The sequence below is a fragment of the Bos indicus genome, chromosome 9, assembly GCF_029378745.1.
Source record: "Bos indicus isolate NIAB-ARS_2022 breed Sahiwal x Tharparkar chromosome 9, NIAB-ARS_B.indTharparkar_mat_pri_1.0, whole genome shotgun sequence".
NCBI lineage: Eukaryota > Metazoa > Chordata > Mammalia > Artiodactyla > Bovidae > Bos > Bos indicus.
In genome coordinates, this window is record NC_091768.1 from 24379173 (window position 1) to 24523351 (window position 144179).

General features: G+C 39.5%; 1 protein-coding gene across 1 annotated transcript; it reads right to left on the bottom strand.

Moving 5' to 3' along the window:
* Positions 1–7537: 7537 nt before the first annotated feature.
* On the bottom strand, positions 7538–101829 carry RSPO3 (R-spondin 3). Its single transcript, XM_070795822.1, has 5 exons — positions 101201–101829; positions 65240–65431; positions 63133–63279; positions 56909–57106; positions 7538–8773 (listed from the first exon to the last, which is right to left on the bottom strand). The coding sequence occupies exons 1-5, from the start codon at positions 101295–101297 to the stop codon at positions 8586–8588; spliced, it is 822 nt and encodes a 273-aa protein (XP_070651923.1). The 5' UTR covers positions 101298–101829; the 3' UTR covers positions 7538–8585.
* Between the last annotated feature and the right edge of the window lie 42350 nt (positions 101830–144179).

The window sequence follows — 144179 nt, forward strand, 5'->3', positions numbered from 1 at the left end:
TACAGTCCCTGGAATTCTCCAGGCCAGAATACTGGAATGGGTAGCTGTTCCCTTCTCCAAGTAATCTTCCCAATCCAGGGATTGAACACAGGTCTTCTGCATTGTGGTAGATTCTTTACTAGCTGAGCCACCAGGGAAGCCCAAGAATACTGGAGTGGGTAGCCTGTCCCTTCTCCAGTGGATCTTTCTGACCCAGGAATCTAACTGGGGTTTCCTGCATTGCAGGCAGATTCTTCACCAGCTGAGCTACTAGGGAAGCCTTAAGTGGGCCCTAACTAGGTACCAAATCTTCTGGTGCCTTCATCTTGAGTTTTTAAACTCCAGAACTGTTATTTATAAGCTACCAGACTTAGTGAACTCTGGGAGTTGGTGATGGACAGGGAGGCCTGGCGTGCTGCGATTCATGGGGTCGCAAAGAGTCGGACACGACTGAGCAACTGAACTGAGACTTGGTTATTTTGTTATGGCAGTCCAAATGGACTAAGACAGATAGGAAATACACCTACTGATTAGTTTTATAGAACTATCCCACAGGTGACTATATCAAACCTGAAACAACTGATGCTTTTCTACAGTCATTTCTTTTTAAACCTACTAATTTTTAATTATTCTGTTAATTTAATTGCTTATAAATTATCTAATTGGCTGGTTGTTTTGAGGGGTGGAAAGGGTTGAGGCAATAAAATTGATATTGGCCCTGAATTTCATATTGCTTCAGCCTGGAACAATGGCTATGACCAATCTATTTTGATGATGTGGAAAGGATAATTTTCATAATAAATTTGAAAAATCTGGAGACATGGAATAGCACATTCTAATGATCTCTTCCTTTCTATTAATAGTAGCATTTTGGATTTGATTGGATCATATGGATTCCAATTAAGCTGTATTCTCTTGACCCTTTTCTTTCACATGTTGCATATTAAGCTATGCTTTAAATATTCCACAGTCAACAAGTGGAAATATTGGTTTACCACAATAATTTATTTCCCCCCTCCCACCCTAAAAACGTCAACATTTAAATGAGACTAGGATGGCAATCAAGAAAGTTAGGATTCATTTGCATGAAAATGATTCACTTTTCTAAACTGATTCTGCTTGTCTATGTCTTTTCTGGAATCATAAATTATTCTCACTGCTGGTTTGGATAAAACTATAATCTATTTTCCTGTAGTGTATGGTGTGTTCTTGTTATGAGTCATAACCATTTTTTTTCTATGGGAAAAAGATGAGTAGGGGCAAACTTCGTGATAAATAGGATCTGCTTCTAAACAGTTATCACATAAAGACAATCCCTAGGATGTTAAATACCAAGTGTTTTTATTTTTGTTTTTTTCTAGTTTTTATTTTTATTTTTGTACTGTGTCTTTTTGACTCATGGCAAGCAGGATCTTCCCCAACTGGGGATCCAATCCGAGCCCCTTGCAGTGGAAGCACGAAGTCATAACCCCACTGGGCTGCCAGGGAAGTCCTAGTTTCTTTTTGTTTTGATTTTATTAAACTACTGCTTTAAGAAGTACAAAATAATGTCTTTCCTTAGTTTTACATTGAGTAGAGGAACTTATTAAACTATTTCTTCTCCAACTTATTCCAAGATTAATTTTTAAATCATTAGGTCATTTTTTTTTGTTTCCTTCTCAAACTAGCCAACCAAAAAAAAAAAAAAAAAAACCAACAATCAAGCAAAGTATAGGACCAAAGCAAGGGGAGAGGCCACAGTCCAGGATGACTGACATCGCCATCAGGAAGAGCCCAGTGCCCCATGCCCTAAGGCTAGGAATGTGGCTTTTTTTTTTTTGGATATCATTCTTGGGGAGAAGCAGGGCTTCCCTGATAGCTCAGTTGGTAAAGAATCTACCTGCAATGCAAGAGACCCCGGTTTGACTCCTAGGTCGGGAAGATCCGCTGGGGAAGGGATATTCTGGCCTGGGGAATTCCATGGACTGTATAGTCCATGGGATCGCAAAGAGTCAGACACGACTGAGTGACTTTAACTAGGGGAGAAGCAATGAGATAGTACATAGCTGTCCGTGAGTAAAGCTAAGGGCCCCCATTCTTCTGGAATTGTAAGTTTTCTTCTATTTTCTTTTTTTCAAACCTTGAGACTGTCATGGTTGACTGAGCTGTTAAAGAACTTTCTGCCTCTTGGGAGGTTGGAACTCGGCAAGAGTGTGGATGATCCAGGGACAGAGAGCACACGGGGTAGCATCAATGCACTCAAAGACGTCTCCCATATAAAATTAAGATTCAGTGGGGACTTATGTTACTGTTCGAAGGACTTGAGTTTGAGTGAACTCCAGGAGTTGGTGATGGACAGGGAGGCCTGGCGTGCTGTGATTCATGGGGTCGCAAAGAGTCGGACACGACTGAGCGACTGAACTGAACTGAACTGAACTATGTTACTGTGTTTAGACACCACAAATTTTACAAAATGGAGTGGTGTCCCCTTCCCCATTTTTGATGTAGCTCCAATGACAGCAGCTATAAAAAAAATAGAGTGAAAGTTGCTCAGTAGTGTCTGACTCTGCGACCCCATGGACTGCAGCCCACCAGGCTTCTCTTTCCATTGGATATTTCTGGGCAAGGATACTGGAGTGGTTTGCCATTTCCTTCTTCAGGGGATCTTCCTGACCCAGGGATCCAACCGGGGTCTCCTGCATGGCAGGCATTTTTTACCGACTGAGCTACCAGGGAAGTCCCAACAGAAAAATAAGCCAGAAGGAAAGACTGCGTGCTGCATTCTCAAATATGGGGTCTGTCAACTCAGGAATGAGTGCTTTTATTAATCCCTCCTTGGGAGGGATATGGATAATTTCCTCTAAAAATAGTCTCCAGTGTCTCAACAGTGTAAGGAATGGAGAAAGGCAATCTGTTGCTTTAGCTAGTGACTGGCTAGCAACAATAGTAGCTTGTATATTTACTGTGCTTTGTAATTTCAAAGCACTTATTTTATTATAAAAGTAGGCGTCTCTGCAAACATTTTAATGGGTTGTTAAGTGGGTTGAAAAACTCTATCTCTTGCTTAAAATCTACTTGTGATAATGGAAATTTGATAGGGATAACTAAAATAGTAACTGATGTTAATGGTACAAAAACTTTTCCAATAAGGATTTGCTAATTTTCTATTTTAAAAGTAAAACTTAGTCTTTAGTAGGTTATTCAATACTTTTGATCGTCTCAACATCATTTTGAACAATTTTTTTCATTGCACAGACTGTAGATATACAAGTGTAAGGTATTTTTCAAACTATTTATGGTCATGAAATTCGGTCTTCTGAAATTATCATGCTGCCAGTTTCCCAGCTAATAAAATATTCTTACTGGTTGAGTTTCTCTTACAAGTGTATTTTCACGACTATGGGGAATTCCCTGGTGGTCCAGTGTCTAAGACTCTGTGCTGTCAGTGCAGAGGACCTGGGTTTGATCCCTGGGCAGGTGACCAGATCCTACATGCAGCAGACTTGGTGCAGCCAAATAAATAAATAATGACTATGAATAAAGCTACGGTTACTCTTTTTACCTCCGTCTTTACTTCCCTCCATTTATTTCTTCTTTCTTTTCTTCATTTCTTAAAACCTGCTTATGTGATGGATATGCTGCTCTTTGAATTACTAGAGGGACAGGATGGGCAAGAAAAGATGTGTGACAACTGAAACACTGATATTGAATGTCAGAAGTAGCTAGGAGAAAGTGAGGAATTATCTAAAGGAAGTTGTTTTGGCAGTTCCAGTAGTGAAAAAGATCTGCTGATGCTTCTTCCCATGTCATTTTAACCCTTGACAAGGACTCAAGGAAAAGATAATAGAATTGGCCAATATCCTGCTTACACTGAAAGAGAACCGAATTGAGAGTCATTACACAGTAATAAGGAGAAGGAGATGGCACCCCACTCCAGTACTCTTGCCAGGAAAATCCCATGGGCAGAGGAGCCTGGTAGGCTGCAGTCCATGGGGTCGCTAAGAGTCGGACATGACTGAACGACTTCACTTTCACTTTTCACATTCATGCATTGGAGAAGGAAATGGCAACCCCTCCAGTGTTCTTGCCTGGAGAATCCCAGGGATGGCGGAGCCTGGTGGGCTGCCATCTATGGGGTTGCAGAGTCGGACACGATTGAGGCGACATAGCAGCACACAGTAATAAAGAACAGCTATAGCAATCCAGGACTTTCCCAAGGAGCCATACTTGCCATTCCTTTTGTATATGAATGCTGGTCTTTTTCTGAGGGCACATAATTCTCAATTTTCCATTTCCCTCTGAGCACACTTGAATCCTCCCAACAAATCTCCTACTAGCCAGCCCATAGACTCTTTGGAGCCCCCATCCTACCCCTGCCCCCAACACACATTCATACAAATAGTCACATTTGTATTTGTATAGATTCAGAGTTGAGTCTTATCCTGGGCTAAGGCTTCTGTGATTTGACTTTTCTGCTTCTTCTTTATGAGCTACTAGTTCAGATCACAAGAAAATATTCCTATAATACGTTTATGAACTTCTTTGGAACTAAGAATAGACATGATTTTTTTTTTTTTTTTGGTCACATTATACAGAATATACAACCTCCCTGATTAGGGATCGAACACATGCCCTCAGCGGTGGAAACATGGAGTCTTAACCACTGTCAACCAGGGAATTCCAAAGAGTTATGAGGTAGGGGAAGGAGCAAGGGCAGAGCTGAAGTGACTTCCAGGCTTATTGATTACTGCTTCTGTGACTTTGGGTGCTTCTCTGCGCTCTAGTTTCCTCATTTTAACAAAAATATATCAATAACCTGCTCACTGTGCTTTGGAGATAATTACATAATATAATTTAGTCAAAGGATAACTGGTTAGCATGAAGGAGGTACAGACAATTTTGGGGTTTTGTTTCTTTTTCTAATAAATCCAGAAGAATATAATAAAAATGATAACACATCTACTAAGTTAGAGGCTTGGGAACAACCTGGAGTGGTTGGGAACTAGGTTGGTAACAACTTAGTTGGGGAGGGAGGTGAGAAGGACGTTCAAGTGGGACGGGACATGGGGAAACCTATGGCTGATTCATGTTGATGTTTGGTAGAAATCAACACAATACTGTTAAGCAATTATGCTTCAATTAAAAATAAATAGGTTAAAAAAGCAGGTGAAATATTATTGTTTGCAACAGAAAAAGTCTCAGTTGATCCAACCACCATCTTTAGGTAATCTTATTCTTTAGTGGAGGATGAATTTATATTGGCTTCCAGACTAACTCTGTGTTACAAGAAGTAACATATCAGCTTTAGAAAGAGGCCTTGTCTCCCACTAATTTGCCCAGAAATAGTTGCAGTTGGACTGAGATAGAGTCTAGTCAGTTCCTCAGTGTCTTTATGCTCATTTATTTAAAAAAAATGCATACTTTTAAGAATATGTGATTTTTTAATTTTAACAAGATCCAAGACAAAACCTGTGTTTACATTTTGGTTACTAATAGTCATTTCATTTCCACTGAATCGCACAGATATACTTATTCCTTGAAATTATTACATCAAGGAATTACTTATTCCTTGAAATTAATGTAACAATTTCAAGGAATTACTTATTCCTTGAAATCAAGGAATAAGAAGTTAATGTAATAATTTCAAGGACTAAGCACACTTATATGGATGATATCACATATTAATCAAGACAAAAATTGATTTATATGTGTGGCTTGTGGGATTAGTTCTTTTTCTTGATATTAATTATGTATAGAATAATTATTATATTGAGTGGTGAAACTTCTAATTCTCATCTAAGAGCCTGTACATTTCCATTTTTTGGAAAAGCAAAGTTGGGGAACCCAGAAGGACACTGTCGCTAGTGAGGGGTTATTAGGGACATCACCTTGAACTATCACAAAGGATGCAGGCTTCCCTGCCAATGGGCATCTCCAGATCACCTCTTTCATGCTGCACACAAGAAATGAGGACTCGGAGCAGTTAAGTAGTTTGCCAGTTGTTAAGTAGTGCCAGCTATCTATGACTGGATAGAAAAAAGACCTCCTTTCTCTTATAAAGTAGAATTTGGAGACCAGAACAGGTGTGTGGATCAAACACAGATTTACATTGCTCCATTCCCTTGATTTTCTTTGTATCTAGACTTTACCAGCCATCTGCCACCATTAATAGTTAACCAGATCTTAGAGACAGAATCATAGCAGAAAGTTAATGCCTTCAGTGACTAAGACAGGAATTTTATCAGAAGTCAAACAGGAGATTTTCCCAAAGTTGAGTAGGCTGCTAGTTTGAAGATGATAATGATTTCACGTGCTTAAAGATCTAATTACAGGTGGATTAAGAACTGCAGTTAAAGTTGATGTTTTCTTTGTCTTCACTTATATTTCACCCAGTACGTGACTATAATGCTGGTTTTCATTTCTTTTTCCTTTGTAATAATTCTACTTGTAATTAGGAGCTGCATCAGGGATTTAGATTATCTGCCATTGTCTGGGGGACCACAGAGTATAGAAGTCTGGAGTCAAAACACCTGGGAAGACATGATAATCATTGACCACAGTTGTTATATCCTGGTTTATTTAACCTTTTTTCAGCATTGTATATGCAGGTGTAGACCTTCTCAGTCACTGCTTGTTGGAAGGATGAAGACAATGATAAACATAGAAAGTGCACAATATTTGGCCACATAGGCTTGACTAGGTAAGATTGAGGACAAAGACAGTGATAGAAACCACCTCTAAGGTCTAGAAGATGGGACTATACTTCCACCTAACACAACTCTGTAAGGCAAATGTTTGTTTCTCCTTGGTGACATAAATTTGTAGTTGAAGATTGGATTATTTTTATACATAACACATTTCACATGGACAAGAAAAGAAAATACAGAGTAAGAAGCAGGAACACATCACTCAGAAATGTTATATCTTGGAAGAGGAAAAGAGAATTAAGGCAAACAGCCCACATGAAGAGTACAGTTTGTGGAGAAAGAATGACCAGAAATTGGCAGCTAGAAACCAGACTCATTGCCAGCTCTTCAGAAAGCCATGCTCTTTAGAGGGCTGGGAAGATGGGTGAACGGGTAGCTGTGTGTCCTTCCATTGCAACAGGAAGGTTATGGTGGGTCATGAGGTTCTGTGGCCCCTGTCTCCTCTTGCCCCAGATTGGCCGTGGCCTCTCTGAAATACTGGTGAAGCCTCCAGATAGGGTGATTCAGTTCCCCGAAGAGATCCAGAGACTGAAAAAACATGCAGAAGAAAAGGCCAAATGTTCAAGATGCCGGAGGAACCGATATACAAGAAAAGATACAAATTTTGAAGCAGAGAAGGGGGAGTAATGAAATCATTTAGGGAGGCCCCTGTAGCTATAACTAGAATTTTTTAATCACAATAAGGAAAATGGGATAAATATCTTCTAATACATTATAAGCAAATTTCCATCAGCTCAGATAAGGCTGGACTCCAAAAGCAAACACTGAGAAATGTAATATGTTCTGAATTCCATCCACAATCCACTTTCCTATTTCAGGAATATCTAAGAGTAACAACTTTTAAATAAAACAAACAATAAAATGAACAAAACTTTAAAAACTATCAACAAATATATTTATTGTGGTGGCTTTCCCCCCTATTAGATACACTTTGTTAGAAAGTAGTATCCCTTTTAGTTTCATGTGGACAATTAAGCAGGTAATAAGATTGTTTTTCCCCCTCCCAGTTGAGAGAGAAAGAAAACACACGACTTTGCAAACATGTTATATTTTCCTTGCTCTAGTTTTTGTTTTCTATGAAATCAGAATTTACTTCTAATAAGTATGATTTTGTTTTTGGAAGTAAGTTACAGGTACACGTTTACAGACATATAACCCAAGGGGTAGCAGAGGCTGAACCACACAGTGCGGACATAGACTGGAGACCTGTTCCAGGTAATCGCAACCCTTCCCAGTTTTGTAAAGAACAAAAATCATCTCCAGCTCTATGGTTTCTTCCACATTTTGCCTTCCTCCAATCCCATACAGTATATTAATTCTGAAAATATGTGCACTCTCATGCTTCTTGCAGAAGGACAAATGAGGGCAAGAGAACTAAGCTTCAAACAATTGTTTCCGTGGTGATAATTCCTATGATTCCAAACGCCAGGCCCTAATATCTGAGCACTCCCTAGATTTCCTGGACAAAACAACACTGTCCTTTGAAAGGTGTTTCCCTCCTCTGATCTCTGGTTTCTTCTGAAGGGACACAGCATCTTTGAGTTCGCAGAACTATCATTTGCTTCTTTAAACAATAGCTTGAAAACATGATTTTATAGGGAGAAGATGTTGCTTCTCCAGCTGTCATCATTATGTTGTTACAGCTTCTAGCCTATTGATGATTATGTACAAAATTTCTTGTCTCTTAAAAATGCACAGAAGCACGTAAGATAACCATTCAAAAGCATCCCTTCTTTGGACTTTTGGCTCTTTGTTGTTAACTATGCTTGTATGAAGAATATAGCAACTATCTGGAATGTTGTTTAGACTGAGCAGTAACTGACATGTTGTCCATTTGTGGTCCTAATGGCTAGAGCACCTGTCCTGGGCATCTGGTGGAGATAGCAGCATCACGAGTTTACGACAATCTCATGAGACCTTCTAGTGCACAGTGCTGACGGATACCGACTTCTGTTGTTTATCTTGGACCTTTCGTTTCTTCTGCTGCTGTTTGTTTTCTCGTTGCTCTGGAGTTTCCCTGCTGGGCTCCAGACCTTTGTTATCAGGTATTGCATCTTTACTTTCTTCTTTATTAGGTTTTTTTCTTTTTCTCTCCCTTCCTTTTCTTCCTGAAATGAAAGGAGACACCTTTTAAAAAGCATTCAGTCCTGTTCAATTTCATTTTTCAAAGTTTTTAAAGGCAAGTTGAATTTCTCTTAGGTTGCATACCATGCCCATAGATATGAAATTATCTACTATTTAAATCATTCATTCAATTAGTTTTATGAAGGCTGTTGTGCTATATTTTAAGCAATGCAAACATGAAACACATGCAACAGATGATGAAGTAATTAATATTTGATAGTTCTGAATTCCAGAAGGTTCTATTGCTGTAAATTTGGTATGAGGATAATTTTACATGATAGCTATTGATGGATAATTAATATAAATTTTCGAATAGATTTCTGGTGGCTCAGATGTGAAAGAATCTGCACGCAATGCAGAAGACCCAGGTTCGATCCCTAGGTAAGGAAGATCCCCTGGAGAAGGGAATGGCAACCCATTCCAGTATTCTTGCCTGGAGAATTCCATGCATAGAAGAGCATGGCGGGCTACATTCTATGGGGTTGCAAAGAGTCAGACAAGACTGAGAAATTACTACTTTCTTTCAAGAAACTTACTAATGTGTATATGTTATCTGGCTCCTACAAAAGGTTCTATTTGGTTTTCAAAATTTTCCAAGTAGCAGTTACCTATTTGCATTCTGTCCCAAAGAAAGGCAATGTCAAAGAAGGTTAAAACTACTGCACAGTTGCACTCATCTCACACGCTAGCAAAGTAATGCTCAAAATTCTCCAAGCCACGCTTCAACAGTACGTGAACCATGAACTTCCAGATGTTCAAGCTGGATTTAGAAAGGGCAGAGATCAAATTGCCAGCATCCGTTGGATCATTGAAAAAGCAAGAAAGTTCCAGGAAAAACATCTACTTTTGCTTTATTGACTACGCCAAAGCCTTTGACTGTGTGGATCACAACAAACCATGGAAAATTCTTCAAGAGATGGGAACACCAGACCACCTGACCTGCCTCCTGAGAAATCTGTATGCAGGTCAAGAAGCAACAGTTAAAACCAGACATGGAACAACAGACTGGTTCCAAATCAGGAAAGGAGTGCGTCAAAGCTGTATATTGTCACCCTGTTTATTTATATGTAGAGTATATCATGAGAAATGCTGGGCTGGATGAAGCACAAGCTGGAGTCAAGATTGCTGGGAGAAATATCAATAACCTCAGATATGCAGATGACACCACCCCTATGGGCAGAAAGTGAAGGACTAAAGAGCCTCTTGGTGAAAGTTAAAGAGGAGAGTGAAAAAGATGGCTTAAAACTCAAAATTCAAAAAACTAAGATGATGACATCTAGTCCCATCACTTCATGGCAGATAGATGGGGAAACAATGGAAACAGAGAGAGACTTTATTTTTGGGGGCTCCAAAATGACTGCAGATGATGAGTGCAGCCACGAAATTAAAAGACACTTGCTCCTTGGAAGAAAAGTTATGACCAACCTAGACAGCATATTAAAAAGCAGAGACATTACTTTGCTGACAAAGGTCCATCTAGTCAAAGCTATGGTTTTTCCAGTAGTCATGTATGGTTGTGAGAGTTGGACTATAAAGAAAGCTGAGCACTAAAGAATTGATGCTTTTGAACTGTGGTGTTGGACAAGACTCTTGAGAGTTCCTTGGACTGCAAGGAGATCCAACCAGTCCATTAAAAGGAAATCAGTCCTGAATATTCACTGGAAGGACTGATGCTGAAGCTGAAGCTCCAATACTTTGGCCACCTGATGGGAAGAACTGACTCACTGGAAAAGACCCTGACGCTGGGAGAGATTGAAGGCGGGAGGAGAAGGGGACGACAGAGGGTGAGATGGTTGGATGGCATCACCGACTCGATGGACATGAGTTTGAGCAAGCTCTGTGAGTTGGTGAAGAACAGGGAAGCCTGGTGTGCTGCAGTGCATAGGGTGGCAAAGAGTCGGACACGACTGAGTGACTGAACTGAACTGAACTGATACATCTGCATGCCATCTACTAGAAGAGAATTAATCTGCATAACAAATATGCAAATAAGGTTGAGGATAATTATATTTTAATACAAATATTTATATGTTGAAGATAATTTTTATTGAAAATTCTCTATATGCAGGGGTACCTGTGACTATGACTTATCAATAACCCTATGGTATTAGCCACGAGGGCAGGAACTTTATCTCTCTCAACCAAATGAGTAGTTGTTTGTTGAAATATACTGGATTCCATGAGAATCTTGACCTTGAACAGGGTTTGAAGCACAGATTTATTCAGATATGCAGTGTGAAACATTTTAAAAAGTGGAATCAATACAACTTTAAAGGTCTTGATGTAGGAAGCATAGTGAGAGAAAGACTGGGACCAGGACGAAGAAATGAATTTCATTCTATTGGCCTTGGGTAACTGTTGGCAGTTTTAGGAGAGAGTAATTTGATCAATGGGCTTCCTAGGTGGTGCTAGTGGTAAAGAACCCACCTGCCAATGCAGGAGACATAAGAGAAGCAGGTTTGATCCCTGGGTCAGAAAGATCCCCTGAGGATGGCCTGGCAGCCCACTCCAGTATTCTTGCCTGGAGAATCCCATGGACAGAGAAGCCTGTCAGGCTACGGTCCACAGGGTCACAAAGAGTCAGACACGACTGAAATGACTTAGCACACAATTTGATCAAAGTAGCGAGTCTGGCACCAAATTAGATGAATTGTTTTAAAATTTCAAATTAGTATATCAGCTATATTTTATTATTATGTTAACATTTTACACATACAACCTACATTGTAAAGTAATTTTGAGGGCATGGTTTAGCAATCTCCATTAACACACATATCCCAGTGAGAAATTACTGATTCAAATCAATACAGTAAGTGAAAACTAAGAACCAAGTATACCTGGGTGTGGAAGAAATTCTGATTGGGTGTATCCCCACATACTGAGTCATGTAGAATCTGAAATTAGTTTCAGTCTACAAAAAGTCATTTTGAACAAAAGTATTTTCGAGAAATTATTTGCATGGGAGAACCAAAATATTTTCACGTCCTGAAATAGGCTGCAAATATTGAATTCAGTGGTTTGGCTTTCCTTTTCTTGAGCTCTGGTTATGGAATTCTAGGAACCAACATTATTAATACTGCATATGTATGCTCAGCCAACACCGTCTCCTTCGATTTTATGCCACAACTAGCTTTGTCTGAGACTATATTTATAAAGTCTTCCAGTTACGTTGTGAAAACTTGCCTTGTTGGGCTCAACATAAAAATCTCCAAATTTTGGACTTTAAAAGAAGAGTAAACAAAAATAAGAATTCAGACCACGTAAATCAAATATCAGGCAAATTATTTGGGATATGTAGAGAACAAAAAATATTAGAGTTGAGTATTACATCTAGGGCTGACTAGTCGTATACAGATTCATGAATTCCACTACTCTTTTCACTTAAAAGACTATTGCTGGATTGATAAGATTTCTATAGAAGAAATTCAGGGTGTTTTTTTTCTTATTTTTCATGCTGCTTTACACATTTTCAGTGCTGATATGAACTTAGTAACTAAGAGAAAACTGAAAAGCTAATTTATTGTCTTGCATGTGTACTATAATTTTCATAAATCTGTACAAACTGAAAGAGAGAGATGCTGGTTTTTGTGGTATGTGGTTGATTTTCCAAAGAACATGGCTGAAAAGGTTAGATTACATAATATTTCCATTTGAAGAGCGTTTTGGAGGTGTTTAAGTTCATCTCTAAAAATATTGTCAGTGAAAATCATTCCAAAGTTCCATAAAAACTACTGACCCTAAACAAAATGTTATTTTCATGGAAATCATCCAAAAGTTCAGTGTTTGACATTGTTCTCTTGATGACGGTCCAACATTTTACAGCTGTGATCCCAACCATAAAAAATATATTGTTTCTTTCTTGGTCATGGATTGATTTATATGCTTGCTAGCTACATGTGACAACATATTCAACTTACAGTGCATTTCTGCTTATTAGCAAACTGATATGATTCTTTCTTAATACAGGCAGAAACATTCTTGGAAGTAGCTTGAAACTCAGTATTAGAGTTTTATTATCCAAGGAATAACTATTTAGTCTGGGCAGTGAGTGAAAGGGGAGGCTCTACTAAAGGAACAGGAAACTAGCACGTTGTACGTTGCTGTTGCCTAACAGGGGGCTATTGCACAATAGAAAAATGAGATGATTATTTTTTACAGGCCATGTGTTAGTGGTTGGAAATGCTAACTATCCTTTTGCATAAGTAATATATTTTCCTCTTGTCCAAGAAATAAAAATGCAGAAGAGTGTCTCTAGTCCATTAAAAATCACATGCAATTTGGGAACCTCTGTCGTTTTCATTAAAGGGAATTTCTTTTTCTATTCTGCTGACTTTTCATTGATGTGGGCAGGAGTTATTTTATACATTTTTTGGTGATTTTGCAAACTATGCATTCCAGTTATCACAGTCTTACATATACACTTGTGCTTTGTCACTCACTGATTATGTGTGTGCATGCACACATGAGCACCAGAATTGGGTTGTAGAGTGCTCCAATGATTAAAAGAATGTTCATCATGCTTCTATGTCCCAGCTATGAGGGCAGTGTTTGGATAGAAACCATCAAAAAGAAATTAGTCCTTGCATAGAAGTGTAACGTTTAAGAACATTAAATATTACATTACTCAGAAAAACATGGTGTTCAAATTCTAGACGCAACCAGCTAGTTGTGTGACTTTTGACAAGTTGGTATCTCTTGGGATTAATTGTCTGATATTTAAAATGGGGATAATCATTACCACTTGCTAAACTTTTTAAGGATGCTTGTAAAGCACTTAGCATAGTCCATGGTACATATTAATCATGGGAGAGATGAAGGCTAATGTTATTAACTCATTACACAAACAGGAATTAAGCCTCTATCCCTGCCAAGGAATGTGTTAAAACCTGGAGATACAAGTGAGATATGGAGACAGATACAATAAATAAAGTCGCACACTAATGCAAAAATAGTAGCATGCATGAGATCTACTGGTTGCAGAGCAAGGAAAGCATTGAACTCTGCCAATGGAGATCAAAAAAGACTCCCTGGATGGGGTGATGTTTAAGCTGAGCTTTAAAGAATTAATGAGAGTCTGCCAGGCTGATGAGGGAAAAAGGGCACAGCAGGCAGTGAACAATATGTCAATGGCATGAAGGCATGCAAGGCCATGGTGAATCTGGGAAACTGAAGTAGACTTCCTTGGTTTGATCAGAGTCTATATATAGTATATTACCCAGAGAAGCTGGAATGACAGACAGGACTTGATTGCCATTTTGGGAATTTGTTCTGAGGACCAGTGGTACTGAAAACTGGAAAAGGGCAAGTGTCAGAATCTGAGAGCAAAGCAGAAATTTCTAGTTTAGAAAAGGCTATTTTCTATTTCAGAAACACTTCTAAAAGTAATAAGAACCCATAAAGTGAGTATGGTGATGACTGGTATTTATTTTTGAGCCTTGACTTTTTAAAAGAGTAGCTAAAATTTAGCCTAAATCTCTGTGAAGATCATATAGCCACATATTATTCAATATTTGTTGCAAATCATAATTGAGTAGGCGATCGACATTTTTGAGATTCTGAAGTTATTTTCTATGAATACAATACTGGAGTGGGTTTCCAAGCCCTCCTCCAGGAGATCTACCCAACCCAGGGATCAAACCCCAAGTCTCCCTCATTGCAGGCGGATTCTTTTTTTTTTTTTTAAGTATTTATTATTGGTGTATTTAGTTTAATTATCAGGTTGGCCACAAAGTTCATTCGGCTTTTTCTGTACGATGTAGAAAAACCCAAATGAACTTTTTGGCCAACCCAATAATTGCATGTAATTTTTATTTTACTAAAAAATTTTTTTTTTTTTTACTTTACAATATTCTATTGGCTTTGCCATACATCAACATGACTCTACCACGGGTGTACATGTGTTCCCAATCCTGAACCCCCCTACTACCTCCCTCCCCGTACCATCCCTCTGGGTCATCCCAGTGCACCAGCCCCAAGCATCCTGTATCCTGCATCGAACCTGGACTGGCGATTCATTTCTTATATGATATTATACATGTTTCAATGCCATTCTCCCAAATCATCCCACCCTCTCCCTCTCCCACAGAGTCCAAAAGACTGTTCTATACATTTGTGTCTCTTTTGCTGTCTCGCATACAGGGTTATAGTTACCATCTTTCTAAATTCCATATATATGCGTTAGTATACTGTATTGGTGTTTTTCTTTCTGCCTTACTTCACTCTGTATAATCGGCTCCAGTTTCATCCACCTCATTAGAACTGATTCAAATGTATTCTTTTTAATGGCTGAGTAATACTCCATTGTGTATATGTACCACAGCTGTCTTATCCATTCATCTGCTGATGGACATGCAGGCAGATTCTTTACCATCTGAGACACCAGGGAAGCCCATGAATAAAATACCATATTGTCACTTATGTAAAGATCTCCTAGGGCTGTCTGCAAACTGGGTTTCCAAGCACAGATGACTTTGAAAAATAGATTCCTAGTGCCACTCCTGGAGATTATGAGTCAGCAGTTTTATGATGTGCCCAGGAGTTAACAACATGTTCATTCCCAGTTTATTCTTCTGTGCAGCTACATTTAAGAACCATAACTAGAGATCAATAGAAGTCCAATTGTCTCAAACATGTGCTTTCAAAAAGTTTATTTCATATCACAGCACTGATCATTTAATTTCTTATACTTTCCCATGGATATCCGGTATATTTTTTTTTACTTACTGTACTATTAATTTTTAAGTCAAGTTTTCTAATTAGGTACATTTGGAACAGGCACCTATATACAAAATAAAAAACTACTTGCAGATTGTCTTTTTAAAATATGTTCAAACAGAAGTATGAACTGAAAAACAAATATATTAAAAAAGAACAAAATAAATGCTCTTGAATAATATTTCCTAAATTGTGTATTACATATTTTAAGTTCCAAGTAAAAATAAAAACCACAAAAAATGCTCAATTATCTTTTTAAATGTAATAGGGTTATGAATAAAAGAATCGTTCTCTTTAGAATCACAAATAGAATTTGTTTATTGAGAATTACTCAAATTAGGAATATCAGTTCACAATTTTCAGGGTATTTAGATATATCTGTGTATCGATCTGTATAAAAGCGGCTTCTTGGTGAATTTCTTGCAAGGCACCACTAAGGGGAGCTATTGAGCTTTAAGTAGCTCAACTTCCAAGACTAAGTTTTCTCAGAACGCTAAAAGTGTATCCCACACTCTGTGAACTGAAGACTAAATATCACAGAATCTACGATCAAGCCAGTTAAATGAGTATCACATCAAAAGTACAAAATTCATTGCTAGGTAGTTCTCTTTATTGGGTACGGCAGGAAATTCATTTGAGAAGCCAAGACTTAATACTTTCAAAAGAGCACAAATGACGTGAAAAAGGAGTTAATCTGATGATTTTTGGATCTAGAATTGGACCTGAATTTTATGTTTAGAGGATGAAAATTCCAATTTTTTTCCTTTTTTGTGAAGACATCACTGAAGAAATTTCGCAAAGGAGGGCAAATTGCTACAGTATGACTTCAGCAAATATGATCTATTGTGTAAATACATATTTAAAGGTCTTTGAATTATGGGCTATATAAACACAGGACAGCTTGACCTAGTGGTGTAGAACAGAGCTGAAAGTCAGCAAGGCTAAATTCCTTCTCAGCTATATTTTTACCAAGTAGAATTGACTTGAGAAATGCATTACAACCTTTTGGGTTTTTGTTGTTTAACAGAACAGAAACACTTATTTCCTTTCTATTATTTTAACCTAGGAATTTATTTCAAATACAGTGCAAATATGGTATAATGGATACTTAAAATAGGCAGACAATGTCTCCAAATGGAAATTTAAGCTACCTGTTTTATCTACTCTGTATAGTTGATCCTTGAACAACACAGGTTTGAACTGCACAGATTGACTTATATATGGATATTTTTCAACAATAATACTACAGTACTACAGCTTCTGGTTGGTTAAATCCCCAGATGTAGGGGAACCACAGATATGGAGGGTGACTATAAATTATACATGGATTAACCCTCTGAAGTTGTATAAGGGTCAACCATTGTTTAATACATGAATTAGTTCAACTGTATTTCCGTTTAACTTCCAAGATGCTTCTGAGTAATTATTTGCAGGAAAATAATTTGATGTATCATTACATGCTCTGCTAAATGCTGTAATTTGAGAAATTATCTTGAGCACACTTTTGCAAAGATATTAAGACTAAAACAGCATTTTGGCTACCAATTGAAAAGGGTTAATATAAGAAGTGTTCATCCATTGTTAATGGAAGAAAATGAAGAGAAACTAAAGAGCCTCTTGATGAGAGTGAAAGAGGAGAGTGAAAAAAATGGCTTGGAACTCAACATTAAAAAAACTAAGATGATGGCATCCATCATTTTGTGGTAAATAGAAGGGAAAAAGTGGAAGCAGTGACATATTTTTTTCCTGGGCTCCAAAAGTCACTGCAGACAGTGACTGCAGTCATGAAATTGAAAGACATTTGCTCCTTGGAAGGGAATCTAAGACGAACCTAGATAGCATCTTAAAAAGCAGAGACATCACTTTGCCAACAAAAGTCTGTCTGCCAAAGCTATGGTTTTTGCAGTAGTCATGTACAGATGTGAGACTTGGACCATAAAGCTGAGTGCCAAAAACTGATGCTTTTGAACTGTGGTGCTAAAGAAGATTTGAGAGTCCTTTGGACTGCAAGGAGATCAAACCAGTCTATCCTAAAGGAAGTCAGTCCTGAAAATTCATTGGAAGGACTGATGATGAAGCTGAAGTTCCAATCCTTTGGCTACCTGATGTGAAGAGCTGACTCACTGGAAAAGATCCTGATGCTGGGAAAGATTGAAGGCAAAAGGAGAAGGGGGTGGCAGAGGATGAGATAGACAGCATCAGTAACTCAATGGACATGAATTTGAGCAAACTCCGAGATAGAGGAGGGCAGAAGAGCCTGGTGTACTGCAGTTCATGGGTTCAGAAAGAGTTAGACATGACTTACAGACTAAACAACAATAAAAAATCTATTTATGCCCCATTCTTTTGGGGATTCTGAAATAAGACTGTCCTGACTATAATGTACTCAGTATAAATTTTCAGAGGTTAAAGCAGATAAACCCAAGCTTCCAACCATGGCACCCAGGGCGCTTATCCTTGGTGACCTGGCCCCTGCTTAAGTAGTCATCAACTTTGAAGTCCTCATCCTGCTCTTCCTAGTCACCCCTGCACATCACTCACCATAACCCACAATGGTTACAAATCCCACTGATGCCTTTCCCTAGAATGCATTCTCTAGTGTCCCTGGATCTAACTCAGACTTATGTGCTTACGTGTCACACCTTCAGAAAAATCTTCCCTATTCTTGTAATCTTTTCCTCTGCTGGATTAATTATGTCTCTCCTCTCTTTGCTCCTTAAACTCCCAATTAGTAATCCTGTTTTAATAATCAAGATGAAGATGACTTATGCTGTCTATTTTTAGAAATACAATCTGCCACTCTTTCTACTTTTTGCCTATCTATTTGCCATGAAGTGATGGGACAGGTGCCATGATCTTAGTTTTTTGAATGTTGAGTTTTAAGCCACCTTTTTCACTCTCCTTTTTCACCTTCATCAAGGGGCTCTTTAGTTCCTCTTCACTTCCTGCCGTTAGAGTGGTATCATCTACATGTCTGAGGTTGTTGATATTTCTCCTGGCAATCTTGGTTCCAGCTTGTGATTCATCCAGTCAGCATTTCACATAATACACTCTGCATATAAGTTAAATAAGCAGAGTGACAATATACAGCCTTGATGTACTCCTTTCCCAATTTTGAACCAATCTGTTGTTCCATCCCTGGTTTTAACTGTTGCTTCTTGACCTGCATATAGGTTTCACAGGAGGTAGGTAAGGTGGTTTGGTATTCCCATGTCTTGAAGAATTTTCCACTGTTTGTTGTGATCAACACAGTCAAAGATTTTAGCGTAGTCAATGAAACAGATGTTTTTCTGCAAATCCCTTGCTTTTTCTAAAAGACCCTGATCCAGGGAAAGACTGAGGGCAGGAGGAGAAGGGGGCAACAGAGGATGAGATGGTTGGATGGCATCAGTGATTCAATGGACATGAAAACTGCAAACTCTGGGAGATAGTGAAGGACAGGGAAGCCTGGCATTCTGCAGTCCATAGTGTCTCAAAGAGTTGAACACCACTTAATGACTAAACAAAAACAATAACAATTTTTAGAAATAGTAAGAGTAAGGATAGATGACTAAAATTTAATGAACACGTCCAAGTGCCAGCCATACTTCTAAGAGTAAGTACTGTGTCTATAAGTTCTGTTATCACCTCCATGGAGAGATGAGGAAAATATCTTTTCAGATGAGGAAAACTACTGCGCTTCTCTGCCTTCACATTCTATTTTGACAGAGCACAATGTGACATGACATCCTTGTATTCTTGTTTTATTTACACTGAAACTGATGAGGACAAAAAAACAAAAAAGAAAATACAGTGTCCAGGTGTGAACTAACACAAGAAGACATAGAGGTTTTGCAAAGATGAAAACATACCTCCCTTGACCTCTTGAAATTCCAGTTTCCTGATCACCCAGCTGCTCTTCAGAACCTAAGAGTACTTTGCAGTAGATATTTCGTGTCAGCACCGTTCATTTACACCATGCGTTACGGGCTTCTGTTTTATTGCTACAAGTAATTTTCATTATTTCCACACCTCTGCAATGGCACCCCACTCCAGTACTCTTGCCTGGAAAATCCCATGGACAGAGGAGCCTGAAAGGCTGCAGTCCATGGGGTCTCTAAGAGTCAGACACGACTGAGCGACTTCACTTTCACTTTTCACTTTCATGCATTCGAGAAGGAAATGGCAACCCACTCCAGTGTTCTTGCCTGGAGAATCCCAGAGACACGGGAGCCTGGTGGGCTGCCGTCTATGGGGTCGCACAGAGTCGGACACGACTGAAGTGACTTAGCAGCAGCAGCAGCAGCAGCAGCAGCACAATCATATAGAGGTGACGTATTGTATACGTGTAATTTGGAAATCATTTATATATTTCATCATTCATAGGTAACTTATAAACTTCATTTGACCTTTAAAACTACTACTATTATACTTTTAACATTCTAATAGAATTTATCAGAGATTTTTATAGTTAGCTAACATTTAATATCAAATAAAGGGGAAGAAAAACTGTATGAATTCAAATTTCAAAATCCCACTGAGGTTTGAAGGCAGTTCTATTATCAATAACTTCATTTTATGGCAGACATCATAAACAGTAATATTAACAACTTTTTAGAATCTATGTTTTCATAATATCTTAGCATAATGAACTTGCTTTTGCCAAAGCAAATATGTTTCTTACTGATTGTTGTCAACAGGTCTTTATGGATTTTTTTCTCTCCAGTTGTTTAAGTAGTTTCATTACTCACTGAAGATTTGGATCTGAAATTTTGAATTCTGGCTCCATGTCCCAACTGAACTTTTCATAAGCCTTTCTCCCAAGGTAACTCCAGTCTATCACAGTGCTTCTGTTGCCCAGAACACTACCCTGTAGACTTTTTGCACTCAAAAGGGGCATTAACTTAGAGTCCAAAAGGGACTGTTAAAGATATTGAATAATGCATACTACGATGCCTTCTTGTTGTAAGTCATCAGTATTAAACCCCAGTGTTCATCGCAGCACTGTTTATAATGGCCAGGACATGGAAGCAACCTAGATGTCCATCAGCAGATGAATGGATAAGAAAGCTGTGGTACATACACACAATGGAGTATTACTCAGCCATTAAAAAGAATACATTTGAAGCAGTTCTAATGAGGTGGATGAAACTGGAGCCAATTATACAGAGTGAAGTAAGGCAGAAAGAAAAACACCAATACAGTATACTAACGCATATATATGGAATTTAGAAAGATGGTAGTGATAACCCTGTATGTGAGACAGCAAAAGAGACACAGATGTATAGAACAGTCTTTTGGACTCTGTGGGAGAGAGGAGGGAGATGATTTGGGAGAATGGCATTGAAACATGTATAATATCATATAAGAAACGAATCGCCAGTCCAGGTTCAATGCAGGATACAGGATGCTTGGGGCTGGTGCACTGGGATGACCCAGAGGGATGGTATGGGGAGGGAAGTGGGAGGGGGGTTCAGGATTGGGAACACATGTACACCCGTGGCAGATTCATGTTGATATATGGCAAAACCAATACAATATTGTAAAGTAATTAGCCTCTAATTAAAATAAATAAATTTAAATTAAAAAAATTAAAATAGTTAAAAAGTACAAGGAGAAAAAAGAACCTTTAAATGTGTTACTATTTGCAATATGCACAATTTACCCATTATAAAAGTAAAGTGTTTCCTGTATTTTATTTTACAATATTTAAAAAATATAACAGGGCATTACAATTTATATTATATAGCTATTTTAAATTTAATATTCTTTTATGTGGGCTGATTTCTTTTGAATCAACTACTTTTGTTTGGAAGTTCATTTGAAATTAGTAATTTCAGTGTACTTTTTTTTTTTTTAGTGCAAAATTTCTTAACTTGACTTTGAAATTCTACCCAGCACATTATGTTAGATTACAAAATTCTTGGAAACTAATTCATGTACAATTTATGTGTCGAAAGTTTCTTGATCTAAGCATGTTTGCATAGTGTGTTTAGAACTAGATCTTGGGTCTTATACAATTTTATCTATTGGATAAGCACATAAACATTCTGATTTTCATTTGCTGTCAAAGAATGTGTTGGTAAATTTCAGCTTTAAATCAATTAAATTTGGTTCATTACTTCTACCATGAAATTCACGACTAGTTTGTAAAATTACTATTATGGCTCTCCTTAGAAAAAATTGACTCTGGATATGATTTTTGGATTGTTTAACATACTGTTTGTGAATTTATGAGGATATGTGTATATTGCTTATCTTCAGAAATTTAGATAGTGATGTCACTCCAGTACTCTTGCCTGGAAAATCCCATGGACGGAGGAGCCTGGTAGGCTGCAGTCCGTGGGGTCGCTAAGAGTCAGACACGACTGAGCGACTTCACTTTCACTTTTCACCTTCATGCATTGGAGAAGGCAATGGCAACCCACTCCAGTGTTCTTGCCTGGAGAATCCCAGGGGTGGGGGAGCCTGGTGGGCTGCCATCTATGGGGTTGCACAGAGTTGGACACGACTGAAGCGACTTAGCAGCAGCAGCAGTGGCTAGTACCGCTATTTCAAAAACTGTTGAAGCTTGCCTTGTAGCATTGTCAAGCGTCCTCTCTGAAATTTTCAGTTGAGATCCGCCTTCTCAAAGTATTAATGACTATATCAGGGATGAAGTGATGTGTTTGTCTTGGTTGCAGCGCTCATTCTCTACGTTGCTTCCTTCCTCAGGGCCCACCCTCAACTCATGGTGGCTGCTAAACAGGCTACCACCTCATATAGCAAGGTAGAGAATATATGTAAGTCTATGGAATGTTTTCATCAGTTTTTTTTCATATCATCCTTAAAAAAATCAATTGCAGCCATTTAAATATGAAAAAAATGCCCAGTAGAATAGCCTCTTAGAAAACTCCTACCATATGCATATTGCCAAACTTAAAGTATGTAAGATAGTATTACAGATAGGATTTCTTGCAAAATTATTTTAGAGCAGAACACACAGTTATCATTCAGACCATATTTTGAGTGATTCCTTTAAGAAATATAAACAATTAATTCTTTAATACTTCATTATACTTAAATTTTTTTCACTTTTGTGATAAATTAGTTTTCCTAATTTGTGTCCATTAAAATTTTAAATGTAACAATTTTAATGTTACTAGTCAACAATAAGTTGAAAATATGCTCAAAGTGTAGAGCGCTTTGAAAATCTGAGCCTTAAAAATGTTTTTTCCTAGTGAATATTCATTTTCTTGCTTTAAATCTTTCTGAGTTGACAATCATGTTACCCCAGTCCCCATAAAACATGTTAAAGTAACAATTAAAAATGCTTCAATATGTTGACTTACCCAATTCATTTACCTTAGAAGATCAGAAACCTCAGTTATATCAACATTTGATTCTGAAAATTAACACTTGATATTTTAAACTGTTTTACATCCTTGCATATTCCTCTCGAGAGAGAACAGAGCGATAGTGCATTTTTGTGTAGAGCTTAGGATAACACTGGTATTTGAATTTTCTTCTTTTTCTCCAGCTAGGTGTGTAGGCTCACAGTTCAGTTTTTCATACTTGAAATACAGGTTCTGAAATCTTTTTATGGTAAATATCCACCAAATGCTTTTTTTTAAAGAGAATCTCTAAGCCAAGAGCACTGTCTTCATCTTTGATGAAATATAACTTTCCAATTAACAGGAAAGTCCTCCATTTCAAAAGGCTGAACAGAATGCTACTTGAAAATTCATTCCAGCTGGTTAAATTAAAGAACTGAAATAAATCCAAAGAAAGAATATTCTCTTGGCATTTATCGTTTGATTTTCATTTGGATAAATTTCCATTTGCTCCAAGAACTTGTCTCGTCTCAGAATTTTGTTCTTCGGAGACAAAAAAAGAAGTGTTGATAGGCGTGTTTGACTATGCTGTACTTCCTCCCTTACCCGGATTGTCTACACGGTCGTATTGACAGTTGGAGATGGCCTCATACTTGGTGACACATTTGCAGTGATTGATTATACAAGATGTTGATATTATTCTAGTCTCTTTCATCATTTTATGTACCAGCTGACTGTGCTGTCTAATTCTCATTCTACCACATCCCACTCTTTCCTTCCTTTGAAGCTTTTTACTGCTCTATGGGGGGAAAAAATGTAACTCTAATCTGGAATTACATCACAGGGGGAAAAACAACTACCAAGTGTCTCATTTAGCATGTGCTACTCCACATTTTTAGTAAAGATGTCACACTCTTTTGTAGTCATAATTTACTGTTTTCAGAAATTTATTGATTACTTACGTAAGGCTAATTTTTTAATGTACCTTCCCTACATCCTCAAATATTTTCACTTTTCTTTTTTGTTATAGACTTGATGCTAAACTCTTGACTTCTTAACTAGCTTGGAAAACATAGAAAATCCCATGTAGCCTTTACTATATTAATATGTGTAAGAAATAAATTTTCTTCATTCATGCAAATAAGATCATATGGGGCATGTTTCACCTTTAGTAGATAATGCAAGCTGTTTTAGTTCTTCTCCTCTCACTGTTGGTGCAAAGATCTGTTTTTGATTAGAGATACTTTTCACATTCATTTTCATAACCAACAAGATAGCACCTTGTAATTATTTCATCAACAGTGGTTACATATACTTGAATGGAATACACACAATTTAATTTCTTTAAGTTTTTAGCAGTTGAGTGTTTACTCATCTAGAAATATCAGTCTGATAATTAAGCAAGATTTGAGACCTGAGTTTGGTCAGTGCATTGGGAAGATCCCCTGGAGAAGGAAATGGCAACCCACTCCAGTATTCTTGCCTAGAGAATCTCATGGACAGGGGAGCCTGACGGGCTACAGTCTGGGGGGTTGCAAAGAGTTGGACATGACTGGACGACTAACACTCACTCACTCACAGTGATATTTTACCATATCTCACTTTACAGTTTTTCGTTGTGCTTCTTTTTTCACTGTACATGTTAGGGTGGGGAAAGAGTCAGGAGGGTAGACACATGTGCAACAAATGTGTGTGTGTGTTTGTGTATATATATAAATATATATGCACATATTTATTTATAGGTCCTCTCCCACCACAGATGGAAAAGTTCTATTTTTCTGGTGGATTTAAAAATACCAATTCAAGACAGAAAGCCTGTTTTCCAATTTAATTTTCAGTAAGCCTAAAAGGGGATTTAGCCAATTAAAAGAGTCCTTCAGAAACTCAAACCTTTAAAATTAAGAGACTCTGCTAGATTATACGTGACTTTTTTTCTTATCAAACATTTTCCATATGTTAAATTAAACTTAAGTTAACTTGTACCCTTTCTTTTTTTCTTTTCAAACTTTCAAAATGTTTTAGGAAAAATAGAATATGGTGCCCTAATATGCATCTGATTAATGCAGGAAAATTTAAAGAATTATATTCATTCTTCAAATACTCTTTTACACGTGGACTTTCTCTCCTAACGTTAACATTATCATGGGAAGCCCAATTTCTCTCTTCTTTCTTCATGACTAACTAGTTCATTTCCTTCCATTGTTTTGATCGGGTTTCTAAGTGTACATTATATGTATTATATATATATATATATATATATATATATATATATATAATCTAATGAATTCTGACCTATATATTTCTAGGCCCTTTTGTAATACAACATGATGATATTGAATTATATTTCTATTTTTTGTAAAAGTAGTTATATTTTGTGTATATATATATATAATTATATTTCTATTTTTTGTAGTAGTAATAACTGAAAATATGATGGACTTACCTTGTAGAAACTCAACTTTAATTCTGCTTCCCTATAAAAATATTTGGAAAGGAAATGCAAGTCACAGAATGGGTTATTTCGGGTGGGGTGGGGTGGGTAATGTTGGGGTTTCCAGTAGTGGGTTCCTGATTCATTTGCATAATTCTATGCACAGAGAACCTGGAGCCATAGGGAGGCCTCCATGCCTGGGTACACAGGTAAGCGCTGCTACCATTGCTCTGAAGAATGTGCTAGTTTCGCCTTGCTCTGTGTCACAAGCCTCCGGTACACAGCAGTGACTCAATACATATTTGTTGAAAAACTAAGAGAAAATATGAATGACGCTCTTTTTTTCTTGATTTAATGCCTGTCATTCTATTGAAGGAGAGATGGGGAAGGGCAGGCACGCACAGAGATACTTTTGGTGTTATTCTCACACACGCAAGCATGCTGTGAGTGAGTGAGTGAAGTCACTCAGTCGTGTCCGACTCTGTGACCCCATAGACTGTAAGCCTGCCAGGTTCCTCGGTCCATGGGATTTTCCAGGCAAGAATACTGGAGTGGGTTGCCATTTCCTTCTCCAAAGCATGCTGTGATTACCCAATATTTTGAACAACTTGTCTTAATGAATGACATTTTGGAGTCCTCTGCCAGTTAGGGGCTTCCCTGGTAGCTTAGTCAGTAAAGAATCCGCTTGCAGTATAGGAGACTTGGGGGTCGGGAAGATCCCCTGGAGAAGCAAATGGCAAATCACTCTAGAATTCTTGCCTGGAAAATTCCACGGACAGAGGAGCCTGGCAGGCTGCGGTTCATGAGGTCCCAAAGAGTCAGGCATGACTGAGTGACTAACGCAGTCACTTTTCTGCCAGCTAGCCACTTCCATTTCAGTATTGGTTTCAAGTGAGTACAACCCACTCCAGAGAGCTACATCATGGTTTCAAGGAACTAATTTTGATTTGTCAGGCTCTAGAAGATCATCTTTGGGACCAAACCAATGATTAATAACTGCAGTATCCACAAGGCTGCTTCAGAAGAGACCTTAGAAGTCCAGGATGCACAGAGAGATTACAGAGGATCCGACTGTCTTCTACTGTGAGGAGGAACTTGAATTCCAGAACAGTTTTAGGGATTTGAAAGCTCTAAGGTTTCACTGAAACTCAGAATGTGGACCAACTCTCAGCCCCAAACTGGGAAACAGGGCCTAACAAAAAATTTTTTGAGGCTGGAGAATAAGAGGGGTTAGGGAGAGAGACAGAGAGGGGAAACAGAGGAGGAAGGGAAGGGAACTGACTGTGAAAAGTTGAAAGATGGCAAAATAAGTTTTTCTTCAAATTATCTTCTATAGCAGGCATAAATGAAGTGCTATTTGGTGGAGCTGGGAATGTAGTCTTCTTCTAAAATAATGAAAAATGACCCTGGCTTATCTTGGCCCAGTCTTGGGCCCAATCTTTTGAACTGGTACTACACAGTCTCAGAAGCTTGATTTCCTCTTGAGTTTTGAATGACTGTGGCTCTCGTTGTAATCCACCAAATTCTGCATTCAGTAGAATTCCACTATAATGAGGGGCCATTTGATAATATGATGATACTGTCAGTTGAAGAGGGTGTAGCAAGGGCAGCAAATGGGATGTGCAATGCAATTAACCAGAGAAAGTCCTGGAAAGCCTTAAGTCAAATGACCTGAAAATGAAAGAAACTGTGACAGTTTCTGAAGGAATGAACGCCCTCTTACTCAATCTCCATGAAAATGAATATTTATTGTTTAATTGAGTATTTAAGAATCAAATAAGAAGGTCCTGGAAATAAAAATGCTGAATGAAATAGCAAAAAATGTTTTAAAGGAATAAACAGTTTTTAATATCTCATGTTTTGGGTTTTTATTTTCTGAGAAAAATACAGAATTTTCTTGTATCCCTGAAGACCACTTGAAAGAAGAAAGGGGAATATGTGACTAATGATTGATATAAAACTTTGCCTTATCTCCAGGGGATTTTTAGGAAAAAGGGTAGTAGTCAGGAGGTGATTGAAAATGCTGAGGAATATGGACTTCCCTGGTGGTCCAGTGATAAGGAGTTTGCCTGCTGATGCAGGGGACACGGGTTCAATCCTTGCTCTGGGAAGTTTCCATGTGCTGCGGGGCAACTAAGCCCATGCATCGCAACAGCTGAAGCCTGAGTGCCTAAAGCCTGTGTGCCACAACAAGAGAAGCCACTGCAGTGAGAAATCTGAGCCCTGCAACTAGGGAGTAACCCCTGCTCACTGCAGCTAGAGAGAGCCTGCATACAGCAAAGACCCAGCGCAGCCAAAATATTATTAATAATAAATATTAATAATGATATTAATAAGTATTAATGATGTTAATAAAATATTAAAAATAATTTTTAAAATGCTGAGGAGTACAAATATTTAAGGAAGGCAGGAGTAAGATTGGCAGATTTGTCTCTGCTGGGCTAGGGCCTAGAGGGACAGGAAGGAGAATCCTTCCTTTTCATCACACCCTGGCCATCCTTTTGCTGTTGTTTAGTCACTAAGGTGTGTCTGACTCTTTTGTGACCCCATGGACTGTAGCCCACCAGGTTCCTTAGTCCATGGGATTCTCCAGGCAAGAATACTGATTTGGTTGCTGTTTCCTTCTCCAGGGGATCTTCCCAGTCCAGGGACTGAATCCGTGTCTTCTGCATGGGCAGGCTGACTCTTTACCGCTGAGCCACCAGGGAAGCCCTAGGTGTTCTTAATCGAGTACATTTTGGGATCCTGAAGACTCCATTGGCCCTTTTAGCTCCAGAAGCCTTGAGGAGTGAAGCACAAAAGGCTGTCTTGTGGGCAGGCTTCCCTGAGTATGAACAGGTCTGGGTGTGAGTGATGATTCTGTCCTAATAGAAAACAATACCAGTGATTTCTAAAAATCAGCAAATATTTCAGAGCTCACCAAATGCTCTAATAGATGATTTTCCCTATTGCTTACAACACATAACAACTACTTGTGTTCTTTAGGTATGCTAATATATTTAACATTTTTGATTCACACATGGATTAATCACATATTTTACTGTACTAGTTGTTAAATGTTTTGAAAATCACTTCTTGCCTATAGACATCCTTCAAGACACATTTCAAAGGTTGCTTTGTCCATGAAGTCTTCTCTAGTTATTCTCCAGAAGGTGAGTAGGGATGCAGTGAAGTCTAGCTTGTATGACCTTGGACTTTGAAGTTAGACAGATCCTAGTCTGATTCCCTGCCAAACCATTTAGTCATTGTCTATCCTTCGGGGATGTTACTTAAACTCTCAAGACCTCATTTAAAAATATGTATGAGCTTAAAAATATGTGTGGTATTAAATTAAATGTCAAACATGTGAAATGGGTATCAGAAAATGTGCATTTTACATTTGGCTATGTTCCTTAGCAGCTATGTGACCTTAAGTGAAGCACTTTCTGCAATTTAGTTGCCTCATTTATAAACATGAACAGATAATTCCTCTTCTTCTCACTAGTTGGGGTAGGTGTGAGGAACAAGTACTTAGAAAATTGAAAAAATTATAATTATATATGTTATTTATAAAGTTATAACTCCTAAAATATGATGATGATGGTGGTGGTGCTCTCTATGAAAATACAAAAGAGTGGAGTAAACCAAGTCATCTTTGAAAATAGAAAAGCTCTAATATGACTAACATAAAACTTCAGGGGCACTTAATTTTTTAAGACTTTTGGTGGAAGTCCTTAACCCACTCAAGTCCATGGTGTTCAGTCGTTCAGTTGTGTCTGACTCTGCAACCCCACGCACGGCAGTACATCAGGCTTCCCTGTCCTTCACTATCTCCTGGAGTTTGCTCAAATTCATGTCCATTGGGTCGGTGATGCTATCCAACCACCTCATTCTCTGTCACCCCCTTCTCCTGCCTTCAATCTTTCTGAGCATCAGGGTCTTTTCCAATGAGTCAGCTCTTTGCATCAGATAGCCACAGTATTGGAGTTTCAGCTTCAGCATCAGTCCTTCCAATGAATATTCAGGACTGATTTCCTTTAGGATTGACTGGTTGGATCTCCTTGCAGTCCAAGGGATTCTCAAGAGTCTTCTCCATCATCACAGTTCGAAAGCATCAATTCTTTGGTACTCATCTTTATGGTCCAGTTCTCACATCTGTACATGACTACTGGAAAAACCATAGCTTTGACTATATCGACCTTGTCAGCAAAGTGATGTCTCTGCTTTTTAATATGCTGTCTAGGACTATGACTCAAGTCCATGTGCTTTAGTAAAATTTAAAATAAAATCTTACTTCTTATATGTCTCTCAAACTTGTTACAGTCTCTTCATTCTCATTTAGTTCAAGCCTATTACCATCTCTAGAGTATAATTTTGTACAACTAGGGACATTGCATTTTTTTTTTTTTTTTGCTTCCAGATGTTTCCTACCTTGCTGTCAGGTTACCTTCTTATTGCACAGAGGGCTGCTCTGCTCTTCCTGTTGATCTCTTGTTTTTTTAATCTCCCTGGTTTCTGTACTTCCAAAGTTGGGAGTGTGTGGCTTAGAAGGTCCTTCAGAATCTGACTCCAGTCTGTTTTATAGAGTGTCATTTCTTTCCCCAATTTGATTTAGCTAAAACCACATGTGTCATGATTATCTGATCACACCATATTCTTTCTTGCTTTTGTGCCTTAGATGCTGGTCCTTAATAGAAAGCTTCTTTAGCTAGAAAAATTCTACTTGTTCTTCAAGAGCCAATTATACTTGATCTCCTCTGTTTCCAGAACACCCAACCCATCTGTCTATTTTACCACTATTTGTTTACAACCAACTCTCACACGAAATTGTAAACTCTCAAGTGAGTCTCATACAGATTTATGTATCCTCCTTGCCATTTTCGCTTCTTGCGTCTAGGGTGGTTTCTGGAATACAGCAGTTACTCAACTCATAAAGTCAAATGAAAAGATGAATAGACAGAGTGTTCAATGCCAGAATCATGCAAAGCTGAGCAAGCAGTAATACCACAAAACTTAATCAATGGAAGAGTTTGACAATTCTATTCATGAAAACAGATTTTCTTATAGGACATCAGGTTTATTTTTTAGACTTACTTTGCCTTTGTCACAATGATATTGCTTTGTCAGTTTTTTTACATTCTTTTTAGTAAAGGAATCTTTGTTTTTGGTGATGGTGTGATCCTGTAAATAAAACTGTTCTATATGAGGAATGGCATCATCACGTCACTCCAGCTGGAAGCAAGGCTTAATTATGGTACCGTTACATCCAGTTTTCAATTTTCTAGGCTTCAGTTTGTCCTCTAATTAATATGCACAACACATGCATGATGAGTTAGAGATGATGGATTTAGTCATATTTTCTACAGTCTGTTTATGAGAAGGATTAATTTCTTTTTTAAATCAATGAGGATAGTCAGAGGGGATACATAGAGTAATGAAAGAACCGGGCAGACAGCTGAATCTGTCAACAATTTCTTATGGAGGAAATCATCACTGTGAGTCTTTACTTCATAAAAAGGAGCAATGCCAGTTAATGTTTGGTCCTTGGCTTGGTAATCATTTATTCAGGGCCCCTTCAGAGAACATTATGTAAATTGGGGGGGGGGGCTTCAAATTTATAAGTAGTGTGGCTTGTTTTGCTGGAACAGCTCAGTGGCAGGCAGAATAAGAGCTTCCCAAAGCTGTCCGTGTCCTAATGCTAGAGCCTATGAATATGCTGCTTTACAAGGTAGATGGAATTAAGGTTGCTATTCAGGTGACTTTGAGATGGATAGAATATCTGGGATTATCTAGGTAAGTGTAGTCGAATTTCACAAGTCTTTGTGTATGCATGTTGGGTCGCTTCAGTCGTGTCCGACTCTTCATGACCCCGAGGATTGTAGCCTGCCAGTCTTCACTGTCCATGGGATTCTCCAGGCAAGAATACTAGAGTGGGTTACCATGCCCTTCTCCAGGGGATCTTCCCAACCCAGGGATTGAACCTGGATCTCCTGCTTTGCAGGTGGATCCTTTACTGCTGAGCCACTGGGGAAGGCCTCATGAGTCCTTAAAAGAACTTAAAAGGCAGAGGCAGAAGAGAGAGTCAGAGATATGGTATGGTTAAAGACTCAACCTGCCATTTGTGGCTTTGTAGATGGAGTAAGAGGCCATGAGTCAAGAAATGTGGGCAATCTATACAAGCTGGGAAAGGCAAGAAAATGAATTCTCCCTTAGCACTTCTAGAAAGAGATACTGCCCCTTGGACACCCTGATTTTAAACTGATTAGGCATGTATTGGTCTTCTGACATAAGAGAATTGTAAGATGATAAATTTGTGTTGTTTAAGACACTAAATTTTGGTAGTGATAGAAAACTATTATGAGCCCAAACTTTGTAATGGTTTTCTTATATTTAATCTCATAAATATATGCCAAAATGGTTTTGAAGGCCATTGTTTTGCTATTTAAATGCTCTAGGAAACTTGAATGGATCATCTTGGTTTTGAATAACATCTCGCTTGTCTACACAGACTTTTAGAACATGAGCACCATACATTTCTTTCTGGCAACCTTTTTCCTGGACATTTGGAGAAACTGAATTTACTGATGATCAAGTGAAAAATAGTAGATCAAAAGCAGCCAAATGTCAGAAATACTAATTTCTTAAAAAGTTCACAACCTCTAATATTTATCTAGTTCTTGTGAGAACCAAAAATTTGCCTCTCCTGAAAATTATCTGATTAATTTTAAGACAAAGTGGTGAAACAAGATGGGTCCTTTCCATCTTATTTTTACATGTATGGTGAATACATTTTCTGCATCAATTTGTGAACACGGATTCCTATTAAGCAGAAATTCATCTGGAGTATATCATCTGCAAGATCAGCTTGAAGAGAAACGAAAGAATGTAAAAACAGGGAGATTCTTTAAGAATGAAATTATGCCTTCCTCCAAGCGCCCTCACCAGTGTGGTTATAGAGCTTCAGGGAATTTATTCCAATGTTTTCTGAACTCACAGTGTTCGTTGCTTTACTTCTTCCTATCAGAACCTCCTGAGGTCAGAAAGTTTTGCCCTTTTCAGAGACTTTTTTCAGCCAAATGAAGGCTTCTGAGCTAACCAGAAATCAAAATGGGATGCTGCATTATGTCAGAACTGCATGTTTAGTCTGCTTTCTTAGAAATAATCAAGAAAAGTTAGATGTGAAAAGTCACAGATGTTCCTTTCCCAGCAATATTTTCATACTTTTGAAGCATACTATGAAAAAATCTAGTTACAATCTAGAACAATATATATTTTGTATATCCACATATTTTATTGATTTATATAAGTTAACTAAAGATAAATATCTTTTGGAAATGTCTAAGATTATATAATAATATGATTCTATCATATTTAATATGTAATACAAGGCAATAAATGTTGTTTCATGTTGATGTTGACCCTTAACCCAGCATGTCTTTCTTTGAAAATTCATAGGAAAGAGATATTCTACTATTTATTCTGACTTCTGTGAAGTGTTAGTCACTCAGTCATGTCCGACTCTTTGTGACCCCATGGACTCTAGCCCACCAGGCTCTTCTGTCCATGAAGTTTTCTCGGCAAGAATACTGGAGTGGGTAGTCATTCTCTTCTCCAGGGGATCTTCCTGATCCAGGGATTGAACCTGGGTCTCCTGTATTGTAGACAGATTCTTTACTGTTTGAGCCACTAGGGAAGCCTATTCTGACTTACAGTTGAGCATATTTATAGCATGGAGAATATTTTTAATTTATTAGACTTCCAATCATTTTAGGAAAATCTTTGAAGAGGTACCTAAAAACTAAGTTGCCCAAAATTTAATCATGTTACTTGTCTTTCGTTTTTATTATTATGTGAGAAAACAGGGCTCAATTTTAAGCTGCCTTAAGATATATATTCTGAGTTTAGTAACTAAGCATGTGTATATATCTTAGAGAATCTCAAGGAGTTTTTGTAACATTTAAAGTTGTTGTTCAACCCAAATTCTACAAAAGTCACTACTTGTCGACTTAATGTATAAACTACCGTTTAAAAATATATACAGTGAAATAAAATTAGTTAACATTTCAATATTTGAATTAAAGATAACTATAGACTCTTTCACAGAATGTAAAGTCCTAGAGAAACAGTTAGGTAAATACCTATTAATATTCTATGAATGCCAGATTCATTAAACACTTCATTCTATTTCAGAAATGAGTCAAAGGACTGTAACCCACAGTGTGAGACTAATACTAGTGAAATAAAACTTATTCTATTCAGTCATTGAAAAAAACTCAGCAAACCCCAAGAAACAAAAACAAAACTTTAAGACCACTATTTGGCTGTCTCTCCCTCCTTTCCCTGGACAGCCATTAAATAATTGACTTTTGAGGAAAAACAAACACATTTGTAAAAAGTTTGGCTTCCTGTGAGTCCTTTCTCCCTTTGTCTTTCATCTGTCTTACTCAAGTTATTAGAAAAAAGAGAGAGAAAGTAGATGCAAATCTTCTTAATTTACATTTTAAAAACTTCTTTTCAGTTCCTGTTTAACCAATTTAGTTGTTCACCCAACTCTGATTATTCATCTTTATAGTTCCCGACTTACTCCTCACACCTTATCAGAAATTCTAATATAATATAGAGTTCAGTACTTGTGATCAGAACTTATTACTGGCATGGAATATTTGGTGCCAACCATAAACTAATTTCAGATTATGTCTGTATCCACGTCCTCTTTTTGACAGGGGACTATCTTCTGCTCGGAGCAAATATACAGGTCCTGCCTGCTGGATGGCCAGCTGGGTTTAAGAAGGAGGCAGGACCTCATGGTTGATAGATACCAGATGAATGTGCCTCTTCTGTACAGCTGAGATATGGAATTGTTGTTGGTGACCATTTGGTACAATCTGGTAGCTTGAAAGGCTGGGAATTCACATTCGTGATAATTTAAGCAGATTTTAGTCTCACTGGCTTATTCCCAAGAATTGGGTAACATGTTATAGCTTTTGATGATTTGTTGGTTATTTGTTATTCTTCTAAATTCCCAAAGAATGAGCAAAATATCCAGTGGGAACACTGACGTGAGCAGCAGACTTAACAGTCAACTTTTGTGAGCCATCAGCCGTGGCATATCACAATAAAAACCCCCAAGGCAGGCCAATTTTGGGGTCAGAACTCTCTCCAGTTAGAGCAAGGTTCTACCATTAAGAAATGAACAAGTTCAAAAGAAGTCTTGGTTTAAAATGTAAGGTTTGAGAATCTTAGTAGGGTGGAGGGGGGTGCAAGCAGGTAGTGTTTATTAGAAGTAAAAATCTGCTGTCATGGAGAATCATAGGGATTATCAAGAGTATTGTAATTCAGCAACAAGGAATTCATATCTTGTAACGAGTGCCACCTGAGTTAAATGAAGATAAACTTGAACACTTTTTTGCGTGCTGCATTCCATGGGGTCGCAAAGAGTCAGACACTACTGAGCTACAGAACTGAACTGAAACTTTGACTTTTATTTGAAATTAAATAAATATATAAACCCTAGAGTAGAATATTTCTTCTTTTATAACGTATCTTGAGGTTTTTCACTGTCCAAACCCTGGATTATTATAAATTCATCCTAAATTACTTTCTGGTGATTCCTAAGATAAAGTGCTCCCCCCCCCACCCCACTTCCTAGATATTAAAACACATTATATTCTTTTAAAGGCTTATTCCCTCCATGTGTTTGGCCATATTAAGAATAGTCATGAAAAATAGCTGATCTAAAATAAAACAAGTGGGACTTTAGGACTCAAAGAAGCTGATAGTTAGGAGTGAGCATTTAGGTCTATTCACACACAGAAAAAGGAAATAACAAGTTCCCTGACACTGGAGCGTCAATTTCTTTTGTTACAGGCTTGCACTTCAGCTTCTTTTTCTGCTTAGTCATTGCTTTAACTCCCACTCTGAGATTAATTGCATGACCCTTGGAGATGAATGGTCTTCTACTTAATCTTAGCCAATGCAATCTGGACAACCTCAGGGTTGGTGAGGCTCCTCTTGGGTGGTTTTTCATTTGTTTTAAGAACATTAAAGTATCTCATAAATCTATATTTATTATATTGGTGAGTAATCTATTATAATTAAATATGAAATGCTGAAGACAATGTTAAGGTAACATTGGGGTCACAAACACTCTTTTTATGGTGGTTTCATGGCTGCAAAAATACTCTGGAGTTTGCCTTTGTCTTTATGTCTGCATCTGTTTAACATTACGAAGCATCCAACAGCATATCATTTTCAAATGGGCACTTTGTGTTTTAAAATAATAGTGATCTTTTTGATTATAAATACACACTGCTTAAAACAAAAAATTTAAGATGAATCTTGGAGGGAATACGGCTAATAATACCCTCATTCAAAATGAAGTGTCTTCACTCACCAGTATTAGAAAATTTGGTAAGCCAGTCTTAATAATACCATATTTACAAATATTCGGGGTTTAATACTAGATCTGTTCCTATTAGTTTTCAGATTGAGACCAGTATGGAGATAAAAGAAATTAAGTAATAAAAAAAAAATTCAGCTTAAGTATGTGAATTTGGAATCTATGTTCAGAACAAACTATGATAAATATGCTGAAATTGACCTTTGCAATATCATCAGGGAGAAAGAGGATTTGTTATGCAAATTAATACTGAAACAAATGGTTGTTTTAGAAGTGTTTAAATTATCAAAAAATATAAACTTTTCCAGTCTTTTATATCATTTACAAAAAAAAAAAATTTCATCTTACAAGGAAGTATTATTTGATAACTGAACCAGCTCCCCTAACCAATTTTCCACTTGACTACAATAGGTCAATCATATGCATTTGAGGAAAGTGTCACAACTGCATATCGTTCAAACATGTTCTGTAATTCACATCAGGAAAGCTATTTCTTTGGATTTTCTGAGTTTTCAGTATTTAGCAGATGCAACCTCTGCCCCACCCTCCACTAACCCCAACAAAACTAAATACTGTGCTTTGGGACTTTCTCTTCAGTAAAAGGACTCAATTTTCTAAGTCAGACAGATGAACAAACCAAAACAAATGGGCATACCCAAAGATAAGAGACACTGTCAATTATAAGGGTAAAACCACGAATCAACAAATAACTCCTACTAGGAAAATAAATGCTAGAGGAAAAATGAATTATAGAACATAATGAGAGTGAGGCCATTTCGGTAACCTGGGAAAATTATTACTTTTCGTATTTAAATGTGCTACAAAATCTATTCACTAAAGAGTTTTAAAATTGAATAAAGTTTCATGCAATTGTACCTAAAGTCAGGGATACAAACAAGTTACTCATAATGATTCCCCGGCTAGTTTAATGCGTTAAGATAAAGTTGCCCTGAGCAAGCTTCTTTGTAAATCCAAACACTATTTCTATCAGACATTCTTCCAAATTGGTCTAGGAAAATTTTACTGATTACTTCAAATGGAACTTTATTGTATGGCTGATAATATATACAAATAGATCATACAATGGACTTGGTTTAAAAAAAATGTAGTTGGTGACTACGTTTCCAGTTCTCTTGACTCCACATGTATTATTTTAATTACTTTTTAGCACATGCATACTTAACTTTTGAGGAGAATGAAGTAAGACTGCTGCAGCTGCTGCTAAGTCACTTCAGTCGTGTCCGACTCTGTGCGACCCCATAGATGGCAGCCTACCAGGCTCCCCTGTCCTTGGGATTCTCCAGGCAAGAACACTGGAGTGGGTTGCCATTTCCTTCTCCAATGCATGAAAGTGAAAAGTGAAAGTGAAGTCGCTCAGTCTAGTTACATTCTAATGGTGCCAGAGAATATGGGTGTGTGTGTGTGTGTGTGTGTGTGTGCTAAGTTGCATCCAACTCTTTGTGACCCTGTGGACTGTAGCCTGCCAGACTCTTCAGTCCATGGGATTCTCCAGGCAAGAGTACTGGAGTGGGTTGCCATTTCCTTCTCCGGGGCATCTTCTCCACTCAGGGATCAAACTTGCATCTCCTGCATTGACGGGCAGGCTCCTTACCACTAGCATTACCTGGGAAGCCCTATGGTGGGAGTGAGGTCAACTTGTAAAGCCATGGTCTTCATGTTCCCACAGGACAGCAGCAACAAAATAAAATCCAGCAAAGAAGCAATTTCATAATGTATCTATTACCCTGCTTTTTTAACATCCCATGTTTCTTTTGCTCTCTTCACACCTCTTGTTCTTTTCCTGATGGGAGCATATCCACCATTCAAAAATGATATTAAATGAAGTATTTGTAAAAACACATGTGCGAGGCCAAAATGGCAAGCACCAATTTATTCTTATTTCCATGAGGCCATCCTTGAATTCGAAGATGTCTAATTATGTTTCATGTGCTCTAGAAGGCTTAATAGATCACTAGTAGGTTTTACCACATCTTAATTCTGAAAATCTGTATATAATTGAAAGGAAACATATCCATGTGTTTCTGACTAACTTGCCATTAGGCTTATTTTGTGAGCTCAATTTCATGTCTAAAACGCACGATGCTGGATGCTTGGGGCTGGTGCACTGGGACGACCCAGAGGGATGGTATGGGGAGGGAGAAGGGAGGATTGTTCAGGATGGGGAACACATGTTTTAAAATTATTAAATTAAAAATAAATAAATAAATAAATAAAACAAGAAAAAAAAATATTTAAAAGCCTCTTTAAATTGTTAAGCTTTTGCCAAGAGCAAGGTATCACAAACATGCACCCCATTAGAAGTGGGCTGGTCTTTGACAGCCCAAACTAAAGTCTGTAAATAGATACCTAATAAAACTACTAGAGGAATTATATGCTCCCATCTTTTTGCAAACAAACAGCTTCCTGCTCTCTCTTTCCCTACCTGGAGGAACATGCTATATATATATATTTATAATGTTAGAAATAAACTCTTCTTCTGTGACAGTCAGTTTCAAAGTTAAGCTACTATATTCTAGGAGGAATTTTACACCATTGCCCTACCCTCAATCTCACGTGCCTTCAGCAGATGTCTAGAGCAACTGAGAGCAGCATGTGATTTTTCCATACAGTCGTGAGTTCCCAAGAACAAACCAAAAGTCATGCCGCATCTGCTTTATTCCTACATGCACATTGTGTTCTCTCTTGGAACTCTATCCTCTTACAGCTTGCTTCAGGCTTGGAAGCCTCCTGGGCTGGGAACTTTGCTCCACGTCTGGCGTATTCACTGATTCACACGACACTTAGGAGACATATATATTTTGTAAACCGAGTTGCAAATCTGAACCTCTGAAATACATTTTTGTTTTTGTGAATTTCATTTTGTCTTGTTATTTTATAGTACTTGGATGAGGTATTATTTTTAATAACCTTTTAAAAACCCCAATGAGGATCTTTATTAGGTTCCATGTTTAAACATAACCCCATGAAAACTGCATGTTAAGGCACTTAGAGCCTGAAGGTCACAGACTATTGACAGACAGTGTCTTTGTTTAGACAGTGTGATGCTGCGAACATAACCATTTACTCCATTTGAATACGATGTTAGCAATTTGTGAAAAACGTTTGACTTTAAAACAGCAGTGTGATTTGAGGCAAAAGGCCAATTTGCTCATTAAGTTCAAGTTTGTTCTTTGAACAACAGAATGGTTGTAAAACAGGAAAGATTTAGCAGATTTCATGGTAGAAATAGAAGGTTCTCAATTTTACCAGCAATAAAATGACAATAAGAAATAATAGCTAATGCCAACCACATGTCTGGTGTGTATAATTTTCAAAGGTCGGAAAAATATAAATAAATGGTCATCTTGAACATGTGGCAAAAATGTTGAAAGACATAGCATAGAAAGAAGATTGGATTAACAGACAAAATATCCACATTCTAGTCCTGAATCATCTATTTATTAGCTAACACTCTTAAGGTTGTTATAAACTTTTTTCAGCCTCAGTTACTTGAAATCTCACTGATCTTGGAGTCAGGTCTGAGTTTGAGTTCTATGTCTATTGCTTACTATGTGTGATTTATAGTCACCTACTCACATGCATCTGGTCCCATCACTTCATGGGAAATAGATGGGGAAACAGTGGAAACAGTGTCAGACTTTATTTTTTTGGGCTCCAAAATCACTGCAGATGGTGACTGCAGCCATGACATTAAAAGACACTTACTCCTTGGAAGGAAAGTTATGACCAACCTAGATAGCATATTCAAAAGCAGAGACATTACTTTGCCAACAAAAGTTCGTCTAGTCAAGGCTATGGTTTTTCCTGTGGTCATGTATGGATGTGAGAGTTGGACTGTGAAGAAAGCTGAGCACTGAAGAATTGATGCTTTTGAACTGTGGTGTTGGAGAAGACTCTTGAAAGTCCCTTGGACTGCAAGGAGATTCAACCAGTCCATTCTAAAGGAGATCAGTCCTGGGTGTTCTTTGGCAGGACTGATGCTAAACCTGAAACTCCAATACTTTGGCTACCTCATGCGAAGAGTTGACTCATTGGAAAAGACTCTGATGCTAGGAGGGATTGGGGGCAGGAGGAGAAGGGGAAGACAGCGGATGAGATGGCTGGATGGCATCACCGACTCGATGGATGTGAGTCTGAGTGAACTCCGGGAGTTGGTGATGGACGGGGGGCCTGGCGTGCTGCGATTCATGGGGTTGCAAAGAGTTGGACATGACTGAGCGACTGAACTGAATTGACTCACTTGCACCCAGGTGGCTCAGTGGGTAAAGAATCTGCCTGCAATGCAGGAGGTTCAGGAGACTCAGTTTCAGTCCCTGGATTGGGAAGATCCCCTGGAGAAGGAAATGCAACCCACTCCACTATTCTTGCCTGAAAAATCCCATGGACAGAGGAGCCTGGTGGGCTACAGTTCAAAGGGTCAAAAAGAGTCAGACACGACTGAGCGACTAAGCACTCAAATGCAAAGTCTCAATTTCCTCATTTTTAAAATGGAGTTGATAGTAGAAATGCAGAGATACCTGAAATAGTTAAAAGAACTACATGAGATAATTATGCAAACTGCCAAGATTTAGACAAATCATATTGTTAAATCACAACCCCATCAGAAAGAATATATGTCAATGGATATGGTTATTGGGTTTGAGTAAAGGATATACAGCAAGGATATACAACCTAACCAAATTATTTTCTAGCTTTCTTGCCTGGAGAATCCATGGACAGAGGAATAGTCCTTAGGATCTCAAAGAGTTGGACACGACTGAAGTGATTTAGCATGCATGCAGGCAAGGATACAACCCAAGCAAATTATTTTCTTTGGCTTTTTGAAAATGGTAATTTGTGGCCCACTATAATTACCCTGCCGCTAAGTACTTCAGTCATGTCCAACTCTGTGTGACCCCATAGACGGCAGCCCACCGGGCTCCCCTGTCCCTTGGATTCTCCAGGCAAGAACACTGGAGTGGGTTGCCATTGCCTTCTTCAATGCATGAAAGTGAAAAGTGAAAGTGAAGTCACTCAGTCGTGTCCTACTCTTAGTGACCCCATGGACTGCAGGCTAACAGGCTCCTCCATCCATGGGATTTTCCAAGCAAGAGTACTGGAGTGGGGTGCCATTGCCTTCTCCGATGCCTTACTCTGGAAAACCATTATTACTTCTTCATTAATAACTAGAAGTCTCATCTCCATTTTAATCATTTTATCAAGTTCCGAGGCATAATGAAACTAGGAAACTGAACTACCCCACCCTTTAGTGTCCAGCAGTGAGAAAATTCTTCCAGTTGTTGTGCAATTTAGTGGGGCTCCATGGAATATTAAGATTTAAACCAACTCAGAATTTGAATTTTTTAAATAAAAAATCGACTATAAAAGCTAAATATGTTAAACAATCTGGTTTTAGACTGTAATATCAATAATTAAGGATTTACTAATGATTCATAAGCCTCCTTTCCAGAGAAATGTAGGTTTGTGAAAAGGCCTTTTAGTTTAAAGGAACAGAGTTTCATGGCAAATCCAATATCTAATATCATGAATTAAAGACAGTTTTATGTTTCCTATGGAACTTTGGGTTTTTGCAGTTAGAAGATTCTGGATCATGTGTTGGTAGTTTTACTCTTTTCAATATTCCAAATACATATATTCAAGTCCTTTGGGTCTTAAACTAACTTATTTTTTTAAATTTAGTATTGCACACACATTTTTAGTTAAGCAATAAACATCTGTCATCTGCCATTTATTAATATTAATTATAAATGGTCAGTGGCTCATGGGATCCAAGTACAGCAGCTGAGATTTTTCTACATCTGACCTCCTTAGAGTTTATATAAAAAGTGTTCAGAGTAGTTCTCCTAAGCTCCTAGCCAATTTAAAGCTGGTTTGTAACCTAGTGCTTTCAATTCTGCATCTAGCAATTAAAAAAAGGAGAATAAATGACAAAAATCCTGAAAAAAAGCATTGTGCTAGGGGATTAGGTGGAACAAATAACAAGAATATGTCCCGGGACATATAACAAGGGACAAATAACTGGTCATAGGAAACACCCTCTTCCAGCAACACAAGAGAAGACTACACATGGACATCATCAGATGGTCAATACCGAAATCAGACTGATTATATTCTTTGCAGCCGAAGATGGAGAAGCTCTATACAGTCAGCAAAAACAAGACCAGGAGCTGACTGTGGCTCAGATCATGAACTCCTTATTGCCAAATTCAGACTTAAATTGAAGAAAGTAGGCAAAACAACTAGACCATCCAGGTGTGACCTAAATCAATCCCTTATGATTATTCAGGGGAACTGGCAAATAGATTCAAGGGATTAGATCTGATAGACAGAGTGCCTGAAGAACTATGGACAGAGGTTTGTGACATTGTACAGAAGGCAGGGATAATGACCATCCCCGAGAAACAGAAATGCAAAAAGGCAAAATGGTTGTCTGAGGAGGCCTTACAAATAGCTGTGAAAAGAAGAGAAGTGAAAAGCAGAGGAGAAAAGGAAAAATATACCCATTTGAATGCAGAGTTCCAAAGAATAGCTAGGAGAGATAAGAAAGCCTTCCTCAGTGATCAATGCCAAGAAATAGAGGAAAACAATAGAATGGGAAAGACTAGAAATCTCTTCAAGAAAATTAGAGATACCAAGGGAACATTTCATGCAAAGATGGGCACAATAAAGGACAGAAATGGTATGGACCTAACAGAAGAGAAGCTATTAAGAAGAGATGGCAAGAATACACAGAAGAACTGTACAAAAAAGGTCTTCATGACCCAGATAACCACGACGGTGTGATCACTCACCTAGAGCCAGACATCCTGAAATGTGGTCAAGTAGGCCTTAGGAAGCATAACTACGAACAAAGCTAGTGGAGGTGATGGAATTCCAGTTGAGCTATTTCAAATCCTAAAAGATGATGCTGTGAAAGTCTTGCACTCAATATGCCAGGAAATCTGGAAAACTCGGCAGTGGCCACAGGACTTGAAAAGGTCAGTTTTCATTCCAATCCCAAAGAAAGGCAATGCCAAAGAGTGTTCAAACTGCTGCACAATTGCACTCATCTCACATGCTAGCAAAGTAATGCTCAAAATTCTCCAAGCCAAACTTCAACAGTACGAGAACTGTGAATTTTCAGATGTTCAAGCTGGATTTAGAAAAAGCATAGGAACCAGAGATCAAATTGCCAACATCCGCTGGATCATCGAAAAAGCAAGAGAGTTCCAGAAAAACATCTACTTCTGCTTTATTGACTATGCCAAAGCCTTTGACTGTGTGGATCACAACAAACAGGAAAATTCTTCAAGAGATGGGAATACAAGACCAGCTGACCTGCCTCCTGAGAAATATGAATGCAGGTCAAGAAGCAACAGTTAGAACTGTACATGGAACAACAAACAGACTGGTTCCAAATCAGGAAAGGAGTACGTCAAGGCTGTATATTGTTGCTCTGCTTATTTAACTTATATGCAGTGTACATCATGCGAAATGCTGGGCTGGAAGAAGCACAAGCTGGGACCAAGATTGTCCGGAGAAATATCAATAACCTCAGATATGCAGATGACACCACCCTTATGGCAGAAAGTGAACAAGAACTAAAGAGCTTCTTGATGAAAGTGAAAGAGGAGAGTGAAAAAGTTGGTTTAAAACTCTACATTCATAAAACTAAGATTATGGCATCTGGTCCCATCATTTGATAGCAAATAGATAGGGAAACAGTAGAAACAGTGAGAGACTTTCTTTTTGGGCTCCAAAATCACTGCAGATGGTGGCTGCAGCCATGAAATTAAAAGAAACTTGCTCCTTAGAAGAAAATCTATGACCAACCTAGACAGCCCATTAAAAACCAGAGACATTACTTTGTCAACAAAGGTCTGTCTAGTCAAAGCTATGATTTTTCCAGTAGTCATGTATGGATCTGAGAGTTGGACTATAAAGAAAGCTGAGTGCTGAAGAATTGATGCTTTTGCACTGTGGTGTTGGAAAAGACTCTTAAGAGTCCCTTGACTGAAGGAGATCTAACCAGTCCATCCTAAAGGCAATCAGTCCTGAATATTCATTGGAAGGACTGAGGCTGAAGCTGAAGCTCCAATACTTTGGCCACCTGATGGGAAGAACTGACTCATTTGAAAAGACCCTGATGCTGGGAAAGATTGAAGGTGGGAGGAGAAGGGGGTGACAGAGGATGAGATGGTTGGATGGCATCATTGACTTGATGGACATGTGTTTGAGTAAGCTCCAGGAGTTGGTGATGGACAGGGAGCCCTGATGTGCTGCAGTCCATGTGGTCGCAAAGAGTCGGACAAGACTGAGCGACTGCACTGATCACCTCTTTAACCTCTGGTAGAAAATAAATGCATCAGTTCATTAACACTATAGAGATTTTTGTTGTAGTACTAAGAGCAAAGAAGAGGAAAACATTTTGCTATCTAGGTGTACTATGATGGTACATTGGTAGTATGCCATTCTGGTATCTATACATGCCATATCATGTATACACTTACTGACATTAAAAATAATCCTTTTGTGAAAATTAACCAAAGACAATAAAGAAACAGCAAATCCAGAGTTGAACTGAGATGTTTTGGTTGTCAAACTAGTTCAGCACTCTTTTACTTAAGTCGGGTGACACTGCGTGTATTAAACTACTTTGACAGCTGTGAACGCAAGAAGAAATGATGATTCTATGAGCAGATAATCCTTTGAAAATGGAGGAAACTCTCACGAATGGAAGGAAAGGGTGATAAGGCAGGACACAAAGCAAGTGGAGGGACACCAAGGGCATGAAAGATGGGAGGAAGCCAAAGGTCCTAGGGAGAGGAATTAAATAGGAAAACTCCCTTTTCCTACACATTTCAAAGAAAAATTAGAAAAACTGGACAAGTGTGCATCCACCACCAGTTTGTCCAAGAAATACTTTAGTCAACTGCATCTTAACTATTGAAACAAACCAATCTGAAACAAAACAAAATTCGTTTATGAGCTTAGAGTTGGTTGGAAACCAGAGGAGCATAATATCAGAGATTAACAGTTTGTACTTATTACTTTGAGGAATATTTCACTATTTCATATGTCTACAGTCCATAAAAAAATAATTAGCTATCTAATTAGCATTCTCCTATAAATTAGGATAATACTTTTTGTTCACAGGTTGTAATTAATTAGATATATACATTTCTATGACTCATTTTCAGAATTATCAATTACTCATGTTTTCCAAGTGTGAATTCAGTATACTGATATTTTCTTGCCCAAAATGTGATATTATTTAAAAGAAAAAATTCAGTGAGGTATTTCCTGGTGGTCCAGTTGTTAAGTAGCTGCCTGCCAAGGCAGGGGACACGGGTTCAATCCCTGGTCTGGGAAGATTCCACTTGTTGCTGGGCAACTAAGTCTGTACACCACAATTACTGAGCCTGAACTTTAGAGCCCATGAACTGCAGCTACTGAAGCCTGTGCACTGAGAGCCTGTGCTCTTTAACAAGAAAAGCCACTGCAATGAAAAGCCCACGCATCAAAACTAGGGAGTAACCCCTAGCCTCTGAAACTAGAGAAAGCCTGCCTGCAGCAATGAAGACCCAGGGTAGCCAAAAATAAATAAAAAATTAATTACTTTTAAAAAAGCAATGAAAAATGAGTGCCACCATGTTTCCAGACATTAGTTGTCACATAAGACAAGAGTAAAAGGGATATCTCATTTAAAAACGTACATTTTGCATTGAGATAGAAAACATAATTGGACTCTGTTCACAAACCATTTCCTAAATTTGATCTCTTGCAAAAATTACAAAAGTTGGCTTTTCCAGCAGAAACAACAAATAAACAAAACAAGCTTTTACAAAACATATTTTTCAATTATGGCAGCTTGGGCTCACAAAGGATAGAGTTATGACCGGGTGGTGTATACACAGTATAAACACAAGAGTTCAGTAATTAGGTTTGAGTTAATCTTAAAGTTCCAGTGGCCTGGTGCATAATCAAGCAAAAGGTCATTACCCATACTGGTGGTAAATTTCACACAGAACACTCAGCTGCTAGAAATGGAAATGGACATGTCTTTACTTTAGCCTGCACAAATCAATCCCAGAAACCATTCATATGAATAGTGGATTCTATTTCTATTCATTTGAGAGACCATTTACTTATAAAGAAAGGTTTATAGCAAACCAGAAAAATCAGAAAAAAAAAATCAGTTAAAATATTTGCATTATGCTGGACACGCTTGTCCAGTCTAAAATAGAGGAAGTAAAACTTTGATTACACTTTTTTACTTAAACATTTTTTTTCCATAAATAATATTGGATAGGGATTACCCTATAGAAGAGTACAAACTTTTTAATTTTGGGCTTCCCTGGTTGCTCAGATGGTTAAGAATTTGCTTGCAGTGTAAGAGATCTGGGTTCGATCCCTGGGTCAGGAAGATCCCTTGGAGAAGGGAATGGCTACCCACTCCAGTATTCTTGCCTGGAGAATTCCATGGGCAGAGGAGCCTGGAGGGCTACAACACGCTGAGCAACTAATATTTTTGTTTCTTCAGCCTAGCACTCTTATTTCTACATGGAACTGCCACTCAAATGGCCCATGTGTCCCTTGGCTTCAACAGTGGGCGTGTGACTGAGGCAGACCAATCACAGCACTCCATTTCCTCTGCCACAGTGATGGGTTCAAGGGTAGACACATGAGTCAAGCAGGGTCAATTTGCATCTCCCATGTGATTGGATGAATGGATGCTGAAAGAGAGAGCTTACTATCCTTTTGGACTGAGAGCAACCTGGATGTAGACTTAGGGCTTCCCCAGCCAAGCTTTCCCTGTGAGTAGAGACAGACTCCCTGTAGCAGGGGAGAACAATGCCAATAAACAAACACAAACAGAGGCAGGATGAATTGAAATGCCAAGAAGGAGGAAAGAAGATGTATCCAATGATACCGTTTGAGCACTTAGAGCAAGCTGTGTTTTCAGCCAATAGGTTCCTTTTTGCTTAAAATTTGAAATCTGTCATTTTTAAATATCCTAGTGAGTACACAGAGGGTAACAGTGAGCTTGGTGAAAAAGGACTATCACTGAAGGATAAATACTCTGACATACACTGTTTTACTCTTAATAATGACAACATTTGCAAATAATTTTTTAAAGAAACTTAAAAACAGTAAGAAAAGTGATAGAAAACATTTCCGATTTAGGACATGAAGAATGAGGTGCTTTAAGCCAAAGGAAAAACGAATCGAATAGAAAATAAAATGGAAAGTGAAGTACATGTGAAGGAGAGCAGAAACCTAGTAGAATAATGGGTTCTGAAGAATTTATACTCATTTTGCACATGTTACCGATAATAGCCCACAGGTGCCAGCCACTGCGCTAGAATTTTATGCTTGGGTTTGTCCATTAGTACAGAAGTACACCATAATCTATGTGGGGTCTGCTTTGATAGTAATGTACGAGAATGAAACCATTCAAGTGATCTTTCCGTTTCATGATGCTAAAAATGATAGGGTTTTAACGTAAACAAGTTTGAGAATGTTTCTGTTTCAGTGAGGTCAGGGAATTTCATTGTAACCTGGTTGTATTGGCCTCTTGGGAGGCGGGTGGATAGAGGTAACTAGTCTTTTCTGTCAGGCCGTTAACAATCTACAAAGTTAGTCTGTAACACTTCTATGAAGTTACCGGAGTAGATAAAAAAAGAGAACAAGATAATAATCTATGGAAAGAATAATTCTTTTGTGCCTTCAAATGTGAGGTGATTTCTTTGCCAAAGAGGTTTCAGCAACACCAGCAGTTTCAAGGAGTGACTGTGTTTGGGAGGTGGGAAGGAGGACAGGAGCATGAAAGGAGGAAGTGTCTTTTTTGCCGGAGAAATGTTTACTTTGTAATTAGCAAAGGACAAGAAAGCCCTTTTGGAAACTATACTTGGGGGTCCAGAATTTAAATTTATGCTGATGCTCCCTGAGGCTCTCTCTAGGGAACCCTCCTCATTGGCAGGGATCTCAGCTGGCTGGAACAGGCTGCACACGAAGCCAAGGTCTCAGGGTCATTTCTCCGAAGAGCCCGTTAACGCAGCTCTGTTCCACAACTACAAGCTGTACCTTTAACCCTACTCAGTCATCTCACAAGCACACATTAGCACATCGACATGGTGGTCACAGAGAAAAAGATTTGCCTGCAGACCAAATAGAAAAGCAGGCAGAGATCGTTCGTTCTTGCCAGCATAAACAAATGTTTTTATAAATGCAAACGAATGAAACTGCAGCTACTGACAGAACAAATCCTGATGAAAACTGTCCACACAAGTGGATGCTACATGCGAGCTGAGCATTGATGGTCTTTGCTCTGTGGCCCAATATAAACCATGATGGGCTCCCCCAGTGGTTCAGTGGTAAAGAACCCCCTACCTTCCTGTGGAGGAAACGTTAAGAGACATGGGTTCGATCCCTGGGTGGGAAGATCCCCTGGAGGAGGAAATGGCAACCTACTCCAGTATTCTTGCCTGGAGAATCCCATGGGCAGAGGAGCCTGGCGGGCTACAGTCCATGGGGTCGCAAAGAGTAGGACACGACTGAAGTGATTTAGCACACACACATAAACACACTTAATAGAATAAGAGATTCACGATAGCCGAGACTTCTGTCTTTCCTATCCACTGCTATTGGGTTGGCCAAAACGTTCATTCGGGTTTTTCTTAAGAGTGTGTGGAAAAACCTGAATGAACTTTTTGGCCAACCCCAAAAGTGCTGAAAGTGCCAAGCATAAGCTGGTGCTTTAATAGATATGTGTTGAGTGTATGAGGGTTTCTTGACTGGCCTTTTAAAAAATTGTTATTAATATTCCTACTCTTCCCTTTACAAACTAGAAAGTATAATAGAAATAATCTACACACTATCTCCTGTATCAACTGTTGAGTGTGTTTTTACAAAGGAAGAGACATTACCTTAGACAGGAAGACAATGCTGAATAAAAGAGCAGTCACACTCATCTAACTACAAACAAGAGAACGACCTCTGTGGTAGATGGAAAAAAACGGTTACAGTTCTCTACTCATCCCTGTATATACATACCAAATCGCAAAGTAACTCTGGGGACTTCTCCCTGTAAGAGGGGATATCTATTTCTTTAACTCTTGAATCAGGACCCGCCTTGTAACTTGCATAGACTAACAAAACATGGTGGAAATAAAATTGTGCCAGTTCTCAGCACATACTCAACAGGACTGCTTCTCTTCCTCTTAGAACATTATAGAATTCCTGGCCACCTTGAGGATGATAGAAATAGCAGTTTCCTCTGTGCTCAACCAGTCTACCACATTAGGGAACCAGCCAGAATTGCACAGTGGATCCCAGCCCACACTGCCCATCCACATTTATTGTTTTAAGCCTGTATGTTTGGGGGTTATTTCTTATGGAGCAAAAATGAACTGAAACAGTTTCATCCCAACACACAAGATGTAAACAATGGCACGATCACTGCCTGGTTAGAGGCTGAAGAAGGCTTTGTATACTACAGCTACTACTCGAGTCAACATCCTGACCAATGTGCACTATGTCACACATACCAATGGGTTGAAAGCATTAGATATTTATAAAAATCACAAAAAAAGAAATCTCAGAAAATATAGGCATTTGCAAAAATAATTTATTATAAAGAGTTAGTATCAAAACGATTTTAGAATAGAGATGCTGCAGTGTATGTCCCAACACACTGGTGAAGCCTAAAAATGATTCTTCTACCAGCAGAGACTGCACAGATAATAGTGATACTTAAGTATTTCACACTGTGAATCATGTCCATTGTGAATTTTGACCACTATGAATAGCCCTCAAATCTCAGAGAACCTACAAAAATGGAATGGTACAAACTTGGTATTAATTTTAATGAGATAACAACTTGGCTAAATTATAAAAAATAGTATAGTACCTGGGATTGCAAAACATGAAATGAAAGGCATCTTACCTTCTGCAGAACTTTTGCATTAACAGAAGTTTAAGAATATACAATGCAATTGTATTCAACTTTTTCATTAACAGAGATTAAGAATATACAATGCAATTGTGTTCAAAGCAAGAAACCTAATAACTGTCATTTCACTTTTTTTCAAAATCTGTCTAGGTGCTGGATGTGACCCTTCAGTTCCATTATTACAGAGGGGAGTAAACTGTACATATATAAACGAGCTTAGCATTGTCTTCACCCCACAAACCTGGGCAACAGATAATGCCTGCAAAGGTCCTGCCATTGTAATGTCAACGTCAGAGGAATCAATGAGAGAAACTGGGGCCTATCACAGAGGCAAACTCTTTTAACCATATGGATAATACATTTGGACACATGGCTGTGGAATTGGCAAGTTGATTTGATGCTTCAAAGATTAGGCTGGAATTGGCAGGAAAGAAACAAAGTGGAGTAACCGTTGCGTAACATAGTGAAGGAAAAAATACATAATAAATAAATCAGTGCATAGGCCATGTGTGAACGTGACTGAGATGGACTGGAAGATGAGCCACGTTTTTATGGGGTCTTTAGGAATCAGTAACAGTGGCATACTTGTATTAATATTAAAAGCCCCAAATTTGTATTTGGTGATAGCATATACAAACTGTAATCTTTTGGTCAGTAACAATGGTACTCTAAGTCTAGTTTGAGTATTTATAGAATTTAGAGATAAAATTTTGAAGTATTAGGTTAAACTCTAGTGAAAGTGAAAGTCGCACAGTCATGTCTGACTCTTTGCAATCCCATGGACTGCAGCCTGTCTGGTTCCTCTGTCCATGGAATTCTCCAGGCAAGAGTACTGGAGTGGGTTGCCATTTCCTTCTGCAGGGGATTTTCCCCACTGGGAATTGAACCCAGGTCTCCTGCATTGCAGGCAGATTCTTTACCAACTGGGCCACTAGGGAAGCCCATGAAATTGTTAATATTTGACTATTGACAAGCAAAGTAAGAGCTAGTCCCTGGTGGCTTAGACGGTAAAGAATGCAGGAGACCCGGGTTTGATCCCTGGGTCTGGAAGATCCCCTGGAAAAGGGAATGGCAACCCACTCCAGTATTCTTGCCTGGAGAAGCCCATGGACAGAGAAGCCTGGTAGGCTATAGTCCATGGGGTTGCAAAGAGTCAGACATGACTAACACACACACATTTATGTGTAAGAAAATGGCAGTTTCATGTAGTTTAACCGAATAGACAGGAAAGCATTACAAAACAAAGATGACTATAGTCACATAATTAGTCTTGGTGAAGAGACAGCTATGGGGCTTTATTGGTGGTCCAGTGGTTGGGAATCCTTCTGCCAGTGCAGAGGACACGAGTTTGATCCTTGGGTTGGGAGGATCCCACATACCGTGGGGCACCTGAGCTCGTGCACCACAGTGACTGAGCTGGAGCTCTAGAGCCCACGTGCTACAACCACTGAAGCCTGTGCTCCTAGAGCCTGTTCTCCGCAAGAAGGGAAGCCATCATAACAGGAAGCCAGTGCACTGCGACTAGATGGCAGCCCCCACTCGCCACAACTAGAGAAAGCCGTGTATAGCAACAAAGACCCAGTGCAGCCAAAAAAATGAGCTAAACATTTACTAAACAAATGACAGCCCTCTCCACTGGGGACATTAGATGAAAAGCTGGGTTTAGCCTTTAAGAGAAAGGCCACACATTTATATGAAGGACCATATCTCAGAGTGAAAGGCATTATATATTTGCAATAGATTACTTTTCTTAGAGGCTTTAAACATAGCTAAATATTTTTGTATGGTACTGGAATATTTTAAATTCAAAGTGAAAGTCGCTCAGTTGTGTTAGACTCTGGACTTGTAGCCCACCAGGCTCCTCTGTCCATGGAATTCTCCAGGCAAGAATACTGGAGTGGGTTGCCATTCCCTTTTCCAGAGGCTCTTCGAAATCCAGGGATTGAACCTGGCTCTTCTGCATTGCAGGCAGATTCTTTATTGTCTGAGCCACCAGGGAAATTGGGTGGCAAAAACTTCCCCTCTGTTCCACCAAATTGTTCTTGTCACCAAAGGTTTGCACCATGCACAGGTTTCCATTGGTGGCAATGAAACCTTGCCTTGGTTGAATGAAACCTTACATTGGTTCTTCACAGAATCTCAACAAAAAACCATTTAGGTAAGGGGCTGACTAGACCCTAAAGAAGGATCACAAAGAGAAACTGTTGAGTTTACACCAGGGTTTCTCCTCTTTGGCATAGTTCAGTTCAGTTCAGTTCAGTTGCTTAGTCGTGTCCAACTTGTGACCTCATGAACCGCAGCACACCAGGCCTCCCTGCCCATCATCAACTCCCGGAGTCCACCCAAACCCATGTCCATTGAGTCGGTGATGCCATCCAACCATCTTATCCTCTGTCATCCCCTTCTCCTCCTGCCCTTAATCTTTCCCAGCATCAGGCTCTTTTCACATGAGTCAGCTCTTTGCATCAGGTGGCCAAAGTATTAGAGTTTCAGCTTCAACATCAGTCCTTCCAATGAACACCCAGGACTGATCTCCTTTAGGATGGACTAAACTGGCAGATAATTTTTGATGTGGGGGGCTGTCTTGTGCATTGTAAACTATTTAGCAGCCTTGCCCCACTAGATGCCTCTAACTGTGACAAGAAGATGTATACGCTGGGGAGCAGACTCACGACTGGCTGTAAACCAGTCTTTAATGCCATCCTTATCTCAGCTCTCTATTTTGTGGAATTTTCTCTGACATGTCAAAGGGCCAGTGTACTGACTGTGTGCAGGGAAAGAGCAGAGAGCACCCCCCCTCCAATGCTTAAACAGGATGAGTGTCTGCAGGCCAGCTGGTCTTCCTCCATGAGGTGAAGGTGGTGAGAGGACATCACCGAAATTCTCCAAGCCAGTTGGCATCCTACAATTTTGAGCTAATGAAGCCTTCTATTTGGATTTTGAAAACGGTTCCAAAAATTTTGGCTAAATGTCTTGTTTTGAATTTGAATGAATTTTTAATATGAATCCTTCCTGTAGAAAACTCAACTCTTCATCACTGGGGTGGTTGTTACAAATATTTTAAGAAGTAAACCAGAGGACAGGGGCACAAACCTGGGAACAAAGTAGATTCACTTTTTATTTCCTTCCTTTTTAAAAAACTAAATTTGCTGTAATTTTAAATATAGTGCTCATGATAAATATAATGCATGTGTATAATACTGGTATTTAAAAACATGATTAATAACAATTTGTAAGTTAACTTACAACACTTTTCTTCTATGTAAAACCTAGTAGAATTTTACAACTGGACTTAATTTTGGAAAGGCACATAAGGTGACCTACAGTACGTTCAAATAATGCAATAATTCCCATGCTTGTTTCTTCCCTGGAAATGTCTGGATATTTTCATTTGTTTATATTTTAATGGATTCCTTTTTTCCTCCTCTGCCAAGAAGGATGCTATTTCTTTCTTTACACCAAGAAAGTAGACCCTGTCCTCATTTTTTCCATGACTCTGTTCTCTCTCCTTTCTATCCCAAGATCGTGTACTACATGTAATTAATTAGGATCCTGTTCATGCAATTCACCAAAGGACAAAATTTCTTTCATTCTTTGTAAATTTGTTCAAAACCCAGTATCTATCGGAAATTCTCTTCAGTTAATTAAAGGAATCTACATATGAATGGTTTTGTGAGGACTTCCCTGGTGGCTCAGACAGTAAAGCGTCTGTCTACGATGCGGGAGACCCAGGTTCGATCCCTGGGTTGGGAAGATCCCTTGGAGAAGGAAATGGCAATCCACTCCAGTACTATTGCCTGGAAAATCCCATGGACAGAGGAGCCTGGTAGGCTACAATCCATGGGGTCACAAAGAGTCGAACACGACTGAGTGACTTTGTTCACGTTCACATATGAATGGGAAACATTTTGGTGATCTTCCCTTCTTTGCATCTACCTTCCACTCCAAACAAAAAAATCACTCTTTTGCATCAAATGCAAAGATATATATACTTCCCTGCTCTGTTTCACTTCCCCTTATCTAAGATGGTTAACCCAATATATCAAAAGAGTTAAAAAGTATAATTTGGAAACCATTAAAAGTGCATTTTCTCCTTGCTTATTTCTATTTCAAATACATTGTTTTAAGGCATATGTGATACTAGTATATGTTATGTTAGCCCTCATAATCTCTTAAAATACATGTTACTTACCTGTGACATTTCAGATATATATAATTCAATTGAGATATACTCAACTAGAAACTACTGCAATAGTAATAACTTCTTATAAAAGTTTATAATTGATGGAGAAGTTAAGAGTGATTAAAATGCTGCATGTCAGGTAAAAGGGAATAATCCTAAATGTGCAAGCAAGTAGTGTATCAGAGAAAAGTTTAGATTTGGGGCTACAGAAAACACATTCATCGTCTTGGATTAATTTATGATAATTATTCTAAGCATGAGAAGAATATCAGTAAGAAAAATGTGTAAATGTGTAAGATTTTGCAACCAACTTTTCATATATATATATGTGAAAATTTCATGTGTATAAATATCCATTTTACAACAAGAGTAATCCACTCTGTTACTAAAATCTAGTTCTTATTATTCAGCTTCTTCTTTGTGTACATTTTGAAAAGTCATTTCTGGATCTTATCATTCTTCCCTGGAGACCTTGCCTTTGGCAATTACAACACAGCAGAAAAAATCCTGAACACATGCTCCATACCTTTTCCAAATAAGAATTATCTACCTCTGTCTATTGTTAACCTCTTAGGCAGGGATGATAGATATAAATTTAAATTCAAGATTTTCAGGCTAAATTTTGTTTTATAAAGCCTTATCTTTTAGCTTACTCATATGGAAATGCTCAGCCATGAACCTAGAAGATGTTATTTTGTAAATCGACAAGGATTTAGGTGCAGCTCAAGTAACAGTTCTTCTAGTGGTAGGATAAATCGTATCTTCATCACTTTATTGTGTTTATATTTATCATTTTATTGTATAGCTCTGAGATATACAATATAAATGAGAAGGCTCTGGGTAGTAGTATGATTTTGATGTGATTTTTGCTAGAGTGGCAAGTTCAGAAGTCATAATTACTTTTCTATTTGGTTTCTTCATATTCAAATAGATATTTATTTGACATTTGAGTTATTATTAGGAGAAGTTAAGAAAATCAATAGATTAGAGAAGTTAAGGAAAGAAGAGAAAAGTGGTTTCCTTCCTATCTTAACTTTCTAGATAGGCTACTTGAGAAAATACTTTTGACAGATGTATAAACACATGTATACCTGTGGTGGATTCATTTTGATATTTGGCAAAACTAATACAATTATGTAAAGTTTAAAAATAAAATAAAATTAAAAAAAAAAGAGTGAAAATTAAATAAAAATGGAACTGAATCTTGAATTTAATTATACATGTAATCCACACTTCCTACTCGGTAGTTTATTGATTATCAAATTTGGAAAAGAATAAAGCACCTAAAATTTTCTAGTTGTATAAAGTTCTCATTGTAAACATAAAATGTCATTGTATCCTACTTAGAAGGGAAAAAAAAGACCAGAAAGAAACTTTAAGTCAAGCTTATGTTACAGGTTATTCTTTTAAACTTCTTATGGCATTTATTTTACTTGCTGCTAGTCTAAAACCTAACATTTTTCAATGTTTAAGTCAGTGCTAGCAAAATATATTAGAAGACTACTTTCTCAAATAAAAGAAATAAAATGTAATTAGTATCATAATTTATCTATTGGATGAGATTTTCTTCACTTATATTTTAAAAGCAAAGTACACTAAATACTGATTAGTAATGTAGAATCTTTGTGGAAAAAATAATATGAACAAAGACCACCTGTGAATCATTAAATTTCAAGAAAATTTAGTAAACATAAGTAAATGTAAGGCTATGGGAGCTTACCAGCAAGTAAGAGTGATGAAATATTTGATTTCCAAATCCAACTTTTAAAATCTAAGATGTTTTAAATTAATTGGTAACAAATGTCAGAAAGACCTTTTTCACTAGCCAACTTTCATTCCTTAAACCTAATTTTTAATCAAAACCTCCTATAAATTTACAAAAGTTTGAAATTTCCTTTAAAATAATCCACATACTCAAGAAGTTTGTCACATTAACTACTTGATTACTAATGGCAACGGCAGGCTGTACCCATCCTGATGATGATCAACTTGGTCTTTTGGTACAGTGAAGACAGTGCAAAGGATGGGTGACCCAAGTTCTTTCTTGTATGAGCAAAGTTAAAGTTTCACAGCACTCTCTTCTGTGTTTCCATTGAGTGTTTTCACACACCAAGTCTCCCTTCATATGTGATACTATGATTATCTGCTTAAACTTATCTCAACCTTCCACTGGACTCTGAGTGTAACTTCAGAATAGAGATGGTACCCTATTTAGTTGAGAATCCCAAGTGCTTAGCTCTATGTGTGGTTATAAAGTAAAAATTCAATAAAATGATGAATGAATGAAATAAGCAAAGGAAGTTCAACTATAGAGTCAGCCAAGCTATAGCTTGGCTGCATTAATTTTTTCAATTAATTAATTGAAAGGATCATTTATAGACTCAGATTACTACTAATAGGTACATAGCATATTTGTAGGCAGTGGTACTGGGGATAAGCAAGAAAGATGGAAAAATTATATTTTAAAAGTCAACAGCTGCAAATCTTCTAGATAGATGTTTAATCACCAGAAAGCATCATATTAAATGATACATGAGTTTTCTTTAGCCCTAACAAGACTTCAGAACAAGCCCTTACACAGAGTTATTTAATATTGATTTGGTAGGTTCTATAATCTGATATATAAAGTTAGTGTAATATGAAAAAATCTGGGGATAAATTGTCATTAATGCTTGTATTATGCTAATAAAATATACAACTTTTAAAACATGTTTTGCTATAAAAGCTTAACACCTAATTGCACTACTTTGATTTGTAGGAAATGAAAAAAGGAGTAAGTTGGTGGCTGGTATTCACCATTCTCATATGTGTACCAAATGCTGTTAGACTTTGCATTTCTGAGGCTTCCCATGAGTTTGCCAGGTACTAGGAAGATGCGTGATAGGAAAGATAATGGCCCCAAAGGAAGATATAGACATAGATGCATTATAATGCAGCTCCTTCTCCAGGATTCATTTAGCACACTTGTGTGAAAAGTTCTGATACCAAGCTCCATTTTTAAGAATCACCATCTCAAGATTCTGTACTTTACAGCCAACATATTCTTTGGTACACATTTTAGACTTTTTTAGACATGAGTGATCATACTAAATGTTTCCTAAGAAATAGTGAAATTTGCATCAAATCATGTGGATCCAACTGAGCACATATTGTTGGTATGACTGTACCTCGTTCTCCCTTTGGACATTTCTTCCTTTGCACTGTACACTTCCTTGCCTCACTGGTGGGGGGACACAGGTTACCCTTTGCTGATGGATGCTGTATTATTTCTCGGACCCGTGTTTCAGTTCCTCTTTTGAAGCCGCATGTTTTTCCTTTCTTTGTGCATGGACTCCAAGGGCTCCATTCACTGGCCTCACAGTGCACTGAAACAGAACACCAGAAACAGCCTCAGTTCACTCACACACAGTTTCACAATTGTTAAATAAACAAAAAGACTTGCTTCCATCAGTACTTGCCCAAATTCTGAGCAGAAATCCTGCAGGATGAAACTGGGCAAGATGACTTAAGAAATAGGGAAAGGCAGGAATAGAATGTTTTCCCCTTTTTAATCCTTATATTATCAGGTAAAATCACTCTTGCATTGGGCTTACTTTTCACTGTAGATTTTAACTCAGGCATTAATGTAATTACTCATGAGTAACCAATGCTTTATAATTTCTAGAGCACTGCTACAATTTATGTATTTGTTTATGGCTATGCTGGGAAGAATTAATGCTTTTGAACTGTGGTGTTGGAGAAGACTCTTGAAATTCCCTTGGACTGCAAGGAGATCCAACCAGTCCATTCTGAAGGAGATCAGCCCTGGGATTTCTTTGGAAGGAATGATGCTAAAGCTGAAACTCCAGTACTTTGGCTACCTCATGTGAAGAGTTGACTCATTGGAAAAGACTCTGATGCTGGGAGGGATTGGGGGCAGGAGGAGAAGGGGACGACAGAGGATGAGATGGCTGGATGGCATCACTGACAAGAAGGATGTGAGTCTGGGTGAACTTCGGGAGTTGGTGAGGGACAGGGAGGCCTGGCGTGCTGCGATTCATGGGGTCGCAAAGAGTCGGACACAACTGAGCGACTGAACTGAACTGAACTGATGCTGGGTCTTCGTTGATGCTTGGGGGCTTTCTCTTTTGTCTCGGCAAGCTGGAGCTACTGTAGTTGTGGAGCATGGGCTCTAAGGGCACACCGGCTTCAGTAGTTGTGGCATGAGGACTCAGTAATTGCAGCTCCCGGCTCTAGGATACAGGCTCAATAGTTGTGACACGTGGGTTTAGTTGTTCCATGGTACGTGGGATCTTCCTGAATCAGGGATCAAACCTGCATCTCCTGCATTGGCAGGAAGATTCTTTACCACTGAGCAACCAGGGAAGCCCTGCTACAACTATTGATTGATCCTGACCAGATGATTACTGCAGCCAAGAAATTAAAAGATGCTTGCTCCTTGAAAGAAAAGCCATGATCAACCTAGAAAGCATATTAAAAAGCAGGGACATTACTTTGCCAACAAAGGTCTGTCTAGTCAAAGCTATGGTTTTTTTTAGTAGTCATGTATGGATGTGAGAGTTGGACTATAAAGAAAGCTGAGCACCAAAGAATTGATGTTTTTGAACTGTGGTGTTGGAGAAAACTCTTGAGAGTCCCTTGGACTGCAAGGAGATCAAACCAGTCAATCCTAAAGGAAATCAACCCTGAATATTCATTGGAAGGACTGATGCTGAAGCTGAAACTCCAATACTTTGGCCACCTGATGAGAAGAACTGACCTCTTGGAAAAGACCCTGATGCTGGGAAAGATTGAAGGCAGGAGGATAAGGGGATGACAGAGGATTAGATGGTTGGATGGCATCACCGACTTGATGAACATGAGTTAGAGCAAGCTCCGGGAGTTGGTGATGGACAGGGAAGCCTGGCGTGCTGCAGTCCATAGGGTTGCAGAGTCAGACACGACTGAGCAACTGAACTGAACTGACTGACCATAGCTTGCTAGGTTAGTCATTCTCAAGAATTGATTCTCATAGTTCATTGTGCAACAGGATCACCTTCAGTGAGGGCTTGCTAAAACAAACAATGTTGGACCTGTCCCAACCCTGAGTTTCTGATTCAGTTGTCTTGTGTGGGGCCTGAGAATTTGCATTTTTATGATACAGGTGATACAGATTTGCAGGTACTGAGAACACACTTTGAGAACTTCTGTACGAGACAATGGTTAAGCAAAAGATGAATCCAGGTCTTTGGCCTACAACTCACTGCCTTTGCTACAGTGCTACAATACTGTAATATTGCCAATTATTAATTAGTATAGATCAGGCATAGCAGTGTCTATTTTAAGTGAATTCCAGGTCAATTTCAGCTGATAAACTGCTTCTAGAATTCACTTGACTGGCTTGTTTCTCGGATGAATTGATATCCTTTTTCTAAAGCTTCTTTGGTAGAATTTTTTCCCTTTTTCTGTATGTTTCAATCTTTTCAGTCTTGGCTTTCCAAGGTCTTTCCTATAACAGATTTTTGCACTTATAAAAATACGTACCTGCAAGGTGATATTCTTATATTTATGTTCATAAAACTTCCTGACTTACAACAACTGAAATGACTTGCAACAGTAACCCTTTCAGATGATAGAAGACTCTCTTTCTACAAAAACAAATTCCCAGTAACCTTTTTTGCTAGCTTCTGATGTAAAGAATCCTTATTTCAGAGCAGAATACTATTTTTCGTACAATCTCAAGAAAGATAACTTAAATGTTTTAGAAATTTAAAACCATTCATAATACATTTTTTTTCACATGCTTTTTTCAGTTACTTTCAGATATCTGAGTGCAACACAGAGTTGAGTGGAAATGGATGTGAGTTTAAGTTTCTATGAACTTAAATGAACTTTATTGAGCCACTTTCAAAAGAGTCTTCACGCTCAGCTATACTGTTATAATATTGGCTAAAGAATAGAGCAACCAAATCACCTAATGATGTCATAATCTCTTGCCAGTTAAGGTCATATCTCTGATCCCAATATTAGTCATTAAAACATAGGGGAGCTTTAGTACACACCAATAAAAATACCTTCAAGAAAGTAAATGGAAAAAATAAATCCAGTTTGTGAGCTGTAACTTTGTCCAGTATTCATTTAATGCCAGAACTATGAGTACTAAATTAGAAAAAAAATTATATGATGTGGAAATGACCCAAACTTTAGTGCTTTTTTATAAGAGCAAAGATGCTCTAGGAAAAAGCATATCTAGACTTCAGAGAAACAGATTTTAAAAATTACAACATAGGTAGCTTCAGTCAGATGATGAATGGTTCTAAAAATGAAATTTTACTGACAGCCTTATATTATTCCATTGAAGAAGGAGGAGGAAAAATATTCAAAACTAATGAGTTCAGACAATAAAGGGCTCTAATACAATAAGATAGTTAAAAAATATTGAGAGAATAAGAAATGAGCCTTTAATGTTTGTGTGCAGAAAGATTTTTGGAAAAAATGGCAACTTTGTTGAACATGTAAAGACAACAAAAAGGGTGATTTAAGTAATATTCAGATCATTAAATGAACAGTGTAGGTCTGGGGCACTATTTGGTTAAGAGGTAATTAAGGAAAAAAGCAGGACTGCTCAACTCTGCCTTTCTTCTATATTCTGCATTAAGAATAATCTTAACATTGGAAACGTTTAACTGTTCACTAATGAAACAAGTGTCTCAAAAATGTAATGAGCTCCTTGTCCCCGGAAGTGGTCATGGTGTGGTTGATCATCAGCCTGGAATGCTGTAAAAGGGATTCTTGAAATGGAGAAAAGTTCAACCCGAATGTTTCACTAGTAGTGGTCTTACAACATTATTCACTTCTCATTCTTGTTGCCTGACTGCATAGCTCCAGAAGGAATGTAGCAAGGCCATTTACTTCACTACTCACTGTTTGAAGCTAGGTACTTTCCTTCTATGACTACTTGAACACCAGCTCTCTAAGAAGAGCAATGACAATGGCAGAATGACAGTGCAGAAAAGAGGCAAATATTTGGAGCACAAAGTGTAAGTAATAGGTCTACTAAAAGATTGGGCACATCTGACATTTTTGCTTAATTCGACCTGCAAACCATGAGAAGTGGATATGTTATGATGTGAGTCTTTCCCCCTAGCTCTGTATGAGGGTAGTGTTTTCTCAGTTTATGACAGGCTCTCTCAATTTAAAATCTGGGTAAGATACAAGTCATATGGTCTAGATTCTAGCAAAGGGAGAGACATAGCCTTCAACCTCTGTCCTAGAGAGCTAGAGTCGAGGTACTAATTATAGCACTGACAGTAACTCACATTGTGTCCTTGGGATCACTGTTTCAGCTCACTGGGTTCTAGTCTTCAGATTTGTTAAAGGAACAGCTTTAACAGTTCTTTGTGATCATCAAGCAGGTTATCATTTTTCATGAAATTCTGAGGTAAACTCACGGGCATGGCCAACACACTGCTTGTAGGCCAGATACCATGCAATGGGAGGCATCCCTTAGAGAGCAAGCAACAAAAGCCAGCTGAGAACTAAAGCAGTTGATTTGCCTATTCCTATGTCAGAGGTCAATTCCAGCAGTCCCCAACCTTTTTGGCACCAGGGATCTATTTCACGAAAGACAATTTTCCCATGGACCAGGGGTTAGGGGATGGTTTTGGGATGATTCAAGTGCATTACATTTTTTTTTTTTTGCACTTTATTCCTATTCCTATTACATCAGCGCCACCTCAGATCATCAGGCATTAGATCCCAGAAATTGGGGACCCCTGATTTACACCCATCTATTCAAGGAGCCAGATTCACTAAATGGCTTTTAGATTGCTAACCCCTATTCTAAAATATATACATTTCTTAAATTTAATTGTGTTACCAATCTTTATGTAAATTACTTTGCATAAATTACCAGGAAGCTTTAACAGCTAATCCCACAGTTTGAGATGTTAAATGCTCTCTCTGATAGGAAAGCTTTAACACATTTAAGATGAATGGCCTCTGAAGGACTGATACTACACCTTCTACAACTGATAAGTCTAAACATTCACCCCTTTCCTAGGTAGAGCAACACCACTAACTTTCTACAACTCATTCTGAACTTCTGTCCTTGAATATTCCACAGAACTGTTTCCTATTTTCTCCACAGTTTGGAAGTTATTACCTCTAATCATCAGCCCTCAGGACCTACAGAGAAATGAATGTGAAGTGCTTTCTCATGTACCTTTTACTCTATTTCTAAGTTATTTTTCTGTTTTTATTGCCTAGAGGGAAAAAAATAAAGACTCAACCAAATTGAGCCATGAACTGTTTCAGGAAAGTTGTTTCCCAGATGCTTCTGAAATTATCTTCAAAATTTCATCTATTTGTTTCATTCTTATACAAACTTTGTTTAGAAATAAAAGTCTCATATGGATCTGAAATGGTTAAAGCGCCACTTTAGAGCTATTACTCCAGTATTTTCGATTCTAATGGATCTGTCTGTGGGGACCCCAGGGGTGTCCTGGAGACTATCTCGTACTGAATCAAGGGGACATTTGTGTGCATATGCCAGCATCACTGCAGCATCAAAGGTTCTTGCAGCCCTTGCCCAGGGGATTTTGAGATTTAGTATGCTGTTTCCCCATTTGGTTGAGCATCTGCTCCCCAACTGTTCATCAAACTCGTAGCTGTAGTAGCTGCCCACCATTTAAAAGAGGGAAAATATAGCCTGACAGTGATCCGTTATTTAGACAAACAACTTGTCTGAGGAACCTCCCCTCCAGGAAACTCAGCCTGCAATTAATCAGACCCTGGGACTGTGTCCGTCTGTCAGTTTGAGTAAGTCCAAAATCCTCTTCTTGTCTCTGAATACCTGTGCAAGCAGAGAATTTCAGCAAAGTAGTGTGAGAGAAAAAAGTGTGATTTTTAAAAATATGATTTATCATATCCAGTTCTTTAAATCTTTGATCCATTTACTGAGTATTAATGGGCTGGATCCAGAGAATATGTTTCCTCCTTTTGGAAAATAACTTTGGTCACTGGTTGACATTAGACCTAGATGGAAACTCTTGAGCTAAGGTGGAAATGTAGTTCAAGATTAAATTTGTAACACACACACACACATATATATGGAAGTATGTGTGTGTATACCTATAAATTGCTATAAGTAAAACTTCATTAAATAATGATACAAAATAAGTCTATATCACAATAGTTGAAAGAGTTATTGACAGTTCCTAAGAAATAATGGGGCGCCCACAAGGTGTTAAATTTACTGTAATACATGCTGAGTAAGGCCCATTAAGATGTTATCTTTGTAAAGGAGGGAGTGAGCCTCTAAGAGGAACCCCTCAGGTTCTTGCGAGGCAGGACTCTGAGCGGAGACTGATGTTATCAGCTCTGATGTTTCTCAAATCTCCTAAGTCCTCACCAATACTGACGCACTCCATGGTGTGGTTATTGGCTTCCAACCCTTCTGGGCAATTGTCAAGGCACTTTCCAAGGTGTAAGTAAAATCCACTTTTACACTTTGTGCAGAAATTTTTGTTGAAACAGGTATCACAGTCAGCTTTGCATTCTGAAAACAAAAAAAAAAGAAAAGAGAAATAGACTTCCATTATTGTGAGTTAACTATTTTTTGTGGGTCCAGTTCTGTACGCTTACAACACTGGCACCTGCAACTTGTGTGTTAAACACACAGCCTCAAACTATTTTGCCAAACAGAATTCAAGAGTCCTCCATAATCATTTAGTTGATGCACATCAGTCATTGATTTCAAAATTGTTGTTCTTCTGGCCTTGTGAAAAAATTTTGACAAGAATGTTTATAAGACTGCACGTCTACTTCTACTAAATGATAGTAAAAATGTTTTATTAGAACTTTCATGAAATGTGCTACGATATTGCCTTCGCGCTGCTCTTGAGATTTCTTCGTTCATTCACCAAATATTTGATTGCCCACTGTGTGCCAAGCACCATTCTAGATATACGTTGACAGCAGCAAACAAAAGAGAGATAAGGTCTGTTCTTCATGATGCTTATATTCTAAGATGGGAGATGTGATCAACAATGATAGTTGACCCTTACATGGTGATTACCATGGGTCACACACTGCTACAAGTATTTTACAATATTAAGTCATTTAAACCTTACAACAACCCAGCGAGGAAGCCCCTATTATCTCTTATTTTACAGATAAGGGAACTATAGCTCAAAAAGATTGTGTCATTAACTCAAGACCATGGAACACAGTGGTCTTTGAAACTAGGCAGTCTGTTTCAGACTTATTCCAGAGTGACAAGTGATGTAGAAAAAAATTAAGACAGACCTAAAAGGTAGGAAAAAGATATGCAAAATGACAGGTAAGGGGAAAGTGAAGTGAAGTGAAGTCACTCAGTTGTGCCCAACTCTTTGTGACCCCATGGATAGTAGCCTGCACCAAGCTCCTCCGTCCATGGGATTTTCAAGGCAAGAGTACTGGAGTGGGTTGCCAGTTCCTTCTCCAGGGAATCTTCCCCACCCAGGGATCAAACCCAGGTTTCTCACATTGTAGACAGATGCTTTACCATCTGAGCCACCAGGTAAGGGGAAGAGGTTGATTGTTTTGGATAAGATAGCCATGGAATGCCTCTCTCAGAAGATGACATCTGAGCAGCATCTTAAATGAAGGGAGAGAGCCAGCCAACAAGTGAAGGTGTGGGCAAAGAGCTTTCCAAACTACCAGGCAGGGAGTGTAGAACAGTGATTTCAAAAGCCTTGAAGTGAGGGGATCCTGTAAGCAGGCCGGTGGAGTTTGTGCAAAGTGATCGAGGGGCAGTCACAGGAGGGAATTTGGAGAGAAAAGCAGGGCCACATGCGGTGTATGCTGGAGAAGTGCTGTGTGCTAATTCGTGTTTTGAAAAGTTCCTCAGTCTACAGTGTGGAGAGAAGACTTTCAGGGTCTACATGAGAGGTGATCTGAGAGTTTCCAACATTTAATTCCAACCGATAAGTCAATATTTCAGTTGTTGTAATGGAATCCTTGAAGCAAGAAGAGCTGAATTACTTCTTTCAGTCATTAAATACTTGGATTCCGTGATAGCAGTGGGAACCCAGATGGCATTGGTGCTTGCCATATTCTTATACAGGTTCAATGAATAATCACCACATTCTCAGTTTTGTTTTTTACAATGAAACAAAACAAAACAAAACAAAAAACACCTCTCAAAACTGGAATATTTTTCAGAGTGGTGAGAATTTTCCTGCCCTGAGGGCTAAGTTCAAGTATGGTTCAGTCTAACTGTCAGGTAAAGACTATCATTTACTTAACATTGAATATTAAAAAAATTCTAGAGGCCATTTCATATCTGGAAAGTACCCCCAGTCAGTTCAGTTCAGTCACTCAGTCCTGTCTGACTCTTTGCAACCCTGTGGACTGCAGCACGCCAGGCTTCCCTGTCCATCACCAACTCCCAGAGGTTGCTCAAACTCATGTCCATCAAGTCACTGATGCCATCCCCCAAGGATGAGATAAAAACATAATTTTGTTTAGGCACTTACTTGTACACTTATTTATATCTGGATATCGGGTTCCATAATATCCACTTGGACATGAAGAGAGACACACTCCAATCTGCTTCATGCCAATTCTTTCCAGAACAAAAAATAGTTTGGGCTTACATGACAAACATCCATTGTAATCTGAACATGTTGCACAGCCTCCTTGGCAGCCTTGACTGACGTTAGGATGCACTGGGGGGACAAATGTAGAAAGACAAAAATAACAGTTAAATCATAAATATAGAAGTTCAGTGACGTTCTCTGGGCAGGATACACATGTTCTTTTATTAGCTTGCAATTTGGTGGTAATGGGTGAATGAGTTCAGAATTTTTCCCTCTCTTTTCTGTGATCTGGTGTTTCCCTTGAATAGATACATACATTATTTTTTAGTTTCAAAGTTTTAAAAATGTGAGCATTTGAAAAATAAGAATATACTGCCTCAAAATATTTATAGATAATATAAATTGAATGGAAGTATCCTTACTGAACTAGTGTCCCAGTAGATTGGAGATGAGAATTGTGTGCTCTTTCCTTGAAATCAGTACATATTAGTTTTGCTTTTCATGTATGTGGTGGATGTATCTAATGTCTTCAAATAAGGATGACAACATAGACTGGGACTTAATTGGAGAAGGAACATTACTTTCTAGGATATCTTTTTCAAATTCTGGTGTATTAGAAAACACAATTTTACTCTTTGATTCAAACCAAATTGACTCTGAAGCTCTGTAGCTATTTAGCACCTCACTCCTTGCCAATGCTTTCCTGAATCATTTCTGCTCACATGATATTTGCCAGTTGAAATTTATATAATGGTGAAAATGTGATGTACCTTACCAGTAGTTCCACATGGATCATACGAAGTATTTATAATATTAAATAATATTTATTATAAGTTGTGTTCAATATTTGATCTGTTAGGAGAGAAGTCATAGTTTTTGTGCCCTCATCTTTCATTTACTTAAGTGAAATCTACATTTGGTGAGGACATGACCAGTCCATCCTAAGGATTGCTACTACACATGTTCCTGAGAATCCCAAGATTTCTGAGAATCACCAACATACGTGGTGAGACTATTCATTAGCAAGTCTGAACAAATATAAGCAAACATTTGGAAGATTCATGTTTACTTGAGATCTTCATAACTTTAAACATTTTTAAAATGACTATTAACTAGTTATAGACACTGTCTGTGAGCAGAGGGAATTTGCTGACTGAGGGGCATCTTTCATGTAGCTAGTGTTTGGGATGATTTTTTCTTCTAATGTATTCTCTATTCAAATACAATATTAACATCTTTATTGTCCCTTTAGGAGTGCAGAAGGGAATCATCCTGACCCTAAGAGAAGTAGGGCTGATGCACAAGAGTGCAAAGGCATCCTTGTGTCTCTCTCTCTTCTGTTGGTGGTGGGAGGGACCTCCAATTATTAAGTCTGTCTTCACAGTGATGTTTGATTACTGCAAAGTCCTTTACTGCAAAAACAAGTCCCATCAGGCTTAGTTAGAAGGAGTACACATAAACCCAATCAGCCTTACCACGGAGGCGCATGGGTTAGCTGCTGAGAGGTCATTCAGTTGACCAGCATCCTCTGCCTGGAGGAAACCATCCCTGAATCAGCCACAGGAACCACAAGCAGCTCATTCTCATTCCAAGACATTTTGTAAATAAACTGAGGAAATGTGTGGGGGAAGGGAAGTCTGCTTTTCCTGTACATGCTCCTCCATGGGGTGGGGCGGACATATAAAGTGGCACAGGAGGTTTAGACATTACAGGACCTGGGGGACTTGTAAGCGAATACTGCCTTCCAAGGAACAGAGTCATTTTTCATGCCAGTAACTCCAGTATTGGAGACTTACAGAAAATGTGTACATATTTTAATCAGGGAAAGACCCTAAAAAAGAAAGGGGGTGAAAACTCCATGCATTTGGAATCAAACTGATCCATTTCAAAAAGTGATAGTTGTAGGTCAAAACCTGTAAAACTTTTCATAAAAATCATCCATGGGAAAATAGACCTCAGTTTGAAAGAAAGTCATTCTGAGCTCAGGGAAGCAAGAGACTGAATTTAAATGAAGATGGACTGGATTGGTCCACATCAATGTGTCTCTGTCTCTGAGACACAGTTGCTCGAAGGAACAGAATTGTAAGTTTAAGCCCCTTGAAACTTTTGTCAATTATAAGGTTAAATATATTAGTTAAAAAAATAAACATGATTTACATGTTCTGAGCCTCAAAAATGGATATACCTTGAAATAAATTTTATTTAAAAATTTGGGTTTGAATGTCTGGAAACTTCTGCAAGAGAGACCTCTGTATGCATCCCAGGATTAACAATTTTGCCCCAAATGATGAAATGTGCTAAAGTGATCTCTCTCAACCTCCTCTTTAAAACCTTTACTGATGAAATGTAGCACACTCAACTCACACATGGTACTACAATTACTCTTTTTTCCCCCATATTTTGCTTTTTGAGACAAAAGCTTTTAACAAAATAGCATTCTTTCCCCCAATTTTCTTCCTTCCACTATCACACTGTGTTAATTACTTTGGTGTACCATTTAGGATATTTTCTAATTGTGAGGTTTAATACCTACAACTTTGATCTGTTTTTTCAAGGTTCTGACAACATAATTTTGAAAAATTAAAGATGTAATTGTTCTAACTGGCAAAGAAAATACCTGTTTGTTTTTAATCAGAGAATTTTGAACATGGGCAGCTACAAATAATGGCAAACTTTATTTATTCAGGAGGGGTTAAGTATTATGCTGTGGGAAGTAAGAAAAAAATCGAGACTACAAAATTCAGATTCTATGATTCTAGATTCTTTTATAGTTAAGAATCATGACATTTTGCTTTCTTGAACCTTGTATAAGGATCACTCAAGTTATGCAGTTGGTATTACACAACTAGATACAAATTTCCCAAACTTCATCTTAAGGGAAGAGTTTTTACTTTTTATATGGAAACCACAGAAAACTTTGGTCTGGATTGACTGTAACAACCCTTCCAGCCTTAAAGTCTTATAATACTAAGACAGAAAATAGAACTCTACTTGTTGTGCTGTTCATTTTCCCCCCACTCTAGTAATACCTTCATTTTCTATTTCTGAATCATTCCTTTTCAAACAATGTTTTGTATTATTATTTTATACGAGCACTGGAGGGATTGGTGGTGGTGACGTTTCATAGAACATCTCAAGTTTGAACTTAATCTTAGAAAATGTATCAAAGTTAGCAGTATGTAAGAGGCCATGGTGGGGCCGGAGGTGGGAACACCATGTTAATTCCCATCAAGGAGACTGGCACAAGTTCCACGCAACTGATGCTGAACTAGTAGTGAATGGAAGTAGAAGGCATATCAAGACAATTTTGAAGCACAGGATAGATCTAGATTACAAAACCCCTGGTGGGCTCTCCCAAGGAAATTATTCTGTAGACTTGGAGGACTTAAACCTGGTGAGTGATATAACCACATCTGTATTATTATAGAGGGGAAATTTCCTTGACAGCATGCAGGCATGGACACTAGAAGACTAAAGCAATGATCAAGGTAAAAAGACAGATGAAAGCTTCAAATACAGCAGAAGTAGTGTAATGTGGTGAGGGAGGGATTCATATTCCAAGGATACTTGGGAGGCGGCATCAATCAAATATGTTGACCAAGAGAATGTGGACTGAGTACGTAAAATAACTTGTGTTTTGCATTTTGGCCAGTAAACAGAATGGAAAGGGACTGCTAAATAAAAGCCTGAAGTTGGAGGGAAGAGCAAGGTACATAGAATAAGAAGGTCTACAAATATAAACATGGTTGGGGTCCTTGATTTTGCAGATTTTGTGAAATATCCAAAAAGCGATGCTTAGTAGATGGAGCTTAATGTTGCAATGGTTCCTAGATATGAATGTGGGAGTCATTTAATTAGAGAAGACATCTTGAAAGGGGGAGATGGCCAAAGAGGCCAAAAGAAGGAATAGTAGTCCAAATAAGGAAGAGAAAAAGATGTATAATCAGTTAATTTTAGTAACAGGGATTCCCTGGTGGCTCAGTGGAAAAGAATCTGCCTGTCAATACAGGAGATGTGGATTCAATCCCTGGGTCAGGAAGATCCCCTGGAGGAAGAAATGGAAACCCACTCCATTATTCTTGCCTGGGAAATCCCATGGACAGATGAGCCTGGTGGGCTACAGTCCATGGGATTGCAAAGAGTTGGACACAACTTAGCTACTAAACAACAATTTCAGTAATACTTTGTATTTCTATATCACTTTTGCTTTCAAAGCATGCATCTCAGAAGGCTAAATTAGCCACGGAGGGACTCCCTAGCTGGTCCAGTGGTTAAGAATCTGCCTTCCAAAGCAAGGGACTTGAGTTTGATCACTGGTAGAGGAACTAAGATCCCACACTGCAACTACTGAGCCCATACACCATAACTAGAGAAGCCTGGACACTGCAACAAAGACTCAGTGCAATCAGTAAATAAACAAATAATATAAGCATGGACATTACTGTCAGTAAGGACAGAAGTTATCACAATTACTTCTTTTGGAACCCCAGACTAGGACTCAGTGAAATGCTACTTGACAAATAGTGAGTTTAGATCCAAGAGTAGAACTTAGACCTTTGATACTTGAAACCAATCTATTTAGGACTTCCCAGGTGGCACAGTGCTGAAGAATCCACTTGCTAATGCAGGAGACAAGAGACGTGGGTTCGATCCCTAGGTTGGGAAGATCCCCTGGAGATGTGAAATGGTAACCCACTCTAGTATTTTTGCCTGGGAAATCCCATGCACAGAGGAGCCTGTGGGCTACAATCCATGTGGTTGCAAAAGAGTTGGACATGACTTAGAGACTAAACAACAGCAAACCAACCTATTTACATATAAGTAAACTTTAGATGTGTAATGTGGATAAATATAAAGTGAAAAATGGGCAGAATTCATAGAAACTCTAAATTGGGACCTTCTGGTTATGATGCACCAAATACATGGAGAAATTTGTATGACTTTTCCTAAAACTGGGAAAGAAGAAAGTATCTTTTCTTAACTTGTATATGAAAGTTAAGTATGAAGAATATATCTTAATGCATAACAGACCAATTTTCAGTGTCTGAACTGTCGACACTATCGGTGTAAGTGACTTCAATTTCTCTAGCTATTAAACAAACCTTCCTACTGTTTCTCTGTTTCATAAACTTACGATGCATAACCGATGCAACCATTCCTAAATGCTCTTGTCATGAGAGCCAATTCAACTTTTTAAATAAAATATCTAGAACTTGGAGTTTTAAATGGTACTGTGCATTTGAAAAATACACAATCTTTATATTAGTGTTTATGATATACAAAACCAACTACAACATTGGAATCTAAGTTTGTTTCTTTAACCATTTAAGTTTAAGTCAACGATTTTCCCAACTTTGTGTGTTCATGCTAAGTAGCGTTAGTTGTGCCCAACTTTTCGTGACCCTATGGACTGTAGCCCACCAGCCTCCTCTGTCCACGGGCTTCTCCAGGCAAGAATACTGGAATGAGTTGCCATGCCTTCCTCCAGGGGATCTTCCCAACCCAGGGATCCAAACCTGTGTCTCCTGCAACTCCTGCATTGCAGGTGGATTATTTACTGCTGAGCCACCATGGAAACTGTTGCCTTACTTTAATTCCCTTCTAAAGCCCAAATGCAATACTAATCTGACTGTTATGCAGAAGGAATCTACTGTAATTGTTATGCAGAAGGAATCCATTATTGTTGTTGCTCATGTTCAGTTACTCAGTCCTGTCTGACTTTGCAAGCCCATGGACTGCAGCATGCCAGGTTTTCCTGTCCTTCACCATCTCCCAGAGCTTGCTCAAACTCATGTTCATTGAGTTGGTCATGTCATCCAATCATCTGGTCCTCTGTCATCCCCTTCTCCTCCTCCCTTCAATCTTTTGCAGCATCAGGGTCTTTTCCAATGAGTAGGCTTTTTGTATAAGGTGGCCAAAGTATTAGAGCTTCAGCATTAGTCCTTCCAATGAATATTCAGAGTTGATTTCCTTTAGGATGGACTGGTTGGATCTCCTTTCAGTCCAAGGGACTCTCAAGAGTCTTCTCCAACACCACAGTTCAAAAGCATCAATTCTTCAGTGCTCAGCCTTCTTTATGGTCCAACTCTCACATCCATACATGATTACTGGAAAAACCATACCTTTGACTAGACAGACTGTTGCTGGTAAAGTAATGTCTCTGTTTTTTAATATGCTGTCAAGGTTTGTCATAGCTTTTCCTCCAAGGAGCAAGCATCTGAATTTCATGGTTGCAGTCACCATCCATAGTGATTTTGGAGCCCAAGAAAATAGTCTTTCACTGTTTTCATTTTTTGCCCTCTATATGCCATGAAGGCTCCAAAATCACTGCAGATGATGACTACAGCCATGAAATTAAAAGATGTTTACTCCTTGGAGGAAAAGTTATGACCAACCTAGACAGCATATTGAAAAGCAGAGACATTACTTTGTCAACAAAGGTCCATCTAGTCAAGGCTATGGTTTTTCCGGTAGTCATGTGTGGATGTGAGAGTTGGACTATAAAGAAAGCTGAGCACCGAACAATTGATGTTTTTGAACTGTGGTGTTGGAGAAGACTCTTGGGAGTCCCTTGGACTACAAGGAGATCCAACCAGTCCTAAAGGAACTCAGTCCTGAATATTCATTGGAAGGACTGATGTTGAAGTTGAAACTCCAAAACTTTGGCCACCTGATGATAAGAGCTGACTCATTTGAAAACACCCTGATGCTGGGAATGATTGAAGGTGGGAAGAGAAGGGGACAACAGAGGATGAGATGGTTGGATGGCATCACCGACTCAATGGACATGAGTTTGCGTAAACTCCGGGAGTTGGTGATGGACAGGGAGGCCTGGTGTGCTGCAGTCCATGTGGTCGCAAAGAGTCAGACCTGACTGAGCTACTGATCTGAACTAAACTGATATGCCATGAAATAATGGAACCAGAGGCCATGATCTTCATTTTTTGAATGCTGAGTTTTAAGCCAGCTTTTTCCCTCTCCTTTTTTAACTTCATCAAAAGGCTCTCTAGTTCCTCTTAACTTTCTGCCATAAGGGTGGTGTCTTCTGCATATCTGAGGCTATTGATATTTCTCCCAGCAATCTTGATTCCAGCTTGTGAGTCATCCAGCCCGGCATTTCATATGATGTACTCTGCATATAAGTTAAATAAGCAGAGTGACAATATACAGCCTTGACACACACCTTTCCCAATTTTGAACCAGTCTGTTTTCCATGTTTGGTTCTAACTGTTTTTTCTTGATCTGCATACAGGTTTCTCACGTGGTAGGTAAGTTGGTGTAGTATTTACATCTTTTTAAGAATTTTCTATAGTTTGTTGTGATCCACATAGTCAAATACTTTGGCATAGTCAATGAAGCCAATATTTTTCTGGAATTCTCTTGCTTTTTTATGATCCAACAGATGTTGGCAATTTGATCTCTGGTTTCTCTGCCATTTCTAAATCCAGCTTGTACATCTGGAAGTTCTCAGTTCACATGCTGCTGAAGCTTGGAGAGGGTTGCCTTGCCCTTCTCCAGGGGATCTTCCCAACCCAGGGATTGAACCCACGTGTCCTGCATTGCAGGCAGATTCTTTACCATCTGAGCCACTAAGGAAGCCCAATAATTGATTTTAAATTAACTGCAGCTATGAACATATAGTAAAGAAATCAGATTTTATATCACATACATTTTGAGGATGCTTCATTAATTATGAAATAAATCATTCAAAATAATATAATAAAAGCTTCCCTAGGGGACTTCCCTGGTGGTCTGCTGCTTCAGACTTGGCATTCCCAATGCAGTGGGCATGGGTTTGATCCCCAGTTGGGAAACTAGGATCTGGCACGCTACAGGCTCAGTCTCTCTCTCTCTCTCACACACACACACACACACACACAAAGTTCTCTAGGTGCCATTTATTTGAGTTATCAATTCACTTAGAGAAAATGTAGACTTTTTTCCTGCCTAAGTAAGAACAGCACGTTTCTATCATATCTTGAGACTTGATTGTTATAGAATCATTTTTAAGTTTAATACAATGTTTTGGTCATAGAAAAAGATGTTCTGTGGTTCCTCTGGAATGTCTGGCAATATTCACTTTAAGAAAAATCTAATACTAAAAATTTGAATAACTTGGCAGTCTCTTTCAAATTTTATTGATTCAACCCCAGAAAATATTGAGAGTCAATGTTTCTTATTTATTCCTAAGTTAAATCTTTTAGGGCAGAAGTGACTATAGCTAAGATCTCTAGAACCATTTGGGTAACTTGGGACTATTAGGTATAACATCAAAATATCAAAAGTTGCTTGAATAAATATGATTACTTATTGTACATATAGTAACAATACTGGTATACATAAACATTTGTATATATACAATGTATACAATTGTATACATACAATATTTGCATACATACTTGTATACATTCTTAAATAATGATATCTGGATGAACAGAGGTCTAGCATAGTCATCCATTATTATTTTTGACTAATAATTTGTTGAAAGAGTGACATGTTTATATATACACACATATACTCTATTGTTGAAATACTGTGTATCATCTGATGATTTTAATGTTTTTGTATACCAATGTTTTAATCATTAAATGAATTAAAATTTGCCTATGCTATGTAAATATACAAATGTACACGTTTTTGTGTTAAACACATGACACTCACACATCCTATTTGGTCTGTTATTAAATAAATATTACAGACATTAACCGACATGAAGCAGTTAAAACAATCGAGTCTGCCACATCTTTTATCCCAGTGAATCAACTTCTGATACTCTGAAAGTCTGTGCCCAGACCAATGGGTTCACAAAATTCCTAGCAATCTCAGAGAGGAATGTATTCACCAGCTGCTGAATATAGCCCAGTTAGGACTCCACCATTATTATGTGGGAAACATACTGTTTTTAATGGAAACTATTTCTTTGAAAACTTGGAAGATCTTTCTCTTTCTCTTACTGAATAATAATTTCCTGAAGGGAGTCTAATATTTATATTCTATAAATACTTTAAAATAAAACCACAGCAATAAAACAGACCTAACATTAAGTAGCAATTAGCTAGACTTTCCACTAAAATCAAGCCAGCTCAAAATATTAAGAACATGGCTAGCAAGTGATGGCAGACATAGATTTCCCGAAATCTAAGATATGATGAATATTTGGAACTAGATGCCAAGTTGGTGGCCAATGACTGAGCTTTGTCTATCCACAGGCTATAGAATCAGAACTAGAAATAAAAGATGAAAGTGGGTTGCATCGTGTGTATATATGTATATATAGTATTACATGTAATACATATATACTACATAAAATATTACATATAATATTACATGTTATATATACATTATATACACGTATGTGTTATTATATATATATATATACATATATATGCTATTATATACACATGTATATAGTGGAGATCAGTGTTAAGGGTTTTAATAAAATTTTCAGATAACTTGTATGTGCCCCACACTACACATGGTGCAGAAAACATAGGAGCGAATAAGACAGCTGGTTCCCAATCTCATGATGTTAATCAGTTAATAAGCAAGTCAACAAAGAAATTAAATGGTCAAAGATTGTGATGAGTGTTGTGAAGGAAGTAAACAGGTGGATAAAGCAGAAAATAACTCTGGGAATCTACTTTAAATACGGTGGTCAGGAAAGGCCCCTTTAAGAAGTTTACCCTTTAGTTGAGACTGGGAGGATGAGAAGGACTCAGCCAGGAAAACCTGAGGGCCAGCACTCCAGGTGGAGCCTCAGTCAGTACAAAGGCTGTGGGAAAGAACAGGGCACAAGGAATAGTCAAGGGGAACCAATGAGGCTGCAGTGCTGTGACTGGTATGAGACAAGGTTAGGAAAGGAGGTTAAAGTTAAAGCCAGATCCTACAGACCCTTAATGACCAAAGTAAATAGCTGGGATTGTCTACCAAGACCCTTTAGACTCTGCATTGCTAAGCAGACATCAGAAGGAAAGGAAAGAACACATTTTTGCCTGACTTAGTCATCCACTTTAATTTTTTGCTAATTTTATAGGTTATAGAACAGAACCAACATCTTGGATTCCACAAACACAGGTTTTCTTATTAAGTTTTATATTAAAGGATAATGTTCTAACTAGACATAACTTAGGAATTTACATTCAGATTCCAATCTCGTGTACATTGTTCTACCTGTACTTTGCTCTTGGGAAGATGTTATTTCATTTTTGTTTCTCCCATCTCTCTCTAGCAGTAACTTTAGTTTTCTTTGGGGTTTTAAATTTTCATTCTACTGTACTGGAGTGTGTGTCGGGGGGAGGGGAGGGGGCCTTGGTAGTGGTGAGGAGAAACAAAAATGTTATGAAATATATAAGATGTCATAAGAACAAACTCTAAAAAAGTAAAGCATTCTGCAATCTTGCATATAATCTTTTTTTGGTATTTTTCTGAATTCTTGCCATTAGTGACACATACTGACACAGTCTAATTTAGAACAACAACATTATCGTTTTCACTTATGATCTAACCTTCCTTTTAGAATCCCACTATTATGTTCTTTTTTCTCCCATTAAATGAATTAAATAACCTAAGGACTAATTCCAAAGTTGATTCTTCAAATGCAGTGAAAACCATATTAGTTTTCATGTGACCTACCAATAGCTGTAGTTGATGCTGAAACTGCAACAAAAAGCATTTGTAGAATCAAAATAGTGGAATTTTTTCCCCTTAATTACAAGCAGAAAATCTATCATAAAGTTAATGCACTCTGCTATGGGTGTAATACATAAGGTACTGAATCAACATCTCCAGCTGTTGGTAAGAGCGGGAGAGCTTCCCCTTCTCCAAGTGGCTATGTTCCCAAGTGGAGGTGAATAGAGGACAAGAAGGCCTGGATGGGGGTAACGGAGACCCAGATTCTGTAGAGAGCCAGGACCTGTTGATGAGTTAGTGGGTGGTAATAGCAGCGTTTTTCATGAGACAGATCCAACAGTGTTCATCCAACAGTGGGAATCATTATGTGCTCTGGTCTGGCTGAACCATTCCTTTTTTTTTTTTAGGAGAGAATTAATTAGAAATCAACATAAACAGAAAATGTGATAGTTTAATGGTAATGAATCTGCATGGGTGTGATTCCATAACTACTAAGTTTGCATTCTTGAATGAAACAAACTTCAGTTTGTGTTAAAAACAAACTCCACTTTGTTATATTAGGAATAAACTTGGATCTTCTCACCACATAGCATGCTCAAGTAGCATATCTCATGCTGAAGTCTTAGCATAAGCAAACAGCAGGCGAGGGACTTGTGGTATTTTAACAGGCACAAGAAGATGTGCAAATAGTGGGTATACCATTAAATAAATCCAGCTTTATGTGTGACATCTGAAATCCTGAGCAGAAAAAAAAAAAAGTGGATTTTTTTTTTCTCTAGGTTCACAAAATTGCTGACAAAACAGAAGGTGCAGACACGCACCTTTGTGAGTAGGATGTGTGTTTGAACTTATGTGCACCACTCACCAGGGCACTGCCTCAGTCAGAAATGTGGCTTCTGCACTTCCTAGAGGAGCACAGGGACTGGGAAGAGGAGAGCTGGTTTGGGACTTTAACAGAGTTCTGACATTTACTAGCTGGAAAACCAGAATGTACCTCTTCAACTAGCTGTTCATTTAAACGATTGAGTTTTCTAAACATCCAGACATGGGGCGAGTTGGTGAACATTCAAAGATGAATAAAACCAATAATCTGTGTCAAAGAGCTCACAGTCTGATTATTTATTTAGATAGACAACGGATGTGTAACCTCTCTGAACCTCAGCTTCCTTACCTGCAACCTGAGAATATCTACCTGATAGACATGGTGGGGGTGGGAGGAGAGAATTAAGTGAGAGCATTTGGAAGCACCTAGCACTGTTACAGGTGTGTGTGCATACGTGCTAAGTTGCTTCAGTCATGTCCGACCCTGTGCAACCCTATGGACTGTGGCCCACCAGGCTCCTCTGTCCATGGGTTTCTCCAGGCAAGAAAACTGGAGTGACTTGCCATTCCCTCCTCCGGGGTATCTTCCCAACCCAGTGGTGGAATCCACGTCTCTTATGTCTCCTACATTGGCAGACAGTTTCTTTACCACGAGTGCCACCTGGGAAGCCCACTCTTATAGGCACTTGTTACAGATCAATAAGTGTTAAGACATTTTGTTTTACCTGAGAAGTACCAACCACATTCTTGTATCATGTCCACTCTTATTCAAGGCAGCTGGGAGCTTTTGGTCAATAATAACTCTTCAAAAGCCTCCAAGCAAGGAGACAGGAGATTTGGGGAACCTTTAAGAGCCAAGGATTCACTAACAGTCATAGAGAGGGGCTACTTTTTCAGGACTGCAGACACAGCTTTTAATGAATATCCAAGATGGTCTTTCACAACATTCTGAGCAAGAAGTCCTCTGGGACTCTAGCAACCCACTGAAGACAAGAACCTGCTTAAACAGATGGAAAGAGGTCAGGCATGCCATGAAAGTGGTACCAGAATGATAACAGAGAACCTGAAGGTTCTAGAGTATGTCCAGACTAATGTCTAGACTAAACTTTGCTATGTGTGAAAACGACCTGGAGTACTTGTTAATAATGCAGGTACATAGGTTTCACTCCAAAACTCTGTGATTTGGGGAATGAAGAGGTGGGCTTAGGTAGCTCCATTTACAACAAGCACTCTAGGTGAATGTGATGCAGATGATACTAATATCATACTCTCAGTATCATATCATGGCCATCCTCCCAACTAGGTACTTATTCAGTGATTACTGGAAATTCTCTGCTAGGCACTGAGAGACAAAGCATGGTCCCTGGCTCAAGAATTCTATAATGCCACAGTAAAATAGTCTGTTTACATTCTGAGGGCTATAAATATATAGTTTAGAAATGAAGTACAGCAGACATTAAAAGGTAGGCGCAATTACTGATGGTTGAGGTATTTCAAGATTGCAGAGAGCAATTAGGAATAGTTATGGGACTTGAGGGAAGAGAATAACTTAGAGAAATGGAAAGGGAAGGAATGTTATGAACAGGAATGTTCATAACAGGAATATAAAAAGAATATTTGGGACAATGGTGAATATAAAGCTGTGAATTTAAAGGGATCTTAGAGCTCTTCCTTCTCTCTTAAATTTCAAATGAGAACACTGACATCCATAAAGTTAACCAGCTTCCAGCTATAGAATCATAAACCTTTGGAACTTTAGAGGGATTTAGTTCAAACAGCTCTCCCAGAAAAGTCTATTTAATCATGTTTAGTAAAACAAATCTTATGATATCTGGGGGCAAACAATATAATTATTTTATAGCACCCTATCATATTGAACATATTGAAACGTCTCTCCACAGTGAACGTAAATCTGTCTTTCACAAAGTTCATGTGCTTAGTTGCTCAGTAGTGCCCAACTCTTTGTGACTCCATGGACTATAGCCCACCAGGCTCCTCTGTCCATAGGATTTTCCCAGCAAGAATACTGGAGTGGGTTGTCATTCTCTTCTCCAGGGGGGTCTTCCTGAATCAGGGATTGAAGCTGGGTCTCCTGCACTGCAGGCAGATTCTTTACCATCTGAACCACCAGGGAAGCCCTCATTTGACAATACTTCTCAAGTACTCCAACATATCAAATGAACTTAATTAGTTAAATATCTTTCTTCGGGGTGTTTTAGGGGCCCTTTGAAGCATACTACTACGTTGGAGCAAAAGTAATTATGGTTTTGGACCCTGAATTTTAAATCATTATAACTAGGCTCAAACACATTTTTATTAATCCAATAGGAACCATTACAATCAACACATTTTTGCCAATGAGAAATAAGTTTGTTTATTCCTATAGCATAAAAATCCATGCTTTGGGAGTCGATGAGCTCTTGGAAAGCATTTTCTGAGTCCTTTTGGTTGTAGAAGCATTTTCCCTGCAAAAAGTTGTCCAGATGCTTGAAGTGGTAGTCAGTTGGCAAGAGGTCAGGTGAATATGGTGGAGGAGGTGAAACTTCGTAGCCCAATTCATTCAACTTTTGAAGCACTAGTTATGTGACATGCAGTCAGCCGTTGCAGAGAATTGGGCCCTTTCTGTTGACCAATGGCAAACTCAGGTGTTGCAGTTTTCAGTGCATCTCACTGATTTGCTGAGCATACTTCTCAGATGTAATGGTATCACTGGGATTCAGAAAGCTGTAGTGGATCAGAGAAGCAGCAGACTAACTAACAGAGACCATGAACTTTTTTGGTGCAAGTTTGGCTTTAAGAAGTGCTTTAGACCTTCTTCTCAGTCCAACCACTGAATTGGTCATCAACAGTTGTCGTATAAAATTCACTTTTTGTCACATGTCACAATCCAATTGAGAAATGGTTCATTGTTGTGTAGAATAAGAGAAGATGACACCTCAAAACAACTATTGTTTTGATTTGTGGTCAGCTCATGAGGCACCCCAGAGAAGGCAATGGCACCCCACTCCAGTACTCTTGCCTGGAAAATTCCATGGATGGAGGAGCCTGGAAGGCTGCAGTTCATGGGGTTGCTGAGGGTTGGACACGACTGAGCGACTTCACTTTCACTTTTCACTTTCATGCATTGGAGAAGGAAATGGCAACCCACTCCAGTGTTCTTGCTTGGAGAATCCCAGGGTCGGGGGAGCCTGGTGGGCTGCCGTTTATGGGGTCTCACAGAGTCGGACACGACTGAAGCGACTTAGCAGCAGCAGCAGCAGCATGAGGCACCCACTTACTGAGCTTTTTCACCTTTCCAGTTTGCTTCAAATGCTAAAGAAATGTAGAATGGTTGATGTTGAGTTCTTTGGCAATTTCTGGTGTAGTTTTAAGAGGATCAGCTTCAATGATCCTCTCAATTGGTCTTTATCAACTTTCAATGGCCGGCCACTGCACTCCTCATCTTCAAGGCTCTAATCTCCTTTGCAAAACTTCTTGACACACCTCTGTATTGTATGTTCAGTAGCAGCTTTTGGGCCAAATGAATTGCTGATGTTGCAAGTTGTCTCTGCTGCTTTATGAATCCATTTTGAACTCAAATAAGAAATCTGCTTGAATTTCTTTGTCTAACATCATTTCCATAGTCCAAAATACTTATAAAATAAATAGCAAGTAATAATTCATTAGCAAAAAACATAAAGCAAGAAATGCACATTAAAATGATGCAGAACATAACCACATTTTAAGAACGTATTCCAATATCAAATGGCAAAGTTCAACAATACAAAACCAAAATTACTTTTGCACCAACCTAATATCATAGACCACACTCAGTATGCTTTCTGTTTTCCTTAAGACAGTTTGTCAGACAATACCTGGTGCCTAGGATGGAAAGATAGTTAAGACCTAGGAGTTTCCAGTATGGCTAGAGATTACAAACTAGGTTAAGCCAGCGTGGTGAATTCTGTGTACAAACCAGGCAGAAAGCAGACACCTAGTTGGCAGACCTTACATTTGAGCTGGATTTAGAGAAATAAGGAGAAACTGGGGGAGGGTGGGGGCTGAATTTAATCATAAATGTAATCTGGACGAACTGTTTATGGGCAAATCTAAGACCATGCTCTAATTTGGTTTTAAGGGAATCCTCTCTGATGGTGAAGAAGAGATGCACTGGAGAAGGGAGACTAAAGTTGAGGGCATCAGTAGGACGTTCTGGTCTGTACCTGGCATTGTTTTCTGCTCAATTACTACAGCATGAATAAGAAAGCACAGATCTTAAAGTTATTTCCAATGAAGACGGGCAGGACTGACAGCGTTTGATAATCAGTTTTCAATGGGCAAATGAAGGAGTAACACATGTTGAGTTGGGGGTTTCTAACTTGGGAGACCAGGCATAAAACAACATGGTAACTGAGATAAGGGCATTCAGATACCAAGTCAGAAGGACAGGTAGTGAGGGAGGGAGAAAAGTAAGTTAAAATGATTGTTTTTGAGGTCCTGGGGCTTGGACTTGTTTTATTTCTTTTTGTGTATCCCAAAGCCATAGCACAGGACAAGGCATATTAACAGTTCACAAGATTCCATAAGGAATAATACCCTAACCCCCTTCATTTTATTAAAAAGAAAATTCAAACCCCAAAAAGCAAAAGCTGAGGTTTATGGAGTTTGATGCCTTGACAAGGATCTCCTAGGATTAGTGGCACTCTTCAGGGTTTGTGTTTTTCTTTTTTGGTTTGACTGGAATGTAAAATTTGTGGAGAGAAATAGAGGGGAGAGAAAGTTAAGACTAAACATAGGAAGCAGGCCAAGGAGTTGACCATGACGATAACAAGGATACGTCATGGTTTTGAAAGGTGATGGGACTTTAGGAAAAGTTGTTCTTGGGCTATATGAGTTCAGAACACAAAGCTGGGAATCACAGTGCTTGTGATCCCGCAGTTTAATCACTACACCTGAGCATGTGAGAACTTAGGAATGGAATCTGAGAGTTCTCCAAAACCAAAGAGAGCTAAAATGCTGACACTAAGTGTAATTTCTTACAGGATCGATATCCCATTACATTTTCCAGGGTTTGAGATCATTCCCTGATGTTCATTTCCCTGTGATTAGTCATTGTGGAGACAGGTCTTGGAAAGTTAGTCATTAATATTGCCCAGAGTAGGAGCACAGACACTTGACTGTTATACCTCTGATATTCTATCTTCCTCACTGGATCAAAGAAATGTTCCTGTGGTCCATGACAAGTGGTCACTCTCCATTGAGACTGTAGAGCCAAAATCTTTAGTAACAAAAAGAGATCCAAATTGGTTCATTTTCCATCATGCCCCCAGTAAGCAAGTTACTTTGGATACTGTATCATCAGAAAGCTCTCAGTCAATTTTAATCAGGAAGCTAACTTCAAGGTCCTAATTCATGACCTTATATATAACAAAAGTAAATGATTATAGACAATGAAACAACAAAATGGGAAAGCATTTTATCTTTAATAATTTTATAAATTAATATATTACTATGAATCTTTATTTTTAGTTTCTTTTAGCTTATAAGGACTATTGAGGGAGTCATGGGTTTAGAATTTTATTCTTAGATTTAAAAGCATTTTTGTTCATTCTTTAAAATGGTCCCCCTTTTGGGGTACCCTTTTCCCTCAGAATTTCCCCACACCCCACCTTCCAGGATGAGCTCACGCTTGGGTATTACAATGGGAAAGGACCTTAAAGAACCACCAATTCACCTTATCGACCAGTAAGAACAATCTCATCCATAACAAAGATTTCCCCTAATTTATATGCCTTTGTTGTCAGACTCAAAGAAAATTTTATTAATAGTAGTAATTTCACAGGAAGATAAAAGAGGATTCTGCCAATGCAGGAAAGGCTATAAACTTGTAGTAAAACAAAAGACATATTCCCCTGTAAGAAACCTAAGGCTGAGGTTTGCCACCTACCACCTTTATGATGTTTATACAGATCACTTAACATCTTTGAGAGTTATCTGTAAAGTGAGGACGGTAAAACCTGCTCTGCTCATTTCATAGGGTATTGAAAAAAATCAAGACAAATATGAAAAAGTGCTTATAAGTTATACAAAATTATTAGGTTGGCCAAAAGTTCATCTCGGTTTTTCCATAAGATGCAAGATGTTCCATAACCTTATGGAAAAACTTGAATGAAATTTTTGGCCAAGCTAATATATTGATATGTTGTTGTTAAAAATGGGCATGATGGTACTCTACCATCTCAGGGCCAGATTTGAACTTACCATTCCCAGGAATAGAATAAGAATACATTTGATGAGAAAACTGACAAGTTTATTTTATGGGAATATGTATAATTGAGTTTTTTTTGTGTGTGTGTGTCCTCTTGTGAGTCTTGTTATACTAGGGACTTTTTAAGGTTTAGATCTTGGAGTAAGAAAATGAAGAGATTGTGAAATAAATAGCCAGTGAACAGATAATTTTCTTTGAAATGACCATTAATTAAACAAATAGGAAATCAGATTGCTGGAAGATCCACAGAGTACTTCTCTGGAATATCAGTCCTTGGAACCATCTGCTGTGCGGTGTTTGGTGTTACAGAATGGCCACAGGACTTGTTTCTACTCTTGGCTCCACTGCAAAGTGAGTTTGGTCAAGTAATTCACTTCTCTGGCCTTTCTTTTTCCTCTTAAGTTACATAAGGGAATTATACCACAGACATAATTTCCCCCAATCTTCCTAGCTATTAAAACACGTTGTACACCTAATCCACATGGCTCTTTCTCTAGTATTCTCAATTTCGGTAAATGGTACCACCCATGGGCTAGAGCCAGAGAGCCAAGCGCCCTCCCCATTCTCATCTCCAATCCCTTTGCTATGAACAGAGCTCACATCTTCCCATCTCCTGCCACCACTCTGACTCCTGTTGAGCAGTGACGGTGGACTTTTCAGAAGAGTGGCTGTGATCGTATCAGGCCCCTGCTGTAACAAGTTTAGAGGCTTCTGTTCTGCTTCCCAAGTAACCGTTTCTGCCAGTTAGCCGAGTGTACTCTTTCAACCTCACTTGTCCAAGAAGGCGTTAGTAGTTCTGTCTCAGCAGCAGAAAGAGAATTTCCCTCACTTAAACCTCTTCTGGCCTTCTTGGTTAATGGACTTAATGAAAAGCAGAGTGTAATGGAGAAAACAGTGCTTCCGGTTAGAAGATCTGGGTACACACTCAGTTCTACCCTTGCTGACTATGTCATTTTGACCTGTTTCCTAATTAGTTTAAGCCTCAGTTTCTTCATTTCTAAAATAGTTAACTATATATTGATATTGTACAAGACTGAGGTGAAGGTTACATGAGATAACACATATAAAACGCCTGAGGGTCACCTCTCTTTACTCAAAATCCTTCACAAGTTAGTAATAACACACAGAAAAGAAGTGGGTCATGTGATTTTCGGGAATCTGAATTCTGGCAACTGACAGACTTAGAGCTATCAATTGATGTTAGGAAAGATCACGAACAGACTTACATAGAAATCCAAATAACTTGTTGACATGCACTTGCCACACTGGTGCTTTACGTATTAATAGATCTGATTGTATGTTCCATGTCGTGGTCAAAGGTTACCATAAAAGGTTTGGAAAATGCCTCTGAGATATGAGCAAAAATGCACTATGTTTAAACATACAATATTTTAATGTTTGTTTGATAAAAGTAATTCCAGTTAAGGAACTAATGTGAAAGTTCAACTATAGAAATTGTTCAGTGCCAAAAAAAGAAATTCACTCAGCTAAACCATGCTGCTCCATTACAAGCTTTACCTAACAATGCCAACCACTTTTATGGTTTGCATGGCAAACTTCCTATGATTGTCACAAAGGTCATGCTAAATGATGACTCCTATTCATCGGTCATAAATTTTCAAACAAGAAAATACCAGGAGACTCAATAAATTCCAGTGTTTTCTGTTGATCTGCCTTCGACTTTCCTGTGTTTTCCTTACAGTATGTCTACTATCCTTATTTTCCAGAGAAAAACCTGGATATTCATTCGGCTTATTTGTAAACACTTTGATTTCCAGTTGTATTTATGCAAGCCTTACAAAAGAAAAGTTATACAGCTTAGAGTGCTTAACAGTTCTCATTTACTGTAAACCAAATATTGTTTAATTCTGGTTTCATGTTTCTTTTTTCCTTAACCACCGTGATGTGCTACGAAGGCAGGTTTCACGTGTGGTTTGCTCACTTTTGTAACCTCATCACGTACTAAATGTTCGATAGATAACTGTTGAATGAACAAATGAATAAATTTATGCTGTTTTAATAAGGGCTAAGTTTAATTTCAACTTTTCCCCCATTAGAACTTCTTTTCCATTTGTTAGTTTTTAAAAATATGATCTAAAAAACCCCATGAAAGTACAAAGAGAAACTTCTGCTGCATTCAAGCCCTAACTCCATATTCTTGAAGTTTTGATGAATAGTTGTTAAGTTTAGAGAATGCTACAAGGAGGAAAGGGAAAGTTCTTTGATCTTACTGTCGCAGGGACTTCAAGATCAGTGTCCTGCTTTCAAATAAAAGAAACATTAAAAATCAGATTTTATAATGGCTGCAACTGAATCACAGACTAAATGATTTGTCTAAATTATACAGCATAACGTTAATCAGAAATCAATTCACCCACCCTCTAGTGTGGCATTTCTCTAACCATAGTCCAAACTCACAAAGATCAAGATTCTAAAAAGCCAAGGAAAAAGATATTTTCCTTCAATGAAGTTTATCAAGTTTCCATTTCATCTTCCTTAAATCTCTTTTTATTTTCTTTGCTAAATCATCAACAAATACAGGATTCAAGTGGGATCCAACTGGAGACTCAGCATCTAATGGTTGTCATAATAAGTTAGACTCAAAACAAGGAGGAGTAAAATCTCACTGTAGATATTTTAATAATATTCTTTTTAGAGCATTGTTTTTCTAAAATGAGTTTCAGCAGAAAAAAAATCCTATGGAAAGTGAAGAAAAATCCTACTCCTATAAAAGAAGAAAAAATTACATATACTAATAAGAAATCTTAGATTGTGACTTATCAATATAGAAACTGAATTAAAATTCTTGGCTTTTTATATTTTAATGTAGGCCTTAAATCATCAAGGGAAGGTGGAAACAATAATTGGTATAAAGGATGAATACCTTTTCTAATCAAGTATCACAGTAATCATCAGTATAGTGGGATTGACTTAAAATTCAGTCAGTGAAGCCTCCAGTGCTTTCAATTACTTAGCTGGGCAATCCCCTAGTATAGAAAACACTTGAACATGCTACGCAAATAGGACGGCACAGAAGTGGACTAGTGCTCTTCCACCCACTGAGGCTAGGGTACCACCCTGTTTCAACAAGTGATATTTGATATAAGCATTAGAGACTAGCCATTATCCTTTTTAGTAGTTCTTGAGTAATATAGAAATGAGAACTTACACCAGATAGGATCTCAGATGTATGACTTCATTTTTTGGGGAATATGGAGAAATAGCTAAGAACTGTATTTGACTGGCAGGGTTGATCAAAAAATCTTAATTGGCCCTCACTTTTTATTAAATCATTAAAAACACCAGTAGCCAAGTTTTACTATTGTCAATTTAATCGAAGTCATTTCCCCTACATTCTGTATACATTAAAACATGTCATCTCTCTGGTGATAACTTAAAATAATATTTTGCAGCTCAGGTTACATAGAGTTCAATCGAACTCTTGTCTTGATTTTTTTTTTCCCCTTCACCTTTTTCTCTAGTGTCCCATATCAGAATCTGTGCATCAGATAGCATAAGGCTTGTTGTTGCAAACATTAATAAGATCTATCACTTGGGAACACTTACTTACACTTTGTTTCATCTCTAATGGAAATGATTTCTCTAAATATTTACACCAGAACAGTTGTCAGAATGAATCCTGCAAAATTGCTGGCATACTCCCAGGAGCAGGGAGCTGGTGTTAGGGGGAGGGGAGATTCCTGGTCCTTGGTTGTCTAATCTTAAGCAGTCCTAGATTTTCAGGAAGCTTCTTGCTGGAACATGAGGGGTTTGTATTAACAAAAAGGTACTTCAGTGTGTAGACCAATTCAAGTGAAGTATCTGAACAGCCACTTTCATTTATTGCTCTTGTAAAAATGGCTCTCCATTGGCTTTAGGTTTAAAGTAAAAGGGATGGTTTAGGTTTCAGAGACCCAGCAACAAAACTGTACATGAGGAAAGAATCTTGTACAGGAAGTGTGAACAAACATTGAAATCATTTTATGCAATGGCCCTCAAGGTGCTTTAATATATAGAAATGTCTTGTTCCCTCCATGAATTGCTAAGTGAGAGAGTCAGCATGAAAGAGTTAGACAGGAGAGAAGTGAAACCTGCCAAGATAAATGCCAAGATAAATGTTAACAGTGTTTTATAAATTAACTCCGCTGTCTGTGTGTTTGTTTTTTCTTTGGAAGAGCCTAAAATTAAGGCTATTCGACTCATCTTGGTAATGGTTTAGAATTTAAGGGGTGGATTGAGGAAGTAAGTTTGGGCTAGAAAGGGCAGAGAAAATATCCTGCACTGGAAAATCTCGGAAATTTTCACTTGAAATATGTTCTTATCTGATGAATGAGGGTATTTCTGCCCCCAAAGTCTATGAATGAAGTAGTTTGGTTAAAAAACGATTCCACAAAGCTTGCTGGGTTTGTAAGCACTCCATTATAGTATGGGCAGTTTATTAAATTCAAAGGCAAACAGTTGACAATGAATTCGAGAACGTCAATGAGATGTCCACGTGGGTACTGAAAACAGTAGAAGTAGCCTGAAACGGTCTAGAGCTACTCTTGCTGGAAATCTCCCTTATTCTATTAGAAATTAAATGTTGAATGGGCACATAATGCTCACAAGTCTGCAAACACATACGAATTAGGGCTGGCTCCTGGAGGCTCCATGCTGGGTAGAATGGCACATGCCATTGATTATACTGGGGCCAAGAATGCATCAACATGATCCTGCAAGTCTAGCTGGCTTCCAAGGGAATCCCACTGATCTATGTTAAAAGCTTGGATTTACATCAAGCTCTGGACAGAACTGGAATGCTGGATGGATGTCTTAGAAATATGCTACAGGAGACACTGCCTATTTTAAATTACATTAGTCTTTGTGGAGGGGGCTACAAGTTAACATCTTAATATTGACATCAAATGAGTGTGTGAACTTAGACCAGAGGGGCTTAAGGACACTACCTTTGGGCTTTACTTCTTGTTACCTAATAGTAATGAGTGTCCTTTTAAACTTAGATCAACAAATTGGTCACGCATTGGGAAATAAGACTGAAATCTGTAACAGACAAGTCTTCAGGGACTCAATGAAAAGTCAAACTATTAGTTGCTCAGTTGTGTCTGACTCTTTGTGACTCCATGGACTGTAGCCCACCAGGCTCCTCTGTCCACGGGGCTCTCCAGGCAAGAATACTGGAGTAGGTGGCCATTCCCTTTTCCGGGGGGTCTTCTCGACCCAGGGATTGAACCCAAGTCTCCCACATTGCAGGCAGATTCTTTACTGTCGGAACCACCAGGGAAGTGGCTCAATGTGTGGTCCTTTAGCTTGTGGCCAGGCAACATTCAGGTTCAGGTTCAGTTCAGTCACTCAGTTGTGTCCAACTCTTTGCACGGACTGCAGCATACCAGGCCTCCCTGTCCATCACCAACTCTCAGAGTTTACTCAAACTCATGTCCATTGAGTCAGTGATGCCATCCAACCATCTCATCCTCAATCCTTCCCAGCATCAGGGTCTTTTCCAGTGAGTCAGCTCTTCGCATGAGGTGGCCAAAGTATTGGAGTTTCAACTTCAACATCAGTCCTTCCAATGAACACTCAGGACTGATCTCCTTTAGGATGGACTGGTTGGATCTCCTTGCAGTCCAAGGGACTCTCAAGAGTCTCTCAAGACTCTCAAGAGTCAGGCAACATTAGTCTATATCTTTTGTATTTCATGGCAGAAACTATATGTCATCAAAAGGTATGATACAAGTAAGCACATTTTGCTGCTAAATTTCCAAAAGTTAAGATTCTTCCATTCTTAAATCAGCTCATGGCCAAATTTAAGACCAAAGAAAATCAAATACATGATTTCACTAAACTGCTATCATATTGATAGCAGATCATGCTAACTCTGGCAAAGGGCATGAGGTCAGAGTTTACTTGCCCAGTACTACCTGGAGAATGCCAGTTTCCGCAGAAGGCTGGCAAGAATAAGAATGTGACTTCCTGCCCTTCTGTGGGTTTAAAAAAAGCAATATCACCCATCCATATGTTTAAACAAAGAGAGACTCAGGTCACAGGAGTCTAAGGTTTAAGATCATAGGAGTACTGAAATATACTGACATCATTCTGAATCATAAAAGAATGTCACACTTAGACCACATTTAGGACACTGATCAGTGGGGACTCTGTGTCTTTGTTCAACTAAAGATCCAACACTCGAGGTGACAGAGTAACCTTTCTGGGTATTTGAGGCAATGCCAATAGTTTCAAAGGTGAACTTTCACTGAGATTATTAAGGATAGATACATACGTGCTACTTGAATGTTTTCCTATAGAGAGGTTTAACAATCTTCTCCCATGCTAAGTTGCTTCAGGCACGCCTGACTCTTTGTGACCCTGTGGACTCTAGCCCTCCAGGCTCCTTTGTTCATGGGATTCTCCAGGCAGGAGTACTGGAGTGGGTTTCCATGCCCTCCTCCAGGGGATCTTTCAGACTCAGGGATCAAACCAACTTCTCTTACATCTTCTGCATTGTCAGGAGGGTTCTTTACCACTAGAGCTTCTACTTTCTAACATATTGAGAGCTTAAAATTAGAGCACCACTTAGCTCTTAATAATTTTGACTGAGCTACTGACAGCGACACACCTCAAAATGGTATTGTTTTCAGTAAAAGAATCCCTAAGTTTGCTCTTGGTCTTTTCCTAGGAGGTTTTAGACCTCCTATCCTGTGTAATGTACTTCTATTTTCTTATTTCCAAATATTACTTCAGTAATATTATATCTAAAATGACCTTAGGATGTTTACAAAGATCCTTTCCCTTCCCTCCCCATCCTAATCGGACACCTCTTATACAAAGACTCAGGCTGCATTCCTTGAGTTCTTTTTATCTACTCAGGAAGGGAGGAGGAGAGCTTGCAGTGGTGACAGCTGGAGCTCTGTATGTGTGGTTTGCCCTCGTGCAGGCAGACAAGGTGGTTTATAAGATGACCGTGATTTGCCCTGGGCACGTATACTGGCGGCATGTTTCCATCTCGTGCATGCGTAGGGTGAATAACCTATTGAGGAAAAAAATTGGTGGAAAAGCATTGTTTTCTGGTGGGTTTCCTGCTGCCTGTAACTCATGATTGCTCCCAATCCCCAGGGACAAGTAACTAGGTCTGACCACGGAGCAATGGCTCAAGCGTGCTGTGATGACCCTCTGCCCCCAAAGCCTGGCTTTCCTCAGTCTAATTGCTTTTGGCAATTGTGGTTATTGGGATTTGGCCTAGTGACTCCCTGGAACCCAAATTCTCCCAAGGAGCCCCCTTAACAAGCAGAATTAAGTCTGACAGGAAGCCCAAACTTCCACTTCACTTTTACATGGAGTTTTCCCTGGTTTATGGCAAGGTCTGAACATCGTTCGTGGGCTAGAAAAGAATAATAAACAAGATTTAATGAAGATAACCACTTGAAGAAGAGCACATTAGGGGGGAAGTAAGAACAGCAAGTTCAAGAATAAACAACTTACTGCAAAACGTCACCCATTAAGATGCAGTTAAAACTATACGGTTTATAGTAGTTTCATTGATCACCAGTAGTCAATCTAGAGTTAGTCAGGAATTGTAGAAATCATAAAAGAAAAAGATGTTTATTTCTTATTAGAGGCTATTTCCTAACCATTTCGCTTTTCCTGAAAACAAAGAGGACTCTAGGGCACAATCATCTTGTAATACATGAAAACAGTTGTTTATGATTCTGTAGCTCTGAAAAAAACATCTTTGGTGCGGCTGATACCTCATCTTCCATCCTATTTATTGCCTCCCTCAGCCCTGCTGTAGTTCAGCAGCAAGCACCCTGACTCCTGAATCCACTTCTCTTGGCAGCAAGGTTCCCGTCAGGGAAACCAACAGCAGTGTCTGTTACACTCCCCACATATCCTACTGCGTGCACTTTGCTATCTCTCCTCCGACTCTCTGAACAAGACGATTCTAAATCACATGATCTTGGCTGCACCAGTCAGTGCCACAAGTTTAAACAGGACTCACCTGATTAACAATCTGGGGCTATCAGATAAACACATGCTTTACATTTTAAAACTACTATCTGTTCAGTGACACAGATCTCATCTCTTATCATAATCCCCACAAGTCTACTTTGTTTGTCTAGCTCTCCTGTAACTGGCATTGTTTTCAAATTGTTCAGTTGTCAGTGTTATCTTCAGATGAAGGTTTCAATAGAACTTCTCAGTTTTGACTGCATCTTAGCATCACCAGGATTGCTTTTGAAAGTGCAGATGTCCAGGTCCCCATCCCCAGAGATGGTTGTATCTGGTCTAGGGTGGAGCCTGACTGTTTTTTAAAGATCCCCAGGTGATTCTAATTTGAAGTTAGGGTTGAAAAGCACTGTACCAAGGCCCATAAAGCAAGAATTCGGGGTGGAGGTTACTGTTAATGCTCATGGTAAAAGGAATATAAATAAGACTTTATGAAGCACCATAAAGATAACTCTTCTGGATAACAAACACTAGCCAGTGAAGTATCTATTGTGGTTATAAATTACATAGAAGGATTTTGATATTTAACTGCAAAATTACAGACTTTGCCCACATTCTCATGCCTTAGTCAGTCTTCTCTTGAATTACACACCATAGATGGGAAGAATAATCTTCAAGTACTTCATATCAACTGTGCTATTCTATTGCTTCTAAGCAACTTTCTATGTTTAAAAACTATCAGTAGGACAGGTTTAAGAAAGGAGAGGAAAAACAACCAAGAAAGGAAAGAGATGTGGGAAAGAGTATTAGAATACCAGAAGCAACCTCGGGAGTAAAAGTCTGAAGGAGGCTTGTGGTTTGTTAAATGAGGAGGAAGAGATACTAAGCAATGAGAGTAAGGGAAAGAGAAAAATAGGGTAGGGTTTGAGAGCCCCTGTCCCATCCCCCGCCATGATTGCTTCAAGTACTCCAACCCCAACAGTTGAAGTGACATGAAAAAATCAAGGAAGGCCATGAGTTTTGAAGTCAGTCCTGGGCTGGAATCCCAGGTACCACATCTTACTCAAGTGACCTCAGGCAACTGATATGAGACTACTGGCACCTGTCTTATAGGTTAAGTGTGAGCACTCAGTGAGATAATATTTGCAAAAACATCAAGTACAGAGTCTGGCACCCACGGGTGATTAAAACACAGCACCTATTTAAATCATCATCATCACATTACTCACTTTAATAAATGAATACAAATGCACATTCAGATAGAATGCATGTGAATATAACAGTGGTTCTGAGAACTATAAAACTACAGCTGCCACGAGGTATCTATACACACTTTGTCATAACATTTCACCTCTTTCCTATCATCTAAATGTGACTGACTCTGCCTCTTCTTACAGGACAGCCTTTGACGAGATGACCGTGTTCACATATGTGAGGTCCCATTGTATGAGGGTACATAACAGTGGGAAAATAGCTGCTCCTTTTCTTATAATCAAGCATATGTTAAGAAAATGGTGTTCTAAAATAAGCATTTCACAAATTATGTGATTTTATATTGTGTGGTGGTGGCTTGTATTATGTGGTTATAAAATGGGGGCTGCTTTACCACTTACTCTCAGGAATGTGCTTTGTATTGGGGTATAATTATAAATGTGCTTACCAGCTAGTTTTCGAAGGGCAATTTTTGGGAGTGAATATGGTGCACTGAATTATTGTGTATTCATTTTAGAAGGAAGTTTTAAGGTAACTAAATCTCAATCTCATGCCCCTGTCAGTTGCTCAGAAGAAGGAGAACAGGCATGCTAGAAAATATACCCTGCTTCCTGATACAGAAGACCCAACTTGACTAGGAGAAGCAAGTAAAGGCATGGGATCCGGTTGTTATTGAGTAGTAGTGCTAGTCACTCAGTCATGTCCGACTCTGCGACCCCATGGACTGTAGCCAACCAAGCTCCTCTGTCCTTGGGATTCTCCAGGCAAGAACACTGGAGTGGGTTGCCATCCCCTTCTCTAGGGGATCTTCCCAATCCAGTGATCGAATCCAGGTCTCCTGCATTGCAGGCAGATTCTTTACCCTCTGAGCTACCAGAGAAGCCCTAACTGGTTGTAACTGAGGCTAGACAATTACTTGGTGGGCATGTTGCAGAAGTAGTTCATGTTCTATATAGATGGACTGAATTCCTTCGTTTCAATACATTCTGAGAATTTGTGTTATTTTATTTTATTTTTAAACTCTTTATTGGGATATAATCGATTAACACTGCTGTGATAGTTTCATGTGAACAATGAAGGAATTCAGCCTTACATATACATGTATCCATTTTCCCCCAGACTCCCCTCCCATCTAGGCTGCCAGGTAACATTGAGCAGAATTCCATGTGCTATACAGTAGGTCCTTGTTGGTTATCCATCTTAAATATAGCAGTGTGTACATTACCATCCCAAAGTCCCTAACTATCCTTCCCTCCATTCTTGCCCACTGGAGAATTTCTTATTTTAAGAGAGGGTACTTTGAAAAATCTGCTTGAAAGTAGAATGCTATGAGTAGATGCTAGATCCAAGTGGAATGATATAAAAAAATCACTTTTATACTTTAAGGAAACATCTTGCCTTACTATAAACTTTTTTAGGTCTCCTAAGATCTGTGGCAAACTAATACAGTTCCACAGTTGATGAGACTTTCAAGTATGATTTTCAGTTGGAAGTCTTGGCAATGTAAAATTAAAGCTCCTGATACCAATGACTGCTCTCTTATGTGCACAAAAAGGGCTATAAAAATGAGAAACCACAGTTGAGAATGATATACTAGGCTCCTTAAAACAGGTGAAGTGAAGTGAAGTGAAAGTGGCTCAGTCGTGTCCGACTCTTTGCAACCCCATGGACTATATAGTCCATGGAATTCTCCAGGCCAGAATGCTGAAGTGGGTAGTGTTCCCTTATCCAGGGGAATCTTCCCAACCCATGAATTGAACCCAGGTCTCCCACATTGCAGGCAGATTCTTTACCAGCTGAGCCACGAGGGAAGCCCAGATGAAGTGCCTTGCTTTTCACCAGACCTGAGTCCTTATACTCCAAAGTGTGGTGACAAATATGGCTCTCTTCCTCTTTTCCTTCATATGCACTCTCCTGCTCAGTTACTATCATAACACAGGGTCTTATAACTTAAACCTGGGCCACTGCAATTGCCACTTCCACCCCCAGCACAGGCCACTTCTAAAAGCCTGACATGTAAGGGAGTTCTGAAGCATCTCTCTGGTTGGGATTCCAAACCAGTTCCCTGTGACTCTTACATCTAAGGACACAATGAACTTGCTGAAGATGGAGTGTGTGGACTGATGCTACGGCTATGGTCTTCTGGGACTAGAAATTGTGATGGGGGCGGGGGGTGTGTGGGATATCATAATTAATTCAGTCTCTATGTTGATAAGTTACTTATTAATCTTTATATGATGAATTTACATTTTACTTACAATAAATGGATACTTCTTATATTCATTTATATTCTTCATCTACTAAACTGAGTTAAATAAGATAGCTAAGTTTAGAAGAAATAACTCCCCACTTCTGCTCATGCTTCATGCTCTTATACCAAAAGATTAAAGGTTGAAGAGACTATAAGAATCATGTAGCTCTAAAATTTTAACCAACCACCTCACTTCACAGATGAGGAACTGAAGCTTTGTGTGGTATAAGGGCTTGTCTGGGTTATTCAGATATTACAAGCAGCACTGGACCTAGCACCCAGGACTTCTACTTCTCAGTCTACTTTTCCCAAAACACACTTGGAATTCTCCCTCAGTGATATCTTAGGTCTCAGGCACTACCATGGATTTATGTATGTTTGCTGTTATCCACCAAATTATTAAGGTCAGAGGGAAGCCTAATAAAGTAGTAATTTGAAGACTGGGTTGGATGCTTGCATAAGGCATAAAGCATAAAGATAGTTAAAGCTTATTAAATATGTATTTAATTAGGCAATCATATCCTTTAGTACCATTAAATTTTCTTTAAAAACTTTCTGAAGAATTTTAGTGACAGCAGATGGTAACTAGCTCCTTCGCCAAGATTACAAATAAGGCAGAAACATTCTCATCAGATAAGAGGCACCTGCAAACATGTCTTTTTTAAAATGAATTTTTTAAATTATTCAAACTTTTTATGGTTTGAATAATTGTGAATAGTGAGGAAGTGGGAAGAGAAGTTAGGTAAAAAGAATTCAGGTCTTTTGCTTAAAAGTTTCATGTTGCTGAGATACCCTGGAAGCAGAAAAGTGGGATTTCTTAATACTCAATGGCATCTTCAGCACCCCACAATCCTTGAGAATGGAACATTCCATTCTTTTCAGCAGTGTTGGATAACTACTTTAATCAGAATACTAGTAATAATCCTGAATGGGAAACATCTGATGGACAGAACTAAATAAATAGAAAAAATGGACAGCATCTTTTACAGATATGTATTTTATACTTTATATGTTTATATGCTATATGTTTGCTAAGATATAGTTACAAAGCGTTTCAAACTTACTAGGTTGGCCAACATATGGTAAATTTAAGATAATCCAATCATTTTAAATCTTACGAAAAAATTCACAATCAAGAAAGCAACCCACATCTTTCCTCAAAATCAAAAGCAAGGCAAAAAAAAATCTATATAATTTATGATGCAACATTTTTACAAATGATCATTCTCAAAAGAATGCCAGTGTACAATGTGCTGTTCAGAGAAGAAAAAGTCCTAACTAAGTAAAACATATAATTTCAACACACTGTCTTACATGATCCTTACCATGCTCTCAAAACTGAATGATGTTTTCCTAATGGTAACCAAAGTTGATTCTTACATTTCATGAAACACAATACCCACTCTGATGGCATTTCAAGAATTCACTACTTGGAAAAAAATATTTTGGGGGCTGGGGAGAGTGAATAGTGAGGAAGTGGGAAGAGAGGTTAGGACAATGTCCAAAATGAAACATTTGCATAGAGATAAAGCAGGGGGAAGATGATTTAGAAAACTGTTGTATGTGGAATAGTTTTATTTTTTGATAGTTTATTCTTGTAATTGCAGAGGGATCATGTTGTCTTAACTCTACGTAGGGATCTGACAGCATACAGTGTTCTATCAATAATACATAGAATTTAAAAGAACGATTGCATTTTTTTAAAAAAAGATTAACCATTTAACTAGAAATATTTGAAATAGTAGCAATCTGGAGATCTCTGTTCTAATTAAAATAGCCTCAAGTGATCAGATGACTAATAAACTTGTTTTGCAGTAGTGTGGCGAGAGTTTCTCCATAATTTGAAAATCAAAATTAACTACATGTTGTAATTCCCCATTCATCACTTTCTGGGGACCTAATTTGTAAAATATTAAATTCCAGGAAATATTTAATGGAGAAACGATTGAACGAAACTTATTTACTTACTTACAAGCTAAAAGGCCGTTCATATTTCATGCTTAAAAAATGCTGAATTAATGACATTGATCAATTTTATGCCTACTATATTGTCAATGACTTTACATAGAATAACTTGGGACTAAAAAGACAAAACTATCATTCTTAATGCTCTTAGTAAAATCATTCTACTGAAGTGATAAAGGGTTAAAATAGTATGACAAAGAGATATTTTAAGAAACAACTTTGATAGTGTAATAATGATTAAATTAGAATTCACAAAAATAGATCTTTGCTTATATTTAGATGTTGCCATCACTGCTTACTTAAGAGCCTGAATTTGGGGCTTTGATTCATGAAGATATCATATGATATGTTGCAGAATATGTTTTCTCTAGCAAATTTTACTCGTATCTCCATCCATTAAACAGTGTTTCTCTCAAAAACAAGGTAGACTGCGACAAAGTAGACAAGTGGAAAAAATGCACTGTAGTCAGTATCCAAACCAGACACACTTTCATTAAAGTTAATATTACAAAATGTATAGCAGAATGAATGATTTTTCTGTCTTACAGTTAACCTGTTTTCCCAGGTAGTTATATAATCATCAAGAGTGTATCATAATTTCAGAGAATGGCTCAACAACCAAGATATCATGAGCAGCGGCCACTGTATTCATCATTTTTCAGTTCGTCACCATGAAAATAATTTCTCTTGTGTTCTTACTCCTTTATTTCAAACATCTTTATGAAATATTTTAAAAAATTTTATAGATTGTGCAATGGGAGCTTGGTAATTATGATGCATACAATGGCTTGTCAAAACCTGGATCTGTCTGTAACCCAAGCAATTAAACATGAATTAACAGATGGCATCAAATAAAAAGGATACCGTAATGGCATCTGATGTTTCTCACAATAGCATTCTGGCATAATATGAACCCACAATGTCTTCCTAATAACCAAATAGTATATTATACTTAGCAAACTATCAGGTATTTAACTCTTTGACACCAATCATTAATATATAATACATTAGAAAGAACAGTTCAAAAATGTCCAGTCAACCATAAGAGCTTATTCTCCAAACACAGGATAAATGATGGTTTGGAGACAATCAGATTTATTATCTAATACTCCTGACATCTACTCACAGACATGGATTAGCATATAGCATAAATAGCAGGAGACAAGTTCCATCCAGTATTTTACAGCTTTGTATATATTACTTAGCCTCTGTTTCTTGGGTTCTTTCCCTGTAAAATGGGTATATTAATACTGGCCTCTATACCTCAAGTGGCTATACAGGGTCCCTAGCAAATAACTCAAGTTAAAGTGTGGTGCAATTGTAAGATACTGTGGTTATTATGGCAAACACAACCTTTACTTTTATTAGCAGATAATCTAGAATTCAGAAGCTAACTCTGTCAAGTAGCAAAGGCTGAGTGGGAAATGATTTTAAAACTGGATTAAGGATTCTTTATGTAACATCCTCTGAAAACATTTCTGGTTGAGGACTGTTGAATGAGGATTGCATTCCATGTTTATCTTAAGTAAATTCAACTTAGTCAACTCTAGGAGCTGTATATGAATCCAAGTAGATAATACAGTTATTGGGTATTTTTTCATCCATAACGCCATGGTGGTGGTGGTTCAGTTGCTAAGTTGTGTCTGACTCTTGTCACGTTATGGACTGTAGCCCACCGGACTCCTCTGTCTATGGGATTTTCCAGGCAAGAATACTGGAGTGGGGTTGCCATTTCCTTCTTCAGGGGACCTTCCTGACCCCTGCTGGAACCCACACCTCCTACACTGCAGGTAGATCCTTATCCATAACCCAATAAGTATTTTTTAAAGTATCAAACTCCTGTTTAAAATGCTGTTTCTTTTATAAAAGGAAACAAGAAACTAGTTTGCAACAAAGTAGAGATAAATGGTATACCAGTTGCCTGAGGGAAACCAGGATTACTGATATAGCTTTATCTCCTTTATCTCAGGATTAGTCATGGCTCCTTATACTTGATAATATTTAACACTGCAAATAAATTTTTTTTTGCAAGAAACTTTTCCACCAAAACATTTTCCCCCAAAACCGCTTTAAAATTTTTGAAAAATATTTCTTGCACCTCAATTTTCTATCATTAGTTAAGATTTTAAAGTTTAGGATAGTGAAGCTATTTAACTCTAAGGACAAAATGGATACCCTTAAATACTTTAATTGTCTCTTGAAGAATAAAGAAGAAAGACTTTCTTTCTAGAATACCTCTACTACCTTATTTTTCATTTAAACAACTTTTTCGCATTCCCTATTTGAGAAAACTCTTCCCCTCAGAGATTTCCCAAACAATGAGTATGTGAACATGCAATCTGACCTAGAATTTCTGGATTTTTGAACAAATCTCTCTCTTTACCCTCTTACCCCTTCCCCATTCTCAAAATAAACGAACAAGCCCCATGCTACACCTGCCAAGAGAATCTGTCTCCTCAGAGAACGCAAGGGGTCGCCCCTCTCCCATAATTGCACCAGCAAACCCCAGTAGCAAAGGCAAGACTCAAGCGTGAAGGAGCAAGGAGCATCCCCTGCTAGGGGAATTCTCTCCCGCCTCACACCCACATTACATTCGGAATTTCAACACAGTTTCACCCACTCCGTCTCTCATCCCCGCTGCACAACAAGAGGGCGCCTTTGACTTGGCCTTGAGACGATGAAGGCAGATCAAAAAGCAGCTCGTCTTTAGACTCTGTAAATCCTCTCCAGTCCAAGCCCAGAGTGCATCATCCCCCTCTGCTCCCAGAAGACTTGCGGCAGCACCACTGGGCAGCTTCCTGCACCGCTGTCCTCACCAGGGAAGTGAGAACCAATGGGTGGTCAGCTTTCTTGCCGGTGTCTTTCATCGCAAACAGCCCTCCCCCAACCCCCACCCCGGAATCGGAGACAACTCTAACAGACATGCAAGACCCTGTCCTTCCCCTGCAATTGTGGGGCTCCTGGCCCTGGGATCCTCGGTAGCGTGAAAGAGGGTGTGAGCCACGGGCGCCGGGTTGGGTACTGGCTGGAATATGGGATGGGAAGGCAGGAGGCTGCGCTTGTGCCTAGCATCTCTCTTTCTCGCCATCGACCTGCAGGAGACACTCAGTGCCCTAGAGCCAGACTTTGCAAAAAGGTGACCTGGGGACTGCCAGGAACCAGGGCAAGCCTCGAGTCCCAAGCCATTTGTTTTGTGAGGCAGCCGCATGAGGCAGCCACAAGGCTCGAGTGGAAGGGTAGGTGGAAGAGTTTTGAAGACTACAACCATTCAGAGGCCAAGAAAAATAAATTGGATGCCCTGACATGTTTAGATTAGGCCCTCCTGCCCCTTGCTACGCGATCCTAGAGGCAGTGAGGCTGGGCAGGAGCCCCTGGCGCTTTGGTTCAGTTATGTTTTTTAAAGACAATTTTCAGGTGAATCAGACCTTGTCTGCTTTAGGCAAGCGGCACAAAGGGGGCTTTCAGGGGACCCTCACGTCCAGGGACAGGGCACAAATAGCGGCGGAGAAGCGATTACTAAATCTCCATCTCACACAAGCCCATGCTGTGTCTTCTGCGCTGTTACCCACGCTTACCCCGAGGGGCTTCGCGGGCCAGCGCTGGGAGCTGGCTCTGCGCGCCGGAGCAGGCGCCGCCAAGCGTCATTGACTCCCGGGCGGCGGCGGACTGAGTTGGTCAAGGCAATAGCATCGTTCTCTGCGCCCCGGGAAGCTTTTTCCCTCCGGGTCCCCGCCAGCGCTCCCTACACTGGAGCCCGGGTCGCTCCGGCTCTATCTGCGAAGAAGGGACTCCCCACTTCTGCACAGAAGCCAGAGCGCCCAGCGCGCCAGCCTTCCCGGCAGCAAGGAGAGGTGCCTTTATCGGGTTTGTCTCCTCATCTATGGAAGACTCCACCTTGAAACAGACCAAGCCGCGATGGGGGTGCCCTTCGGGATACCCGTTTCATCCCAGCTACGGCACAGTCCTAGGAAGGCTACACCAGCCAACCTTCCGAGTAACTGGAGTCAGGATAAGGGGAAGCGAGGAGGCGAGCCAGAGTCTTTAGGGGAACCCCACCCTCGGTATGTGTCTGCCCCCAGGGGACCCACTTGAAAGGGCCTGAGACGGTAAAAGCCCTCCTGGGTGACAGGCAAGATTGTCACTGGAAACCTGGCACCCTTGGCTCCCAGCGGCTGGCTCTGCATCTCTCGCGATCCCCGGAGGGGTACGCAGAGCGGCTCCGCCAGCGCGTAGGCAAGCGAACCCAGAGCGCCCGGCGCGCCCTACCTCCACTCGCGCGTGGCTGAGGGTAGCGGCCGCGCAGGCGCTGGCTCTCGGTTTCCCGAGGGGCGACAGAGCTCTTCGCGACCCCTGCGCCGAGGGAGGACCCCGCGAGGTCTCCCCACGCGAGGTGGCGACGCAAGGTGAGCGGGTGCCGCGGCCGCGCCTCCCCCGGCGGGCACTCAGTGGGTCAGGGGCATCCCGCTAGCCGGGCGTCCGCGACGCCTGGGGGCTGGAGGCTCCTGTCCCAGTCTTGGGGGGAAAGCACACATCCCTTGAGCTGGTCTTAAAGAAGGAGCGAACTTTTCCGCTAACCTGCGGTTATGGGGGCGCGGGAGGCACAGGAGCGCCGGGTCCGCCGGACTATGGCACCCAGGAAGATGCGGGGCAAGAGAGGAGCGGCCGAAAAGAAGGCGTGAAACACAGGAGCCTCAACTGTTACCTCTTCTCCAGGCGTGGGGTGTTGGGTGGGAGGACTGCCGCCGCTGTGAGCCGACTCAAGTTAAGGAAAAGCGACCCGACAGGTGAACGCGGCGGGAGGGAGCAAATGCGTAAAAAAGCCTGCACTTACTTCTTCGCTGGCGCCTTCCCCGGGAGGCGTTTTGGCTGCCGATGTATTCCATAAAGTTCAAAATGATAAAAAACCAAGAAATCAGTCGCAAGTGCATAGTAACCCAATAATGTTTCCCTTCCTTTGCTCCTTTTTTTTTTCTTTTGATTGTTAATTAAGATTGACTGTTTCAGAAATACACGTAGGTGTTAGGCGTATGGAGAGAGCAAGCGCTAACCCCAGCTGCGGACAACTTCTCCACTCAGATCCGACAGGCGAGCCGGGATGGCAAACGCAGCGGGGTCGGGTGGTCAGGGAAACCAACTATTGTACTTTCAAACTGTCCGAGCCCTGAGCTGCGGGGGCTCCCGTGCGGTGGCTGTCAATGCCGCGAGTGAGGGTTCCAGAAGCAGCGAGCGGCCTCGCCAGGGTGGCCGCAGGTAGCATGGTGCGCCGCGGCTGCGCGGGATCCGGGCGGGCGGTGGCGACGGTGGCGGCCCCTGGGGCTTTAGAGGTGGCGGAGGCAGCGGCGGGGGTCCCGGGAGCGGAGGGGAGCGGGCGCCGTGGGCACCGCGGCCATGGCCAAGGGGCGGCGGAGAGACCCCGAGCTGCTTCTGCCGTTCGCAAGCAGGAGCGGCTCCACTGGTGGAGGGAGGGAAGAAGGGAGGCCGCGAGGGAGGGACAGGGCGAGGGAGGGGGAGGGGGACGGCCGCGGGGGGCGGGGGGAGCTTGGGGGCGGGGAAGGAAACTGCTGGAGCAACAACCCCGAGCGACCTCAATAACTTTCAATTTCAAGAGTGAAAGAAGGAGCTGGAAAAGTACAGGCGTCGCGATTTGGCAGAGGGACGGGAAGAGGCGCCTAAGGGGTCTCGGGTCTGCGGCGGAGCATCTCTGGACGCGGCGAAGAAGGCGGGAGAACGCGAGCCCGGGGCGGGGGGAGCCGAGGAGGCACTGCGAGCGCAGTGGAACCCCTCCGAAGGGCGGCTCTCGCGGGGAGAGGTGGGCGCGCTCCGGCTGCGAGTGTGGAGGTGGAAGGTCCCGCGGCCGCGAGACCACCCCGCCCCTCGCCCCCCTTCCCCGCACCGCCCCCCCCCCCCGCCCCCCAGGGCCGACTCCCGAGTTGGGCGGGTCTCCGCCGCCAGAGGCCGGGCGCGCTCCGCTCCTCCCGGGGGCCGAGCGTCCCGGCTCCCTAGCGCCTCGGCTCCCGGAGCCCGCGCGCAACCCCGGCCCCACGGCAGCTCGCTCCTCGCCCTCCGGGGCAGATAGCTGGAGGGTTTCTGGCTACGGACTCCTTCCCCGTCTTCTCGAGCCCCTCCTCTGTTGCTTCTCTCCTTTCCTTTCTTTCTTTTCAATAAAAGTCGCTGCAGTTGGTCCGGCGCAGGGCGGGTGGTCCGGAGGAATTTCGGTGGACACTGGCGGTCAGCCGGACCGCCCGTTACCTGCCCGACGCGGGTCGGACTCAGAGGTGTGTGCCCTCACACAGTTTGGAAGTTCAACTGTGCTGCGACTTTCTCCTAAAGGGAGTCTCTGCCGGGGCTCTGGAAGATTCCTCCTCCCCTCGGGCAGTTCCCTCCACAGTCAGCTCGCCCTCGCTCTGAGCCGTTCTCTCTCTCTCTCAATCTTCTCGAGAAGATCTCGTGTGCAATTTGGTTTCTCATCTGGGGGATTGGGAATGATCTTGGGAAAGCTTTTTCCCGGTTTGGGCTGGGGGAGGAGGAGAAGGTCCGCTATTCCTGTTCCCAGTGCAAGTAGGGGGTCCTTGGCAGTGGAAAATAAGGTTCGTTGTTCTCCCGAACCTTCGCCCCCCTCCTACGCCCCACCTCCGTCCGAGGTGGGAAAGTTGAGGGCTGGCCCTTCAGAGCAGGGTACACCCAGGCTCTTATTACTCAGTGGTAGCTTCCCATCTCTTTTCTCCAGTACCACAAGTCGGAAGAGCTTCCAGTACTTACTGAAGAAACTGAAAGTCACAAGCCCCCAAAGTGATTTTAATGTAAATTTGTCCTCTGTGCTGTATTACTCAGTCTGTCTCCAGGGTTCTGCTCTATGGCCTTACAACTTTACACAGCCCCAGGCTTCTTAGAGGTGGCTTTGAAAAAGTCCCTGATTCATAGACAGCTTGCTAATGCTTATGCTCAAAAATTCAGGTTTAGAAAATAGCTAAAGCCTTGCAGAAAAACAGTAAGATCTGTCTTTTCCCTTCTTTTATCCATTTGTAATCTTTCTTACTGGTTTGCCTTAATTTATATGTTGATGAATGAGAGGAGGAAAAAAAAAAGTGATTGCTTCTATTCATCACATTTTACAAGCTTGCAATGCTTCATTCAAATTGTTGTGTGTCTATGAAGATGTAGCTGTTATTCATCCCCAAAGTAAGGAGATGAAATGGCCTGGAAGCAATAGGAAGGAAACATGAAATAAACTCTGCTGTGAAGGTGCTAAAAATTAGAATCTGAGAGACTTGCCTTTCCTTGTGAATTCCTTAATTAAATATCATCTATTACTTTGCATACCTGTATGGGGATTTTGAAAGTAGAAATAGTTTTCTTTAGCTTCTTTATTCTGCAGAAAACAACCCATCAAGATTATCCTTTGGGGCTTATTTTAAAGATTGGCATTTGCAACATTTCTCTTTCTATGGTGGAGCTGTATTTTCTATACATCACACACACACACACTCCCTTCCTTAATCTGTTGCATAATGTCCTGTTCCAAATGACTGAGTCTGTTACTTTGAACCAGAAAAGTTGCAGATAACAGGACAATTCCAATACTGATTGTCCAAGGAAGAAGCTACTCTAGTTTTCTGTGCCCCTCTGGGCCAGCCTTGCTTTCCTTCTTAATGCCTCAGATCCTGAATATCTGCACCATAAAACGTGGGGATTTAAAGGCTGTGGGAGGCTCCCTTTGAAAAGGACTCCAGAGAGGGCTTTTCTAATCCTAGATACTTGAGCCGGATGGGGTGAGGTTGCAAAAAGGGGATGTAAAAAAGCAATTTGGCGAACAAGTTCAGGGAAATAAACACAAAGAAAGACATTTACTTTTCACTGTGTGTTGTGCAGACATACGTTCATTTGGATGAGGGCAGGAATGGCCCTGTCAATAAATAAACAAACAGTGAGAAGCTACGGTTCCTGAGCCATCCCAGAAAAGATGCAGTGGGCAGGAAAAGCTTGTCAAGGAGCTGCTCTGAGGAAACATAAGGAAAACATTAAATAAATGGCTAGTGTATTCTTTCTCTCTTGACACTATGTGTTAGAATAACTTTCTCCTGATCCATGTTATCATACTATTAAATGCGTATTTTCTTTCCTGGCTGAGTCTTACGTCCCCTCCACTGTCCTTGCAGCTTATGGAAAGCTTGCCATGGCCTATTTTGTGCAACATAGTCCTTTTTTTTTTTTTTTTTTTTTTTAAATCAAGGAAACGATGCTCACAAAAGCATGTGGCTGCTGATGGATTCTAGGGCCCAAGCCTAAAACAAGTTAAAAGCCATAGGCTTAGCCTAGAAGTCAATTTTTGCTTGCTGTCTGTTTTTCTCCAGAAAACATTAAAGTTCCAGGGAGTTTAGATAACCAGGAGTTTGAGTCAGACCATGAGGACAGAAGAGTTTTGGACAAAGATAGAGGGTTAAACACATCCAGACTAGTTACTGCAATTTCTCATCTCTCCTTTCTTTACTTCCCCCACCAGGCAGTGACAACAGTAACACGTTATTTTTGTCCCTTGCAGCAGTGGCACTTTAAGGAAAGAAAATGATTGTCATATTGTTGAATCCATACTGCAAATATGTGAAGGGGGTGGGAGCGGCGGTGGTGGTGGAGGCGTGCTGCAGAAAGAGAGAGCAAGCCCAAGAGTTTGGAATGGGACATCACTGGTAGTGATGAGAGATGTTTGGCAAAGTTTGGGCTGACATCAGTCATTATACCACAAAGCTAACATGCAGACCCTGAAAACGCTCAGCTCTCCAGTTACTCAGATCTGGAGGCATCTGAGTGAGTTAAGTCAAGCAGGGTACTGCGGGTGGGGTCTGTGTAACTGATGCAGCTGGAAGTCACTCCTGAAACAGAGAGCAGACAGCAGTATTTAAAAGCTATTGAAATGAGTAGATGAAGGAAATGACTATTTTTAGAGAGAGTAACAGAGGAGACAGAATTATTATAGCAATTTAAAAAATGATTAAATCGTTATATAGCATTAAGAACATGAGAAAATCAAGACCCATGATGCATTACTTTCTGTCAATGAGAAAGAATGTTCTTCCTCCCAGATGAAGTTATGGGACACTTAGAAAGTTGTGGTGAGCACCATCTGGTGTAAGGGCTTCCCAGGTGGCACAGTGGTAAAGAACCTGCCTGCCAATGCAGGAGATATGAGAGATTCCAGTTCGACCCCTGGGTCAGAAAGATCCCCTGGAGTAGGAAATGGCAATGCTCCTCCATTATTCTTGCCTGGAAAATTCCATGGACAGTGGAGGCTGGTGGGCTACAGTCCCCTGGGGCCACAAAGACTCAGACACAATTGAGCGCACACTCACTGTCTGGTGTGCCTGTTTTTAAAAACCTTTCACAAGTCAGTTGATTACTGAGCTCATTTAAATAGTGAATGTCTGGTAGTACTTAATATAAATTATTTACTACCTCAGAAAATTTTGTTTGACTACAGAGTATTAATAGAAAGAGGCTGTGTGTTGTGATAAGAAGGGCAAGAAATCTAGGGATCAAGGTGAGTCCTTGTTCTGAATTTGTGATTGTGTTTCAGGTTTCTTTATCTGAAAAATGAGGGAATCCAATCATCTGCAGAGTCCCTTTTAGCTCTGAAAATAATGGCAATATATCCAGAAAAGAAAGACATGCTTGTAATTGCAAATGTCAACGCTATTTCTAGTTATGTGACATCACAGCTTTCACTCACAGAATTATGTTTAACTGAATAGGTCCAGATTTAGAAATCTGCCTGTAAATGTGTTGATTTTCTGGAAATGCCTAAGCTCTTACAAGAATCCTAGATGACTGGCCTGGCAAGTCAGATCCAGGACTAGTTTCATCTGTCTAGATGTCTCTAGACTTGGGGACAAAGAGGAACAAATTTTAATCCTGGATTCTGGGCACATGCCCAGAGAGATTAGGGAAAAGGACTTCTGTGCCTCATGGAGATACTACTCAATCTCTTTTTGTTTTTAGGAATTGTAAGTGGGGAAGGCACATGGATTTCACTGAGTGTGTGGCCTTTCCTTTTATTCTGTGTTATTCCTTTCTTTTTCCTACTCCTGTCTTTGGATGAGGACTGATATCCATGTCTCGTTTGTCCCAGGAAATGCTCCAGGAAGTTAACGGTGAAGCTTGAGTGGCAGTGGTCACAGATTTAGGTGGAAGGATTACTGTCAATGACATTCAAATCCTATAAGATGTCGTGGGCAAGGCTACATGATAATTTAAATGAACAACTTTTTTTGCATGTGTTAACATGTTAACAACTGCTCTTGAATGTGTTATCTCAAAACAGCCTCAAAGCACATGATTTCATAGATGAGACAACATAAAGTCAGAAAGATAAAATCGTTTGCCTAAACTTATATAGACACTTTTTGGTTATGTCACCCTCAAGAGCTATGTTCTCTGCTCTCCCTGACCCCCAAGTTGTTGATTTCTATGGAGTAGTCACCAGAACTTTCTTCCTCTGGTTCCTGATTCAGTTTGGTCAATGGGACCACCAGGAGGAGATCAGAATATGGGAGGAAAGAGTGATTCTGCTCCTTCTCAGCTTCAGCATCATTCTAGAAGTGGCTGTATCCATGGGGGTGACCACAGCTCTGTCAAGCAGCCCCATTTCTATGGCCCTAGTTCTTAACCAGGTTTCAATAACACCATTGACTCTCCCTGCTTATTTACCTAGGAGTTAAAATGGCTAGTTCCTGGGTGCCTTAACATCTCCTGTTGTTTCCCTTTACTTTGTGCTATCATAAATAGTCCTTTTTGTAAAAGTATGTTCCAAAAATTCTTGTGGGGTTCCAGACTTCCCTGGTGGTCCAGTGGTTGAGACTCTGTGCTCCCAATGCAGGGGGCCCAGGCTCGATCCCTGGTCAGGGAACTAGATCCCACATACTGCAACTAAGAGTTCACCTGATGTGATTAAATGTTCCTGCATGCCATGACTAAGACCCGATGCAGCCAAATAAATAATCCTTTTAAAAAAAGAAACAAACAAACAAAAAAACACACCACCTATTCAAAAAGTCTTGTAAGGTCCCTCCCCAAGTGACACATAAGTGTCAGAGCTGAGACTGGAAACTAGGTCATCTGACTTAGTCAGTGCTTTTTCTACCATGTCATCAGCCCTATCCAGAGGAATGTACTCTGACTAACACTGAGATGGGTAAAGGGGCAGATAATAGGGGAAGTTGCAGGGTTCCAAGCCAGGAAGGCTTCTGATGTAAACAAGCAGGCATACAACAGATTCTGGAGCAAAGTTGTGGGTTAAACCAGAGTGAATAACTAGAATCAGAATGGCAATGAGCAAAGTGAAATTCATGTACAAAATTATACTGGGCATCAGAAATAAGGTGATTACACAGGAAAGGTAAATCAGGTACTCATTTGTTCCGCAAGTGTATGTTGATGGTGCCTCCTGTGAAGGACACCAGGCTGGACAAGGAGACAGAGGTTCATGCATGGTCTTTAAGACAAGAATGTGGAAGTGATGGCTGTGTAGGTTGTATTGGCATTCTGGTTAGAAACAATATGATGGTTTATGACAGAAATAAAATGGCATGGAGAGATACATTAGGGCATGTTCAACAAGCTTTAAGGAAATATCTCATCTGAGCAACTCTATTAAAAAGCAAAACAATAGAACAAAAACAATCTCTCTCCATCTATATATTTACCTGTTGCTTCTGGTTTACATTGGTTGTTACCCAATACATTTAGGTAGCTGGTTTTGGTCAACTGGTCACCCTTATTTCAGCATTCACTGAACATATGGTAAGCACCATGCTTGGCTCTAGAGATACAAAACTCTGAAGACTAGGACCTTGCCCTCAAGTAGAGAACGCTCAGTGAAGGAGTGTGTGTGCTAAGTCGCTTCAGCTGTGTCTGACTCTTTGCGACCCCAGGGACTGTAGCCTGCCAGGCTCCTCTGCCCATGGGATTCTCCAGGCAAGAGTATTGGAGTGGGTTGCCATTCCTTTCTCCAGGGGATCTTCCTGACCCAGGGATCAAACTTGAGCCACTGTCTCCTGCAGTTCCCTGCTTTGCAGGCAGATTCTTTTCTACTGAGCCACCGGGAAGCCCCTTAGTGAGGGAGAGAGCCACATACACCATGAAAGCTTCCAGGAGATAAATGCTGTGTGATAAGGCTGGTGCCGTGTTGTGGGAAGAGGAAAGAGGAACAATGCTTTGGGGGAAGGTGGGGTGTGATAAGCTCTGTGTCTAAGATGGGCAACATTTAAAGGACTAATAGTGAATCTTAATGCAGATAAGGAAGGATTCCTTCCCTTGCTTAGACTGGCCCTAACTCAGAGTGGAGGGATAAGCTCTCCTTCTCTTTTGCTGTGTGAAGGTCGGTGGTCAAGGTTGGCTGCCTGCTTGCTAGGGAGGAGGCCATACCCCTGAAGTGGTATCAGGCCTCCTCTTCCAGCAATTCAATGTGGCTCAGTATTGACTATGTGGGAGTGTTGTTAATGGCTGATACCTATGCAGGGGTCTTTGTGGGTTAATGATTTGACCGGTTTATTATAGCTGCACTGTGGGTGGATTCCACTCATGTGAGAAAAATGACATTTCGTTTCTCCAGTTTCTTATAAGTATTTTGAATATATTTCTAATAACCAACAACAACAAAAAATGAAAGTCAGTCTTGCTTGGTGTCTGGCTGCTCTCATTCTCCTGCCCCACCCCCACGTTCCACCATTCCATACATATTCAAGTATTTCTTTGCAACATGTTCTCTCAGACAGTGTTGGTCACCCAACCTTGCCCAAACGTCCCCTGCTGAGTCTCATCCACTGGTTGATCTAACCCTCCCCCGCTTTAGAAGCGCCCTACTCTGAAACCAAAGTCTAATTCACACATTAGTGATAAAGAATTGACTTAGCTCTGTCACTGTCTCCTTCTTCTCTTCCCTCACAGAAGCCTTTCTTTCTAGAAACATATTTTGATTTCACATTGGTCTGGGGGGTATGCCCCAGGTATAGGGATTTTAAAGCCTGTATAAGGAATAGAAAAGTTTCTGGTTTGCTGGTGGTTCTGGCATGTGGATGCTAGCCTGCTTTTGACTTTTTCCCATTTGGCAGGTGGGGGAGCTAGTGGAGGGCAGGGAAGCCTGGCATGGTGCAGTCCATGGGGTTGCAAAGAGTTGGACACGACCTAGCCACTGAACAAGAGCAACAGAGTTCCAGGACACTTGTAGGACAAAGTTCTGGACTTAAGTCTAAAAGTAGAGAGCTGTTGTCATTTGGAACTCATGGAGGAAAAACTTGTTGGGGCATTGTAGTCTTGGGAGAAGTCATAAGAGCTTCTCTATATGGAGGTAACTCGAGCCTGTTATTTCCCTTCCTTTCTTTCTTGTTTCATGGGCTAAGATAAGTGTGACTTAAGATTTGTGAATACAGCATAGAGAGCTCTTCATTAAAAAGAACTACTGTTTAAATGCCTTCTTCCTGAGAGCCTTTCTTTTGCCTACCAACACTGACAAATGGACTTATCATTTTCGTGCACAGGAACATAAGGAATTTAATAAGGTGAAGCCACGATCTTTACTCCCTCAGTATTCATTGATTCTCTGACTTAAGAATGGCACAGTGATTTTGCCTGACTTTACGGTGAATTTTCATCATCTGTGGTCATAAGAATTAATATTTTTAGTAGCATCATAATTTATGTAAAATATGGTGTCTTTCATGTTTTTGTTAAAGACATGTGGTATAGTAGTTAGAAATTTGATGCCAGCTCAGCTTCTAATAGATAAGTAATAACCTGAGGATGTCTCTCTCAAGTAATTATATTAGTATATACAGCTTGCTTTACCTTTTCCTTTATGTGCGCTCATGACTATATATTTTTTTCACCTGTTTAATCCCATTGCTGAAATTGTTCACAACATTATGTATACTACTTAAAATCATCATAATTAAAAATTAAGTTTAAATGCACATACCCCCAAGAAAGTTAAGAACAGGTGAACTATTTTAATTAGGTTGTTTTTTCTTAACAGATCTCTGACATGTGGCAAGGGAAGATCAGCGTGTGCAGGGCATTATGAAATGTGAGTGTGTGGGAGATGTGTCTAATAAGGATGCTCAGTGACTATGGGAGGTTGAAAAATAAGGACAGAAACAGAAGCTGCAAGAAAAAGCAGCAGAGGGGAGATGTGACTGTTTCAAGGATGAACTTAGTTTTCTGGAGGTGAGCAAATGAAGCATTAATGAAAATTTAAGTTAGACACCTTCTTGCAATTCCCTTATCATAGGAGAAGATTGTGTCAAAGATTAAACAATCAGAGATCAGATCAGTCGCTCAGTTGTGTCCGACTCTCTGCGACCCCATGAATCACAGCACGCCAGGCCTCCCTGTCCATCACCAACTCCCGGAGTTCACTCAGACTCACGTCCATCGAGTCAGAGATGCCATCCAGCCATCTCATCCTCTGTCCTCCCCTTCTCCTCCTGCCCCCAATCCCTCCCAGCATCAGAGTCTTTTCCAATGAGTCAACTCTTTGCATGAGGTGGCCAAAGTACTGGAGTTTCAGCTTTAGCATCATTCCTTCCAAAGAAATCCCAGGGCTGATCTCCTTCAGAATGGACTGGTTGGATCTCCTTGCAGTCCAAGGGACTCTCAAGAGTCTTCTCCAACACCACAGTTCAAAAGCATCAATTCTTCAGTGCTCAGCCTTCTTCACAGTCCAACTCTCACATCCATACATGACCACAGGAAAAACCATAGCCTTGAGTAGACGAACCTTTGTTGGCAAAGTAATGTCTCTGTTTTTGAATATGCTATCTAGGTTGGTCATAACTTTCCTTCCAAGGAGTAAGCGTCTTTTAATTTCATAACTGCAGTCACCATCTGTAGTGATTTTGGAGCCCAGAAAAATAAAGTCTGACACTGTTTCCACTGTTTCCCCATCTATTTCCCATGAAGTGGTGGGACTGGATGCCATGATCTTCGTTTTCTGAACGTTGAGCTTTAAGCCAACTTTTTCACTCTCCACTTTCACTTTCATCAAGAGGCTTTTGAGTTTCTCTTCACTTTCTGCCATAAGGGTGGTGTCATCTGCACACCTGAGGTTATTGATATTTCTCCCGGCAATCTGGATTCCAGCTTGTGTTTCTTCCAGTCCAGCATTTCTCATGATGTACTCTGCATATAAGTTAAATAAACAGGGTGACAATATACAGCCTTGACGAACTCCTTTTCTTATTTGGAACCAGTCTGTTGTTCCATGTCCAGTTCTAACTGTTGCTTCCTGACCTACATATAGGTTTCTCAAGAGGCAGATCAGGTGTTCTGGTATTCCCATCTCTTTCAGAATTGTCCACAGTTTATTGTGATCCACACAGTCAAAGGCTTTGGCATAGTCAATAAAGCAGAAATAGATGTTTTTTTGGAACTCTCTTGCTTTTTCTATGATCCAGCAGATGTTGGCAATTTGATCTCTGGTTCCTCTGCCTTTTCTAAAACCAGCTTGAACATCAGGAAGTTCACCGTTCACAGATTGCTGAAGCCTGGCTTGGAGAATTTTGAGCATTACTTTACTAGCGTGTGAGATGAGTGCACTTGTGTGGTAGCTTGAGCATTCTTTGGCATTGCCTTTCTTTGGGATTGGAATGAAAACTGACCTTTTCCAGTCCTGTGGCCACTGCTGAGTTTTCCAAATTTGCTGGCATATTGAGTGCAACACTTTCACTGCATCATCTTTCAGGATTTGAAATAGTTCAACTGGAACTCCATCACCTCCACTAGCTTTGTTCGTAGTGATGCTTTCTAAGGCCCACTTGACTTCACATTCCAGGATGTCTGGCTCTAGGTCAGTGATCACACCATCGTGACTATCTGGGTCGTGAAGATCTTTTTTGTGAAGTTCTTCTGTGTATTCTTGCCATCTATTCTTAATATCTTCTGCTTCTGTTAGGTCCATACCATTTCTGTCCTTTATTGAGCTCATCTTTGCATGAAATGTTCCTTTGGTATCTCTGATTTTCTTGAAGATATCCCTAGTCTTTCCCATTCGGTTGTTTTCCTCTATTTCTTTGCAGTGATCACTGAAGAAGGCTTTCTTATCTCTTCTTGCTATTCTTTGGAACTCTGCATTCAGATGTTTATATCTTTCCTTTTCTCCTTTGCTTTTCGCTTCTCTTCTTTTCACAGCTATTTGTAAGGCCTCCCCAGACAGCCATTTTGCTTTTTTGCATTTCTTTTCTATGGGAATGGTCTTGATCCCTGTCTCCTGTACAATGTCACGAACCTCATTCCGTAGTTCATCAGGCACTCTATCAGATCTAGGCCCTTAAATCTATTTCTCACTTCCACTGTATAATCATAAGGGATTTGATTTAGGTCATACCTGAATGGTCTAGTGGTTTTCCCTACTTTCTTCAATTTCAGTCTGAATTTGGCAATAAGGAGTTCATGGTCTGAGCCACAGTCAGCTCCTGGTCTTGTTTTTGCTGACTGTATAGAGCTTCTCCATCTTTGGCTGCAAAGAATATAATCAATCTGATTTCGGTGTTGACCATGACCGTGACATCATGACATGGTGATGTCCGTGTATAGAGTCTTCTCTTGTGTTGTTGGAAGAGGGTGTTTGTTATGACCAGTGCATTTTCTTGGCAAAACTCTATTAGTCTTTGCCCTGCTTCATTCCGTATTCCAAGACCAAATTTGCCTGTTACTCCCGGTGTTTCTTGACTTCCTACTTTTGCATTCCAGTCCCCTATAATGAAAAGGACATCTTTTTTGGGTGTTAGTTCTAAAAGGTCTTGTAGGTCTTCACAATGGATTGTCCTAAAAATAATTTTAACAAAATGAAGCCTTCATCAGACTAGGTCCCTGGGGGACTATGGTGGCCAGCCCTCTTACTCTCTACCTATTGATGGCTGTGTTGGACATGCAGCAGGAAAGAGAAACAAATCTTTGTAGTTAGTGGGCTACTAAGATTTCCCTAAAGTCAGATTTTTATTCCTTCAGTCAACATAGGTCCTAGCATATGTGAATGAAAATAAGTGTGCAGAAGGAGAATAAATTAGAGAATTAAAATAGGCAATTTCCATAAAAATAATAATAATGGATCATTTACAAGGTAAGATTCAATAGTTTCTTACTGATAATGGGCAAAATTAACTGAAAGATTGTATAGCTGATTCCCTGAAGTAGGATATGTTTGCTATATACACGTTTTAGAGAATTTGAAGGGAGTGGTAGTTACTCTAATTTTTCATATTGGCAAATATTTCACTCTGATGCTCCAACTCCCGCCCTCTGAAGTGCACTCATTCACTGTGATTGTGGCACTTTGGAACACCAAGCCCTAAGGGGCTTCAGGATTATTGTGTATACAGGGCACCATGCTATGACTGCCTTTAGAGCTGGAATACAATAGGGAAACCTGTTGGCACCAGAACCTGAGGCAGAATGCTTAAGGAATCCCTGAGACTGCACTGCTGTTAAACACCTTGGCGGGAGGGATTTCCAGTCTTCTTTGCAAGCTTAAAAAAGTACAGAACAAATTTTACTTCACTCTAATGCAGCTTATGGGCTTCCCAGCTGGTGCTAGTGATAAAGAATCCACCTCCTAGTGTAGGAGACAAAAGAGAGGTAAGTTAGATCCCTGGGTGGGATGATCCCCTGGAGGAGGAATTCAACCCACTCAAGAATTCTTGCCTTGAAAATCCCATGGATAGGGGAGCCTGGAGGGCTGCGGTCCATGGGGTCGCAAAGAGTCGGATACGACTGAGCGACTAACACTAATGCCACTTATGCCAGCATAAGGTTTCTGTCCTGAATTGCAATTTCAAAAACAAACCAAAAACTGCCCAGAAGCTGGTAAAACTTCCAGTTCTTAATGTAAGTTTCAGTTTAATTTGACTTGCAAAATTCATGGAGTTCTAGAACTGGTAGTGCTCCTAGAGATCACCTAGTGTATATTATTTTGTTTTATAGATGAGGAAACTGAGACCTGAAAGATTAGATGACCTGCCCAAAATCACACTGGCAAAGCTGAGACTAAAGCCCAATCCCTCTCATTTTTAGGATATTTTTGACCACACCAAGATTCTGCATGTAGTTTCATTTAGCATTCAGTATTCATCACTATTTTAGAAATTTGTATTTTTTTGTTTCACATCAATAGGGTCAGAACAGCGCATTCATTAACTAGTTCATTTTTTTGTGTACTCCCATTTATCCAACACTCCTTTACTACCTTCTTTGGAAATTGTATTGATCCTCATTACCACTTTCAAAGGAAGAACTCTTCATACAGAAAATAGTACGAATTTACCAATTTCCTTGGGTTTAACACTTTAATTCTGATTCTTTGAATAATTCCTCACAGACTTTCATTTACTTGTTTTTGCAAAATCTAGGGTCAGATGAATTCCGAATATAATAGAAGGGAGATCTAATATTTCTGTTTTTATTTTCCTGAGGCCCATATTTGTTTTTGTAATATAGGATTCCAATATGAATTTGCTATACAAGTGGCCCTGTTTTTTCAGTTGCACTTAAGGAAAAAAAAAGTATAACTTCCACAGTTAAATAAGGCCATGTATTTATTCCATGTATTACCCTATACTTGTACTGATGAAATTGTCATTTATTTTCAAATTAGTTCATGTATAAAAAAGTCACTTGGATTCTGCTTTCCCACTGCTGATTAGTGAGAATACTGTGTCTGCCATGTGAGCAATAAACATGAATTTATTACTCTTGTGAAAATTATACCAAAGAAATTATGGACATAGGTCCACAGGAACTCATAATTTAGTTATGAAGAAGACATAAAGAAATATAAGAACCATGAAAATCTTATGCTCTTGATATATTCTTATCCCTAGAAAAAGGTTACTCTTTGGACTACAGAGAAATGAGAAACACTAGGTCAGTCAGTCAACGTGTCAGTGTTTGAAGATTTGGGTGTTAAGCCAGATTTTGAAACAAACCTGATGAAGATATAGGGAGAGGGTAGTTCAGGTGCTGATGTTCTCACTGTTCAAAGGAAACACTTGGGCTTGAATTTTTCTCTCTCTCCTTTAAGACTAACTGAATGTCCCAGTCTGTGCACCCGCTCCTTCAGAATGCTCAGGTTCCCTTTCAGCAGCAATTCCTGAGAGCTCAGTTCCACTAACCATGTAAAGCGCTCTGGCATGTTGTCACATTCGTTCACCTAATTGTTTTTCCATGGAGGCAGGTTATTCTCAATCTTCCCCTCCATGCTATTAGTCTTACCCACCACTGGAATCTAAAATATATAAGTGATGTGTGTAGGGAGAGGGAGAAGGGAAGGAGAGGCGGTGACTAAGCCCTAGCTCTAGCTCTCACTCTGTTCCCGAAGATGTCAATTTAATAGGCCTTTCTGCTCATACGTGGTCCACAGACAGCACCCCAGAGTCCACCTTATTAGAAATGCCAAATCTCAGGCCCCACCTGAGATCTGCTGAAGCAGTCTACTGAATCAGTTCAACCATTTTCCTAGGTGATTTGCATGCACATTCAGGGTTAAGAAGCTGCTTCCCAATATAGTCATTTAAGGGAGCTTTTCAAGGTACTTCCCTGGTAGCTCAGATAGTAAAGAATCAGCCTGCAATCCAGGAAACCTGAGTTCTATCCCTGCATTGGGAAGATCTCCTGGAGGAGGGAATGTCAACACACTCAAGTATTCTTGCCAGAAGAATCCATGGTCAGAGGAGCCTAGCAAGCTACAGTCTCTGGGGTCACCAAGAGTCAGAAATGACTGAGCAACTAACACGCTTTCAAAGTACTAATTAGTGAGCTCTATTTCAACATAGTTAAATCAGAATCTCTGGTGACTAGGCATCTGTATGATTGAAACATTTCCCGGGAGGTTCTAGTCAGTGCTTCTTTCAGTTGCTAAGTCATGTCCAGCTCTTTGTGACCCCATGGACTGCAGTACACCAGGCACTTCTGTCACTATCTCTCGAACTTTGCTCAAATTCATGTCCATTGAGTCGGTGATGCTATCTAACCATCTCATCCACTGCTCCCCTGTTCTTTTGCCTTCAATCTTGCCCAGTGTCAGGGTCTTTTCCAATGAGTCGGATCATCACAGCAGGTGGCCAAAGTATTGAAGCTTCAGCATCAGTCTTTCCAGTGAATATTCAAAGTTGATTTCCTTTAGGATTGACTGGTTTGATCTCCTTGCAGTCCAAGGAATCCTCAAGAGTCCTCTCCAGCACCACAATTCAAAAGCACAATTCAGTTCTTCTGCACTCAGCCTTCTTTATGGTCAACTCTCACATCTGTACATGACTACTGGAAAAACCACAGCCTTGACTATAAAGAACTTTGTCAGCAAAGTAATGTCTCTGCTTTTTAATATGCTGTCTAGGTTTGTCTAGCTTTTCTTCCAAGGAGCAAGAGTCTTTTAATTTCATGGCTGCAGTCACATCCACAGTTATTTTGGAGCCCAAGAAAATAAGATCTGTCACTGCTTCCACTTTTTCTCCTTCTATTTGCCATGAAGTGATGGGACCGGCTGTCATGATCTTAGTTTTTTGAATGTTTAGTTGTAAGCCAGCTTTTTCACCCTCCTCTTTCACTGTCATCAAGAGGTTCTTCAGTTCCTCTTCACTTTCTGCCATTAGAGTGATATCATCTGCATATCTGAGGCTGTTGATATTTCTCTTGGCAATCTTGATTCCAGCTTGTGCTTCATCCAGCCCAACATTTCGCATGATGTATTCTGCATAGAAGTTAAACAAGCTGGGTAACAATATACAGCTTTGTTGTACTCCTTTCCCAATTTGGAACCAGTTAGTTGTTCCACATCCAGTTCTAACTGTTGCTTCTTGACTCATATACAGTTAGAACCAGATATGGAACAACTGACTGGAGACAGGTAAGGTGATCTGGTATTCCTATCTCTTTAAGAATTTTCTGAAGTTTTTTTGTGATCCACACAGTCAAAGACTTTTGTGTAGTCAATAAAGCACAAGTAGGTATTTTTCTGGAATTCCCTTGCTTTCTCCAGGATCCAACAAATGTTGGCAATTTGATCTCTGGTTCCTCTGCCTTTTCTAAACCTAGCTGCTACATCTGTAAGTTCTTGTTTCATGTACTGCTGAAGCTTAGCTTGAAGGATTTTGAGCGTAATCTTGCTAGCATGTGAAATGAGTGCAGTTGTGTGGTAGTTCAAGCATTCTTTGGCATTGCCCTTCTTCTAGTCAGTGCCCCTACATCCTTTTACCAGATGACAAGACAGACCCACAAAGCAGGGAGGTAAACATGGGAAAGAGAGAATATAGGATAAGGTATGTGTTTCAAAGTATCTTATAGGGTCTAAGCAGAGATATACAAAAAAAATCTTCATGACCCAGATAATCATGATGGTGTGATCACTGACCTAGAGCCAGACATCCTGGAATGTGAAGTCAAGTGGGCCTTAGAAAGCATCACTACGAACAAAGCTAGTGGAGGTGATGGAGTTCCAGTTGAACTATTTCAAATCCTAAAAGATGATGCTGTGAAAGTGCTGCATTCAATATGTCAGCAAATTTGGAAAACTCAGCGGTGACCACAGGACTAGAAAAGGTCAATTTTCATTCCAATCCCAAAGAAAGGCAATGCCAAAGAATGTTCAAACTACCACACAATTGCACTCATCTCACATGCTAGCAAAGTAATGCTCAAAATTCTCTGAGCCAGGCTTCAGCAGTACGTGAACCATGAACTTCCAGATGTTCAAGCTGGATTTAGAAAAGGCAGAGGAGCCAGAGATCAAATTGCCAACATCTTGTGAATCATAGAAAAAGCAAAAGAGTTCCAGAAAAACATCTACTTTTGCTGTGGCTCAGACGGTAAAGCATCTGCCTGCAGTGCGGGAGACCTGGGTTCGATCCCTGGGTTGGGAAGATCCCCTGGAGAAGAAAATGGCAACCCACTCCAGTACTCTTGCCTGGAAAATTCCATGGACTGAGGAGCCTGGTGGGCTACAGTCCATGGGGTCGCAAAGAGTCGGACACGACTGAGCGACTTCACTTTCTTTCACATTTGCTTTATTGACTATGCCAAAGCCTTTAACTGTGTGGATCACAATAAACTGTGGAAAATTCTTCAAGAGTTGGGAATACCAGACCACTTGACCTGCCTCCTGAGAAATCTGTATGCATGTCAAGAAGCAACAGTTAGTACTGTACATGGGACAACAGACTGGTTCCAAATTGGGGAAGTCAGTCAAGGCTATATACTGTCACCTTGCTTATTTAACTTATATGCAAAGTATGTCATGTGACATGTTGGGCTGGATGAAGGACAAGCTGGAATCAAGATTGCTGGGAGAAATATCAATAACCTCAGATATGCAGGTGACCCCACCCTTATGGCAGAAAGTGAACAAGAACTAAAGAGCCTTTTGATGAAAGTGAAAGAGGAGAGTGAAAAAGCTGGCTTAAAACTCAACATTCAGAAAACTAAGATCATGACATCCAGTCCCATCACTTTATGGCAAATAGATGGGGAAACAATGGAAACAGTGAGAGGCTTTATTTTCTTGGGCTCCAAAATCACTGCAGATGGTGACTACAGCCATGAAATTAAAAGACGCGTGCTCCTTGGAAGAAAAGCTATGACCAACCTAGACAGCCTATTATAAACCAGAGATATTACTTTGCCAACAAATGTCCATCTAGTCAAAGCTATGGTTTTTCCAGTAGTCATGTATGGATGTGAGAGTTGGACTATAAAGAAAGCTGAGCACTGAAGAACTGATGCTTTTGAACTGTGATGTTGGAGAAGACCGTTGAGAGTCTCTTGGACTGCAAAGAGATCCAACCAGTCCATCCTAAAGGAGATCAGTCCTGAATATTCATTGGAAGGACTGATGCTGAAGCTGAAATTTCAATACTTTGGCCATCTGATGCGAAGAGCTGACTCATTGGAAAAGACCCTGATGCTGGGAAAGATTGAAGGCAGGAGGAGAAGGGGACAACAGAGGATGAGATCGTTGGATGGCATCACCTACTCAATGGACATGAGTTTGCGTAAACTCCGGGAGTTAGTGATGGACCGGAAAACCTGGCGTTCTGCAGTCCATGGGGTCACAAAGAGTCGGACAGGACTGAGCGACTGAACTGAGCTGAACTGAACTGAAGCAGAGGTGGAGGTGGGTGGGGCTCAAATCAGTTTGCATCCCCTTATCTTAATCAAGAGTCATTGGTGCACCTAGGTCAGTGAATGATTTTCAACAATTCTGAATCTCTTTGTTTGGGAAAGGGGTGGTGCTGAAGGTAACATTTCAGAGAAGATAACCAGAGTATTTAGGGGAAGACAGAGAGCAAATCAGAATGGATAATATGATTGAGAGTCTTCAGAGTCAATAGGAAAGGAATGAGTAGGCGTTCTTCAGTACTGTGGAAAGCTATTCTGTGGATTTCTTTTACTATTTTGTCCCCAAGTTGAGGAATACTGATTTCAAAAATGTGTAGTCTTTTTATTGCTGACACAAAGGGCAACAACACTTTTCTAATAGTGGTGTGGATATGATCCTTGCATTCGTTCAATACATCAACCATCTTGACATACAGCACCAAATTGATATCTAAGATGAATCCTTCATAAAATTGTTAGTTGTCATTCAAGACCTTGCACTCATTTATGGAACTATTTAGGTTTTATTTGTTTTATTTTTGTAGTAGGAAAATACTGTGTATTTTAAATACCTACATAGAGAAATGTGCAGAGTACTCTGCTAGGTGCTGCAGATGAAAAGAATATTAAAGGATACCACTCCTGCCTCTGAAGGGCTTAAAATTTATTGGAAATAGGGGGAGTGGGATGGTCAGAACTTGTATGCCCCAAAACATAAACAACTGTGAAGCAGAGCACACATTGAAAGCCAAATGGGAGATTCAGACAAGTGCTAATGGACAGGGAAGAGAACCCACTGGGGGTTCTCTTACGTTTGTGGATATTATGCTTTGGGCTTCTCCCTCTAAAAGATGTGTGAACTCAGAGACTTATTCTATTTCATCACTTTTTCTCACTTAGAGCTTTAATAATTATTTAACTTTTCTTAAAAACAGTTAGCTGAATGCAAAGGTTTCTTAGGTGTGTCCCTGGCGCTAAGTTTTAAGGTACTTCAGAGACACAATGAGTTATCTTGCTAAGCTTGAATATCTAGGGAAGTTACAAGACCTTAAGATAATTAGCCTTTGTAATATGCTTCCAAACTGGACATTTTGCAGATAACTATTGTCCTGCCTTCTCCTCCTAGCAAGGGGTTGTGATTTCCCAACAAAGGCAGAGGAGTTGCAAAACAGCAGGACTTTGCTACAATTAGTAATTAATGAGGTGCTAAAAAGTGCCAGAGCAGAGGCTCCCAGATGCGGTATGTGACTCAAAGGGATAAGAAGCACCCAGAATTTCAAACAAAAGTGTCACTTAAATAAACAGAAAGTCAAGTGAGTCCAGTCTGTGGAATGGGAAATGGTCTATTGACATCAGGAGTGATCACACAACTGTGTAATACAATATAATAAAGATTAGTCACTGCATTTTGCAACTTACCAAAAAAAACTTTTTCCCCCTCTAAATCCTGCAGAAAGTGAGCAGTTATCTGCTTTGCAATATTCAATGAAGTCAAAATGAACTCTTAATGTACTGTAGTGATCAAATAAATAACCAGTTCGTACAGGTTCCCACCAGCATGACTTTCCTCTGCCTCTTTAATGTATATTAATCAATCAAGTTAATTATTAATATTAGTTGACAGGCCAAAGTACTTTACTAACTAGTACTTTACTAACTAGTAGCCAGAGACCCAAGGCCTAAGAAGAGATTTCTTTACTGATAGGAGCTTTGTTGAGAGAGAAGAACTTAAGGGTTGCTTTGAATCATGAGAGTTGCCTAAAGTGGAATATGTTTTCCTGCAGAGTAGAATTTCTAAGTAAATTCGGATGAATATTAAGGCATTTTCCAATTAAGATTTTATGGTTTCTTCAGGAATTCCCTGGCAGTCCAGTGCTTGGGACTCCATGCTTTCACTACCTGCTGCTGCTAAGTCGCTTCAGTCGTGTCCGACTCTGTGTGACCCCATAGACGGCAGCCCACCAGGCTCCCCCGTCCCTGGAATTCTCCAGGCAAGAACACTGGAGTGGGTTGCCATTTCCTTCTCCAATGCATGAAAATGAAAAGTGAAAATGAAGTTGCTCAGTCGTGTCCGACTCCTAACGACACCATGGACTGCAGCCCACCAGGCTCCTCCGTTCATGGGATTTTCCAGGCAAGAGTACCGGAGTGGGTTGCCACTGCCTTCTCCATTTCACTACCAGGGCCTGGGTTTGGGCCTGGGTTTGATCCCTGGTCTGGGAACTAAGATCTGGCAAGCTGCACACACGCTCCCTGCACGCGTGCTGCCCCCCCCGCCCCTTCAAATGCACTATTTAAATTTTGGGTTGGTAGATAATAAAATAAAATTAAAATAGGATTTACCAACCTAGAATAGCAGAAGTTCACTAAACAGGTCACTAAAATATCCATCTATATCCATAATAGGCTTCCTTGATGGCTCAGTTTTAAAGAATCAGTCTGGCAATGCAGGAGACTGGGTTCAATCCCTGAATCAGGAAGATCCCCTGGAAAAGGCAATGGCAACCACTCCAGTATTCTTGCCTGGAGAATCCCATGGACAGAGGAGCCTGGTGAGCTATAGTCCATATGGTCACAAAGAGTCAGACAGGACTGAAGAGACTAAGCACACACACACACACATATATAGATGCACTTTATGTAGGTATCCTGCTATAAAGAACAAAAATGGTTAGATGTAATTTGATTATCCTACCATAAGAATCGGAGAAGGCAATGGCACCCCACTCCAGTACTCTTGCCTGGAAAATCCCATGGACGGAGCGGCCTGGTGGGCTGCAGTCCATGGGATCGCGAAGAGTCAGACATGACTGAGTGACTTCCCTTTCACTTTTCACTTTCATGCATTGGAGAAGGATATAGCAACCCACTCCAGTGTTCTTGCCTGGAGAATCCCAGGGACTGGGGAGCCTGGTGGGCTTCCATCAATGGGGTCGCACAGAGTCGGACACGACTGAAGCAACTTAGCAGCAGCAGCGTAAGTATTATTCCTTTGAGGGGTTTCGTAGTTATGTCGATTGTTATCAATGTATGATACTTAATGTTTCAATGACCTTGAGAAAATTTCTCTGTTTAATAAGCCTACTTGAGTTTGAAAATGCAGAACAGGTGAAAGAAATTTCTTAAAGGTATCCAAATGTTAAGATATTAGGAGAATTAAGCAAGTCCCTGATTTTTGTTTTTGCAGCATGGAACTAATACATATATATCTTGCCATAATAAAATGCATAACATTTTCACATTTACAAGTAACTCTATGTTCATTATACATGTGAAAAAGCTGAATATATTTGAATTTGGTTAGTGAACTTTAATTTGTAGAAATAAAGGCTTCATGGTAGGTTTATTTGATAGCATTTATTAAATGCTAGCGCATTGGAAAAAACCACTAGCTGCCTCACACTAAAGCTATTATTGGGAATTTGGAATTTTAATACTATAAATCACAAAGCCAGTATTTAATGACTTGACTTTAGAGATCTCTTGTCCTGGTACCAGCAGGTTAGAGATATAAATCAATAGTTTACTCAGCAGAAACATTTTGGCTCTATCCATTAAGAATAACGGAATTGTTATGGCTTTTCTTCTTTAAGAAACTTCGTAGATTTTGTGGGGGAAGGGGAATATTGTATCAATAGCTTTTCCTGTTTTAAAATATGTACTGAAAAATAATTCACTGGATCAAGTCTTTTCCTCCAACATACTCTAGAGGGAGTCAAATCTAAGAAAGTTATACTTCCTGCATTTCAACTGCTATTGGTTCTTTTTAGAAATTCCTTTTTTTGGTGACATTGTTGTTTGGTCCTCTTAGTTAATAAAGGTTCAGTCCAGGAGGTGATGAGAACCTGGAGCTAATGAGGCCAAAGTGGGGACTGACTCCCTATACGAACCAGGTAGCATCTTACAGAGAAAATATCCTGTCCTTCGTTACAGACTGCATGGGTCAGCCTGTGAACCAAAGCATGTTTTGGCATGTATGGGGAGGTAAAGAGTGGAGTGAGAAAGTGTTTATGAATCAGGGAAATTCTTCCTTCCAGATAAAAATATAAGCTCCACTATGAGTCTTAACATTGCCTTTAATTAGCTATATGAAGTTGGAGATGCCATTATCCTCTTGGAAAGTCAGTTTTCCAATTCTGCTAAAATAGAGCGTTGAGTTAGAAAGATCCAGATCTAAATTTTATGATATTATTTCAACAGAAGATAGTTTACCATTTGTATAAAAGCCTGCCTTGAAAATCTGAGAAGGAGCCAGGAACTTCTAGATAAATTGTGGATGTCCAGTGTTTTGTTCTTAAAATACTTGGACCATCACTGAACATACATAACTGGACTACATGTTCTTCTCCTAAACACTTATTGGGCTCTTTTCTCCTTTTATGGCTTTTTTTTTTTTCATCTGGAATTCCTCCAGCTGCTCTCTGCAACTATAGAAATCCTATGTGTTCTTCAAGGCCCTACTCAGTTGATGTGTGCTCCATGAAAAACACCTTGTACCTTCCAACATTATGGGAATGATTTCTGCTTCCTCTGAACTTTCTTGGCATTTTGCTTTCATTTTTCTTCTGGCATTATCATTTTTTATCTTGCCTCATAATTGTTTTTTGGATGTGGCTTACCTCTTTGTGCTCAGTTGTGTCCGACTCTTTGTGGTCACGTGGACTGTAGCCCACCAGGATCCTCTGTCCATGGGATTTTCCAGGCAAGAATAATGGGGTGAGGTGCCATTTCCTAGTCCATGGGATCTTCCCTACCCAGGGATCTTCAGCACATCTTAAAGCTCCTTAAGTGTAGATCTGATTCAGTTCAGTTCAGTCGCTCAGTCATGTCTGACTCTTTGCGACCCCATGAATCGCAGCATGCCAGGCCTCCCTGTCCATCACCAACTCCCGGAGTTCACTCAGACTCACGTCCATCGAGTCAGTGATGCCATCCAGCCATCTCATCCTCTGTCATCCCCTTCTCCTCCTGCCCCCAATCCCTCCCAGCATCAGAGTCTTTTCCAATGACTCAACTCTTCACGTGAGGTGGCCAAAGTACTGGAGTTTCAGCTTCAGCATCATTCCCTCCAAAGAAATCCCAGGGCTGATCTTCAGAATGGACTGGTTGGATCTCCTTGCAGTCCAAGGGACTCTCAAGAGTCTTCTCCAACACCACATTTCAAAAGCATCAATTCTTCGGTGCTCAGCCTTCTTCACAGTCCAACTCTCACATCCATACATGACCACTGGAAAAACCGTAGCCTTGACTAGACGGACCTTTGTTGGCAAAGTAATGTCTCTGCTTTTGAGTATGCTATCTAGGTTGGTCATAACTTTTCTGATTATGTTCTTCATTTTAAGTAGCATGACTTGCTCATAGGATATGCTCAAATATTTATTCAAACATGAATAAAAAGAATGCTACTTAATAAAAAAAAACACACCTAGTTTTAGAAACTTATAAGGAGACATGGAGTCCATTTTAGTATCACTAATTGCAATTCTTCACACTTCCTCCTTGAATGCTGAGACAGCTCCTATATTTTTTGAGGAAATAGTTTTAGGAAATTCTCTCTTTAGGGATCAAGGGAGGAAAAATTATTTTGAATATCTTTTTTCTAGTGTACTTTATATATTTATTTCTAAGAAATTATAGTTTCGATTTTATTCTCTGGCAGCTATAAGTTGGTATTACTCAAAGCAGATTTTGTATGAATGCTTTTAAGATCTGCAAAACATTTTCATGTAGTTCATTCTTGTAAATGTAGCCCTTAGGGATGAGGAGTAGCCAGCATTTTTCTCATCAGATACCAATTTATTTCCATATCATAACAGGATCACATCTCCAAGTAGAACTGGATGTGAAATTAGAAATTCTTATATTTAGTACAAAATGCATATAGACTTTTGCTTCACAGTTTCTTAATCATTGCAACTTTGATTTCTGTTATTATGCCTCCTTCTCTTCTTCCTGTTTTGATTTCCACATTTTGTTTCTTCCTTACAGCCCAGTTATGACAAGACATTTATATACTAGGTTTTCAATACATGTTTTATTTGTTTTTATTCTTACTGGTCATTTTCCTCTACTAGGGAGTGGAATTTTATCCAGGGAAACGAGTCATGCGTGTAGAATTTGTCTTTTTTTTTTTCGGTAACTTGCAAAATTACTTGCCCTCTCAGTGGCCTTTTTCATCACAAACTTTTCATCCTGTATTTTAGCTCTTCTGTATTTTCTTCAAGTGGCTACCATTTCATTCCTGTTGGCCATCAGCTTACACTGTGGGATCCCCTCCCTTGGTAATTGCAAAGGCATAAATCCCTGATGATAAAATATTGAGTGGCAGGGTTGAGATTTCTGGACCTGAGGGCCTTGTGTATCATCATGTCCTTCACGTTATCATACCATGAACATTTATGGCTTTATCAGTGGGTGTGGCAGAGTGTTCTTCCTTCTACCCTGATGTTGAATGTCTTTCACTTAAGCCTCCTCACCTCTGAGCTCAGTGCAGGGCTGAAGGCAGAGTTCTTATCTATTCTTTTTAATTCCTATCTCATCCTTCTGCCACAGTTCTTTGTGCCTCTTCTGGACTGGTGTGATGACCAGGGTATGAAAACTTTATCTCCATTTAAATATGTATTAGAAAATTACATCTTATATTAATGGTAATATCATATACTAGAATCAGAAGTGTCAAAAAGATTGATGTTAAAGGCCAGGTTGAAACAGTATTAAAGAGGATAAATGCCATTTGCAAAGATGAGCTCTGGTAGGAGTTCATGGCATTCTGTATTTGAGTTCTGTCCCTTGGATTGATGTTTTGTTCAACTGATTTTTTTTTTTTTGGCATTCCAGAAGGCTGAGCAGTATGGAGTGTGCAATGTCTAACATAGATTGCAGAGGCTTTGTGATAACTTATATTCCAGGTTAATTTCTAGGTCTTCCTTGTAGAAGGAAGATGTTTTCATTTAAAAATCAAACTATTGATATGGCAGAAAACAAAACATATTTTTACCCTTTACATCAAAACTCTGAACAGAATTTCATAATAGAGATAGTATCATCTATGATTTTAGAGGCTTAGTTTCTGTGTCTTCTTTGATGATTCCTTTTGCAGTTTAAGGTGTGCCTTTAAATGATAGAGGAATCTTTTGAGTATTAAAGCCATTGTGACTCTACTAAGGAACAGCTGGTTCTCTGCCCTCATAAGGTGGTTGGTATCATTCTCTTCTCTTGGTTTCAGAGCTGACTTGGATTTCAGGCTGGCACTTCATGCTGTTGATAATGATATAAGTTGCTGGTAAAGTATAACGTATGTATGGCCAATATTGATAAAGTGAACATAAATTTTATGATGTTGTCATAGCATTGAACTGCTCTCAATATTTCAGGATTTTAGATTTGTGTCATCATCTCCCTTCTTTCTTTTGCTCCTTCTTCATTTCTTTTTAATGGCTGAAAAGTATAGATTAACTGACAAACTGATGTGTTCGTGTGTCCTGGACCCAAGCCTTTTTTGAAACTCTTAAAATGAATGACTGATAAAGCTAGTGCTTGAATATCTTGGAAGAAAGACACTAATATCATAAAAATGTTCAGAATCTAGAACTAAACACATCATGGCTAATGTGTTTATCTGTAAAGATATATAAAGAGGCAGTGCCAAGATCATTCCTTGGGAAAAAATGTGTCAGAAGAGTAGTCTTCATAGTAACCTATGCATTACTTAGAGTCATAAGTCTTGGCTTTTGTCCTGCATATATGGTTTTTTATCCTTCATATTTTATGTTTTGGGGTGCAGCTTATATCAAGGATAGCATGATGACACAGAAAAAACTATCTTTTAACTGCAAAATTTCCTGAGGGTAAATGGTAAGGACTTGGACAACATATGTAAATTTCTGCAGTGCAGCAATTATCTCAAACATTTAGATATGGCTTTGGGAAACCCACTAAAAGTCTTTGAAGTAGGGAAGAAAAAAAGATTAAGTTTCATTTACAATAATGCAGAAAAATATGTAAAATATTTATAGGGAAAAAAAGTTATGTTGGAGCAGAGGCACAGAAATAAGGAACTTATCTTAATCATAATGAACTCTCTTAAAAATCTTATCTGAATTATTACTGGTAGATTTCTCTTGTTGCCTTTATACTTCTGTTCAGCTTTATGCCAAGACTTTTAAAAATGCAAAACATATAGGGAAGTCAAGCTCTCAAACGATCTTCTCCATAAGCCTGAGGATTCGCACTCTTTCTGTGCTTTGTCTCTCCTCACCCCATCAAAACATCTCCATGCCACTGTGGTTTCCATGATTTGTAAAATGACGATTTTTTTCATATTAGAAAACAAGGCAATGTAACCATGTTTCTACTACTATAGACAAGATACATTCCATTAAAAATAAGTAAAGCATTTAGATTCAAACTTCCGAATTAGTTCTGGCCATTAGATTTTATGCGTAGACATCTGTATTCATCTACTCATTTGGGGGCTAACTTTTTCTATTGACAGTTGGAGATATTTTACATTGAATAAAATAAATATCTTTTCATCCATGTGTTCTGAGAGGTCTCAGAACTGATGAGGAATGTTTTTCCAATAAATATTTGGGTATTGATTTGTTTGCTTTAATACTGTGTATTTTTGCCTTTTAATAGGGAGGTTGACCATTTAGCATAATTTAAATCTTTCTTTTTTAGTATTCTGTTTGATATTTCCTGACTTTTGTGCTCCCTTGGAGTCTCCTTTTACTAATGATGAGTTATATTTTGGTTTTGACTTGTCTAGGAATTTGGAAAGTAAGCATCCCATTTTAAATTTTACTCCTGCTTAACTAGTAGAATTAAAATACTTTCAAAAATGCTTTAGTTTATTAGTGTGTCTTATATTGAAGGTAAACATATATTAATAACTCATTTGTTTAGGTTACTTATTTTTATTTCCGTAATTAGTATATTTACATCATTAATGTATCTGTGGTCGAATTAAACATTCCTGCATCTTCTCACATTCACCTGATGCCATGTACTTCCGGGGTCTTGGCTGTTTGCTCAGTGGAGATCTTTGACCATTACACTATAGTGTTGCCTTGTTCCCAAATATCACTTGTTGTCGCAGATTCCCCTGGCAAGATGGCAGATTTTACTGCACCTGATGGAGGAGAACTACAGCAGCAGGTAAAGCAGGCTCAACCTGGCTAAATGCACGACAACTTTTCCTCTTCCCACTGGTTCTGCTTTCCACTGAGCATTGGGCATGAGACATGCCTTTCCCAAAGACTCTTCAGATGTGATGACTAATACAAGCCAGCAGGACAGAGGAGTTAACTTGTGAAGGGATAGTTGACCAGTGAGGAAGAGGAGATGAGAGAGAGCTGATTCTCTAGTTCACCCCCATCTCATCCCCAACTACTGCAGCGTGCGAACGGACGTTCCATGTGGCCTGCCAGGACACGGCCCCAGCCACACTTTCCTGTGAAGTTGTGCCAGTCCCATGTTGTTTCTGCTTCCTTGCTTCCTTGTCTCCTCTGCTGGTTTCTCTCATTCATTCTTGGAGCCACTGATTGCATTCTTTTCCCAAGTGAAGCTATTAAGACTTAATCTTTAACTTAGCCTCTGTTTATAGGAAATCCTGGTTTTGACAGATATATATTTGTTTTAAATTAAGCCCTATATTGAAATATAAAAATGTAGGAATTAAAAAAATAATTCCTGTTTTTTTTTCATTTTCTAGATTTTTAAAAAAATTGGGCTATTTATTCTATTATTGAGTTGTAAGGGTTCTTTCTTTTTTTAACATTTAGTTAAAAAAATTTTTTGTGTGTACTTATTTACTTGTTTTTGTCTGTCCTGAGTCTTTGTTGCTGTGAAGGCTTTTGTCTAGTCGTGATGAGCAGGGGCCACTTTCTGGTCTTGGTGTGGGGCTTCTCCCTGTGGTGGTCTCTCCTCTAGTGGAGCATGAGCTCTCAGGCACGTGGGCTTCAGCAGTTGCTACGTGCAGGCTCAGTAGCAGCCGTTCACGGGCTCTAGAGCACAGGCTCAGTAGTCATGGTGCTGGGGCTGAGTTACTCAGAGGCATGTGGGTTCTTCCCAGGTCAGGGATCGACTTGGTGTCTCCTGCATTGGCAGGTGGATTTTTTACCACTGAGCCATCAAGGAAGGCCCACTTTTCCAGATTTTTAGTAAACATTTTCATATACTTAGAACAGATGGTAATACATACATATATATATATATATATTTTATTTATTTTTTCTCTCTGTGGAGTTTTGTAAGAAATGAAATAATCTTGGATACATTTTCCTGAGATTTGGTCTTTTCATAAAGCCATGATTTTTGGACATTGTTGTATGCCAGTACATCGTGTTCTATATCATTCCTTTAAACACAGTATTCCACAGTATGGATGAACCTAAAGGTCTAAGCCATTCCCTTTTAACTTATGTTTACATGCTTCCCATTTTTTCGCTGTTACACATAATGTTGCAATAAATATTTTGCAGGTGCTTCTACGTGCTATGTGTCCATGTTCACATATTTCTCTGGGATACAGAAGTTCTGAGTGAGATTGCTGGAGATGAATGTCATGCACATTGTAAATTTTACTTGTTACTCCCAAATCCCACATCTTCCATCATCTGCACATATTTTTACTGTGATCAACTTCAACAATTTTCAAACTCAACAGTGCTGGATAATATAAGTCTTTACGCCAAGCCCATATGTGAAAAAAATTTCATTGTTCTTTTAATTTATATTTGCCTAATTAAAGAAGACAAATAGCTTCCCATGTTTTCCCAGCCACTAAAATGGCTTCTTCTAAAAGTGCCTGCTTTTATTCTTTCCTCTTGATAGCTTTTGGGCCCACATGTGTTATGAAGTGTTATGGAATATTTAACTCTTCAGCCTTTCCTGCTACTGAGGTACTTATTTTTCATAAATACTGACTTTTATGTAAGATGATTAGCAAATTACTATTTTTTCATGTAGTTTCTCATTAGGTTTTATTATCAAATATTTCAGTTTGATTCTGTTAGCAGAAGGACAGTCTGAAGACCCTTCTTCCTGCTGGCATTGGTTCTTGTTTAGGACACAAAGAAGAATCTACAGTCTTAGCCCTTGCAAGTAAGTTCATTAACAATAAGGAAAGAAAGAATAGGTTGCAAAGAGTTGGACAGGACCAAGTGACTGAGCAGACACAGAGAAAGAACAAAGAGAACACTGCAAGAGAGAGGTAGACCACGCCAAGGGAGTCAAACGGCGCTGGAGGGCTGGGGTACAGAGTTGTTAAGGCAAGGTTATTTGCATAATCCAGGGGCTTGTTGATTGACAGCCTTGATTGACCACTGCAGGTTATACAACAAGATGCTCTACTCTGGATGTCCTTCCCATAATTCAGTCTGTTATAATTAGATGTATGTACTCATGGAATAATTATGAGCAGTTAATGCGGTCCCATCACTTCATGGGAAATAGATGGGGAAACAGTGCAAACAGTGTCAGACTTTATTTTTCTGGGCTCCAAAATCACTGCAGTTGGTGACTGCAGCCATGAAATTAAAAGACACTTACTCCTTGGAAGGAAAGTTGTGACCAACTTAGATAACATATTCAAAAGCAGACATTACTTTGCCAACAAAGGTTCGTCTAGTCAAGGCTATGGTTTTTCCTGTGGTCATGTATGGATGTGAGAGTTGGACTGTGAAGAAGGCTGAGTGCGGAAGAACTGATGCTTTTGAACTGTGGTGTTGGAGAAGACTCTTGACAGTCCCTTGGACTGCAAGGAGATCCAATCAGTCCATTCTGAAGGAGATCAGCCCTGGGATTTCTTTGGAAGGAATGATGCTAAAGCTGAAACTCCAGTACTTTGGCCACCTCATGCGAAGATTTGACTCATTGGAAAAGACCTTGATGCTGGGAGGGATTGGGGGCAGGAGGAGAAGGGGACGACAGAGGATGAGATGGCTGGATGGCATCATTGACTCGATGGACATGAGTCTGAGTGAACTCCGGGAGTTTGTGATGGACAGGGAGGCCCGGCGTGTTGCGATTCATGGGGTCTCAAAGAGTCAGACATGACTGAGCGACTGAACTGAATTGAACTGAATGAGTCCAATGGCCACCAAAGGTTATTTTGGTACAGAATAGTGTGAGGTTTGCGCATGTGCTAGAGTGGGGAAAGTCCTGCCAGTGAAGATGTTGGGTCTGGTTTTTATGCCTTCTCTGACTATTTTTGGAGTGCTGGCAAGGGCATGTTAAGGGTGGGGCTTGCAAATTGCTTGGTGGGATTAGGTAGCTCTTGGACAGTTAGCTGAAGGGGCCAACTCTTGTTGCTCTCAGCTAACTTCCTGCCTGTCCTTAACAGAGTTCAGCATTTACAATCTTTCTAAATAATATGATTACTTACGAAGTTTTGATTTTTAGCTTTCAGAAATCTTTTTAAACTTCAACATTTATTATTATTTTATGACACAAGCAATTATAAACTACAAATATGGAAATTCACAAGGATAAAAAACACTTTCATATATGTTAATATTTTGTTATATAACTTTTAAAATATTTTCAGTGAATATGTCTATAATGATACATATATTTTAAAATGACATATAATACCTGTTATTTTATAATTTACTTTTGCCACAATTGTATGATGTTCTTAAACATGTCAATATATTTTTTTATAAGTGTTACAAGGAAGGTAACACTTCTGAACCTTTGAATGTCTTCAGTTGCCTTCACAGATGAATACTAACTTGTCTGAATATTAAATTATTAGACAAGAAGTTTTCCCTTAGATCTTTTTGCCAGTTATTGTTACAGAAAAAAAATTTATATCAGCTATTCCTTTTCTTTGTAGTCATCATGTAAATTTCTTGTCTAGGTTTATCTGTATGGGTAATAAGTCCACATATAACTTTTCAAATCCCTTATCAGTTAAATTCTCTTTTTTATGTGACTTTTTCCCCCTGGATATTATGGCATACCAACTAATAAACAGCAGACTTTGATGTCAAATGGCCTCAGTTGTAAGGCTTTCCCTATTTGCTTTGTGATCTTGGGCTAGTCATTGTTTCTCTCAATTGCTAAGTGTATAACTATGGAATGGGTTGTTGAGAGAACTGAGAAAGCGGAATGCATGTAAAGTGCTTTGAAAGTTTCTCTGCATGTTTTAGATATTTGTTACTTTGTCTACACACCACCATGTAGTCTTCTTTTTTTTCAAAGTATTTTGGAAGACTGCTTCAGGTATGTATATGACATCACTGATTTGACTTCTCACAGTGCTAATATCATAATTTATGTCTTCCAATGTGAATTTAAATTCTGTTATTACATTTTAGCTTAAGAAAGTGATCTCTTCTTACCTATTTCTTTGTTTTTCATATTCTGCTGGTTTTCCATCTCTCCCTTATGGATTTCTCCTCCGTTTCATAAATGTTCTAAGTCCTTGAGTCTTAAAGAAAGTACCAAACATGTACATCTTAAATATATTTTTTCAAAGTTCTCTTTCTTTCACTGGGCCTTAAACTTGATGTAACTTCTCCCAGGTTGCCATTGCTTTTTATTTTTCTCCAGAAGTCCAGTTTGCTTTCTTTATTTTTGTTTTATTTTTCTATTTATTTACTCTTGGTATTTGCTAACACACTGGCTGTCTACATTGCCCTTGGGCTTCAGAGTCGATTTACTTTAGTGATGGCTAAGTCTACTTCTCAGACTTCTGGCCTTAATGGCTGGTTAGTACAGGGAATTCTTTCTCAATTTTCACTAACTGCAACTGTTTATCTAGTGTCACTATAAAAAATTTGATCTGTCTTTATATTCCACTGCCTGCTATATGTCATTTTGAACACATGAGGACATTAAAAACTACAATCTTCAGTATACACAAATCTTGTCCAGTTCAGTTCAGTTCAGTCGCTCAGTGGTGTCCAACTCTTTGCGACCCCGTGAACCGCAGCATGCCAGACCTCCCTGTCCATTACTAACTGCCAGAGTCTACCCAAACCCATGTCCACTGAGTTGGTGATGCCATCCAACCATCTCATCCTCTGTTGTCCCCTTTCCCTCCTGCCCTCAATCTTTCCCAGCATCAGGGTCTTTTCAGATGAGTCAGCTCTTTGCATCAGGTGGCCAAAATATTGGAGTTTCAGCTTCAACATCAGTCCTTTCAATGAACACCCAGGACTGATCTTCTTTAGGATGGACTGGTTGGATCTCCTTGCAGTCCAAGGGACTGTCAAGAGTCTTCTCCAACACCACAGTTCAAAAGCATCAATTCTTCAGCGCTCAGCTTTCTTCACAGTCCAACTCTCACATCCATACATGACTACTGGAAAAACCATAGCCTTGACTAGATGGACCTTTGTTGACAAAGTAATGCTCTGCTTTTGAATATGCTCTTGTCTGTACCTATGTCTAAAATGTAAGAATATCTTATTTGTAAGAATTATCTTTTCTAGAAATAAGTATGCCATTACTACTGTGTTTACATTCTATCCCTACCCAGCTTTTCTAGAGTTTGTGGGATTAGACCAAGATGTAGAAAGGGAGGTCTCTGGTGGTTTGGGAAGTGGAAGTGGGAAGAAGCCCCTTGCCTACTTCAAAAACCTGCACCTACCACTCGGGATGGGCTTCCCAGGTGGGGCTAGTGGTAAAGAACCTCCCTTCCAGGAGACATAAGAGATGCAGTTTTGATCCCTGGGTCAGAAAGATCCCATGGAGGAGGGCATGGCAACCCACTTCAGTAGTCTTGCCTGGAGAATGGCATGGACAGAGGAGCCTGGTGGTCTACAGTCCAGGGGGTTGCAAAGAGTCGACAGGATGGAAGCAACTTAGCACACACCACCAGGGATATTTAGGTCTTCCTTTTGGATCAGTTCAGTTCAGTTCAGTCACTCAGTCGTGTCCGACTCTTTGCGACCCCATGAATCACAGCATGCCAGGCCTCCCTGTCCATCACCAACTCCCGGAGTTCACTCAGACTCATGTCCATTGAGTCAGTGATACCATCCAGTCATCTAATCCTCTGTCGTCCCCTTCTCCTCCTGCCCCCAATCCCTCCCAGCATCAGAGTCTTTTCTAATGAGTCCACCTTTGCATGAGGTGGCCAAAGTACTGGAGTTTCAGCTTTAGCATCATTCCTTCCAAAGAAATACTAGGGCTGATCTCCTTCAGAATGGACTGGTTAGATCTCCTTGCAGTCCAAGGGACTCTCAAGAGTCTTCTCCAACACCACAGTTCAAAAGCATCAATTCTTCAGCACTCAGTTTTCTTCACAGTCCAACTCGTACACTTCAAATCCAGTGGATTGTGATGAATTGAATTCCTGTCTAAAGACCCACTAGATGATTTGACACATGGTAGGTACTCAATATAAGAAATCTGTATGAGAAAGCATGAGAAATCTGTATGCAGGTCAAGAACCAATAGTTAGAACTGGACATGGAACAACAGACTGGTTCCAAATCGGGAAAGGAGTGCGTCAAGGCTGTATTTTGTCTCCCTGCTTATTTAACTTATATGACGAGTACATCATGCGAAATGCCAGGATGGATAAAGCACAAGCTGGAATCAAGATTGCCGGGAGAAATATCAATAACTTCAGACATGCAGATGATACCACCTTTACGGCAGAAAGTGAAGAGGAACTGAAGAGCTTGATGAAAATGAAAGAGGAGAGTGAAAAATTTGGCTTAAAGCTCAACATTCAGAAAACTAAGATCATGGCATTCAATCCCATCACTTCATGGCAAATAGATTGGGAAACAATGGAAACAGTGAAAGACTTTATTTTTTGGGCTCCAAAATCACTGCAGATGGTGACCGCAACCATGAAATTAAAAGACACTTGCTCCTTGGAAGAAAAGCTATGACCAACCTAGACAGCATATTAAAAAGCAGAGACATTACTTTGGTGACAAAGGTCTGTCTAGTCAAAGCTATAGTTTTTCCAGTAGTCATGTATGGATGTGAGAGTTGGACTATAAAGAAAGCTGAGTGCAGAAGAATTGATGCTTTTGAACTGTGGTGTTGGAGAAGACTCTTGAGAGTCCCTTGGACTGCAAGGAGATCCAACCAATTAATCCTAAAGGAAATCAGTCCAGAATATTCATTGGAAGGATGCTGAAGCTTCAATACTTTGGCCACCTGATGTGAAGAAGTGACTCATTTGAAAAAATCCTGATGCTGGGAAAGGCAGGAGGAAAAGGGAACAACAGAGGATGAAATGGTCGGATGGCATCACCGACTTGATGGACATGAGTTTGAGCAAGCTCCGGGAGTTGGTGATGGACAGGGATGCCTGGCATGCTGCAGTCCATCCGGTTGCAAAGAGTCAGACACAACTGAGAGACTGAACTGAACTGAACTGAGGTACTCAACAAATAAGTATTCTTTTCTCTCCTTGTGGTGGGCAGTGCCATAGTGCCATCAGCTTTCCTTTTAAGATTCTTCCCCAGTGCTTCCTAAAGTCTGGAGTTAGTTCACTGTCAGTCTTAATTCCCAGTGTATTCAACTTTTCATTTCTTTTAGGTGGTGAATGGTGAGATTTATCAGACTTCTAGCCGTTTCATACTGAATTACCTATGTGTGTTTTAGAAACATTGCTCTGGTATCACCATGGCAGGAGCATTGATAGGAAGTGAGGTTGAGGAAGAAAGACGAGTTAGTAGAATACATTCACAGTTTTAACCCAAAATGGCAAAACTGGAACATTCATAAGAGGATTACAGAGAAGAGGGCTGTGCATTGCAGGTGGATTCTTAACCACTGAGCCACTGGGGAAGCCTTTGTTAAATTTCTACTGTACAGCAAAATGGATCAGCTATATGTATATATCCCCTCTTTTTTGAATTTCCTTCCCATTTAAGTCACCACAGAGCATTGAGTAGGGTTCCCTAAAGTATACAATAGGTTGTCATTAGTTACCTATTTTGTACATAGTATCAATAGTGCAGATTTTTGTGTTTAGATTTTAGTTGCTTATTCTCTCCTCCTCTAGGGCTGCTGCTCCAGATATTAAGTACAGACCATATATGACTGAACATAAGGTGGCTTTCAGAGAAGGCAATGGAACCCCACTCCAGTACTCTTGCCTCACTTTCACTTTTCACTTTCGTGCATTGGAGAAGGAAATGGCAATCCACTCAGTGTTCTTGCCTGGAGAATCCCAGGGATGGGGGAGCCTGGTGGGCTTCCGTCTATGGGGTCGCACAGAGTCGAACACGACTGAAGCGACTTAGCAGCAAGGTGGCTTTACTCTCTGATGCAGAGGGTGTTAGGATAGAAGGACATTGGAGAAAATGATTATTCAATTTTTGTCCTTGTTTCCTAATAGATCTCATATAGACTTCTTAGCTGCAGTTTCTGTAGAGCCTCTGTGTGCATGGTGAGTCTCTCAGTTGTGTCCAACTCTCCGTGACCCTATGGACAGCAGCCCACCAGGCTCCTCTGTCCATGTTATTCTCCAGGCCAGAATGGGTTGCCATTTCTTCCTCCAGGGGATCTTTCTGACCCAGGGATTGAACCTGCATTTCCTGCATTGGCAAGCGGACTTTTTAGCACCGAGCCACCTGGGAAGCCCATAGATGTCAATGTAGTAATTGTCTTGTGTGCAAAAGCAGAGGTGGCTGCTAAAAGGCTAAACCCAAACAGTAAGTTTATCAGATGACTATGTGATGCTGATTGATGGCTATAGGATGGGTCTTCAATGCCTGTATTATCTCTGTTCTGACCATGCTATCTGAAACTTTCCTTGGATTACTTTCTTTGGACTTACTTAACAAAAAAAAGCAAACTTCATGATGGCAGTGAATTCACAATAAGATAAGAATGACCCAGCTGCTCCTTTACACAGGTAAAAAGAGTGACCAAATGCTGGATTCATGACTGGAGACTGGGGATTGTAGTGGTTATAGAAAAACCACAAGTCATTACTGTTACTATATTTTAATTCAAGCTAGTTTTTGTATTTCTACTACCTTACTATTTAATAGAAATGCATGACAAGAATGAGCCTAGCCACTTGTGATTTTGCGTCACTTCCAACTTTATAAAAGTATAGTAACAATTTTATATACATGTAAATACATGTAATATAAAGCATTTTATTCTGATAGGTGAAATCACTTAATAAATGTGGCAAGTTAAACCAACTCACAACCTAAATATTTTTGTTGGCAAGGCAGTATGTGTTTGTTTCTATGATGGTCTGTTTCCAAAGATAACTGTCTACTTTAAGTTCCTTAAGGGCAAAGATTTTGTTTTATTCATCATTGGGTACTCTGTGCTGAGTGAAATGCTTTAAATATAGTAGGTCATCAATGACTTTTATTGCATAAATAGCAGAAAGTGAAAAATTAGAAACTAAAAGGGAAATGACAATTTAGAACTTATATTCTAGGGGAAAACTTCCATTGATAGAAATAAGAGACCTGCTTACTCAGGGTCCTAGCATGCATTCCTGAAAAAACCAAAGCCATGAATTCCATTGTGTAGTGTTTGAAATAAACAGTTCCTCTTTTTTTTTATGACACTAAATTCGAGGAAACACAGAAATCTGGTCTTGGATAATTTGGTGTGGCTAGAAAGATGACTTGATTCATAACACAAAGTAGTTGGGATGAGTGTGATATTTCCCATTGTCTGTAAAACCTCTCAGTCCTTCTGTCCCCTCATCAACAGCCTTTTTAGCCATAATGCCTTTAAGTAGGAGGACTTTTTAGACCACAGACTTCCAGACTCAATTTTTGTATATCCTGATGAAAATTCTCAAATTTCTCTGCTGAATGTAAACATCTGTGTGATGTGTTTAAACTGAAACTTACTGAGTGTTGGCAAGCTTTGCTGAAGTGAATAGGGTGGTACATTTGTATGGATGGAATTGTTTGGGACAAGGAAGTGATAAAACAATCTAAGCTTGGGATGCACTCACATGTTTGCCTCAGGACACAACCTGTCCCGTTACCTCCATTCCTTCTATCTCCTCCCCTCCTGGACTCCTTTTGAATTTACTGACCTCTTTGACCAAAATTCATTGTAATTCCTTACATTTTGTTTCTTCCTTTCTATTTATATAGTACGATCCTTCATTCTCTCTGGTTGCACTGTATCTTTCTCCAACTATATTCCAGGATGACTGACCCAATCTAGCCATAATGCCAAAAACATATAAAAAATGAGTTAAAAAATTCCAAGGGACCTTTGTAAAGAGTACCATGTTAAAAGAAAAAAGAAAAGAGTGCCACGTAGATATAGTTCATTTTTCCTCCAGTTTTTAAGGAAAGGCTTACAGGACTGACCTGGACCAATAATGTTGTAGATGTGATAACTGGAAAACAACAGGTTGGTATAATTATAAATGATTACCATTTGAGCCTTGCAAATGTACTGAATATATTAAAGACATAAATAAAGATTCAGTGCAAATTGGAGTAGAGATCAAGAATAACTGAGGTGAAACTCAAGGGGGAAAAGTCATAGGATTTGGGCTCTTCTTTCCATGGAGAAGAATTCTTTAAGCAAGGATACTGGAGTAGGTTGCCATTCTCTTCTCCAGGGAATCTTCCCAACCCAGGGATTGAACCCGGGTCTCCTGCATGCAGGCAGATTCTTTACCATCTGAGCCACCAGGGAAGCCCCTTTTTAAATCTAAGTTTTATCAATTAATAGGAAATCTTGTTTAGTACATTAGATAGAATGTACTCAATGTTTCTTTAGGTATAAATGGGTTTCTTTTCCGTAGTTATGCATAGGCCTCTTGAAGTAAAGTTATATAAAGCCAGTATTTTTGGTGTATAAAATATAATAGATAACTATCACATAAAGTACATACAGTGGTTAGTTTAAGCTTTCAAACTCTTCAGAGCTTATGGTAAAGAATCACTTTTCGCCTGGAGGCAGTTAACAGAGATAATTCTTTTATAAGCAAATTATTTTAAATTAATCTTTATTCTGTTTGAGATTTTGTACTCCTTGCAAATTAAGCTAACCTGCTATACTTTCATAGATGCTGGCAGATGACACAGGATTCCTGCTTCTGAGACAAAGGACCTTATTATCAATAATACCAAAGCCAGAGTATCAAGCATTTTCTTGTGCTGTTTCCCCACACACCATTCTTATTGGACAGTACAAAAGATTAGGTAATACCTGTCCATGCAGTGAGTTGTATTAAAGGAGAAAGGTCCTAAGATTAGGAAACCCGAATCTTTTATAATGGACAGTAACCATTCCTGCTCTTTAGTCTGAAAAGGGACACACTTTTTATTCTACGGGACAATGGACAGACCTGCCCTTTGCTCTGGTGTGTAACCTGTCTTTATTTTCCAAAGGCTCTTTGTTATACAAATATCCTTGAAAAGATAGTCTGTAAGAACAATAGAAACTGCCTCTGCTCCCAAGATGTGGAAGAATGGAAGAGGCTCGTGGAGAACTCTGTCCTCAAACAAAATTTGACAAAAATGTGCTTATCCTCTAGATATCTTGCACTTAAACTATTGAGTGATCTGAAAGGCCTATTACATTTAGTTTCCTAGGGCAAATGGCACTAAGGTGGCTGTGGAGGGTCCAGAATGTTTGAAGAGAGTTTGACACTTTTGTCTTCTCTACTGGGTAGCTGTGGGGGCTTGGGGGAGGTGGAAGTATATATATGTATATATCTAACATAATGCTCTTTTAAGCTGACTAATCTATTTACCATCCCCTGTACCATTATCCCTCCCAAAAAAGGTCCTGGCAGCCTTGCTTCATTTGTTTGTGGACAAGATAGCATTTATCATAAACATTTCACTCTATGGCAGCATTCACTCTGATTTCTGACTTGCTCATGATCTCTTTAGGTCCTGAGTTTTGCCTTATTTCTTGTCTGTGTCTTTACATTTGTTTCTTGGATCTTCTGTTTAATAAAATTCTTCCAATAGTGCCTGATAATCCTTGTGATAAAACTAGTGCTTACTCCTTGTTTTATATCTGCTGTCCAGTACTCTGCAAAACAGATCTCTTCTAGCCAGGCCTCCAAGATTCTATCTCATTCCTGAGAACTAGTCCACAGGCTTGAAGTCCATACCCACTTTTCACCAGCTTTTATGAAAAGAAGCCAGACTCTGCCCAAAACATGAACACTCTTTGTAAGATCCCTACCAGATGGTCATCAAGCTTTTACTCCGTGTGTATATTCTGGGTTGACAGTGGGGTTGAAAGAATCAAATAGTAATGTATAACTGGGAGGTATATCTTGAAAACCATTTCAATAAAGATCCAGACCTTGGATTTAAAACCTATTTAAGTATGGATCAGATATATATACTGTAAAAAACATCAAGAACACATTATTTTCATAAGACAGGTAAAATTGTCCAATCCTGAGTGCTTCAGATATGATCTGGGACCTATGAAATATGGTATGAGACAGAGTTTTTTCAGAATGAGATAGATATTTTGTAAGGAAAGACCACAAATATTTAAATGTGTTTGACTTCAGAAATAATGAACATTAACTTCGTTGCCCCAAGGGGAAAACATAGAGTGAGGACTGACATGAAGATCAATGTTAATAACAATTAAAGACCTTGTCAATCCACACACACTGTTTTCTGTCTACCATTATGGTCTTGATCTTCTGTTCAACTTGAATTTTCCTTATTTTAATTCTTCAATGTTAATATTTCCATATTATTATATGTATTTTAAAGTTACAAGTTAAAACAAGATATGAACAAATACATAAAATCTTAACTGCTTTTGTATCTGCTTATTTAATTTACCTAGACAGATATATTTTAGAATAAAATGTGGCCTTAGCTATATGTGCTGTAGCCTATAAATTCTAGTCTCCTACTGGAGTGGGAGGAGAGTGTATTTTACTTAGAAATACTGCCTCAGTGTTTGGCTACATAGAAATTTCTATGGATTGTTTGGAACTCAGAAATTTGTAGAATTATAGAATGTACTAATGCCTTAGAAATTAGAAAGAAACTTTTTTTTTTTTTTCCTGAATGAAAGAGAAAACTGAGCTCCTGAGGGTTAAAGATAGCTTGATACAATTAAGCTTAACACAGTCATACAATTAATAACAAAACCAGGACCTCAATTCAAGCCTCCCTACATTAAATTCAGCATTTTCCCCATGATAACCTGCTGTGATTATTTTAGCTTCATATTGAAAAATGAATTAGAATCAAAGAATAAAAAATGAAAATCAATGCCAGTTAACAAAAGACAAGATAATACCCTCAGGGAGTGTGGAGGTATTGCAAACTGAACTGCTTGGGAAAAACTGAACACATACCCAGGATGTAGAGACAGGTCACCAGGCTAAAAAGTGAATCAGTGATCCTAAAAATGCAAGGTATTTGGTGACCAATAGCATTTGAAGTAATAAAAATCAGATAAAGATAATCAAACTTCATATCGCAGCACATAAGTTGATTGCTCCAGGGATCCAGCATCTCCTTCTTCATCGCCTTCCCTCTCCCTTATGAAGTAATTTCTTGGCCCTTAGAACTGTTTTCGCGATTTATAAAGTTTTGCTGCCAGAGTCCCATCCCATTTGGCAGAAGGAAGGGAACAAAGCCCCCAACAACTCCACTAATTTCTACAAAGGACTTGACTCCCACTGTCTCTTTATTTCTTGGCTTTGGGCAGTGACAGAGTGCAGAATCAGATGTTGCACGGAAGTCTTGATAACAACTTAGAAAGATGGCCATTGCTTGCTTGCTCTGTTAAGTTTCTTTTCTTTTCATTGGAAAGGTTACTATGTATGTGTCCAGGCTTTAGAGAAAGATTCATAAGTTTATCTTCACAGGTATCTAGTTCTGTCTGGAAGGAGTACAGCTACAAACCCCTCAGAAAACCATACTAATATTTCTGTCTGTTTAGGACTAACTTATTTTGTAGGATGCTAGTATCTTTCAGTTACTCTAAGAACATGCTTGGCAACTCTATACTTGAGACCTGGTCTGAAAACAGAAATCCCATTTTGTGTGCATGCTAAATTGCTTCAGTCATGTTCAACTCTTTGAGACCCCATGGACTGTAGCCTGCCAGGCTCCTCTGTCCATGGGATTCTCCAGGCAAGAATACTGGAGTGGGTTGCCATTTCCTTCTCCAGGGAGTCTTCCCAACACAGGGATCACACCCATGTCTCCTGTGGCTCCTGCATTGCCGGCAGATTCTGTACCGCTGAGCCACTGGGGAAGCCTCTCGTTTTGATGGTCTGACAAATCATTGTCTATGTACGAAATCAAGCTAAAGGGAGAGTACTTTCTAACTGAAGGGCATATATGCACTTGTGGTCAGAATTTCAGGGTTTCAGTGAAGGCTCAGCTGCTTACCAACTGGATCACCTAGAACAAGTCATTTTTTTAAAAAAATTTTATTTATTTTAATTGGAGGCTAATTACTTTACAATATTGTAGTGGGTTTTGCCATACATTGACATGAATCAGCTATGGGTGTACATGTGTCCCCCATCCTGAACACCCTCTACCTCCCTCCCCATCCCATCTCTCAGGGTCATCCCAGTGCACCAGCTTTGAGTGCCCTGTTTCATGCATCGAACTTGGACTGGTGATCTATTTCACATATGGTAATATACAAGTCACTTAGCTTCACTATCCTCACTTGTAAAATGGAATAATGAGATTCAAATGGGAAGATATGAGTTGAAAACTTTTCTAAAAACTATATATCTCTATGCAAAGATTCTACCATCTGAAGAATGTGGGACAATTAGAGAAGAGTTGTGCCACAGACAGCCAGACTGATGAAAAATGTCAACTTCATGTTGTCACTCAGTGATTATGCATTTCATTGTCTCAGCTCTGTAATATTGCTATTTGCATTTGTGATGAAGATTTATTTGTTATTGCTTTTTATCAGGACATTCATCCTAATTGGCCATGGTCAGGGCAGGATTGGGGAAAGTACATATATAGTAATGTTTACTGAAACAGAATTGCCAGTTTTGAGAGAGGTATCCAAGAAGAAGGCATTTTTAAAGCAGTTTTATGCAATGTTATTAACTTAGAATTCTGTGGAGTAGCTTGAAACTCAAGTGAAAGAATACTGAGATAGGACTCATGAGACCTAGGTTCAAGCTTTGCCTCTGACTAGCCCTGAATAACAAGGCTGCTGCCGCGGATACTAACAGTGTTGTGATAATGAAGGTGATAGTAGGAATAACAAAAACTTTTAATTGAGCAGTCATCCTAGGTCAGGCACTATGGCTTTATATATGTTAAATTATGTAATCATCTCAACTACTCACTCTATCAGGTAGATACTAAAATTATCCTCATTTTATAGATAATTATCTGAGAATCAGACCAAGACTGAGTCTGAGAAACCATTGCTATTAGGAGCCAAGATTTAGTCTTGGCTGTGTCATTCCGAAGTTCGTGTGTTTACTGAATACTCTATTGCTTTTATGTTTCTGGGCCTTGGTTATTCCACCTATAAAATGAAATGATTAAGGTAGAATCTCAACTTTATTCAAACTCCACATTTCTATAGATGTTTTAGAAATTTTGCTGCAGAATGCAGAACTCTTAAAGCACACTTTGAGTATTCTACACCAATGGAGTAAATAAAAGAGAAAATATCACCTGAATTTCCCAACATATATTCGTTACCATCTGGATCATTTTTCATTTAATGTCTAACCTGCTAGTACTTTTCAAAGAACAGGCAAAGATTCAGAT

What these genes read in the sequence shown, in the direction of transcription:
- RSPO3 (XM_070795822.1), bottom strand. Translation starts at nt 101,297, where the DNA reads ATGCACTTGCGACTGATTTCTTGGTTTTTTATCATTTTGAACTTTATG. An exon ending in GGGAAGGCGCCAGCGAAGAA is followed by an intron (nt 65,432 to 101,200) that starts GTAAGTGCAGGC and finishes TTGTCCCCCCAG; the next exon opens with TGCATCCTAACGTCAGTCAA. An exon ending in CATGGAGTGCGTCAGTATTG is followed by an intron (nt 57,107 to 63,132) that starts GTGAGGACTTAG and finishes GTTCTGTTTCAG; the next exon opens with TGCACTGTGAGGCCAGTGAA.